The 144,179-nt window shown below is 33.7% G+C and overlaps 1 protein-coding gene and 1 pseudogene across 2 annotated transcripts; one reads left to right on the forward strand and one right to left on the reverse strand.

Moving 5' to 3' along the window:
- Nucleotides 1-6,288: 6,288 nt before the first annotated feature.
- Pkia (cAMP-dependent protein kinase inhibitor alpha) lies at nt 6,289-102,904 on the reverse strand. Of its 2 annotated transcripts, XM_026382316.2 has the most exons (4): nt 102,793-102,904; nt 41,914-42,040; nt 13,639-13,816; nt 6,289-9,794 (listed from the first exon to the last, which is right to left on the reverse strand). In XM_026382316.2, exons 3-4 carry the CDS (start codon nt 13,787-13,789, stop codon nt 9,715-9,717), a joined length of 231 nt encoding a protein of 76 aa, XP_026238101.1. In that variant the 5' UTR covers nt 13,790-13,816; nt 41,914-42,040; nt 102,793-102,904; the 3' UTR covers nt 6,289-9,714. The 2 variants fall into 2 exon arrangements, with proteins under 2 accessions (XP_026238101.1, XP_026238047.1); XM_026382262.2 differs by lacking the exons at nt 41,914-42,040; nt 102,793-102,904 and adding an exon at nt 18,943-19,051.
- A 5,415-nt stretch (nt 102,905-108,319) lies between these two features.
- LOC113179916 (large ribosomal subunit protein uL11 pseudogene) lies at nt 108,320-108,931 on the forward strand (annotated as a pseudogene).
- The last annotated feature ends 35,248 nt before the right edge of the window (nt 108,932-144,179 follow it).

A 144,179-nucleotide genomic window follows, 5' to 3' on the forward strand; every position in this document is an offset into this window, starting at 1 on the left:
TGTTTATATTCTTTGCGCTGACTAATCTCTTGGAGGTGGCCTGCCAGCTGCTGCTGAATTGTTAGGCATACCTTGGAGTCCTTAGTAACTTTTATTAGCTTTTGGGTTTTCCAGGTTCTCCTCCATAGGGTCTTAGTATTCAGTCCCTCCATCTAGCCCAGTGTCTCTTCCAGACTTAAACTTATATACTGTGTTCAAGTTAACTTGCATTATTTTAAAAATATATGACTATGTCTTCTTATCTGTGGACCTTACAATGACCTTTTTTTCTGATATTTTCTTAAATTATATCAAAATTTGAAGAAAGCATTCCAGTCTGTCTTCCTTCCTACCTTCTTTTCTTCCTTCCTTCCTTCCTCTCTCTTTCTTTCTTCATTTTTTACCAGGGATTAAATCCAGGGGCACTCAACCACTGATCCACATCCCCAGCAAGTTACTTGTGATCCTCCTGACTCAGCTTCCTGAGTCATCTTTCTGTATGTTAATTCTTGTTAAGTGATATTTCTCCTCTGTATAGAATGTTACTATATAGAATCTGTATAGAATAATAATTATTATAGAGAGGTACATGCTTGTTTTTCCATTTATACTAAACAAATATACTTTAATGACCACTGTGACTTTGCCTCTGTATGCAACTTAAGAGTTCTCATCTAAAACTCAGAAATAATTGAAAAGTATTACCAATATTTACTTATATATCTTTAAGAATATTTTAAAAAGCTTTGTTCAGAACTTATAAAGAACATTTTATCTCCTTTCCAATTGTTTCATTTTCTCTTCATTGAAGCCTCTTACATATCAATCCCCCAAAACTATTTTTAGAAACCCCAATTTCATTGCTTTCCCAATCCTTCTGTTAATTCATAGTTCTCAATTATGCATGTTGACTTAATATTAATTTTAATTTTTTTGTCTGTTTCAATCATTATGTGGTTTACCCACAACCAAGAATAACTCTGGCATTGATTCTTCATGCACAAATATTGTTTTTCCTATTAAACCCTTAACTTGTATATCTATTTTCTTAATTCTGTATTACAAGAGTTCTGGGAATCAACTGAGCCAATAGTAAATTCCAAAGGGAGTGCAGCTTCAGAAGTTTACCTTACTTAGGAGAGATGGAATAATCATGAGAAAACTGTGTTCCTCATCATATATATTAAATTTCTATTATTTTGTTGGATTTTGTGTTCTTGTCTTAATTTTACTTCTAACTTCATCCAATAAAGAGACTTAAAACAATTTTTTAAATGCTCAATTCTAATCCCTAACCAATTCAGTGATTTACTGGATTTCATTTAGGACCATCTGAGAAGGCAGGTTCTGTTTAAGTTTTCTTCCTTAGCTATAGCTATTTTTACATGACTTTTTACCCTTAAATTTCATGGTTATGCATGTTTAGTGAATTCCAAAGAGTATGTGAGATAAAACAAAACTTAGAAATTCAATAAGACAGTCATAATAATCACACAATCCTATTCAAGTGATGTGTAAAACGAATCATGGCAAGTGCAAATGTGTGGTTACGAGTTACCTACATCATTACCTTTGCCTGTCTTATTTCTTTCTTTTGAAGTCAAAAAGTACATAATAATTCTATAGTCCTGTTATAATGTTAATTTAATTACCAGTGTTTTTAAAAAGACAAATAGTCACAAAAAAGACTTTAAGTTTCTCTATATATTATATATCAGTGTGGTTACTTTCTTGAGTATATCAATATATGTTCCTTGGTTCTTTTATATTTTTTTGTTTTCTAAGAATTCTTACCATTGAGGCTAATCATATTCTTATCATAACTTTTACTTATTTATGATATTATGAGTACATTTTAATTAAAGATATTCTTAGAAACCATAGTATATCATTTTTTTTAAGGCTTGAAGAAACCTTCATGAAGATCTTCCTTTCTGACTAATGTGTTGTATAGGCCAAGAGTATAGGTATAACCTCTTTCTAGTGGGTAATCTTAATTCCATAAAACTGATTCAACAGAATACCCCAAAATATCTTTACCAGTATTATTATTTAACTGGGTGGCTTCCCCTCATTTACTCATTTGTCTATGTACTATACTTTGGACATGTTATCTCTGCAAGTCATATCAAATGTGTGTGTGCGTGTGTGTGCGTGTGTGTGTATGTGTGTGTGTGTGTTGTGATTATGTGTAACATAAAATTGGAGTTACAGATTTATAAAGTTACTGTATAGCACAAACTAGAAAAAAAGTGCTAGAAATCAAACTTTTTGGCTTCTGCAATGCAATATTCTGTAGACTTTATTTTCAGCCATCAACTTTATCTTTGAATTGTGTTATATGTAAATTCTCTCTCTTAACAATATCTTGAGCTTCACATGGGACACCATCATTCATTTACAAACATTTATTGAGTGTTTATTAGACAATGAACATAAAAAGATGAATATAGAGCTGCTCAAATAGCTCAACTCTAATTGAAGGGAAATGCATGCAAATAAATAAGTAGTGAGGTCCACTTGCTGATGAAGTGTTTGGAAGCATAGAGTATGAAACAGCTAATTTCCTATGGTAGGCTTGGGAATGGGGAAGCAAATCAAAAAAGCTTTAAAGAAAGGATTCAATGAGGCATGATCTGAATGGATCAAAGGAAATTTGCTATCAAGCATGAAGAAGACTTTGAGAAAAGAAAAAATAACACATCAATGTAGTATATAAAAAACGTACATACAAAAAAGTTGTATGCTTAAACTTAAGGATTTTTAAACAAGAGAATGAAATGATCAGACTTACGTATTAGAAAGATACATCTGGTTGCAAAATGAATAGGAAGAGTGCTGGATGAGGCAGATCCTGATGAGAAAGTCATTCTATTATGTCAAATACATGATGATTTAAAGGGTTGAAGTACAGACAAAAAGAAGTAGACCTTATCAAGAAATAGTGAAGAATTAGAATTGAACTAATAAAGAAATTAGAGGAAGAGGAAAAAATTAAGAGGGGTCTAAGAATTTTGATATAAAGTTACTAGGAAACCAATATTGCCATTACATGAGATTTGGAACATGTGAGGAAAGGCAGGTTTGGGAATGGAATTTCATGTTGGAATGCTGAATTTTAAAGTGTGTGTGGGTAAACTAACGTTCAACTATCTAATAGGTCAGATGATCAGTAGTAACTTCTGGGCTGGATATGAATATATGAGATTCACCATTGTGTGGTGGTTGATGGTATAGATGTGAAAGAAACCACCTGGAGAAAGGGTTAAGAAAAGAAGAATGAGGGGGCTGGGGTTGTGCTCAGTAGTAGAGCACTCACCTAGCATGGATGACACACTGGGTTCTATCCTCAGCATCACATAAAGATAAAGGTATTGTTTCCATGTACAACTAAAAAAAATGAACAACAACAACAAAAAAAAGAGGAGGACAGAATCCCAGAGAAACACAATGTTTAGTGTGGAAGTAGAGAATGTGGCAATAATCAAGAGAAGTGAGGAGGTGTCAGAGAGGAACAATAGATAACTAAAAATACAAAAAAGAAAAAAAAGCAAACAGGTAAGCAAATGAAGTATTTCAAAAGAGAGTCCAGGGTGAAGTGAGCTGAATGCCTGTGGGTAATCTAATAAAAATTTGATAGTTGGATTGATCTATTTAGGCTTAATTCAATAAGTATAATGGGACTGCAATTGTGCTTGTATAGGACTGCTGTTGAGGGGAACTAGTGGTATCACTGGCCATCATCCCAGAGCCTAATGTAAAACATCATGAGATGATCTTGCCTATCTCTACTTGTCTAGGCTTCAGGTTGGTGCCCACATGTGACAATTGCCCCCATCAAAAAGTGAGCACTACAAGATCTCAAGATGTTAACAATAAATAAAGACCCTATATGAAGAGACTGTGGTCATAGGATAAGAACGTACCCATTTATTACAGAAGGTGCAATCCTAGAGAGAAAATTGACTTTTTCTTGAAAGATGTGGATTCTATCCTGAAGAAGACCTGATTATGCAGCCATACTCAGTCCTACTAACATCAATTAAAATTATAAAAACATGTTTAAGGCAAAGTTTGAGTCCTCTGAGTCATTGTTACTTCACTTTCCACACTGGCTATGGCTTCAGTGATAATTACTTAGCAACTAGGTGCTAGTAAAGATGTCATTAAGAAAAATTTAACTGCACGTCAAATTGCAGAAGGATAAAAAGTGTTTTAGTCAGCTTTTTTGCCGCTATGCCTAAAAGACCTGACCAGTCAATTGTAGAGGAGGAATAGTTTATTTTGGTGCTCCCATTTTTGTAGGTCTCAGTACATAGACAGCCAACTCCAGTCCTTAGGGCCTGAGGTGAGGCAGAACAACATGATGGAGGAGTATGGCAAAGGAAAGCAGCTCACATGATGATCAGAAAGCAGAGACAGTCCACTTGCCAGATAGACAACATATACCCTAAGGCCATGCCCCTAATGCAAACCTCCTCCAGCAATACCCTATCTGCCTTTAGTTACCAGTCAGTTAGTCCCTGTTAGGGGATAAATTCACTGATTGGGTTAAGGCTCTCACAACCTAATCATTTCTCCTCTGAACCTTCTTGCATTGTCTCTCAGGTAAGTTTTTGTGTGTGGGGGGGGACACCTCATATCTAAACTATAATAAGAAATGCACATGAAAACAGGGAACAGATTACTATTTTGAGAAATATAAGTAATGAAGGTAAAAAGAAACTTGAAAACTAGAGCACATTTGTGGAAAAGGGTCAAGTCAATGAAAAGAGGACAGTTAATAGTCCCTTTGTTAGGGCCAGAAGAAAATTATTTATAGACTTCTTATGGAGAAATAAAATCTGGCCAGGAAGTAAGAAGCTTCCTCTTTCCCTACAGACATGAAGAGAAAGCTGTGCATCACTCAAGTCTAAACTGAGGTTGCAAGCAATGAATAAGCATTGCTATAAACTTTTTACAGCCATCCAGAGGCAAATAAGGATAAGGGAGATAATTTGCCTTGTTTTATTTTGGGCAGAGATGACAGCAAGACAATAAAGTGACTCCAGAGCACTGAGGCAAAAAATTAATAATGGATTAGAGTAGGAGGAAAGTTGCTGAGGAAATGATTATCTTGATATGGTCAGAAAAAGAGTTGTGATACAAATTAGAAATTTAGTGGATTATGGTCAGAGTTTTGTTCATTTTGAATTTATAGTAAGAGATGGTCAGAATGTCTACATCCTCAACAAGACTGATGTAAGAAATATCCAGAAGACCCTAGCATTTCTGCAGCTTGTTTCACTGGCTCACATTACATTTGCTTCATATTCTTAGGTAATGTTTTATTCTTGTGAGTGGAATAAGGTGAACTTAAAGATTTACATCCCTTTTCTGGTTTAAGAACTTGCTTAGCCCCAAATGTGGTGGTGCATGCTTATAATCCAGGGACTGTGGAGGCTGAGGCAGGAGGATCTCAAGTTGGAGACTAGCCTCTGCTGGTCAAGATAATAAAAAAGGACTGGGGATGTAACTCAGTGGTAAAGCAACCCTGGTTTCAATTCCCAGTACTGCAAAATAAATAGTAAATAGATTAGTAATATATCTCATGATTTAAAACAAAACAAAACCTGCTTCTCTTAAATCCCACTTTGGTCTGTTTGTCCTTTACTGCCCATATGTAATAAAAACAATATAACAAAGAGAGAAAATAGGTCAAATTTTCTTTGCTCCTATACCCCAAAATGTTATCCTTAGTGCAATAAAACACGGGTTTCTGTGAGGACTGCATTTTGTTGCTGACTCATTTGTAAGCCTTGCAATAGAGTAGGCAGGGTGGGTGTATGGGAGCCTTGAATTTCTTCTCCATCAGAGGCTCTTGAGTGGTGGAGGTGGAGGTGGGAGGGAAAAAGCTATTAAAGTCATGTAGAGATTTATTTTAAGGGAAATGTGAATGTGTTTATGAGCATGTGGGTAAAGGATGGATGTTATAACAATTTTCAGGGGATCCTGATAAAAACCCAGTTTTCTCTTGATTGGAAATCACCTCCCTGCAGATGAGCAAAAAAGAACTATAGATCTGATGTTGGGGCTTCAGTTCCAAGAGCTGAAATAGTTCTGGTAGATGACTAAGTCCAAGAATTAGGCTGCCAGAGTGTAATGGAAATGAATATTACTGAAGAAAAAGTCAGGAAAGCATACCTAGAAGGATATATACATCCTCTGCAGGATGGCTGAGGTTTTGGATTTCTCCTATATCACCTACAGCACTTTCCCGAGCACCAAGTACAATAGAATGTGTTCAATAAATACTCTTAATAGACTACATTTCAGAAAAATGTGTTACCTTTAATATCAATTATGTGAGCATGCAACATTGCTAAATACAAAAGTCATACAAGCTCACGATTGACTGCAGAGACTGCCACTCTTTTACTTAAAGAACAATTTAGGGTATTCTAAGACATCATAAACCACAAGTCCTTTCCTGTTTTCACTTGATTACTATACATTTTCTCTTTGCTACTACAGGTTTCACTCAGAAGCTTTCCTACCCAGCCAGTCCTGCCCAGCATTTCTTTACCCATTATTACTTCTTTCAGGGAAAATAGCAATATCATTCATCTTCTAAAATGATACACTGCCATCATATCTGAGTAAATCTCAGGTGTAGGGCAGGTACAGTGTGCTGCTCTGGGGGTACTGTCTAAGAATCAGAGGCTGAAATTTCTGTCATTGATTGGAAAAAGCATTTGCATGAACATAGGATAAAATTGTGTCAGCATTGGGTGTTTACAATTGATAAAAAATAAGTTTGACACATTCATACTTGTTGCAAGTGAGTCAAACTGAAATATTGTGATTCTGGGCAATTAAAATTAGTAGCATTTGGCATAAGAAATATAAAAATGCTAAATTTACAGACCATATGTCAGAAATATACCTTCTGTGAAGTATACTCCGTAAAATAAGTTGTAATCAACTCTTTTTATGAAGTATGCTTTCTATAATCTAGTTACATCTTTATCATTACCAATTTAGGTGACTTTGAGAAAGGTAGTTCCCCTTTTTGGTACTCAGTTTTCTTTTCTAAACAATGGAGGCAGTGCAAGTCCTTCTCCAGAACTTACCTACAGATAAATATATTCTTTAACTAGCTTTAATATTATGGCATGTGCCATAGAGAGTTCCTTGGACACAGACAAATGGATTCAAATCTTAATTTATCACTTATTCACTTTTTAAGGTTGGAAAAGTTATACCTTATTTAGTGCTACTATGTGAAATGGAATAAAGATACCACTCTAAAATTGAATTGTTTGAGGAATAAATGGGAGAACTTGTGGGAAAGAGATAAGAATAGGAATGGCCAGTTAATAGATATCCAATGCCTGTTGTCAAATAATTCCTTTGGTTTCCTATCTTTTCTTCCTCTCCTCAAATTCAGATCCATTCATATTATTGGCTTGCAAACTAAAAAATATTAAAATAAAATTTGGAAGATACAGTGTACTTTTGCTAAACAAAATTTAAAGGATGTGAATGTTTTGGAAAGTCAATTTTTATCTTCCCAGCTTGGGAATGTCTCTGAATTTGAATATAGCAGACAAAGTAGGAGTAAGCGTTCAAACTCAAATGGAGCTCCATATGACTTTGCATTCGAGCACTATTTATATATATTCAAAGACACGCATGGCATCACATGCATTAATAATAGTATATCACATAGGAATATAAACATTCCACATATACTCAGCACTGATTTTAAACTTTGCAAAGCAATCACATGAAATCAGTTTGGAATTCTACAACTTTAAGGAAGAAGAGAAATTTAGATTCCACAAGAAAGCCATCAGGATAGTAAATGAGGACATCAAAAACCAATTATGTGGGTTGGTATTTGAAACAGACTACCAGAGATTGTCTAAAATAGTCCCAGAAACTTCTGTTCACACTTGTGAGTCTATTAATAGATAGATTTGTTTAAATTTTCACCAGATATTTTGGCCTCTGATGGGTTTTATAGAAGGAAGTAACCTAAAATTTAATCTGTCTTCTAGAAGACTTAAATTGTTAACTTTCTTTTGTGTGGTAATAACTAATGGATAAGATAATGAGACTCAAACCCTTATCTCAGTCAGTGAAGATGACTGTAAAGGGAAATGTGAGCAGACTTACCTTTCATCTGTCCCTACCTACAGAGAAAGGCTGAGTTCCTAGCACAACTACATAGATTACCTGTTAAAATGCTGATTTACTACCTACTGTAGCTAGAACTGTGCCTAAGCCCTTGAGGACAGCTTAGTGGGATCTTAATTGTAAAGAGACTCCTGATGTCTGCTATTTGTCCAGTAACTCATGAGCCATTGGCATATTACTGGTTCCTTATTTATTACCACTGACAAATGACTTCATAATACTGACCAGAAAGATTACACAGGTCACAGAAACTTTCCATAAAAGAACCATGATGTCAAAACACAGCATAGGCTATCAACAGTATTAGTGAAAATTTTGTTAGCATCTAATGGTGATAATTACTGTATCAGAATGCAATTCAAACTAATTATTAGTAAAAGTTTACAAACATTAAAAAGTGCATAATAACATTTGGATCTGAGAGGGCTGGAAAAAGACACAAAAGACACAACACAAGGGCTTTACTTTTGTGATTGGTGTCCACATGATTGCAAGGAGATCACTTTCTCCATCCTTTTCATTCTGGTGGAGATAAGTTTTTCCCCAAATTTAAATAGTAATGTACAACATTGTGAGACATTTGATTCCACAGAACAAATTTTCCAGTTCTTGGTATTATCTTGGCTTTTCTTTTGTACATTCTCAATTCTCCAAGTAAAATTAACAACATTGGTTGGGAGAAGGCCCCTAATTGGGAAGGACTAGAACAACTTGACAGATTGAATTCCATTCTGTGCAGTCTCCAAACAGACTGAATTCAGGAATATTCACATTGGTGGATATTTTCAAATGCCTGTAGAATAAAGCAAATGAGTCTTGATGAAACTGTTACAGCTTAATTCATCAATACACAATGAAGGAGGGGAAAGATTATGTTATTAAAAAGTGTGTTCTGTCCTGTGCACACCACCACACTATGAAAAATTAAAAACAAAAACAAATAAAAAAAAAGCCAGGCAGCCCTTTTAAAAATGAGTGGTATAAAAATTCACAGTAATGTACATCACTTTTGTTTTTCATAAGCAATCGAAGAGGGGGCAGTGCTGAGCATCTATATTGTACAATACAAAACAGTGTAAAGAACACAGCAGTAACACACAGATACATAATGCTAAAAACGGTGCTTTCTAGATGGTTCTTTTACTGGGTGAATACTTGATCCAGAGATGTTTATACTCTGGGTTCAACCAACCCTTTCCAATTAGACACAATTAAATCCTCTGACATTGTGAGGGGCCAGATGCTACAGGAATCATCATCTAGGTCAGTGCTACTCTCTACAAGCATTTCATCATATGGTCAAGTGAAAGGATCCATACAAAAATGACATCCAAACACAAGCCACAGGATTTCAACCATTGCTAATGACAGAGGTAGAGAAAAGTCTGTCTGCAGCCACAGCCTCTGCCCCCATTTTTAACATAATGAGCAGTTTCCTGTGATACAGCACAGCCATTTTCTTTTTCCTCTTTTTACTCATGGAAACAAATGCATTCCAGCAAGGCCTGGAATTTTGCCACATTGTCAGGTGTTGTTAAAGGTCAAAGCGGGGCTTTAGCTTTCAGATTTTGCTGCTTCTCCCTGGGCTTCCCCACTTTGTTCTGTTGAATTTCGCTGTGCATCATCTTCACCTTCTGTAAGAGAAAATGAAAAAAAGAATGAAGGCAAAATAAAAACTACTCTTTAAATTTACTGATTCGCAATATGTCATACTGGATCTTCTGACATACAAAAGAAGTCAAAATCTTCATACAGACAAGTGCCTTTTCTTGGTGGTCAGAGTTCACCATTAAGGATGTAGCATAAGTTTTGAAAGCCTGGCTTATTCTGTGAAGTTAGGACAGCATGACTCAAAAATATAATAATATTTGAATTTTTGGAGTTACTAGTGATTGACAGGGGACAGATGTGAACATGAGGTTAAGGGAATAATTTTATTAAATGGGCCCATTGTGCTGACCCCCACATGCTTTCTTTTCCAAGAAGCAATTTACCTGCAGCCCTGCCTGGCTTAAGTGGACAGGATATGTCACATTCCTCAGCAAACTACCTGTTATCTACAGGAGAAATGCAGGCCCAAAATAATGTCAATAAGATGAACCAAGTTACTCTGAATGGGAAGAATTTTGTGATCCTTTCCATGGACCAGATCCCCAAACCCAGGAAGATAAGGCTAATTCCTTTTAACTATAAAATCTGTAAGAATTTATGGTTAAGTATCCAATTAGAATGAGTCAGCATAGGCCAAAGTGACCTAGAGTTATCATGGCAGTGGGGACTTGAAAGTCCGATGTCATCCTGCTATCAGTCAAAAGTCAAGAAGTGGACCTGGGTGGTACTATCTGGAAACTTCTCTGGGCTGAAGTGTAGGAGAGACATGCTGTTCCTCTTCTTTATGAGAGGATCCACACCCTCTCCCCTGGGAGTATCCCTTTCCCTTCAGTAGACTCATGCCTGTTACTCTGAGTAGTATGTTTGAAATCTTTCTGATTTGATTGCGACAAATGGGATTTGAAGAGGAGAAGGGATCTTCCTGATGCCTCACTTTTCCAGAAGGCTTACAGATCTGTAACAGCAATCAGTTATGCTTTTGATAAATAGATAGGAAGTATCATGGTCAAGTCATGCCACTTAAGTGTAGCTTTACAGGATGCAGAAGTCAGTACTGTCTTTAAGCAGATATCAGAAGTAGGAACATATTTACTTTTTAATGTTTGTTGTATTTGAAGAAATATTTAAAAACTGTATTTTTCATTATTGATAACACTTAGAATTAACTCAACTGATTTATCAGAAATTCTATTAGTTTAAATTAAAAGTTATGGTAGAAAATGAAAGGACATTAGGTCAGTTGGTCTGTCTCTTCTCCTACAGTTATAGTGGCCCCTGGCCTGCCCTTAGAGAATATATGCACAGTTCTAATACTACCCCTCATAACTGTACCCACAGCAGCAACCTTAGTCAGTAACATTGCACACACTGAAACTGAACAATGCTTTCACTTCAGATTAGTTCACTTTGCAAGCAAGCTGTAGGCATTCCTTAACTCAAAACATTCATATATCTCAATGTGTCATTTGGTTACTGAGAGACCAATATGGCTTGGTGGGAAAAATATTTGGGGGTGTTACATGACATAAATTATATGCTAGCAATCTGTTATCACAATTCAATGAATGGAGATAATTACACAGGTCCATTCTTTAGGCTATAAAGTTTAAAGCCAATTACTCTTTACTCTTAGAAGGTACACACAAAACGTTTCACCAATCTCTAGTGACAATAAGTCCTTAGGGAAAAATAAAGTTGTTCTTCTACACAAAAATCACATTCTGTTTTAAATCTGCACTAAGGATATGACCAGGCATTAGTTATCATTGTTTGTACACTATTTGTATTGTTAAAGTAATGAACAGGATTCCAAGATGTGCAGATGGCCTGAATCTGAGATGTGTAGATTAGCATGCAAGAATAATTTGATAAAAAGGAGAAGATCTTGTTAACCAAATGAATAAAATCAAATTGAGGCTGATATAAGATAGTAAAATATTTAAGGGTAACAATGACTGCATAAAATAGAAGATGAGAAACTTGACTCCCATGAGGACTGGGACTTTCTAGGTGACTGGGGACATTATGTTGCAAACAAACTGTTTGTTAACAAACCAAGGTAAACATAGGTAGCAATATTACTGAGTATAAACTAAAATGAAGTGGAACACTTAGAAATTACAAAGGAATTCATAGAATTCTCAGCAATATTAAATTTGCCATTATATATTTTTCTTTTTCTATATTTTATGCTTACATATTATATAGTTATTTTTTTTGTAGCTGTTGATAATTTGCTTAGTTCTAGACTTCATGACTTGAAGAGAAACAGAAAATTTTGCAAGGACCTAGGGAATTGCAATTAACATTGTAGAAACATTTAGAAAAGGAGGTATTTGGCAGCATGAAGATATCTGGTTTATTTTAAATTGTGTAATTAGATACTTAAATATGTGTCAAATCATTTTATTTATACATTAACATAAAATCATATTATCATTTGTTACTTATAAGTATTCATATAATTTAAATAATGTTATATTGATTAATTAATAAGAAAGGTCTTCATACTAACAAGTCTTAATTTCAGGGAAAAAAGAAGAAATTAAATTATTGTGATTAAAAATGTCATAAATATTAAGAGTGGCTAAAATTATTAAAAATAGCATATTAGTGTAAACATGAAAATATAAATATGATAAAAATGAACAAATTCTCAAAAACAAATTAAAAATGTATTTACTCATTTTATGACACCAAATTGTAATAATTTTTCTAAAGTCTTTCGCAGAATTGCTTTGAGAAGTAATGTTTAACTGAGTAATGTTTCCTTATAGTAGAGAAGCAATGAAACCTAAAATATTAAAGGTCTTTATATTCCAAAGTGGTGATGTTAAAGTTTTATTATTAATCTTAAATCTTAATCTTAAATTATTAATCTTGAAAAGTTGTATCTGTGACCTACTGACATTTAGCCATTGAATAAAATTTGTATTTTAGGTCTTGTTGCTGAGTTGCTTCATTAACACATAGATAGTCTTAGTTTTCTGACAAACTGAAGGCTTTGTCAGAGAAATTCTAATAGTGAAAACATATGAATGTTATAAGTGGAATCAGCAACTGATAAGTGCTTTCCCATAGACAAAACAATATGGCTTAATTGTGAATTCTTTTCAATTTTAAGTGTTATTTTTTGCACAAGTCTTCTCAAATAAACACATTCACTTTTGATATTTGAAAAAGCTACAGATGGAGAAACTAACAGGGAGCTTATTCTAATACTTTTAAAAGTAAGACTATCAAAAATTTTAATTATTAAACTTGTTTTTGTTTGTCATTGGTGAAGTCAAACTCCTTGGATAAGAATTTAAAGTCCAGTAATAAGATATTTTTTACAAGCTCACTTAATCATGAAAGAAAAACCAAAAACCCTTTTTATGTAAGAGTTACTTATTTAACAAGTTATTTTATTTCCATCCTTAATAAAACTGGTCCTGAGACCTTTTCTTCTGAAATTATTCTAGAACTGAAGTCCGTCAGATTCACTTAAGAATCTATTAAATATCTGCCTGGTAAAGTTAGAAGGGGCCAATATCATTAATGTAGGAGCTCCAACTTTGTTAAATGTACTACATAAGCAACTACAGAGCTTTTATAGAAATTAGGACTAAAATAAAAGCCATGTGTTTTATTAATTATATTAATAAGTCAGAGTAAAGACTCAGCATTTGAGTGGGAAACTGTAAAGAAAAGTCATCAAAAACAAAGTGGGAGGATTCAGAAAGTAGTCATATACTTTCATCTTGCCCTAGTCTATTTCTTTCTATTGGATTACTTTCAAAGGTGGCTTTTTATGCCTCAGTCCTACTTAGTGAAATGCTGCATATCATTCTATGTTCATAGAGAAATGTATATGAAATGACTCACCTGTCTTGTTGATATCAAGACCTGCTAATTTCAAGGCTAATTCATTGCTGTTGCCACTCGCAGAGGAAACCAGGATATCATGTATTGCATTTCTTCTACCTGTTCTTCCCGAAGCAATAAAATCTGCATATGTAGTTTCCACATCAGTCATTGCTAACAAATATCCACATAGCAGGGACTATAAAAAAGAGGAAAATTAATAGGTAAATATAATGGTAGTCAATAGTATACATTTAACAGAAACACTTATTAAACTGTTGGTCTGCAATATGAATGTGAAACTATGGTTTACATGTTCACAAAACAAGGAGTGCTTTGATTCTTGTGCTAAGTATTTAAATTAAAGATCGGGGAGCTTGTTGTGTGAAGGCCTAGTAGTAAATGTTTAGGCTTTGTGGAACATAGGATCTCTATTCCAATTACTTAATTTTGTACTAATAATGTAAAAGTAGCCATTGACAATACACAGATGTAATAAACATTTTTAAATTTTTTTATTTACAAAAAAAAAACAGGCAGAGAGCCAAATTTAGCCTTCATGAAATCTTTTGTTGATATCTGGTTTAGATAATAAAATTCTCTTTTTCTAATGCCATTTTAGCCAGTCTTCAGTCACAGAGAGATTTTAGAATCAGAGGTAGAGTCAAGTAGAAGTGGTTCAACCAACATAGGGGGGTAAGTAGTAAGCAAGCGTGCTATCCATAGTCTATGAATGTTAAAGAAATTGACCTAATATAGTTCGTTTTTTATTATCACCATGCAGCAGCAATCCCTGCCAGTGATAAAATACTGCTTCAACCCAGGAAGACAACTCCTTTGCCCCCATTAGCTTGACAGGAATGACAAACCTTCTTGATGATATCTTTAAAATAAAATGTTTGAATCTGCAAAATCAATAAAACTGATTTTTCACAAAAAATGGTGATATACATACTTTAAGTCTGCTAAAGTTTGGATACTGAATGTCCCACTGAAGACCATGTGTTGTTAACAACTTGGTTCCAAGCTGTGGTGCTACTGGGAGGTGGTAGAACCTTTAGAACATAGGGCCTAATAAAAGGAAGCTTGATCATTTCATGCATGCGCTGAAAGGGTATATTTGAACCCTGATACTCCTTTTGCTCTCTTTTGGCCTCAGTCATAAGGTAAGCAGTGTCCTCTACCACATTCTCCTGCCATGATGTATTTGGCGTACCATAGACCTAAGGGAAAAAGAATCTGTAGGACATGGATTGAAACCTCAGAATCCATGAGCCAGAATGAACTTTTCCTTTGCAAAAGTTGTTTAGCTCAGATATTTTGTCACAGTGAAGCACCTGGAACTTGGGTTCTGGTCCTTGTTCTGCCACTAAGTCATGGAGTGAATTTCAGAAATGAATTGAGCGCCTTATTCTTACATTGTTAGGAAACTGAAGCAGCTGGATAATGTGATAATACCTTCAAGCAAAGGTATCTAAACAATGAACACTCAGAACTATCTAACTTCTAAAATCCTAAATTTATAAATTCTCTCCTCTGGCCATAGCTTCCCTCTCTCCCTCCATTCCTCCCCATCCTCCCTCCCTCCCTCCCTCTGTCCCTCCCTCCCTCCCTCCCTCCCTTCCTTCCTTCCTTCCTTCCTTCCTTCCTTCCTTCCTTCCTTCCTTCCTTCCTTCCTCCCTCCCTCCCTTCCTTCCTTCCTTCCTTTCTTTTTATCTCTTAATGGATTAGTTCTTCACACTGATCCCATCTTTAATTCCTATTAATATTTTTAGTTTTAGTCTACCTAGGTCCACCATTATATTAGTCAGTTACCCATCAGTTATTTTAGCTTATTATTAGCACCAAGAAATTCCTTCGATTTATTGTAATGATTGCCTTCCAGTCTACACTTCACTCTTGGGAAAACACCATGGTATACTTTCTCTGTTCTCACTACTGGGGACTGAGTGTTGCCAGAAAAAGACACAAAATTGTGCCAACTGGCTCACCTAGAAAGTTCTGATTCTATTATTAGTATATACTACACTTGTGCAGAAATGCTTTTGTTCCCCTCCAGTTGACTCTTCCTTTTTTTATTCTCTGCAGGAAGGATTCCCAGCCCTTTCCAGTCCACACACAAGACACCAACTGTTTAAAATATGACTCTGTGTCTTCCTTTTTTTTGAAAAGATATAGGACTTCTGCTATGAGTTCTCCTTTTCCAAACATGTCTGTGGATTTTCTTTCTCTTCTGGATGAATTGGGATTTTCCTTTTTAATATGTGCTGTTGATTTTATTTCCTTCCATCTCTAATGACATCACCCACTTTATATTAACATGACATACTATGTTTGTAGAAATTTTCATTTCTCTCTCTCCCTGAACATCAACATCTATTCACTTGCCAGTTAATCACTTTATTTGATGTCACTCATATTTATTCTCTGTAAAATACAGGGGGCTCTTACTGGAGGACTGTGGCTGAGTGCTCCCATTCCCCAAGATTCTCCATGACTTGGTCATGCTGCCACAAGAGTGACCTTTGGCCCATTCAACAAAATCTAACCTACGACATAAAACACATTCTGAATTTTTAACATTTCTTTTAAGGCATTCCATGATCTGGTTAGGACCCACTTTTGTTGTTTTACTTCAACCATTTACTCTTATACTTGGTATAATGTAGAATAATGCACAATATTTTTCCAGAGTTTTCCTGCTGGTGCTCAAGTTTTTTACTCCACCTGAAATGCCTTTACTCAACAAACTTGCTTGTTGAAATGGACTTAGCCCTCAAAATTCAGCCCAAACAGAGTCTTTCTTTTACCACTTTTCCCTAATTCTTCTCTAACTGTGTGAGTCTGATTTTTGCCTGGACAAGTCACTTACGTTCTAGCCAACATTAGGGTTACCTCTCCTTCCAGACAGATTACAGACTCTATCAAGACAGGAATTGCATTTTGTTTATATTTCAATCACAATTCCTAGCAGAGTCACTTGCAAATAATGCTGAATAAAAGTATGTTGACTAGAAATGACAAATGAAAAAGAAACATACTACTTGCCTTTCATCAGTAGCCACAGAAAATTCTCCTGCTTTCTGATTATATTAAATTACTCAACATTGATCTATGTCAATCTAGAATTTTTACAGTTGAAGAATCACAATCAGATAATTCAAGTGATCTGCTAATCTTCACATAAGTAATAATTGCCTGGGATTTAGGTCTATCAAGTTCTATCTTACTTTTTCTACTTTACTCGGTTATTTCCATGAGGAAGTTGGTGTTTGAATAAAATTTTTTACCTTGGAGTAATTTAATGCTATTGGTTGTAAAGATATTTTTATTATCTATAACACTAAGACAGTATTTATTATTTGTTACTTTAAAGGTTTACAATTGAAAATGCACATCAGATGGGCAAAGTATATCTTATATACTTATATACTTTAAGGGAGGTGAAGGTAGAAGAATAAACTCCAGTCATTTCCACTGTTAATCTGTTTTTATGGCATTTCAAGAAATAGGCTTTAAATAAAAGTATAATTATTTCTCATTTGGTAACAATGTCATAAAGTAGGAAAAAAAAGTCCTGATTTTTCAGATAAAGAAAATACAACTCAAAGACTTTTAGTGGCCTCTGAATCATACACAGAACTATGACATAAACCCAGATCTTATTTTGTAATACATGTCCTTGTTTTGTTCTATTAATATTTTTCTCGGTAGACTGCTATAATAATACATGTGGGGGTTTTATTTAATTAATTTTGCTTGTAATAATTTTAAGATAATATGAAGTATCAATAATAAAGCAGAGAAAAGTGGTGATATGAAATCGGCATATTTGGGAATGTTAAAATATTCTAGTGGTGGCAATTCTACTCATGAGAGGAATCAACAACTATGGATTTTGACATAGTACACTCCCAGGTTAAGAACACATGCAGGGGAAAATGGGACTATGAAAGATATGACTGTATGTTGTGCTTTTCTTTTAAATTGACTTTACATAAATTTCATTTGGATTGCATAAAAGAAAATATGAACAACTGTGAGAAGAACTTATTCCTATGAACATCCCCTCTCCTGAATATTTTAAAAATATATTTATTAGATTGATGTGAACCCAATTCTACACCTGGAAAGTAACAAAGAAACTAAGTACCAGGCTTCTAATTACAGTAGCCGTTATACTTATTGTAGTAACAATAATTTATAATAATTTTTATAATAACTATTATTATAAAAATAGTGTTTCATTTATTATTTTTCTCCAAATAATAAATTTATTTTCTAATAATAGAATAATAGTTGGCAAATAGCACACACTAAATATGTAAATGACAGAATATAACTATATTTAAATAAAACATACAAATGCTGTATATTGCATACTTTCATCTCTCCATTATTATTGTTCTTTCAGAGACTTCCTGTTAGGTGTTCAAACATAGTTGCCTTCACATGCATGGATGGCTATTTTTTTTCAGTGTAACAGTTTTATTTAGTGATAACAACTACCTGAGATCCAGAAATATCTTTTGCATCAAATATATCACTATACAGATGACCAATAAATACTTTTGTTTTGAAATACTTGAGAACTGTCCCCAAAATCTATGTCTTACAGATATTCACACACAAATAAATAGAAAGAAATTCCAAAAAAAGTCAAATAAATGTCAGCAACTGATAGAAGTTTAATAAAATAGCAATTAGCATATATTGTGACCTTATAAAAATAAATAGAAAAAAACCATAAAAACTAAACAAAAAGTGGACTTTCATTTCTCACTAGAGTTTCCTGTTTTCATTGCTAAAATTAGAACTTTCTAGACATGAAAAAATTAGTGTTAGATATAGATAAGGAAATACGCTGGGTATTTTTTTCTTACCCAACTATGCAAAATATCCAATTATAGTAATATTTAAATTCTGATGGGAGAAGGAAAAAGACCTTTTATTATTTAAATACTGACCTATTCAAAATTTAGATTAAATTTTAAATCTTAAACTCAAAAATTGACATTTAAAAATTTAATCAAAATTCATGAATAAGAACTAAGCTTGCTGTTTCTTTTTCCCCTTAAAAAACCTCACTTTCTCACTCTGAAATAACAGAAGCATCATAATGCTGTGCTCTAAGAATTTTTGCTTTGTATAATTGATTTCTAGACTGAAACACATGATTCATGTTGGTCTTTTCCTTGTTTGTGCCCTTTATCTTTTCTAATACCATATACACAAATTATTTGAGAAAATAAACCAGAAGATTTTACTCTAGTATAATTTATAGATTTAGATAGATTCCCAAAGTCTATAAAAGTATGTACTTACGTCTCCTATATTAAACAAATCGGAGTGTTCCACATCGATGTATTGTAGAAGCTGGGCCTATGAAGCTGCTAAAATGGTTTTTATAGTGACATTGAGTCATGAGCCAAATGGTGACTAGAGAACATGCTAATTTTACTCCTGTAAATGGGACACACGAAATGAGACTCACAGACTTGGAAGAAAGAATGGAGAGAATGTCACCAGCAAACACTGAGGACTTCTCTCTAACATGAATAGTATGACTTCTTTAAAAGGTTTAAAAAGAAAAAATGTTCTTCCTGTTCCACTAATATTAATGCAGTTCTATAACTTCTTGACTGTTACTTTATGAAATCATGTAAGTGTGTTGAAAGCCCTTCAGTAGTTTGCTGTGTGCTTAGTATTTGGTCAACATCAGAGTTTCTAAATTTGGTTTCAGATATGCACTACATTCTTGAAGATTATGGAAAATCAGTGAGCTTTCATTTATGTGGAATACATCTACCATTATTTACCATATTTGAAATGATAAAGCTGAAAGCCATTTAAAAATACCAATAAGACCTTTACATGTTTACATAAATATTTTTAATGAAAATAAATATATTTTCTATACCATGAAGAAAATAATGACAAGAATAGTACAGTTTTATATTTGCAACTCTGGCTTAATATTGCAAATGTCTGGCTCCATAAGAGACATCTGGTTTCTTAATCTGCTTCTGCATTCAATCTGTCTCAACATATTGTTTTAGTTGAAGTATATGAAGAAAATCTGGCCTCATACAGAATTTTTGCTTGGAAAAATGAGGAGAATTTTAATAGTCTTTTCAGATAATTGTGGATTTTTTAAAAATGTGGAATCTAGAACCAGAGCAATATGTTTACTATACACTGTTTATCTTGCACTTTGAATGGATTTTTATCCAAATGAGCAATATCTGATATTAAATATATACTTAATATATAAACATAGTATCAATATATTAATATGACTACATTATATATTTAATAGTTTAATATAATATATTGTGCACTTAATATATTTATAATACCTATAATCTATTAAATATATATTTAATATCAGGAATTGCTTATTTGAAAAATACTGCTTCACTGGGTTTTGTAAATTTTCCAAATGGTAACCTCTTTCATTATTTGGTATCACTTTTGTTAGTAATGCTGCCTTTCTTGTCAGAAAAGTCCTCAAGAATTGAGAAATTAAGAAGTCCACAGGGAAGTGAGGGGAAAGGGGGGAAAAAAACAAGGGGGAGAAATGAATTACAGTAGATGGGGTAGAGAGAGAAGATGGGAGGGGAGGGGATGGGGGATAGTAGAGGATAGGAAAGGCAGCAGAATACAACAGACACTAGTATAGCAATATGTAAAACAGTGGATGTGTAACCGAAGTGATGCTGCAATCTGTATACGGGGTAAAAATGGGAGTTCATAACCCACTTGAATCAAAGTGTGAAATAAGATTTGTCAAGAACTATGTAATGTTTTGAACAACCAACAATAAAAATTAAAAAAAAAAGAAGTCCACAGGGCCAGGTAATAACTTTTCCAAAATTGTAATTTTTGTTTGAAAGCTAATTTTTTGTTTGTAATTTTGTTATTGGCAACCAATAGTGTTGGATTTGTTTCCCTTGCAGTGACAAGCTCCCTTTGTTCATTTTTTTAAAAATCCCTGCTAAATGTCCAAGCATGAATAACTGCAGTTTTCCTGATAGTTGTCCTTTCCAGTAAAGATGTTGTTCCATGAAAAACAAGGCTGGTGTTAATACTCAACAGAAACAGCCCTACAGATTTACTTGATACAATCATGTATTTTGGTACATGGCAGAAGTGCTTCATGAGATTTTCCATTTCATCACAAGGAGTATTAAAAAGATGTGTGACTCTCAGTGGCCGAGAGTCAACAAAATTAGTCCTTTTTAATGCTTCATCAAATACATTTTTAGGTAGAATCTGATATTTTAAAAAATATTAACTATGAGTGTATGGTGATAAAGAACACATGGATTACTTAGTAGTAGAGTTAATTGTCAGTAACCTGATTAATACAAAGATGCCAGTATTTTTTCCCACCATACTTTTTCACCATATGTGCAAATGTCAGATTTTTCATGAATATATTTTTACAGTTTTAAAAATTTATAAGTTGGTAAATTGTATTATTACTTGATTTTTGTCTCTGAAATTTTCTTTAGCCTAGATAAAAATCTTTTCCTTATATAATCCTTAGTCAATTAAAACTTGGAAATAAGAAATCTTAGTCTGCAACTGTTAATAAAGCCAGAAGCACCATTTTTCTTTTTGGAAATATTTTCACTGTCTATTTAAGCAACAACTGACCTCACAGATACTCATAAATGCCTTAGCTATTTCTGGCATACCCTTTTACCATTCCTTACAGCAGCTATTTCTTTTCTTCTTTGCTTCCTAAATCTTATTTGTATTTTGCTTTCTTTCTTCTTACTTGCCAAACAGCTTTATGGAGACAATCAAGGTCATTCTACATAAATTGCGGGAATTCTTTTTTTCATTAACACACACATAAAAAGATACCCCCCATCTCTGCATTCAAGAATATTTTGCCCAACATTAATACCTGATTGGGCTTGTTTCCCTCTCATTTTGTTTTAGGTGGTACTGGAGACCGCACCTAGGGTCTAGCATGCTAGCTACATCTCTAGCTCGATCTCTCCTCCTCCTCCTTCTCCTCCTCCTCCTTTCTCTCTCTCTCTCTCTCTCTCTCTCTCTCTCTCTCTCTCTCTCTCTCTCTCTCTCTCTCTCTCTCTCTCTCTCTCTCTCTCTCTCTCTTTTTCTCTCTCTCTCTCTCTCTCTCAGTACTGGGGATTGAACCCAGAAACACTTTACCAGTGAGCAACATTGCCAGCCCTTTTTACTATTGTCTCAACCTTCCAAGTTTCTGGGATTACAGATGAACACCCTACCTGATCTGACTGCTTTTCTTGATTCCCTTTTTTCTCCCATTCTTGTTCCGTAGATTCTTCCTCCTGCTTTTAGACTCTCATCTTTTGCCTAGCTACTTCTTGAATGCCTATAACATTCTTACATCTTCCCTGTTATAAAAACTCTCATCTTTCAACCTGTATGTTCTATAATATACTCATTTCTTTTTCTTTCGTTTACTCCCAAGCATGCAGGAAAAGAGCTGGAGAGTTTTTTTTTTTTTATTTTATCTTATTGGTCCTTCTTAGTTATACATGACAGAAGAATCCATTTTGATAAAATTATACAAGCACAGGATATAGCTTATTCGAATTAGGATCCCATTCTTGTAGGTGGGCACTATGGTGGGGTTTACCAAGGTAATTTCATATGTGTACACAGGAAAATCATGTTAGATTTATTCTACCATTTTCCTATTCCTGTCTGCCCTTCCCTTCCTTTCTTTCTCCTTTATCTAATCTAATGAACTTTTATTTTTCCCTTCCCCTTGTTTATTGTGGTTTAGCTTCCACATATCACCGAAAATATTCAACCTTCTGTTTGTTGGGATTTATTTCACTTAGCATGATATTCTCCAGATCCCTCCATTTGATGGCAAATAGCATAAAGTCATTTTTATTTATGGTGGAATAATATTACATTGTGTATATATACCAAAATTTCTTTATCCATTCATCTGTTGAAAGGCACCTAGGTTGGTTTCATAGCTTAGCTATTGTGAATTGTGCTGATACAAATATTGATGTGACTGTGCAATTGTGATATGCTGATTTTAAATCTTTTGGATATAGGCAAAGGAGTGGGAAACTGGGTCAAATGATGGTTCCATTCCTATGTTTTTGAGGAAGACCCATACTGCTTTCTAGAGGGGTTGCACCAATATACAGTCACAACCACAACGTATGAGTGTTCTTTTTCCTCCCATCCTCACCAAATTTGTTGTTACCTCTGTTCTTGGTAATTGTCATTCTGGAGTGAGATGAACTCTCACTGTAGTTTTAATTTGCATTTCCCTAATTGCTAGAGATGTTGAACATTTTTTTCATATATTGATTGATTATATTTTTTCTTTTGAGACGAGTCTGTTCAGTTCCTTTGCCAACCTTTGTTTGGGTTATTTGTTTGTTTGTTTGTTTGTTTGTTTGTTTATTTTGTTGGTGTTAAGCTTTTTGATTTTTTTGTATATCCTGGAAATTAATGCCCTGTCTGAGGTGCAAATGGCAAAGATTTTCTCCCATTCTATAGGTTCTCTCTTCACACTCTTGATGTTTTCTTTTGCTGTAAAGAAGCTTTTTAGTTTGATGCCACCCATTTATTGATTTTTTAATTTTATTTCTTATGCTTTAGGTGTCTTGATCAGAAAGTCAGTTCCTCTGCCAATATACTGAAGAGTTGATCCTACCTTTTCTTCTAATAGGATGCACGGTTTTTGGTCTAACTCCTAGGTCTTTGATCTACTTAGAGTTGATTTTTGCACAGGGTGAGAGATAGGGATTAACTTTCATTCTATTACATATGGATTTCCAGTTTTCCAAGCACCTTTTGTTGAAGAGGCTGGCTGTCTTTTCTCCAGAGTGTGTTTTTGGTGCCTTTGTCAAATATGAGGTAAATTTATGTAGGTTTGTCTCTGTTTCTTCTATTCTGTTCCATTGGTCTTCTTGCCTAGTTTGGTGCCAATACCATGTTTTTGTTACTATAGCTCTGTAGTATACTTTAAAATCTGCTATTATGATGCTTCCTTCTTTGTATTTCTCATTAAGGATTGCTTTGGCTATTCTTGGACTCTCATTTTTCCAAATAAATTTCATGACTGCTTTTTCTATTTCTATGAAGAACGTTATTGGAATTTTGAATGGGAATTGCATGGAATTTGTATTTCACTTTTCATAGTTTGGCCATTTTGACAATATTGATTCTGCCTATTCAAGAACATGGGAGGTCTTTCCATCTTCTAAGGTCTTCTTCAGTTTCTTTAGTGTTCTGTAGCTTTCATTGTGCAGATTCTTCTTCTCTTTTGTTAGATGGATTCCTACGTATTTATCTTTTTGGAAGCAATTGTGAATGGGATGGTTTTCCTAATTTCCCATTCAACTGATTCATCATTGGAGTATAGGAATGCAATTTATGGGTGTTGGTTTTGTATCCTGCTACTTTACTGAATTCCTTTATGAGTTCTAGAAGTTTACTTGTGGAGTTTTTTTGGGTGTTCTAAATATAGATTCATGTTGTTGGCAAACAGAGATAGTTTGAGCTCTTCTTTTCCTATTCATTTTCAACCCTATATTCAATGCACATTCAACTCTATATGTTCTATATGTTCAACATATAATCACTTCTATATGTTCTATAATTTACTCATTTCTTTTTATTTTATTCCCTTCCTAAATATTTACAGGCAAAAGAGTTGGAATTTTTGCCTGCTTCCTCTACATGGCCTTAATTTATTTCTTTTTGCATTAAATCTATCAATTTACTGGAATTGTTTTTTCAAAGAAAAATCATTACTGATTAATCAGCAAACTCAATTGTATTTTCACAATAGCCAACCTTGTAAATTGCATATAGCATTTTAAAATGTTGTTCATTTCTTTCTGAAACGTTCTTCTACCTGGGCTTCCACAGCTACTGCACTCTTTTGGTTTTCCCATAATCTTCTTGTGTTTCTTGCTCTTTCCTCTACCTACCTCTTAAGGATTCTTTATCCTCTTTTTTTTTTTTTTTTTAGCAAAAATACAAGGTCATCTCAAGTAAGTCCTTTTGTGTGACTGTTTCGTTTGAGAGTTAATCTCACTATTAGCTTTAACTGCCACCAGTATATTGAAGACACACAAATATATAATTTTAAGGCCTGATGTTTTTCTGAAGTTCCACTTCACAGATTTTACTGTTTATTGGATCTTCCCCCATGGATATTCTTTAAATCTCTAATTCAGTATGTTAAAATGAACCCTCTAGCTCTGTCTCTCTTCTTTACCCCTAAAGCTATTCATTCTTTTCATTATTTTTAGTTGATATTATCACTATTTCCTCATCCATCTGTGACAGAAATCTAAGAATTATCTTTGGTTATGCCATCTAACTAATAATTCACATCTGATCATTTCTAAAATCTCATTGTTTAATTCCATCTATTTGATGCTTATTAAATATTCTTCATTTCCATTCTGTTTCATTATCTCTTTTTGATGATTGATATGTAGGCTAATTACTCAATTATCTAAACACATTCTTCACTTATCTAAACATATTCTGTAACTTATCCTTTATGCTATTGTCAGAATTAGCTTTATGAAAAATAAATCATAACAAAAACTTTTTAGTGATTTTTGAGAAGCCATGAAACATAGTTCAAAATTTTTCATGACACTTAGAAGTTTAAACCAATGCACTTTCCCAGCTTCTTTTTGTATAATTTCTCTCCCATCCATAGGGAGGTCCAATCATTGCAAAATGTGCAGTAACTCTGTTGGTCTCCTGTAGGTTGGTTTTCTTGTGCTGTTCTCTCCCCAATCAGTGAAAATAAAAATTCTCATGTTTTAAGTCTGCTTTATAGGTCAACTTTCTTCCTTATCTACAGGTAAATTGAGTGACTTCAGTATTAGTATTTATTTAATTCTGCATTATGTGAGAATTGTTTTCAGTTGATCCTTTTCCTCTGTTACATTTTCCTTGCAATGTGAAGCTTTTTTTTTTTTTTCCGAATCCCTCACAATTTTGGGCAAAAATTTTGTATATTTTGCTTACATACAAATGTGTTTTGTATATTTGTTCTTGAACTTAAGATTCTCTTTGGTTATGTAGTTTTTTAAGGTCACACTGTTTGTAGCAAAACTTAGTTGAGAAAGCATGTGTCCTTATTTTTATTGAGCCTGTTTTCCTGCCTAATAAGAGATTTCATCATTTTAAACATTGGAAGTATTTTTCTTCAGTATATTCCTGATTATAAAGGAAGAAGTAAGAAAAAAATAACCACAGCAATAGAAGACACTACAGAATTCCTAATAAATCTACTCTATTTTCAATTTATTGAGAGCTACTTTTGTAAAGCTTTTTAAAAATCAAATGTATATGAGTAAAGTTGCAAATTAATGCATGGAATAATTTGTTCTGTCCTCATGTAGGGCTTTTTACATCATTTTTTTATTATTTTATAGGGCTTTTAAATAATTTATCAACTAATCTTTGCAATACCCCTGCTGGGACAGTCAGTTGTAGATGTACTGCTGATTGGCAAGTGACATGTATATTACTTGTATAGTACAAATGAAGAAACTAAAACAGAGAGAGGTTAATTGACTTGACCAATGTCTTACATATCCAGTGGCAGTACTGACCTCAGAATTAGAATGTGGGTTTATTCCATCAAATTCACAAAAGAATTAAGAGCCTGAGGTTGGCAGCCCTTTGTTATTTATTACTTTCTAAATCCTTTAACTTGACTTCTCCTTTACTGGCTCTGTATGAGTCCATGTAGGGAAGATACTTTTAAAATCCATACCTTCTCATTAAACTAAGAATTTTTCCTCTATGTCAAATAAATATTTAGCTTTTGAAAAGATGTTAAAACCCTGAAACATTTTTTTGCAAAATAATTCATTATTCAGTTTTCTATCTTTACATCACAAAGAGACTCCACTATTACATAATAGTAACTATAAACTATAATATAACTATAAAGCACCAATAAGCTAGTTTTTAAAAAAAATCACAATGAAGGATCTAATCAAGCTCAAGCTTTTTGGACTGTTCCAACATTTGATAATGACCACAAGAATAATGAAACAGTGATTATTTATTAGTGTGTTTTGAATCATAACAATAACAAAAATCTAAACAATATGTAAACACTAATAAGTATATGAGAATAATTTAAATTTCTTAATGACTCTACCACAATAGTATTCTCATTATTTCAGTCTTACAGATGAAATAGTTTAGAAACCTTAAGTTATGAAGCTAATAGGTAGATTAAGTGCTTACACAAGCAGTTACCATTTTCCAGCACTTGTTATAGGTATATTAAACTTCTCTCTCTGTTGATAGTCCATCAGTGATATTTGTTTTTAAAAATGTAAATAGTTCACATTGTGTTTTGAGGAATCACTCCATAAAGTGATATTATTTTGAAATCTCTACAGGACCTGTTTTTTAATATTATTATCTGACACACACATATTTATTAACACCATCATCTCTTCTTCGATTTCTGTTTGCTTCAGAAACACTTCCCATTCCAAGTCCCACATATTTGTTATAATCTACTTAGTGATGGTCCTGATATTCGGATGCCTGTGAGGGCTGTTCAGCATTAGGTAGTAAACACATTCCTTAGGAAATATGAGTTTGAGAAAGACCTAAAATATATTTGACACCTAATAAAATGGTTCAAAAGTATGAAAAAAATCCTGCAAAACTGAGATAAAAATATATTTAAGTAAAAATATTTGCAACACCAATATTGGTATATCACCTCAAACACAATATCAAGCAACTTTCATATAGTTACTACAAGTTATGTTGAATATGTGATTTGTGTACATTTCTACATATATTTGATAAGATATAGTGTGGAGTTTTCAATAGTGAATTCTCTATGACAGAGGAAGACTTATAAATAGTGCTGCTCACTGTTAAATAGAGTTGACTTCAATAGGCAGGCTGAGGCAGAGAAGCCAGGTCCTGGCAATGTGAGAGCAGGAGTAGAAAAGAGCCATCTGGCACAGTAGTGTCAGGAATTACAGTCTTACTGAGTGGGAACAATGTGGGTGGGGGACTCTAGAATGAGAATCTTGGGTTGCTTCTAGAATTCTAACTTGGATAAACAAGGGGGCAATGTTTTTTAAAAATATTTTTTAGTTGCAGGTAGACACAATACCTTTATTTTATTTATTTTCATGTGGTGCTGAGGATTGAACCCAGTGCTTCACAATAGTAGGCAAGTGCTCTACCGTTGAGCCACAACAACACTGAGGGCAGTTATTATTTGATGTATGCAAAAGGAACAGCAATATGATAAGTCTAAGAATGGCACTTTAAGATATCACAATTCTACATTTAAATTTAATTCAATGACCTTTTCTTTTCTGAATAAGTGAAAACACATTAATGAAACACATTTCACATACATGCTAATAACTTTTTCTGCAAGTAAATATTTTCTGTATATTATCGAAATATCTATTTCAATTGAAATAATGTTTAAACACTACTATATGCCTCTTTTCAGCCAAAAACTGTTGCTATGACTGTTTCAACATATTTCAAATATATGTATAATCATTGCCAATTTATCTGCTTTGCAGATGCTAGTTTCCTATAAAGTATTTATTGTCCTTGACTACTGAAAATGTCACTGCTCAGTATTGTAATGAATGTTTTCCACCTTTACTATATGTTTCAATGCTATAATTATTAATTTTTCAATTAATAGAATATTTTTAATACAATGGTTAATATCTTCTCTGCCTTTGTTATGTTATTTCAAAATTTCTTCACATATTTGCCTTAAAATGCTATTGTTAAACCTTTCAGACCTTTTTTTAAAAAATAGTGAAATAGGTTCAGAGAAGAAGAAATGCTGAAAAAACAACACAAAATAAACAAATTTACATCTAATTAAGAAATTCTTTATGGGCCATGGAGATATGTATCTGTATATATGACATGTAATGGATATATAAGTCAAAAGACACTTTCAAATAAGATAATCTACTAAATAAAATATTTAAAATATAAATGATAAGATGAAGTAAAATCAGTATATTAATTAAATAAAAATATAATGTAAAAATATTAATAATAAATATATTTACTTTGATCAAGAGTCATGCTGTTGTCTGGGAAAATCATGACATACTATAGATTATCAAAATCATTACACTAGCCAGGTGTGGCACACTCCTTCCTGTAATCCCAGCAACCCAGGAGACTGAGGCAGAAGTATCGCAAATTCAAGTACAACCTTAGCAATTTAGGGAAGCTCTAAACAACTTAGTAAGACCCTGTGTCAAAATTAAATAATAATAATAATAATAATAATAATTTAAAGTCTGGACATGTAGCTTAGTGGCAAAGTGCCAGTGAGTAAATCCCCAGTACAAAGAAAGAAAGAAAGAAAAGTCACTTCACTATTAATATTGAGCCTCTTACTATTGACTCTATTATTATCATTACAACTCTATTCCATTACGGGGCACATTCGAGAAACTTTTAAAATGCTAAATGCTGGTGTTAACAAGTACTGTACAACTTATCTAATAAAGTTACAGTGAACTGAGAAGTCAAAATATCTCAAAATAGAGACATTTCATTAACAACAGTATCAATTAGTTAAGAGTAAAGTTCGTTTTTCTAGTTTGCCCTATAAATTTCAGAAAGGGCTTTATGCACAATATAAGGAACAAGTAAATACTTGAAAATAAACATTCTTGAATTTATAACCTTGTGGTATAACATAACTAGAAGATTTTATTTTATCTTTATGAGTCACTAATATCTATATCTAATTCCCATAATGTTTTGTGTCAACCAGAATCATCTCAGTGATAATTAGAAGGCCTGGTGCTTATGATATCTTCCAGGCCTTCACTGATACATAGGAACACACACCAACTTCTTTAATTCACAAAGACTTTTAATATTTTCATAATACAAAACCTCTATAAATACATAGAATATGCATTTGACCAATGTTTCAGAATAAAACAGGTTTCAGATATACAATTTGAGCCATGCTTGGTTATACTTCCATATAGTACTAAATGGAGAGGCATGTTCAACTGCATGTATAAGTGATGTGTGGTGTACCAGCTTATTAAAGTACAAACAGGCAGGGAAAAGTTAAAGACAAGACTTTTGAGTTATTTATTTTTTTAAAAAAAAGTCTTGTAAAATTTTTTGGGAAATAACATGAAATGATGAAACACAAAACACAAAAATCTTGTTCACTCCCTAGTCTGCAACAATGCAAACAACAGAAGTTTCCCTAGAATTAAAATTAAGAAATGCTATGTTGTATTAGGGCTATCCAAATATTATCTAACTTGCGACTCATTTTTATTTAGAACAAATTAAATTTCTGTTTCCTTCCCCCACCCCCATCTTCCCTTAAGGTTTGACATCTCTATTCCCCAGCTTATTGAACTCAACTTTTATCTCCTTTATTATAATGTCTTTGTGTACTCTTCACTATACAGTAATTTAATAGTAAAATACTATAAATGCATGCAGAGTCATTTGAAGAAAGTAAAAGATTCTCATCAATTTTTAATATATAAATAACATTTCAAAGTGAGTTACAAAAAAAGTAAAATTTAAATAACATTACAGCTAATGCTGGCTTCAGTTTTCATGCCTCCAAAATGTGGTTCCCAGACTAAGGAAATATTTCAAATATTTTCTAGATCAAATAGACTCTGACCTTAGTGGCTGTGTGCCCTTTATAAAGGCCAAGTTTTTACAAAAGATAGCATTCTTCTCAAAGCCTTTGGAGGAAGGGAAAGCTATATTTAGAAAGTCCATTTGGCATCCTGGGGTGTTCTCATATCTTACTGCTATTTATAATCAGGTGTAGGCCAGTAGGACAACAGATTTGTTTTAACTAATAATTTCCCAGGTTTCTGGGAATTAAAAAGTAGTGCTTTAGTGTTCTAAAGATTGATTCTGGAAATTGTTAAAAGCAAGAAATTTTAAAATTTGTTTACTGATCACCCAGTTGTTACATGGCCTGACTTGGAGCATGTTACATTTCTGGTTGGACACATAGTTGTCATCCTGCTGGTTTATGATAGATGTCTTGCAGAGTAAATATGCTCAACTGTTTTAAATTCTTGATTGTGAGTGTTCCTTATGATTTATTTTCCTTTTAAATGTCATGCCAATGTACTCCATTTTGAATGCAGACAGAAATTAACCAATTTTCTAAAACTTATTTTCATTCATATGAATCTTATTTATTTTAATGCATAAGACTTAACTAATTTTGTAGACATTTGATATACCAAAAACAGAAAGAAACAAAACATCATTAGGAAAAACCTCAAATATAAATGACATATTGCTATTAGAAGGTATTAGAGAGATTAACAAAAATGGACTTGAAGCTGACTACTAATGTAGCCAGCCTTTAACTATATTAGTCATACAGAGAAGGATTATCTGGTTCAGGAATATTTTGTTGTTGTTGTTGTTGTTCATTAAAAAAAATCAAACCAACAGAAAATTTGAAATGACAGTTTTAAAAAGGACTTATTTTGCAAACTATTTGAGAGATGGCAACACCATGCACTCTCAACCCCAAATATGTCAATATTTCCTATAAACATACAACTGAATATTACTATGGAAATCAGAAAATTCACACTGACACATTACTGCAGTGTTATTTAACCCTCAGTCACATTTTAAGTGGTGTCAGCAATTCCAACATCCTTCAAGTCAAAAAGATCAATACTGAATCACATGATGTATTTACTTTTCCTATGTGTTTAGTTTCTTTAATCTGGAAATTTTGGTGGGGGCATTCTTTTGAATTTATGTCCTTGAAACTTTAAAGATTAAATTCAGTCCTTAACTGTTTCACTTTGACTCATGATTAGATTCACTGTATGTCACGTGAAGCCTATTTTCCTGCTACTTCTTATCAAACAATTTTGGCAAACTTTTAAATATTTACTTTACTGAGATACTAATTTTCATAAAGAGTGTTATCATTAATTTCATTAAGAGTGTTATCTCTCTTTTTACAATAAATTTATTTATTTTTCCTTATTTTTAATTTTTTTATTTGCTCTAATTAGTGATACATAACAGTAGAATGCATTTTGAAACATTGTACACAAATGGAGCATAACTTCTCATTCCTATGGCAGTACACCAGTAGTGTGATCATACATGTATATAGGGTAATAATGTCTGTCTCATTCTACTGTCCTTCCCATCTCCACAACCCCACCCCTCCCATCACTCCCCTCTGCACAGTCTAAATTCCTTCATTCTTCAAATATAAAGAAGCATCCACTTATCAGACAAAACATTTGGTCTTTGTTATTTTGGGATTGTCTTATTTCACTTAGGATGGTATTCTCTAGTTCCATCCATTTACCTGCAAATGCCAGAATTCCATTCTTCTTTAAGGCTGAGTAATATTTCATTGTGTATATGTACCACATTTTCTTTATCCATTCATCTGTTGAAGGGCATCTATGTTAGTTCCATATGTGAATTGAGCTGCTATAAGCATTGAAATAGCTGTGTCACTGTAGTATGCTGTTTTTAAGTCCTTTGGGTATAGACTGAGGAATGGGATATCTGGGTTAAATGGTAGTTCCATTCCAAGTTTTCTAAGGAATCTCCACACTGCTTTCCAGATTGGTTGCACCGATTTGGAGTTCCACCAGCAATGTATGAGTGTGCCTTTTCCTCCACATCCTCGCCAACACTTATTGTTGCTTGCATTCTTGAAAACTGTCATTCTAACTGGAGTGAGATGAAATCTTAGAGTAGTTTTGATTTGCATTGTTCTAATTGCTAGAAATGATGAACATTTTTCATATGTTTGTTGATTGGTCATATTTCTTCTTCTGTGAAGTGTCTGTTCAGTTCCTTAGCCCATTTATTGATTGGGTTATTCTTTTGGTGTTTTTTGAGTTCTTTATATTTCCTGGAGATTAATGCTCTATCTGAGGTGCATGTGGTAAAAATTTTCTCCCACTCTGTAAGCTTTCTATTCATTATATTGATTGTTTCCTTTGCTAAGAAGTTTTTTTTAGTTTGTATCCATTCCATTTATTGATTTTTAATTTTACTTCTTGTGCTGTAGAAGTCAGTCTTGTTAAGGAAACCAGGACTTAAGCTGACATGATGAAGATTTTGGCCTGTTTTTTTTTTTTCTATTAGGTGCAGGGTCTCTGTTCTGGTGCCTAAGTCTTTGTTCCACTTAGAGTTGATTTTTGTGCAGGGTAAGATATAGAGGTTTAATCTGTGGTAAGGTATGTTGTGATTATATAAATATTAAACTTATAATTAATTTAATCACACATTAGAATGGATTCATAGAATCTTATTCAGTGGATTATAATCTGATTGTGGCATTATTTGTTTTCAGGCTATATTGCTCAAATTTATCCAATGGAAACTCCTTCAATGTGTCTTTTGACATTTTCTCATTATTCACTGATATCTTTGATACCACCTGGAACAATCATATGTTCTAGGGTCATTTTATATTTTCTCTCCTGTTGCTCTGGAATCAATCTTTTCTTCAAAAAGCTCCACTTCCTCTAGTTGAAACTTTATTTAAAAAACAAGATGTGGACTCTAGCTGTGCTCACTGCTGTTGGGAAGTAGCTGCTCTAGGAGGTGTCGATATAGCTAGGGAATTTATGTATATAAAGATATACTTACATATATATATAAGCACATATGCATATACATTTATTATGTATTCATATATAGATACATTTTATATCTATTTTTTCTTACCTACCTATATAGTATTGAAAAATATGAGTTCACCTAATATTATCCATTGTCATCTAATGCCACAAGTTAATTCTAGTTTTTGTCTCTTTTATACTTTAAGTACCTATTCAGACAGTGAGAAAAAAATAATTACTATAATCTTCAATATCCTTACTTATTCAATCAATAAGTATTCTACCATCCCATCTCATAGAACATTCTCCCCATTCAGCCTCAGGCTGTGACTAGCTGTGTCAGTGGTTGCTGTGGTCACCTCTCCAGGTGGATGCTTTTGATACTCCAATATGTCTCAACATCTCACACTAGGTTCCTCTATGCAATTTCTCTCCACTGCTTTCTCCAGCTCTGTAATAATGCCACACCTTTGTGGTTTGCATGCCCACCTTCCCCACATTGACAAAGGTTGACTTAGCCTCTCTTAATGGCTTTTGGGCTAAGTTTTCCAAGAAGGAAAGAAACAAGGAGGAGGATTAGGAAGGAGAATTAGCTATCTTTTTGTTTTCTAGACAATATTTGAAGAGGTGCTTTATTTATTAAGTTATAAAGATAATATGAAATATCAGCTGAAGAACTGGACTTGGATCACATAAGTTTTACACATCTATGTATTTGTATCTATATTCTTGATCTATAAATGTATATCTGTGACACATTGATATGTAACATTTTATAGCAACAAAACTATGGTTTATTTTTATTTATCTAAATGTTTAAATATCTAGCAAATTAAAAAAATACACAGCACAATTTGGATCCTATAGGTTCTATGAATGGGTTTTTTGAATTCTTAACCAATATTGGTTGGAAAAGGTCTACACTCATCCTCCTTAGATTCTCTTTCTTTTTGGTCACTTACTATATATCATTTGTTGATCTTCAATATTATCCACTTGTTGATGCACTATCCCGTTAGGTCCCTTTCTTGTATCTGAGCAAACATATCAGCTTGGTATCTCTCAAGAGGCTATGGAAGCCACTGACAGCAGAATCAATTAAGATAGTTGTTAAAAGGCTGGTCCTTGAGCCTTATTTTCATTTGCTGTTTATATTCTCTGTGGATGGGAATGGGTATACAGAACTCACCTCATGTGATTCTCCTGCATTAAATACTGAAAATATGAGGTATCTTGCCTATCATTTCTCAAAATTTAAAACACAGGGCTCACCAATTGTAATTCTTATTTTAGATCTATCAGATCAAACTTATTATTTTACAAACTTGTGAACTGCTAAACGTATGCATAGCCTGCAAAGTAAAATACATTCTATCTTTTGCAAAATGTCTTCTACCAAATGTCGTCATGAAATGAAATGTAATTTCTTTTTGAAATTTTGTTTGGAGTAAAGTTACAGATCTTCCAAGCTTTTTAGAAAAAAAAACATGTACAAAGGTCCTAATTCTGAACAAATTTTTTAGAGAAAGAAAAATCCTGGAGGCTGTTGTGTGAGTGTTCAACCCCCAGAAAAGAATGCAGTTAGTTAATCAGAGAGAATCCATATTATGCAGCTATGTAGGATACAGGTATTTTTATGCCTTTTGATAAGAAGTATTTTGTTCCTATAATGAGATGCTGTAGTGATTCAGGAAGGGGCCAGTTGATAATTGAAGGAAAGAAAGAATGTATGGGAAAATTATTCAGGGTCATTTTTGTCCCTTTTGTGTCATTAAAAAAAGGCTGTGGTGGAATTCTCAGTGTGTCTCTTAAGTCTTCACCCTGTAAAACTGATTAAGTAGACACTAATTCAGGAAAAATGGGATGTATGAAAGTTGTATAAGTCATTAATCATTGTAAGCAAATGTACAAAGGGAACTCCTTATTTCTATTTTTCATAGTAAGTAGACATTGTTCAATCTAGAGACCTAAACCAGATATACAGGAATCATATTTGATTACTCTTTTATTCACTCCTAATATTTACTCCACTAGCAAATACTGTTATTTTTATCTCTATAATAAACCTCAAATCCCACCTTTCTCACTAGCTCCACTGTACCTAATCATGCTATCATCTCTGAACTGGTCCAGTCCTTCAGTGGCCTCCACCAGAAGCTGGGTCCCAATGCTTCTTCCATCATTGTTCTATCCTTTCTCCGCACTCCATCTTACATATAGTTGCAAAAATGATTTTTTAAAAATTGTACTAATTAAAACCCTGGTGGCTTTTCAATTTACTTTGAGTAAAATCCAAACTTAAAGACCCTGATGCATTCAGCCCTTACCTGACTTCCCAATCTCATACCAGCTCCTTTGCTCATATACTTTAGCAGTAATATTCTAGGAGTGCTGGGAACCAGGATTTCTAGTGATGATATAATCTAGTTTATGTTTCCTTAGAAGACTATACTGACTTTTGTAATTGCTTTATAGACTACAATTGAAGGATTGGAACAAGAGGGGAAGGAGGACAATCATGTAAGAGTCTGCCTATTGAATTAAGTGAGGCAACAATAAAGGCTTGGAGTTGGAGGAAGATAATAAAGATGCATTTTTAAGACAGTGGCTGACAAGAATTTCTAATGGACTAGATAAGGAAACTGAGGGAAAGTGAGGGTTTAAAGATAAAGCTAAAGTTTTTGGATTCAGCAACTGAATGAGCTATGGAGTTGGTAAAAATTGGAGTGAAAGTCATTGTACTCCATAAAGTTGTACAATTAAAATAATAGTAAGAAGAATGCTCATACTTAGAAGACATTCAAAAGTTTATTCTTTGCTTGGGAGCTGGGAATATATCAAAAAAGAAAGGGAAAAGAATCTCTTCAGGTACTTGACACTCCTACTGCATGATGACAGGTGACATCCCCACCAGTGAGCACCTCAACCCCAGGATTGTGTCTATTGCAAATTAAATCTTGTACAATCAATTTTTATCCAATTGTTTTTCTCAGGAAAAAAAAAACTTGAATGAAAGTAATAGATAAAACTAAAATCTTTGGTTTTATTTGCTAACTTTGAAATGTCAAGGATGCAGAGAGTGAAGATATTTAGTAGGAGGCTGGAATTATGAGTCTGGGATGTAGGTGAGTGGCCACAGCTAGAAGTATGAATTTAGGAGTCATAAACATTTGCCTATTATAGCAACTGATCTCAGTGTAAAGAACTCGAAGGCCAGGAATGAGCTATATGGTGCTCTAATACTAGAAGCTGAGGGATGAAGACATCACCAAAAGAGCTTAGGAAGAAAAGGCAAGCAAGAAAGGAAGAAAACCAGGAGGGTATGATGTCCTGAAAATTAATGAAACAAAGCATTAATACTGAAGATTATGAAAGATTGTATTCCAAAGTTTATTGTATTAATGGAAACCTAAACTATATATTCTAAAAAGATCTTACAAAAAAAAGAACAACTTTCTATTATAACTGATGGATTACTATAGCACGGGGAATGAAAAAGTGGAGAGGGAATCAAGAATTTAGGTAAAATACCATTTTAAACAAAATGTCTATTTAAGGAATAAGTAAACAGTGTCTAGACATAATATTTTGTCTGTATCAACTACAAGTATGGTAAATGAAGATGAATGATTGTAGTTCAATATCAAGTTCTGGGAAAAAAAGGGAAACGCCTGGTTCTCCATAGATTTTTTAAAGCATATTTCAAATCTTTACAGATTTGAAACTTGTCATATTTCAAACAATTTTTTAAATGATTTTACCCATTTTAGAAGCATAATTGAGCTTACTTATAAAATTACTTGCTTGAATTCACATAGTCTTTGTTTGTTTGTTTATTTTTTGATACTAGGAATTGAACATAAAGCACTGAGTCACATTCCCAGCCACCTTCACCGTCCATTTTTTAAATTGAGACAGGGTCTTACTAAATTGCTGAGGCTGGCCTTGAACTTGTGATTTTCCTACCTTAGCCTTCCTTGTCATGGTATTACAAGTGACAATTTTATAGGTAAAGGCTAAAACTCTGGTTTTCTGGATAATGATTATGGTTTCTCTTTTTTCTTTTCCCACAAAAGACTACTATTGACTATCCCTTTTTAAATATTATCATTTTATATTGTACAATTTATAAATCTTATGCACAAAATTGTAAGTGTGGCAGCACCAGCTACATAAGAAATTTAGATACTTCTTAGCTTCAGACTTAAGAGTCATTCACCTGTGAAAGTAAAGTACCTGAGCATCCTGTATCTCAGTAATCTCTGAAGATGGAGAAAATAACACAAAAATTATTTTCAATGATTGTACATTTACACATGGATTTACACATGGATTTTTCACATGGAGTTTACACAGGGATTTTACATATGGAGTTTACATATGTATTGTACATTTATAGTGCATACAGTGTTCCTAAGTCATATACTCAAAAAGACTAACTTTCTGTGTGACCTTAACCTTGGGCAACACTTTACTTCTCTGGGCCCTATTATTAGGACATAATACTATAGAATGCCTTCAAACCGTAAACATTTTACGGTACTATAGCTTCACGATTCATAAGATTAAGGGAACACTATATATGTATATATATCTTTTTTTTAAAGACTAATGAGGTAAAAATCTTACAGCAATACAATGGCCTTTATTTTCCAAAGTTCACAATGTTTCGTTTTAAACTCTCAATGATACAAAGGGGTTGATCCCTTCATAGTATATTTGATTTCACTGCAATTGCTAACAAAAAACTTATAGTTACTTATACTCCTTTTTTGTCCACACATGAAACTATCTTTTATTTTTTATTTTTTTCTTTTCTTCTTCTTCTTCTTTTACTTTTAACCAAGTAGAATGTCTTACTCTGGCACAATGTTTGAAACATCTTTCCATCCTTCATAAGATTAATGGAAGAAAGGGCTTACCAGTGATATTGATTGTTTTCTAAATGCTAAATGATTAAAGTTAGGGGAAATAGAGCTCATGAAAAATAAATTATAGTAAGAACTTATAAGAGGGCAAATATAAAACAGATCTATTTCCACATTGACAAATATGAGATTTTAGGAGAAAATAATTAAAATTGTACTTATAAAGTGATGATACTAGCTTAATGAAACAAAGACAGCCATCATGTAAACAGTAGGTAATTTTGAATATGAATTTAGAATATGAAGATAGATACAGAGTAACATCCATAGAAAGCAAGGTAACAAAGATGTCTTCATCCAGTCACAGCACATCAGGCATATAGGAACCTCTTGACACTTTGGTATGTGCCATTTTAGGACAATGAACCTTACTACAAAGTGTAAACTTATTTCAATAGTAGTTTAGGTGAAAAATAAGCATGTTTTAAAAATCCATTAATGGTGAAAGCTATGTTAGAATACTTGAAAAAGTTAGGGATGATAAGCTTAAGTAAATTTTCTTTTTAATGCTGGAATAACTGTTACATAAAAGATAGCTTTCACTGTGCTAGTGCTGAAGACAAAAATCCGGCAACTTCAGATTCCTGGCTTAACAATATAGAATTATGGGGTCCGGTATAGTGTCTATTACCCTCATGTGGCTATTGGATATTTAAGATAAGGGCTAGTTTATTCAGGAACTGAAATTTTAATTTTGCTGAATTTTATTGAATTTACATTTAAGTGATAATAACAACAACAAAAACCTACAAAGCTTAGGGTTATAGTGTAGGACAGCGTTGAGAACACTTCCATTATTAGAGAAAGTTCTACTAAACAGAGCTCACATTTAGGATTTTAAAAACTCACTTACATTTTTATCCTCTTATTGAGAAAAATCTATTCTTAAGTAAGTAAGAGTAGTCAGAGTGCTGGATATAAGTTTAAGACGAAAAATATTATTGTGTTTCTACAGAGGAACAACACAGAAAGAGCTTAAAAGTCATTTACAGTTAAAAAAAAAGTTACTCAGGAATAAATCTAAATAAAGATATGTAAGACATTTTTGGAGAAACTACCAAACTGTACTAAAAGATAGAAATAAGGAACTAAATAAGTGCGGAGAAAAACCTTGTTTCTGGATAGAAAGACTCACTATAATGATGGAAATTCTTTCTAATTTTATGTGCACATTAAGTACAATTTCAGTCAAAATATTTAACATAGGTTTTGTGGAACTGTTAATTCTGAAATTTACATAAATGGTCAAATGACCAAGAATAGCCTAAGTAGTCTTAAAGGATATTAAAGTAGAAGAATTTGCTCATCAAATATAAAAATTATTATAAAGCTACATTAAGTAAAGATAGTGTAGTGTTGTTTCAAAGTAGTCAAATAAACTCATGAAACAGAATAAGGAGCCCCAGAGATGGATCATAACATATTTGGAAACTTGAAAATTCAGAGATCATTAAAGATTACTGGAATAAAGACAGACTATTTAATAAGTGATCCTGGGAAAATTAATTATGCATAAAATTGGATCACATCTACAAATCAATTTCTTTTTAAATATTTTTTTAGTTGTAGTTGGACACAATACCTTTCTTTTATTTTATTTATTTTTACGTGGTGCTGAGTCAAATCGAATCCAGCATTTGCATTTGCTAAGTGAACACTCTACCACTGAGCCACAACCCAGGCTCACAAATCAATTTCTTTTATTGTCTTTAGCCTTATCTGTAATAATAATTTGTTTTACTAATTACTCATACCCAATGAAATATTTCTAATTAATAAATATCAGTAAAAAAGGAAGTTTTATTTTGCATACTCAAGAGGAAATGTTGACTTTTATTTTATTTTTTTATTAGTGCATTGTAGTTGTACATAATAGTCGGGTTCATTTTGACAAAATCATGCATGAAATTTAATTTATTCCATTTCACTCCAGTTCTCCCTCTTTCCCTTCCTTCCTCACTCCTCCTATTCTCCTTCTACTACTCTACTTGTCTTCCTTTCACTCATTTATTTATACAAATCAATTCTTGATAAATTAATATCTCAACTAAAAAAATACACTAGAACTTCTAGGAAAAAATTTACAATGATATCTTTATAACATTAAGGCAGAAAAGGACATTTAAGTAAGATGGAAAGGCACAAACTAATAAGAAAACTTAGATCTCATAAAAATTGGTAGCTGCTATTTCTTCCAAGACAATATTAAAACTGAGAAGATAAGTATAATCTGAGACAAATTATTCATATCATATATAGCTAAAAAGGCTTAATTTACTATATTTAAAGAAGAATGAGAGTAAAAAAGAAATAAGATAAATAGAGGAATAGAATATATTCTCTATAATTTTACAAAATAGTTTTGTTGTAACTGAATTATGCTAAATTTATATTTCTTTAGTTAAATAATTTTTATTTTCCATTTGAACTGCAGAAGATAGAAACAGAAGTTTAAAGAGAAATAGCTGTTACAGTACAACAGCTGTACTCCATGTAAAAATAAGAATTTTAGAAGCTAGTGATTCTGAAATTGCCCTTAATCATATCATAAAAATGCTTGAAAAACATGTTGGCAAATCATATAATTTAGATGCTTATCAAGGGAATTTCTTACATATATCCACATCATTTGATAGATTATAATGTAGGTGTTATGCCTACATGTAAAGAATGTTAGATAAAATTATTAAAAATCAATCAGAAAACCAAATACATTTTCAGCTTCATCAGTAGTCTGAGATACAAGCATTGATGTCATGGATCTTTCTGCCATGGATCTTGGCAAATATGGAGTCTATGTTTGTCTTATAAATATCCCTAGAATTAGGAGGATCCATTCATTCGTTCAGCCCATTTTCTGCTTGTATTTCATGTGTCATTACAGTGCTGAGTCCTGAGACTAAAGTCAAAACACACAGGCAATATAAGGGCAGGTGCCTTTTCTACCTTGTTAACTTTTTCCATTCATCCATTTCAACATGTCCTTGTTTTGAGTACTTACTAAAGGTCAAGTGCTATGCTAAATATTGACTACCTAATTAAAAATGAGAAAAACTAGCCCCAGCCCCTGATTTTGATGTCACTACTGTCTTTTGTTTTGTCATAAAAAGGGAAGGCCCTTTGCTATAATTTTAATCTCAAATTTCAAATGAAAAAATGAAAATAAAATTGTCAGACTCCAACAAGCATGGGTAAATACAACAGAGTTCCTCTTTTATATGTCTCATTCTTCTCCCTTCCATTTCCCTATGTGCACTCACTTGCACATAGACCAAGGCAAGATGGACCTCAACAAGAATAAAGCCAATTTTCTCACACCATTGAGCGGGACTGTTCCTCACTTAGAAGACTTGATGCTATCATGGCCCTTAATTTTGATAAGCAACTAAAGGATCATGTTGACAACCTATGAAAATTATTTCTCTTAGGAGAAAATACCAAGGGTTAATCTGTTGCTTCACATGCATAAACCCCTGGGATTAGACCACAGACACAGGTATCACTATGTGTACTTAGTAACATCAAGCTAAAAATGGAAAAAAAATATCATGCTGTTATTGTCTTCCCTTTTCTCTAAGGTACTCTCTGATAAACACCTCTGTCTCCAAGGGAATTGTGAGCAAGTTCTTTATAGGGCAGATTAGATATACAAATAGCTATCAGCACACTTAATTTAAGATGACTGAATTTATGAGTTTCAGTGTTCCTACCTGATTGGAAACGTTCTTGTCTTTAATTCATTGATTCTTCTTCTTTTTTGTTTTTTAGAGATGACCTTTGAACTTCTACCAGATATTGCTTCTTTGGGGAAACCAGTCCTTCCAGAAAATCAGGCAACTGAAATGGAGACAGCAAGGGAAAGGGAAATTATCTATATATGCAGATTTTGCTTTTAACAGTTTTAAGTAATTGTCTAAGTACCCCTTTCACTAACAGTAGAATAACTTTAAAGAGATGCATGATTTATAAATTCAAGTACTCATAAAGCAACAAATGACAAAAGTATAGTATGCATTTTGGGTCTTCAAGACAAGTAAAGACTTCCTAATAGAAAAATTATCCTTTGTTAAATAACAAAACTCATTTATTTCCTTCAGTCTTCACCTAGACTTCTTTTCGTGAGTCTTCTCTTAGATTTCTAGGAAATTAATTTGACTAAACTTAAATTTCTGAAAATAAACATAGAAACTTGTTGAAAATATGTCACAGACACCTTTAATGGTTTTTAAGCTCTGCCATACACAAAAGTGTGTGTGTGTGTGTGTGTGTGTGTGTGTGTATGCACACACACACATATGTGTAGCCCTTTGTGTGATAGTGTGGTGGGGAGAGAATAAATTTGTTGATCCTACTCAGTGATTTAGAAAGCTGGATAGTAGGGTAAAAGGAAAAGAGAAATAAAGTCCTGAGATTGGGATTCCAAAATAACACTAGCAGTTTCCCATGTGAATAAGGGAAAATCTTCTCAAATTGTAGTCACACCTGTTTTAGACCATCTGCCCATAAATTTCATCGATAATGGAACACACTATCTCTCCCTCTTTGCACCCACAAGGCATTCTCTTATAAATTATTCCTCTTTATAAGGCCATGTTTTCTTCCATCTGTTTGAATATATTAGGATCTAGGAGGAGCAACATAAATTGAGCCATGCCTTGGGACCTGTACCATGGTATGAAAGAAGCAGTGTATTGTTAGGAGGCAAGAAATAGTTTGTGATTATCTTAGGTTGAGTTCCCCAGAAACAGAACTTATGATAAGAATTTGAATGCAAAATTTGATCTGGGAAGTAGTCCCAGGAAACTCAGGAATAGAATGATAATTGAGAATAGAGGCATGGAAGAAAAACAGTAGTCATGTTAGTGAGCAGGTTATTCCTGTCAGTAACTGTTAGTTCTTCCAAGGAGTTCAGTGAAACTCTGTGGTACATGCCTTAGAGTTATCCCAATCAATCAGTGAGAAAGCTGATATGCCTATATCTCAAATCCCTTTTAATTGGTTGAAAGCTACACACAGATACATGAACTCATGAACATTCTGATCTGCCCCAACATAAATAATTTCAGGTAATATCATTCTATCACTATATACTGAATTGATGAGTGCTGGGCAATACGGATGGGGCACTAACAGCACTGGATATGGTGGATGGCAGTAGTGATTGTCGTCTAATTCCAAATGAAAAACCTTAATCTCTGAATTAGTGGAAAACTGTCATTATGTTTGATAGAATCCTAGTGAAGAAAGAGAAGCAATTAAAATTTCAAGTTGACCATTCATTCACACAGTTATCAACATACATTTAATGAACTTCTAATGTCTGTCAGGAATTAAGCTAGATACTCCTATTATAATCATTATTTTACCATCTAGAATTCATTCTGTTGGAGCACCCAGATAAGTAAATCCATAATTATAGTACAAACTAGTACAGAGTTTCTACAAGAAAGATACAGAATTCTACACAGGGAAGACACAGAATTCTACAGTTTTTTACAGGGAAGACACAGAATTTTAATTCACTAATTTACTGTAAGCCAGTAGTAAATAATGAATAATAACAGGTCCTTTAGAAGACAGTAGTGGAGTTGGATATGTAATAGGAAGGAGGGGTGAGTTTTTGAGATAAAAAGAAGAAAAATTTACAATGGCAAGAAAAAGAACGATTAGGCACAGAACAGAAAGGATTCTTGTATATAACCAGTATAAAAAGTATGCAGATGTCTGGGATGTAGTTCAGTATTAAAGCACTTAGTATGTGCAAGGTCCTTGGTTCTATCCCCAGTGCTGGGGGAGGGGAGTGCTCAAAGAGGTATGTAAAGAGCAAAGACAGTGGATAGGATGGTAGCAGCCAGATAATGAATGGTCATATATGTATGATAAAGATGTGGGATTTAATCCTTGGGAAGATGGGCAGCGATTGATTGATTTTAGCTGTCATTGGAAGTTAGAAGAGAGAAAATTTGATTTGCATAATAAAATCAGGATGGGTTAAAGATTTTTGTCTGCTTTAAAAAGATCACTTTGGAAATATCATGGCTGAATTATTGGAGAAGAGTGGTTGCGATGCTGGATTCAGAATGATTAGCCTATTAACATAAGTCAAATGAGAAAATGCATCATGAAATTCATGACTGACAATTCTTTTCTTTCAATATTAGAAAAATATTATGCCAACATTTCTGACCCCCATTATTTCAGATCAGATTTCTAATGTCATTTGAATTGGGGTTTTCTCTATAATTAATTAATTATTTCTTTCTGTCTGATATTTAGATGTTTTCTTTGTCTTTATTCTTCAGAAATTCAATTATACATAGTGGCATAGATATCAGTGTATATATCCTATTTGGGGTTTGCTCAGGTTGTTGAATCTATAGGTTTTATGTTGTGTTTTTTTTTTTGCTAAATACTGGAACTTGTTAGTCACTATTTCTTCAAATGCTCTTTTAGCTCACTTTTCCTTTCTTTTCATTTTGAAATATTGATGACACAAATATTAGCACCTTTAATTGTTCCACAGGTTCCCGAGATCCTAACTTATCCCCTACTAAGTTTAATTGTCTCTGTTTTTCATATTTGATAAATTGTATTGATCTGTTCTCAGGTTTTCATTATAAACACTTTACTCTTGAGCCTTTCCAATGAAAGATTATTTTGATTTTTTGTTTAATTTATTTTTAATTCAATAATTTCCATTACTTTAATAACCTCTATTTCTTTGCTTACATTTCTTCATGTATTTCAAAAAATATATAATTGCTTGTTGAAACATTTTTAATTCTTTGTCAGAACATTCCAACATCTGATTTATTTAGTGTTGGTGTATGCTTATTGCTTTTTTTATTCACTTTGTGATTTTTTGGGTTTAGGTATGATGAGTGATTTTCAATTTCATTTAGAACATTGAGTATTATATAACTCTGAGTCTTATTTTATTATTATTACTTTCTTAGCAGGAAGTGTCTCTATATTGAGGTGTAATGTGAATGTATTGTACAGCTTTTCAGTGGGCCCTACTGACTCCACCTCAGGAAAAGTGTGTCACAGACTCACATTGACTTACTGCAGACAGATGGGAGAAAAGTTTAGTTCTCCAATTAACCTTGTTGATATCTTCCCAAAGAAAGTAAAAACAAAACTTGTTGCCTAAGTGGGAGTAGGAACTGTTTCTTAATGTGCTCTCTGACACCAGAGGAAGGAAAAGTGAATCATCAACAGGTTTTTTTCACACCATTCCATCTTATTGATGCCGGGTATAGGTAGCAGCTCAGAGCTCCATTGAGTACCACTGACACCAGATATTATCTCTAACTTTCCATATCTCATTATCCATGATAAACTAAGCCTCCAAGACTGGGTGGGGACATAATGTTAGCCCTGTCTGGTACCACCTCTTTAGGTGACTTTCATGCATAAGACTGGAGGCTTTAGCTCACCACTGGACCACACTGAAAGAACTCTGGCAAGTGAAATTGGAATACTACCTGCTTTTGGAGGACAGAAGTGGGATGGTGTGGAAAATCAACTCCTTACTTGGTCTTACTTAAATTAAAGCATAGAGGATGGGTGCAATGCAATTTTCCATTAGTGTTTGGCTGGAGTAGTATTGCATGTATTGCCAAAATGGTTTTCCCCTTTCCTCATACTTTTTCTTGGAGAAATGTTTTTATCTTGGAATTTTTTTTTTAATCTGTTGGTGGTCATGGTCTGGGACATTTAGGAAGTAACAAGAAAAAAGATATCATTGCCATGTCATTCTTCAAGTCCCAAGGTCTTTAGTAATTTACACCTTACAGTGTTTCCTATGCTTGCTGTTGTTGCTTTTTTATTTTTTATATTCTTACATTAAGTTTAGCACTTTAATTGTAAGTCCAAACACCTGAGAAAAATGGGGCTACTACAATTTGTCAGAATCAGAAGTGTGGAGGTCTACTGATGTTAAAAACTGCTGCTAGCCATAAAATGAATTCAGTGATATAAACCATACCCTTTAAGAATTATTCTGCTATAGAATGTGGCTTTTCAAGGAGCACAGGAATCAACTGAAAGAGTTTCTCAGGGGTAACAAAATTATTAATTTGATTTTCATACTTTTAAAGTTAAGTGATCTTCAAGGTGAAATGTACAGATAAGCAAGGGAATAAGACTAAGATAATTCATTTGTAATGAATTAGTGTTGAATTCATCCACGTAAACTCATGTTTGGTCTAATATAGTTATGCATGGCTATATATACAAATAATTATAGATACGTATATATACAAGGTTTTTCAGCTTGGCTCAGTCAGCTAAGAAGACCTAGAAGCAATTTCACTCCAGTAGAAATGAGTATGCCTAATAATCAGATCTTGATGTCTAATGCTATTCTCAAAAAAAAAAAAAAAAAAGAAAGAAAGAAAGAAAAAAGAAAAAAAAAACTAGAACTTCTTGGAGAAATGGCCAATACTAGGACTGGGGCAAGAAATATAAAAGATGAGTCTAGACATCTTATAATGCAAGAAATTGAGGAAGTGATTAAAAATAAATAAACCTACCTTGAATCATGTCAAAGTAGCAAAGGAATAAACTGAAAGAGTTTGCAATAGGCTGGGCACTGTGGCACATACCTGTAATCCCAGAGGTTTAGGAGACTAAGGCAGGAGGATCACAAGTTTAAAGCCAGCCTCAGCAACTGGCAAGGCGCTAAGCAACTCAGTGAGACCCTATCTCTAAATAAAATATAAAAATAGGGCTGGGGATGTGGCTCAGTGGTCGAGTGCCCCTGAGTTCAATAGCTGGTACCAAAAAAAATGAAAAAGTTTGCAGTGGCCAAGCTGGACCTCTCTGAGCAAGAAAAATAAAGAGTTAGAATAATGTAATACAAAGTCTGAAATAAAAGCCTATATACATATATATTCAGTATATGTATGTATATGTAGTATTTACATATATATAAAAATTTCTGTAAAATTAAAACTGTTATAAAAAATAAAATCTATTTAAAAATTCAAGCATTTTGTTCTTTTATGATTATGTTTCTATAACCCCTAATGAATGTGTAAATTTGCTTTACCTTATTAATATTGATATGGGAGAAAAAAACTTTGTGACTCCAATTCAATAAGCAATAATTCTTGACATCAATTTTTTTGTAAGAAGCTTCCAAATAAATCTAAGTAAACTATTTATGAATGCTGAGTTTATGTTGATGGTTTACCCTTATATATGGTTAATATGTCTGTGAGCATGATTTCACTTTAAAAGACAGTGATTATCATAAACATTGATTATAGGCATTGTCTAATAAATGTTGAAATATTAGTGCAAGATGCAGTAATACCTTTACCTAATTATTTTATGTTATCAAAATAATTTAGTGTTATTTAATCCTGTAAAGGTTTCACTTTTCTACATTTTCCACTCATCTTTGTCCCCAACCAAAAAAAAAAAATCACAAGGAAAGGATATAATAGGATATATATTATATAATAGGATATATATTATATATTATATATTATATATAATAGGATATATATTATATAATAGGATATATATTATATATTATATATAATAGGATATATAAAAGGATATAATAGGACAACATGATCATGAATTTAAATTGGGGACTCATTTTGTCAGCACTTGTGGTTGCTGATGATACTGGCACATTACTTTTATAAATCCCTTCCATGATAAAATCCAAATCTCCAAAGCAGCTTTCATTGACATGTAGATGTCTGACAGGCATATGGCATACAGCTTTGTAGTTAGATATATGAAGCACTTTACCTAAAGGTACAATACCATATTGAAAACGGTATTTCTCAGTTTTTTCTACTCAAAGATCATTCACTATCTACTTTTTATCCACCAGCTCAGAAATGCCCCAAAATATAGACTATGTATTTGTAGATAAATATTTTATCTTTAGTATGAATTATTCCACATTATTCTATTGGTATAAATATGAAAAGCATCATGTAATTTTGTGTTTAGTATTTAGAAATAGTTAAAATAAATTAGTCAACACATTTTTCTTTTGTGTTTTTCAAAACAGAGCAATTCTTCATATACTGCCCAAGGGAACATAAGTGATTTGGCCATTTTTATCCCTGGTCTGTTTTCTCATCTCTTCTACTATACCATATTTGTCCATTTTTCTCAAAAGTAGGGGGTTCAAAAACTTAGGTTAAATTAAGACTTAATAATAAAAAATCTGTGGTGCATGCCTATAATCCCAGTGATTCTAGAGGCCGAGGCAGGAGAATTGCAAGTTTAAGGCCAGCCTGTGTAGTATACTGAGACAGTGTCTCAAAGGTAAATACAAAAGGGCTGAGGCTGTAGCTCAGAGGTTAGTCCCTATTACCAATTATAATAATAAAGTAATAAAATTACTAACTGCATATTGAATGTATGCTTTGCACCTGGCTCTGCAAAAGAAACTCTTTTCATATAATATCAGACAAACCTACAAAATAGTCCTTCTGATTAATCTCTATTTTACAGATGAAAATAACAAAGATAAGAGATTATTTGCCTAAAGTAAGATGGTCCCCAAACCCCATAACTAAAATGAATTAGAACCTTGGACTTACAGTGCCAGAGTATGTGCTTTTAATCAAGGTAAGTAAGTATATCTCTTTGTGTGTGAAGAGAGAATTTCTGAGAAATGGCAAGAATACTGCCAGGCATCCAATAACCAATAATCAGGAACTCCTACCTACACAATAAGTGTTCATCATATGGCTGAATATTAAGGATTTCTCAGTTTTGAACTAAGAAATCAGAGGACTTCTAGAAGTTGAGTCGATCCTTATAATAAAAGGCCAAATTATAATTCAGTAACTAAAGAGTTTGAATATATTAGATGTGTCCATATCAGCAAGTTTTCATAATGTGGATAATAAGAGGATTAAGAAATTGGCAAATGCACCTACAGACTCATTTGTTCTCATTTCTGGGAAAGGAAAGATAAATGAGGTTAGTAGAAAGGAATGGCTAGGAAATTTAGGTAGTATGCTTAATTTCTACTCCAAGAAAAATATGGCCCCCCCCCAAAAAATCTTAGAATGACCCTTTTAACACAAGAAGATATGGCTTTCTCTACAAAATAACTTGGAAGTGTGAATTGTCAAATTAAGTGTAATCCTCTCTGATACCGGATTGCTTACAAAACAGTATGAAACTTTATATATTGTAGTAATTAGAAAGTCTTTAAATAAAAAGGAGGTACAAAAAACTTCTTTAATATTCCTTAAAAAGCAAAATTATAAAAAGAATCATGTTAAATAATATTTGAAGCAGAACATTTTCATTATTAAAATATTTAGCTTAGTGTTATAGAACTTTATTTTATTTTATTAAGTAAATATTGATATGTTTACATAGTTTTTACAAGATAGACAACTTTCTTCATTAACCATTATTCTATTTTGTGACAGTCTTGTAATTAGAATTTTAACAAATGTGTAATTTGCTACAAAGTGAATATAATTTACTAGATCATTTCCCTATTGTTGGCAATTAAAAGTGTTTCCCATTTTTTGCTATTACAAGTGACAGGACAATGAGCACATTATAATTTTCTAAATATAAATTATTTTTAGAGTAATTTCCAAAATTAAAATTGATGTACAAAAATTTTGAACACTTTTATCTTACTAGACATTGCTAATGAATTACTTTTCAAGGAATAAAACCAAATTAGATTCTGAAGAAATTTGCCAACATAAGATATTATTTTTATTTTGGTGTTAATAAACTGGAAACTCATATTCCATTTCTTTGAATATTTTGATTACTATTATGTTTGTGTATGTGAATATATGTATGTGAATATATATATACACATACATATATGCTTGTGTGCGCACACACACACACATCTATATATTTTTCTCATTCTTTTCTGCTTTTTTTTGTAACTTATGTCCAGGTAGCTGGATAAAAAACGGGCAGAGCAAATTGGAATTCCAATAAATTAATGATTGCCTACCTCAAACGAGCTTTCAAGATTAAGAATATTACTCTGACTCACCAGTAAATTCTTTCTCATTCCCCTTAAAGATGATTTTTTTTCATAAATCTTCCCCACTCTCCTCAAATTTCCCTCTGTCCTCTTACTTTCCTTTCTCTCAGCTAATGAACTGCCTCAGATCTCATTAAGAAAACAGGAGCTGGTAAATGACCCACTGTCAAATCCATTAATTTATTTGCATCTAAACTCAACTTTTAATTCCCTTGTATTAGGAGAGTTAAAATTAAAAAGTAATTTCTATGGCATTTGTTCTCATTTTATCAAGAACTTCACTACAACTCACCTACTCTTTATGAATTATTCCCATCAAAATATAAACTTATACTAAACTGGTAACTCCTTAAAATTTTAGAATGAATATATATTCATTATCCAATTCATAGATAATTAAAATTGTTCTCTTCACATATTGTTTCCACTTCCTCATGTTCCATTTACTCTGTAATGTACTTCTGCCTGACTAACCCACCCCCACATTTCTCCACTGCTCAGAAACTTTTACCTATGCAGGGAACTCGTCATCCCCATGTCATTACAAAGAGTGGAAGCTTTTTGTCCTTATATTTCTAGGCTGTGTTCTTCTATTAAAAAGAAAATAAAATAACAAACAAAAATTGTTTTACGATTCTATGCTCTTACACTTTTACAATCTTCTACCTCAGTATATTTTGTTGCCCCCTTTCATATAATTTCTAAACATTCTAATTTCATTTACCTTGAAATTAAATTATTAAATCTAAAAGAACAAAAAGCAGTGGAACATTCTGTATTGAATATGAACCATTAAATCATACACTAGCAACTATGTATGACTGATTGATTCTACTGAATGAACATTTTTTTTATTACTCTTACTCTTTTCTTTCAAAAGAAAGAATATTTTTCTTGTAGTGTTTCTCATTTTTTCCTGCTCCTTCCTATATTTATTTATTTGTTCAGAACGTTTCCTGAGTATCTACCATGCTTTCTTGAAAATTTTAAAAGATTCACTGGTGAACAAGAAGTACAAAGTTCTTGTTCTTAAGCAAATATCCCAGATGTATGGAAGGTAAAGAAATGAACACATTTCATTTAGTGAAAGACATACAAATGTATAATGGGATAGGAAATTGAGGAGGCCAGTCTCTCTGGCTAAGGTAGCAGTATTGACAATTCAAATGAGATGTAAGTGATCAAAGAGAAACTGATATAGGCACGAAAATTAAAAAAAAAAATGTAGTCATGATATTGCTGTATCTGATAACTTAAAAAGACCTGGAACCAGGTGAAGATCTGAAAAAGATGCTGGGGGTAGCAGCACATAGTGCTCATAAGTTTTGCTAAATATTTTATGTGTTACTCTCTTTTTAATAGATGGTCTTTGAAGGTTTTAAGCAGGCCAATGATATCATCTGACTTGTGCTTTTTAGAAGATTACTTTGATTATTGAGTCTTTAAACAAAAAGTATGCCTCTGAGAAATGTGAGTTGAAATATAATGAATTTTAAAATATCAATGAGTTAAAAAGTAACTGATTGACTATCACAATTAGTCCCAACTAAACTACACTAACAAAAGCTTGGTGACCCTGAGATTCTGGGAAATATTAGATTAGGGAAACTCAGCTTTTTTCCATATTAGTATGATTTTTAAAATTCCATCTGTTTGGGGTTCAGGACTATTAGAACTGAGAGGTGGACCAGGGATTTAGAGTAGGAAAAAAAGATCTTGTAGGTAGCTGCTATTTCCCTTTTAGTGGGACAAGTAAATGGTGAGGGGTTGATTACCCTCCTGGGAGAGCATTTCTTAAATGTTAGAACTAACAAATGTGCTATTTGCTGAAAAACTACTATGTAATAGGCACTAAGCTGGGAATAGGGATGCAAAGGAGACAGTTAACATTATGAGCAGCAGTTACTTGATAAGAGGTGCTGTGCTAATGCTTACCGTGCATCACCTCATTTCAATTTACACCATAACACTAAGAGGTAAATGCATTTATTATCCCATTTTCCAGGTAAGAAATCTAATATTTTAAAAGTGTTTCAGTGATTTCTCCAGGGTTACATAAGTGCATTAGGGTATAGGCAGTATTTAGACTCAGAAGATCTGATATCAATTCCAGCTCTCTTAACCATTATATTATTGCCTACAAGGACCCTATTTGAGAAGTCCAAAATAATACATTTATGTGCACAGATCCTAAGACTTCCTGGCACAAATTGACTGTGTGGGAAGGCCTGGGTTTATGCAAGATGCACTTGGAATGAAGAAGCTTTTGAGGAAAGGTCGCAAAAACATTCTCTCCATACTATAGGGAAGCAGAAGCAAGAATAAATTGGCCTAAGGCAATGGGGTAAGCTAATAGCATGACGATGAGAAGCCAAGGAGTTTTTTTTTCCTTTTGTTCTGTAATTATTAAATTATATACTTCAAAATATCAAAAGAAACCATTGTATATTATGCAGTTGTGAACCCAGCTTGAATCCTGGCATATGCAGATATAACATTGGCATTTAGATATAGTTACATACAAGTCTATATTTTTAGCTATAAAGCAAAAAATTTTTCTGATATCTATCTATCTATCTATCTATCTATATATTATATATTATATATATTAGGAATGTCTTCAGAGAAAATATTTGAAGTCTATAATCTAAGGGGAAAGCAATTTTGCAAAAAGATCTTTCAGAAGAAGCAAGTCCAACAATGACAAACCTTTAGTGAAGTTTGTACCAATACAGCATACCTCATGTTGTTCATCTGTGCATTTTTCTGGAAGGTAGTCAGTGTCCATCAGTTCTCAAAGTGATAAAGATTCACACTGAGAAGGAAGAAAGAGCTTTGCTCTGGAATTAGATCAGCTTAGGTACCTACTTAACTCTAATTAGGTACCAATCTTAATTTTTTCAAAGCTCATTTCCTATCTACAAATAGGAATTTCATTATCGATTACAAAGAGATGTAATGAAATTAAATAACACATATAAAAATCTATATATTCTATCAGACTATTAGAACATGCCTACTAAATGTTAAATGAGCTGAAAATACTCTGCTTCCTTAAAATGGATGAAACCTGTTCTTTTGTTTCTTCATGGTTTTTCTTAGTTATTGGTTTAAACATCAAAGCCAAAGTTACTTAAAAATTATTCTTGTTCTTTCACAGTCCATCTGCTACCCCAACGTATTCCTTGATGAATCAAGTCTCAATATTACCAAAATCTATCACTTTAGCTATGACTGTTCATGTTTAAGGTATTTCAGTGTGAAATAAGTCATTATTCAAAAGAATCGCTAATGCAGTTTTGTTGATGATTTCATTGAGACATAAATACATCTTAATTAGAATTAGTTTTTGAAGAAGAGGAGAGCAATGAATCAAACTATGGGTAAGAAAACCTTTTATTTCTGTACAAAATGTTATTGTCATTTGCTCTGGGTGGAAAAAAGACAGCTTATATTTAGTCTAATTTATGTTTCATGATTTGTTTAAAAGAAAATGTCATTTAAATTTAGAGTGATAGAACAATTGAGTTTTCTTTAAATAGTAATGCAGATTTAGAATTTTCTTAGTGAAAGTGATAGTAGGAAGACTGTTTACCTTGAAGGTTCCCAGACTCTGCTTGAATTTTAAGACCTAAACTCTAAAATGCAAACATAATCAGTATTCCAGATGTGGCAATCAGGAAATGATTTATGAGCCAGAAAACATAACACAGGAATAGTGAAAGCCAAAATGATGCCAACTGTGTATGAAAGTAGACTACATAAAATTATACATTACCTTTGCAGATTAATTATAAAATTCAGAAAGACTTGTATGATTTGTTCTTATTTAAATGCAGAAAGCAGGGTCAGATTATCTATGTTATGAAATTGGTACAATGATATGACCAAAACTTTTTTTTTTTTGTCCTGAGGATTGAACTCAGGGATGCTTTACCACTGAGCTATATCCCCAGTTATTTTTATTTTTTAAGACAACATCTCACTAAGTTACTGAGGGTCTTGGTGTATTGCTAAGATTGGCCTCAAACTGAAGAGATGAATAGGTAGCAGTTTATTTTTCCCAAACTATAAGGAACCAGTGTTTAGTTTTTATCAAAACCTTAGTTTCGGGTTATCAGGGCCTGCCGTACCTAAGCAAGCAATACAATGCTTACACTAGTACTGCTTCCCTTCAAAGACCAGCTCCTCAGACTAGCCACTAGGTCCTCTCCCTTTTCTCCTGAATGTCTTGGTCAAAGAATCCAGAAAACCTCTTTTTATTTCATAGCTAGTACCTGGTCATGTTGATAATTAAAACACCTTAGCTATTTCCTAAGACAGGTAGTATATATGCAAGATTTAGATAAAACAACGCCTTGTGCTGGGGATGTAGCACAGTAGTAGGGTACTTGACCAGCTCTGTCACAACCCCTCATGCCTATAAAATACTTAATGCTCAGTTTTTAAAACAGTATGAAGCACCAGTAACTGCTAACAGCAGTATTCTTACATCATTTATATTTAAAGTAACTTGTTTAAAACAAAAGAAGGACTGCATTTTTTATGTATTGCTTAAGGATTCTATGTTTCTTCCATACACCTGTATTCTTTGTCTTCAACTGAGGTAAAAGAAATAAATAAATATTTGTTAATTATTTACACTGAGTGGGGCTCAGGATTGAAACTGGCCTGGGTTTAAATTTTAGCTCTGTCATTTACTTAGACCTCCCTGTGCCTCAGTTCTCTTACTGTTAATAATTATTTCAGAAACATTCTAAGGATTGTAAATAATTAAAATCATGTTTAAATCCAGAAGAGGCATCTGTTACCTGATTTGAAGTGAAATACGTAATTTGCTTTTGTTTTGACAATACAACAGTCTGCATCTCTTCATATCAACCAACCAATAGCACCCAGCATTTTGCAATGTAACTCTAGGCTTTTGCTCATACAAAACCAGTCAAAACTTATAATTGGTAGAAGAAACTTGGAAAAAATTTTATGAGCAAAAGAACTGCAGTTCTTCCTGGAGTACAGATTATTAAGCTGGAAAAGGACAAGCAATATTTAAATGATGTCACAATTTAGGTCAAAACTAATCATGTCACTACCAGTTTCAGTTTAGTGGGATTGAAATTCTTGACACGACTGCCCCATTCAAAGCAGGAATACCTCCTAGATAACCTGCAATTGAAGAGCCTCAGTCACTTGTCCATAAAATGGGTATGGTAATACCATTATGACAAGAATATTATGAACATTAAGAGAAATGTACTTCTTTAGCAACCTTACCTCAAAGTAATAAATCTTTCAGCTCTTTCATTTCTTTTTTGTTCTTTACTTATGCTCTTTATTTATTTTTTAAATGTTTTATTCTAATTTGTTATAAATGACAGCAGAATGCATCACAATTCATATTACATATATAGAGCACAAGTTTTCATATTTCTGGTTGTATACAAAATACATTCACACCATTTGTGACTTTTTCATACATGTACTTAGGGTAGTAATATCCATCTCATTCCACCATCTTTTTTTTTTTTACCCCCTTGTCCCCTCCCTTCCTCTCCCATCCCTCTGCCCTATCTAGAGTTTGTCTAATCTTCCCGTGTTCCCCATCCCAACCCCACTATGAATCATCCTCCTTATATCAGAGAAAACATTCAGCGTTTGTTTTTTGGGAATTGGCTAACTTCACTTAGCATTATATTCTCCAACTCCATCCATTTACCTGCAAATGGCATGATATTCTCTTTTATTCTGAGTAATATTCCATTGTGTGTGTGTGTGTGTGTGTGTGTGTGTGTGTGTGTATATATATATATATATATATATATATATATATATATATATCACATTTTCTTTTCCATTCATCTACTTAAGGGCATCTAAGTTGGTTCCACAGTTTAGCTATTATGAATTGTGATGAGATAAACACTGATGTGGCTGTGACCCTGTAGTATGCTGTTTTTATGTTCTTCCCTGTTCTGAGTTCTCTGCATCATGTTTCACCATGATATTCACTGTAATGTTTTGAAATAATCTCATATGACTTCTAACATAACAAACAAATCCTAATAAATTGTTGAGTAAGAAGTATCATTACTACTTTGGGTAGACAACCTGGTTTTCCCATAGAATGTAACTATTTGAAATTCTTTACTATTAGTTGCTCTTACTCATGAACACAAATTGAGTGTTTATCATGTATATCAAGTCCATGAAAAATAGGTGTGTGATGCTAATTTGGGTTGATAAATTTCAGCTTTCTTAAACCCCACCATTATTATTTCTACCTCTCCTCTGACTTAATAACCTCAAAAAATGGCTTCTAATTAGTCATTATACTAATTGACATTACATTCATTCTACCTTGCTTTTCTCCTTTGCTTAAAGCAAATGTCAGCCAACTCCAAGTTTACTGTGAGGGACCTTCTGAATATGAGGAAGCTTGGGAGGAAAAAAAGGATTAGTAGGGTAAACAGTCACATGTGAAGTTAGTAGAAGATTTGACAGTAGCAAAGCTAGTGAAATTAGAGTCAATTAATGGTCAGAAATTCTGTCATGTGGACCATTTACTGGTTGCAACTGGGCTTGCAAACACTAGAAAGCAACTGCCAACTTCTGCTTGTTATCAGAGCAATTCCTTACTACTTTATAAAACAACAAAATTTTAGTGTTCAAATGTAAATGTTATCAATATCAGTGATAGAAATAAACCTGCTCAAGTTGCTTCATAAATATAATTTGACAGCATCTTAAATTTCATAGTGAAAATTATTTAGTAGAAAAGTAAAATTCATTCCAAGTACAATACTATTTTAACCTCAAAAAATTCAAAAGGATTTGCTTATTCAGTCTTGGCATACTTTTCTTCAAAGAGTATATTAGAACCTTTTTTTTATTAAGACTTGTTTCTCTGTAGAGAAAGAGTGTATTCGTATTCATAACTATCGGATAAATCAATGAACTGACTTGCTTGGTTCATTAAACACTTTTTCCTCATTTCCTAAGAAGGAGCAAGATATCTGATAAGAAAACTAAAATCACCCTCTTGCTAAAATCATAAACAATGAAATGTTAGTAAATAATTTTTACTTTCCATGCAAAATGATCAACAACTAAATAATATCCCATGTAAATAACAGAAAATCATCTTTTACTGTCTAATTCTGTTGAAGGAAAACTGCATCTTTATTTAGAAATTATTTTCAAAACAAATGTTCTTTTAGTAACTGAGTAAATATGAATGTTAAGATCAGCTGGTTTTAATTTGTATAACTGCCAAACATAATTTTTAAAGACTGATGATTTTTTTTTAACTACTATTTCATTTTGACATTATATACAGGACAAAGGAAGAACTGCTTTCTACTTTTTCCTACTCCTTTTCGCTGTTACTCGTTTTGGATTCAGGAAACAGGGAATGATTTTAGTGTTTTCTTAGGTTCTAAATAGAAAGATTTAGGTTTTAAATAGAAAGTAGGTTTACTTTCTATTTAGAATCTAAAGAGAAATTATGTTTGCTTTTGTTTCTGATATCTAAGCCTGTGGTACAGTTACTTAGCTGTATGGCTTACAGAACTAGTCTTATTATTGGGTGAAGCAGAAAACTTCTGATTTCTAAAAATATCTTCCCACCTACTAACCTATGCTTGGTAGAGTCATCCCTGATCTGAGAACTTTTTTTACTTTAAGTCTTTCTTTCCCATTGAAATTCAAATATCTGTACTTTTAAGATCTTAGTCATTTTTTTACCTCAGCCTGAATGATCCACAAGGAAGTTTTGAGGATGTGGAGGAGGGAGGAGAACTTGGGGGCATATGGTTTCTTCATCAGGTATTAGGTAACAGAACTTACAGTAATAAATAGACTCAAAGGAGAAAGAAACTTTAAAAAGTAGAGTTCAATGAAACTTTTAAACAATCTGCATAGTTTTTCTAAGGTCTGTTCTCATTAGAAAAGAAGATTCTGAAGGTGATTGCTACTCTTGTGTTAAAAATTTGTCTCAAAAGCATAATCAGTAAATTTTTTGGGCCCCTGTATATTACAGAATGTATACTATTATTCAAATAGTGCAAGGAACCCAGATTCCCCTAGGCCTCAGCCATGTGACATTTTGTAGCCTGCTCACTTTGAGTATCAGAAACTGGAATGGAGAAATCTGGTTCATCTTATTTTAAACTCCTTATTTTCCAAATTTGAACATTTTTAAAAAGTAGACCCTAAAATGACTACAAAAATACTGTAAAATTTTTCATTGAAAAAATGTAGTGTTTACTTTTGCCATACATTATGTGCAATTTATTGACTCAGAAGTATATATTTACATATTCCATAATCTAAAATTTATATTAGATGTAACTACAGTCTGGTTCTGATGTCAACCATAAAAGCCTCTCTGAAACTTGCTGATATTCTCTGCTACAAAAATATGTCTCTGTTTTTTATAATTGTTTCTATAGTAGTGGAATCTATATTATCTAATAGGTTATATTTCATCCAGGTAAACTTTTTATAGACACTTTCTTGAATAAGTATAAAATAGCAATTACAGAGAATTTTCTATTTCTATTCATACTTTTAAAATCAACTGAGAGGGCAAAGTCTTCATCAATGGTATTGGAAAGCTGGCCCTCTCTCTAAGCCTAGTTGCCTCTCAGCTGAATATTAAGTTTCTGGATTTAAATACCTATGACTTTCTTCTAATGTGTAATTTTTAAGAAACTTTTTCTTTCTCTAGAATTCTTAGAAGAAGTGATATTTGCGTGTGCGGAAGAAGAGTATTTTCCCCAAATTTTGAACTTCAGGGCTACGTTCTAGGTTAGAAACCTGGCCCAGCATCATCTAGTAGGATTAAAACCTACTTTTCACTTTCTTATAATGAAAATATTTCCACCAATTTCTTTTGTATTAAAAATAGAATTTAGAGCCAGTGTGGGCATGGTTGATGATTCTGCTTCTCTGACTCATGATTTTAGACTTGTTGCTTCCAACAACTTTGTAAATACAGCGTTTACAGCGTTTAAATAGCATTATCTATTTATACATGACTGTCAGGTGTGTTTGCTGTTATTGGTTGCAAACAGTGTAATGTCATGGGGTAGCTTCTAAAGTTATTTCTTTGCTATGTCAATACACTATTTTTCTCCTTTCTCTCCCATCCTGAGTTTTGATGCCTATATAAATGTTTGTAAATAGTCTTCTGGATTTGTTTTTTTCTGGTTCATTGACTGTTTGCCAAAATTTTGTTGTTGATCTTGTTTGCATGTTTAAGTATGACCTTTTGGTTAAGAAAAGACAAACAGATGTGCTCATTTAACAGTTTTCTGAAGATTATGCTAAAAGAATCCAGTTGTTTAAAACAGAATGTCTCAGTATAAAGGATCATAGCACATTACATCTGCCCTGCATGTTTTCAGTTTTCAGGGACTAAACATCAGTTCTTCAACATATAATCAGGCACATGAAGCCAAAAAAGAAGCCAGCAATGAACAATTTATGCCTGAGTTCAAATGGTATTGGTGAACTATTACTACTAATATTTACATAAAGACAGTGGCCAAATAACTGGTTCAATAAAACAACCATTTCTTTCATAAGGAAAAAAGAATGACACTACTTAGAGTTGGCAGACATGGACTTACAAGTATGAGATCTGGAAAAAATCTTGGAAGCCTCATTTCATTGATAAAGCAAAGGAGGTCAAGAGTGATTTGGAGACTTATCAAAACCAGAGACAGAACTAGGGTAAAAGTCGGGTTATTCTGCCTCCCCACCTAGGACCTGACACTTTTTGGACTTTTAGGGTATTATGCATCAAGAGAATCTGCATGCACCAGATTTGTTTCTGTTTTTATTAAAAGAAGCAAGGCATTGCTTTTATGAACATCACAGCATAGAATCAATTCATCCATTAAGCTAGTTAAAAAACAGTCAATCCAGTACTCTCAAAGGAACAGTATTTTAAACCTTATTTTTTTAAAAAAAATTGGAAATAGAAATCAGATAGATAAATGTTTGGGTATATTTTTGTGGGTAACCACACTATTAAATTGAAAACATACAAATATAAATTTTGAGGTTTTTGATAGTTCAGTTATATGTGATGACATGAAAATAGAATCTTTGTAGTTAATCAAATATTTTGTAGTATTCATTTATTTTTGTATCTTCCTTTCTTTATAAACCTCTTAGTTTTAAAGATAATTAAAGGTGCAAAATAGAGATAAGATACTATGTACATTTGTACTAACATTTATAATCTTTCTTAAATGGCCTAAATTACATAAAGACTGAAAATGTCACTGTTCTATCTGTTCTATAGTAAATTGTTCATGTTTAGCTATCAAATAAAGCTCAGAGAATAATCCTTACATTAAAAAGTGCATTCTCTTCATAAGATATTGTCTTTTTGCTATGACTACATTCAAAGAATTTGCCTTTTTAAGGTTTCAGTCATTTTCACCATTGTTCTTAAGCATGTTCCTGCTCAAGGTGCCTGATTCTGTTGCTAAGCAACCTTGCAGTCTTGTTAGGACATGATGATGAACTAATAATTATTTCAAATATGCTCGCTTGGATTTGGCCCCTTTAAGAATATCCTGATACTTTTCTTTGAGAGGCTATACAGGGTTCTGAATTTCAACTCATAGTTCTGTAGGCATACAAATGAAAGAATGGTGTTTTCCAGAAGAATTAGAAGAATGCAAATAGTGCACTGGAAAAGCACAAATCTTTCATCCTACCAGTGTGTGCCCTCCCAACCCCCACAGACACCGAAAAGGGCAGTCAGAAGACAAATCCAGAATTTCAAGGAAATGTGAGGAACACATATTTCTTTTATTGAGTAAACTGTATGTTTTTCTTCTTATCCTAAATTCTTGAGAAAAACTGTCAATCCATGTTATTTAAAAGAATAACAACTCAACCCTACCTCAGTGTTTTAGCTTTTTGAGACTTTCAGAGCAAACTCAATTATTAATTAGATTCTCTTCACTCTGCTTGCTTTTGTCCCAGATACCTCACCTCATTTGAGGAATATCCTCCTTTAAACAGTTTAATCAGATAACTCCAGTACCCAGTCTTAATATTTCCTGTCTTGATATATAGAGATGTATATGGGGATTACAAAACACTCTCTAGGACATAATGGGAGTAAATAGCATTCTCTATTTATACATGAAAAATAAAATGTTCCTTTAAACAATCTTTGTCAGTGAAAACAGAATCAAAGAAACATATTTTATTTCAAAGAATCACACAACACTGTTCTAAGTAAGAGAGAGAGCCCTATAAATTTCCATTTCAATGTCCACCCAGCCCAGGACTGCATTCAGATTCTCCTTCCTTGTGTTGACACCACCTTCAAATGTTTTGGAAGGTATCCCAACCTGTTACCTGCTTTCTTGTCTCTTGTACTTGAAAACATGTTTAATACCATATGTAGTCTATTATATTTGTAGGATGATCCCTCTTTAAGGGCATCATCTAGTATTTAAAATTGAAAGTTCTGATTATTTTTATTCTTCTAAAAATTAAATTATTGCAATCTCGGTTTAAGACAGCCAAATTGCATGACTTTAAGACTTGAGACTACCCTGGCAAGGTGGCTGCTCAGGAAGCTGAAGTAGGAGAATCCCAAGTTCAAAGTCAATTTCATTAACTTAGTGAGGTCCTAAGCAACTTAGGGAAACCCTATTTCAGAATAACAATAATAAAAAAAGAAGACTGGAGATGTGGTGGCTCGGTGTTTAAAAATTCCTGGGTTTAATCCTGGAAGGAAAGGAAGGAAGAAAAGAAGGAAGGAAGGAAGGAAGGAAGGAAGGAAGGAAGGAAGGAAGGAAGGAAGGAAGGAAGGAAGGAAATGATGGAAGAGGGGGGGTGGGAGAGAGGGATGGAGGGAAAGAAAGAGACTTGAGGCCATAAAGGTGGTGGAGAGTATAGCTATATAGCTATGCTAAGTTGCTAAGTGAAAACTTCCTGACTTAAAAAAATGTAGTTTGCCATTTGTTTCCCTCCCACATTAAGAATTAAAATCAACACATCAACATTAGGTCTAATGTACCACATAGTATATGTTAAATGTGAGCCCCCTTCCCTATCTTCACTTGGTGTGACCCGCTTTTAGTCTTCTAGGATTTACTAGAAAAGTTCATATTTTCCAGGAATACATGTCCTTTGATCATATTCCCTTTAAAGTTTTATTGACCAAACTAAAGGTTCTTAATTCTTTTGTAATTCCCACATCCTTATTCCCACATTCTTATTTTCTATCTCATTCTCAGGTTTTCTTAGAATTCAGTTTATTTTTATAAGCATTTTTTGAGTTCCTCTGAAGTGAGTAGCATTACAGTAAGTCCTGAGGTTACAAATGTAGACAGAATATCTGTCCCTAGGAAGTTCATATTCTAATGTCAAGAGTAATAAACAGATTTAAAAGTTGCAATTCAAACTGATAAATTTTGTAAAATTGTAGGAACAAATAAATAAAATATCTAAATCAAACTAGGGAGGATGAGTGATTCCTATATTAGACTTTTCTCTAGAGTTGGCTGTTAAAACTGTGTCTGCATTCCAGGTTTGATTGACCAAGAGGCTCTTAAAAGTTCCCATTTCAGGAAGATTTCTTCCTTTCTAGACTATTCCCACTTCACATGCATCCCCTTTTCTATAGCATTTATTTAGAAAATTTGCAATTGTACATTCTTTCTCCAACATTTAGAAATGTATATCTTTTTTTAAAAAATTATTTTTTTAATTTGTTTTAATTAGTTACACATGACAGTACAATGATCTTGACATATCATACATTTGAATCAGATGGGGTACAATTTCTCATTTTTCTGAGTGTACAGGTTGCAGAATCACATTGGTCATACAGTCACGTATAAATCTTCTATAAACAGGAGTGTCTTTCTCAGGGACAGGCTTGAGAACCATCTTCTTAAAAGGTAATCATCAAGAAAGATAGTGTCCTTATTTCCCCATCTCTATGGGAGGGAGGACCTAATTAGGATTAGTGCCAATTAGCAAACAAAGATGGCTTAACTACATTTACTGACCTAGCCATTAATGTCCTCCAGCACTTTCCAATCTGCTCAAACCAATATTCAAAACTTTCCTGCTTTTTGTTCCAATAGAGTTGAACTCAATCTCTTTCCTATTGAACCAGTCTTAAATAAATCATTCTTTGCCTGCTTAATTTTGTCTTTTGAGGATGCATCCATGTTCTGAACAAGGAGGAAAAACTAATTTTACTCAATATTCTGTTCAATGATATCAACATTTTATCAATTTTGTAACTGCTGATTAAAATAAACCTGTCTATCGAAAGCTATTTACAGTGCCTTTAAACTATTCTTTTCCTAGCAATAATTGAAACCAGAAAGTTACTCCTCTTCTACTTGTAATTAGAATTATTTTTCCAAAAGTATACTTCTTCACACTCACGCACACAATGTGCTTTTGTTTCAATCACTGTGAGAGGGTTAAAGTAGTCACTTTTACAAAGATGTTTATGCTTCTTTTGGTATTCACTGGTTTTAAGGGTTTAGAATTGCCAGCAATTTGGAACATTCATTATGTCCATCATTTATAAATTACACATTAAGAACTATCCTGCTCAAAATGGGAGTTCATAACTCACTTGAAACTAATGTCTGAAATATGATATGTCAAGAGCCTTGTAAGGTTTTGAACAACCAATAAAAAAAAAAAAAAAGAACTATCCTGCTCAAGTCCCCATGAAGTTTTATGGTATCAACTCAAGTACCTGGCTTTATGGGTGGTCTAGATTGAGAATTTCACATAATTGATGATGGTGTTCAAACTCTGAATTCTAAAATTTGATGGGAAGTTCTAAATCAATCATTAAAAATTGAAATGATCTTAGAGAAAGACTGTATAGTAAAACTTTCTAAAGACTGCTTAAAAGTTACAATTAAATTTGACTAGAGCTCTAAATTAAAGTATTTCCTTCATTTTGATACCATTTTTTTTCATTTAAAAATTTATAAAACCAGATTTTACATTTTAATATGCACGTTTGTCGTACTCACTTTTTCTACTGCAAAAGTTTCACTAACCAGACATGTCATGTTAGAAAATACATGGCTTATTAGAGTTACAAAAATCTGGAGAATTGACTTTATCTTCTCATGCTACATAAAAATTATTACTTCAATATTCTTTGGCCACTTTTTAAAAAAGATAGCAGTTGTCTAAATCATGGATTCTCACACTTTCCCATATACATCTTTATTGTTTGGGAACAGACTTATATTGCTATAAATAGGTGACAACTGAAGGTAATATGTTAATTTTATGTGGTCATAAATTTAAGACAGTAGAAATGTGATTTTAATATCAAAATGTATACCATTCTTCAAATATAGTAGAGACGCATGTAACTATTTTACAGTGCATATATTTGCCCATTCAATGAGGCTTAGAATATACTTTATTAGTTCAATGAGTTGAGTTAATTTTGTAATTAGATCTTGGCTTTAATCATAGATTGTGGATATGATCTTTGGTTAGAAACATATCCCTACATTATAATTATATCATTATTAGAAAGTGCAATATTCTTTCATTATATAAGTTAATACAAAATAACTAAGATTTTCAGCAAAAGAAGGGAGTTGCATTTGTTTTAGCTTTTATTGGCAAGTTTGTTTCTCTCCAGTAATTAACTGATCTTCACATACACATTGAAATTCAGTGTTCTTAAAGAAATCAAACTTTTCTTGCTTTTTCATTCTTTAATTCCCACAAAATACCTGGCATCATACAGCTATTAGCTCCATATGAGGTGGATGTATATATGAAAATTTCCTCACAAGCTCACTTCTCCAAGAGACCAAGTGATTTGTTCAGATTCCAAATCAGTTTAACAGCTTGATGTGCAAAAATCCTGTAACACACTCCGTTCCATTGAGCTACAGCTTTTATTTACTTTGTATTATTCAAGTAAGCTCAGATAAGCTCTTCATGTTGAATTTCTCTGAAAAATGATTAACAGCATACTTTAAATGCAATTACATTATAAGAAATACAATAGAAATATAAGCAACATAAAAAATACCATTCACATATTCCCTGACTGCTGTCAGCTCAACAAAAAAATCTCAACTCCATAATGAGTTTATTAATATACATGTTTCTGGCAGTAGCTTCTTATCTTTTGAGAAGAGATATTAAATATATTCTTTTTTTTAAATTGGTTGTTCACAACATTAAAAAGCTCTTGACATCTCATATTTCATACATTAGAATCAAGTGGGTTATGAACTCCCATTTTTACCCCAAATACAGATTGCAGAATCACATCGGTTACACATCCACATTTTTACATACTGCCACCCCGTAAATATATTCTTATGCAGTTTAATCCCTCTTAATTTAGAAATAATACTTCATTATTATAATATTTTAAGAAATATGAGATAGTTCAATATCTTGCAAGATAATTATGAAGACATTTATTGATATTGTAGACATTTATTGATATTTTACTTACTCTTAGAATTTTTGAAAATGAAGGATGTTTAAATGTACTTCTGGTTCAAACTCTGGACATGAAAATTCTGAAGTTAAGTATATTGTGAACAGTTTGTTGCTGTTTATGTATGGTAACAAAACTAAAATGTCTTCCATTGTTTCATCACATTTTAATTGCATTCAGATTAATCTGAAAAACTTTGTCAAAAGGCTAACTAATATTTGGAAGTGTAAAATTTTTATTGTCTGGTTAACTTTTAAAAGATAGGGCAGTGTTATATAAATCAATTTAGTACAAACAACATCCTTGCTAATCCCCCTCAGTCACTTTCCTCCCTCTATTTCTAGGTTATTAATTACTCAAGTTATGACTTTACCTTTAGAAAGTCTCAAATTAGCAACAAATTTTCGTATGACTCAAAGCAGAAGAGATTTTTCAGAATTATTTTGATGGATTAATATTTCCTCAGTTTAAATTTAGTTAATATATATTTTAATTTATTATAGAAAAGTCATATATTTTTCAAAGGAAAAATGTCTTCTTCCGTTCCCTATAGCTAATTTTGTGCAAAATTTTAAAATATTGGTCTACTCTTTCTTCTGATTTAAAACTTCAGTATGACTGATGATTAATTGTATGACTAACTGATTGTAGTTCCTCAAACATTTTAACTCATTGGAACAGTCTTTTATATGTAATAGCAGTTCCCCAAGTGTTGAATGAATGAATGGACAGGCCACATTCACATTATCATAATCCCTGAATTCTTCTTTAAGAAGCTGAGGTTAATTTAGTGATATATGTTTTAAAAATGAAAATGAGACCAATATTTTCATTTGATTTAAAACATGACCTCTGTCTTTATAGTAAGTTTAAAAGACTAGTTTTACTGGTGGCTTTAGGAAGTGATAGGCAAAACATGTTAAATAATCAAAGATATTTATAGTTTATATTTAATTGGTTTAAGAGCCAGAGGAAGATTATTGATTAACAATAATCAAGAGCCAGTTGCAATGCTGAGGACTAAACTGCATCATTTCAAACTTAGTTCCATACCTCATTTTACTTTGGTGCACTTCATTAAGCTTCCTGATGCCGGCACACAGCCCCTTAATTTGAGGTGCTAGGAATTGGCTTTTTTCTTTTTTAATGGTATATTGAAAGTTTGTATGTGGCATGAGAAATCTGCTTTTTTATTTTATATATTGTTACTTATAATAAATCCAGATCTATATGCGTATATGTCAAACTTAAAAAAAAAATGCTAGTGTGAATTTTTTCCTTAGGCAATGGCTGACAAATCTCTTGCTTTTTAACTATATGACACCATACCTTGGCTGCTGATTTGTGCAAGATACCAAAGTGCCACCCTTGCAGTGTGCTGTAGAAGAAGCAGATTTTCCAAGACAAAGAAGGTTTAGCAGGGAGTTTTCAAAGAAACTACTCACGGTTTCAGCCTGATCAAAAAAATTTAGCAGTTTTAGTACTTACTTGCTATAGCAGACAAAGACTTAGATTTCATTCACCATTCAGGAATCCTTCATTGTATAGAGAATTAATGTGTTGGGCCAGATTTTGCAACCTAGAGCAAATCTGGGCTCAGGACATAATATAAGGGGAAGTTGTAACCTAAATTCAAATAGGCTAGAATTAAATATATAAATCTTTGTGAGAAGGTTGAACATCAAAAATATTTATTAATTAAGGTTGCATTTCAGCTTAACAAATGAGAAAAATTGAACTGATAGAATATGTCCTTTTCAAAGAAGAAATCACAATGATTTCTATTGATGTGATCAGAATTCCTACAAACCTCTCTTTCCAGTAGATTATATATGGTATCATAGAAAAACACTGAAAATACATAATTGAGTATTCATGAAGAATCAGAAAAATATATTAAATCTCTTGTCAATACACAAGAAAAATTGAACTTTTGTTGATAATTAGAATATTTATTATCAAATGTATAATTTTTATATACAGGGAAGGCAGACTGGTATCATATCAGCAGTATATTAGTAATAGGTAGTCTGTACACAAAATGATCCAAGGCTGCCCTATGCTAACTTTTGATCTTAAGGTTATGCCAGTTTATCTCCAGGAAAAAAAATCAAACTTATTGTATATTATCATTTACTATATCAGAACTATTTCAAAAGCAATCTTGTTAGTCAACTCCATTTAAAAAAGAATCCAAGCCCTTCTTTTCCTATGAAATCTATGGTAGTTGCTATGACAATGGTATTTCTATCTCAGCCAACATTTCATATTCTTCAGTTTTTACCCAAAGTAACCTCATTCTGCTAGCTAGGTATCATCTTCTAAGATCCCCAAAGATTTTCCCAACATTTCCTCCAAAGATTGAGATTGGGAAAACAATAGCATTACTAAATGCTGAATTAGAAAAAAAAATAATTTCTATTCTGAATGATTTCTATTATAGCTATTTTCATTTTGTACAATCTCAAATCTTTTTTAGGATGATGCATACATTTATATGGTTGCAGTTATAGCAAACATATAGTTCTCCGCTTTCCTCTACCGTTGCCAATAGTGAAAGCATTCTTCAAATGTTACAGGTTGGGAAATTCATTAATACTAAAAAATATGTGGGCTTGGGTTATTGCTCAGAGGCAGAGTGCTTGCCTAGCACATGTGAGGCACTGGGTTCGATCCTTAGTACTACATAAAAATAAATAAATGTATTGTGTCTATCTATAACTAAAAAATTTTTAAAAAAAGAACATGTGACATTTAGTGGATATAATTCATTTAGTGGATATAATTCATTTAGTGGATATAATTCAGTTTAATCAGGCTTCAATTACTGCATTTTCAAATTTATAATTTAAAGTTAATTAATTTGAATTCATTATTGTCATTATTACAAATAAATTCACAAATAACATTTTTATGAAAATATATTTTTATTTTAATAAATTATTTCATCAGATGTTTTAATAAAAGTGAGCCAGAGATTATGATTTGTTTGGCTTGGGTAGTATCTATGATGTAAATGTTTAGGTTGACCAAATTGTTTGATTCTCCATTGTTTGCTCCCATACCATACTACATATTTCCCTTGTTTGTCTAATCCCTGAAAGCACATGAGTTTTTGATTATGGGATCAAATATATAAGTATTTTTTTTTACTTTTGAAATTACTATCATGTACCTTTACAAAACCAGTTGTACCTATAGTTAAATGTCATAAACATTTTATTCATTTGAGTGCTTTCTATAAGCCAAGTGCTATACAATAACCAAGGAGATACAAAATAGTATCAAATAGTAATAAATAGTATACAAAATACAAAATAGTAAAAATATACAAAATACAAAATAGTAAAAAATATACAAAATACAAAACAGTAAAAAATAGTATACAAAAAAAGCAATATTAAGAGATTTATCCTCAGTACCACATAAAAATAAATAAATAAAATAAAGGTAGTGTGTCTATCAACCACTAAATTTTTTTTAATAAGAATAAAGTAGGTCATTACATGGGGAAGGGGCACTGGACAGTTAAAGTATGGAGGAAGGGGAGAATTCCAGGCAAAGAAAGAACTACATGCAATGACCCAGAAAATGTAGAGGAGAGTGCATCCAATAATTTTTAAGTATTATGAGAACAATGAGTGTGAAGTTAAATGTTGGAAGATATGAGACTGTAGTGTAGAAGTAAGCTGAAGAAAGATCTTAAAAGTACTTTAAGTTTGTTACAGGATAGCATACAGTATATTTATATCTGTTTTATAACAACAAAACTAGAATTAAAGTCATTTAATAATTTTTTGTCTAATTTATTAGCTTTAAAAACATTGGTGGCACGTGCCTACAATTCCAGGGACTCCAGAGGCTGAGGCAGGTGGATCTCAAATTTGAGGCCAGTCTGGGCAACTTAATAAGAATTTGACTCAAAGTAAAATCACAAAATAATGGCTGGGGCTATATCTCAGTGATCATGTGTCCCTGAGTATTGCTAAGGTTAAAAAAATTTTTTAAAACATATTTATACTAAAGTGGTTTTAATATGCATTGAATCAGAAAATCAAATTCCTGGCATGGTCTGTAGCCTGAAAATGGCACAGAGATTAGGAAACTCACCAGCTTTTGAGAGGAAAACATGCAGTTTGATGTCAGCACAGGTCTTTATGTAGGAGGAAAGGAACTTATGGAGCCATAGCAATTGTCTGGAACAATCAAAATGCCTGGAGTTTCAGGCTTAGGACTTTGGATTTAGTCAATAATACAGTAATTTTAACATAAGCAAAGACATAATGAAAGGGAACACCAATTTCCTTAAAGAAAAATTCAGAGTATTCTGATTTTTAGCTGTGGGAAACAATTTCCAGGTGGGTAATGGAGTAACAGCACAAATATCTAGGGATTTTCTCATTTTGATTATCACCACTACCACCACACTAGCCTCCAGGCCTTTACTGTAACATCTAAGTCTGAATGTGAACAAAATAAAAAGATCTTACTTTAGGGGCTGGGATTATGGCTCAGCGGCAGAGCACTCGCCTACCATGTGTGAAGCCCTGGGTTTGATCCTCAGCACCACATAAAAATAAATAAATAAAATAAATATACTGTCCCCAACTACAGCTAAAATATAAATACTAAAAACAAATCTTACTTTATATCACTTCAGTTCTGATGGTATAGCTAAGATATCAAAATAATTCATAAAATAATAAATACATCTCTGGGAAATGCAGAGAATTTGAGAACTATATTACAGTATGATTTTAAAGACCAGTTATTCTATAGAACATTGCTAATCTGAAGTACCTGGAAATCTAAGTGGAACTTCAGGCATATCCACTCCCTATGAAATAATAGGTAAGATACTGTGTGCATTTGTACAGGCTATACATGAAAGATATAATGGGTGATAGCTTCTGTTAAAAGATAAAAGGAAACCCTTGCAATTGTCTATTAATTCAAGCTAAAGGCAAAGATGGAACAATTGAGCAGAAGCAATATTATGAGAGATCTAAATCATCTGACAAAGTACAGAGTTCTCTGGGTTGCAAATCTTAGAATATCTGGAACTCAAGTCCGTACTTCAAGTTTCAACGTAGGGCTTCTGAGAATCACTCTGAAATCACGCTGAAAGTTTTGTATACATGTATGTGTGTATGTACATTTTCTGAGAGGGCATTACAAGTTTCATGAGTGTTCCCTTTGAACTGTGTATCACATCTGTGTTGGGTCTTCTCACTTTTGAAGGTGGAAGTTCTAGCTTCTGAGGCCCTGGATCTAAATCAGCAGATGGTGATGATACTTCTCTGAGAAAATAACCTGGTCTAATAATACTCCCTGTCTTTCTCCATCAGAGAGTATTACTCTCTACTCCCTGTCTTTCTCTAACAGATGGAGAAAGGCAGGGAGTAGAGAGCTTAAAATGATAGGAGTTAAGGTAAAAAATAATAGAAAGTGAACCATCGTGGTATGAGTCAGGGGGACAGTTAGGAAGGACATCTTGGCATTTCTCACATATCACAGCATTTTTTTACTGAATTATCAGTGTTTGAAAAACAAATTTTCTAAAAAAAAAAAAAGTCATTACTTGGGAAAAAATATGAAACCAAACACTGAATCAGTGCTTGTAACATAGTGGTGATATACAAATTCTAGAAAGCAGACAAGTGTGGTGAAACAACAAATTTTAGTATTAGTCTTATATTAATTTGCAAAACAGACAGTAGTTAGACTTTTATATTCTTCATTTTTACACTACTTTAATTTCTAGTCATATCATAAAAATTCATTTGATCCCAGATTATTGTTGCAGTGAAATTTCAGAGGTTTAAATTTTGAGATGTGGATAATAAATGAGGTTGTGGCTTAGATGAAAAGGGTGATAAAACTATGGAGTAATATGAAGTTTTATAAATGACAGTTGACCTCATTTAGGAAGCTACAAATGTGTATTATTTCTGGGGTAAATGGAGTTGCCTGAACAGAGAGAGAGCCAGCACTACTTCCTAACATTAAGTTCAAACTAGGGCAGCGCAACATTGTGGTGGGATAAGAATCAAAAAATGGCTGTGAAGATGGCGGCTGGGAATGAGTGAGCCGCTCTGTGCTCCGCGCCACCGCCGCCGCAGCGTATGTTGCTGCTTCTTAAAAGAAGAAGTAAAGATCATCAAAGGAGATCTGTCGACAAGGATTCAGCACCGTGTCAAGAAAAGGGCCTAGATGGAGTGAATCCGCCACGACTTCAGCACGAGCAGTAAGGCTGCAGCCCCCGAGCTGCCGGGCTCCCTGGGCCCCTTCTCACTCCCCTCTCCGCCTCTCCGCTTCGCTTCTCCCCCGCCATCTCTCTTCCCACGCTCACTCCCTAAATCTAGATCTCAATCTCTTTCCCCCACCCCACCCGCTCTCTCGCGTGCCCAGTACCCGGCCCGCACGGGCCCCGAGGCGCTGCCTCCCCTCCCCCAGCCCGCACCCCCTCCACGGGGGTCCCGAAGGCCACAGCTTTGCCGCCACCGCCGCCGCTGCTGCAGCCACCGCCACTGCCGCCACCGCTTTCCGCGGAGCACCTTAGAACAGACTCTTAACCGAGTAAAATGGAACAGCTGATAAGATGAGTGACAATTTAAAATCTAAATGATCCAACATGGCAGCGGACGCGGAGAGATCAAGTCTCTAACCCCTTCAGCTGCACGGGCATAGGGAGAAGGAAACTGTCAAAATACTGTTCGCTCAGGACCACTAGGCACGGTTGAGCTGAAGTGGACCCCGGGCGAATGGTCTAGCCTTCTCAGAACACACCGAGCCCGAATTGGCTGCATTCTAGCTCAGGTTCGCCTGCTTCATGGACTCAACACTAATGATCCCACTGAAATAACTAGTCGGCCCGCCTGAACTCAAAGAGGTAAAAGCCAACTGAGCACCACAGCCAGACCCAGGGAATCAGGAGTGACGCAGGACTAGCGGCGCAGGACTCCCAGCTATTGCTATCACCAGTGCTGACAACAGGTCCCTTGCACCAGCTATCAGGGGAGTTGCTGCTACCTGAGGGCAAACAAATTCGCTGGGGGCCCTCAGCCCCAAGCCCTACAAACTTAGGGTCTGAGGGAGGCAAACAGAAAGGGTGTGCCCAGGCACCCATGAAAACAGGGCTCCCAGGAGCAGCAGACCTGGCGTGTAGTCAGTATTGTGGTGAGTGTCACAGGTGAGCGGGGCCTGGCTTGAGGAACCACAAGAGAAGGCCCTAGGCACTCAGGATTAGAGACCCACACAGTCTGGGAAGAAGAGCTGAGGCACAGTGATTGGTTCCCACCTATCAAGAAGAAAAGCCTGGCCCAGTGGGCATAGCTCCACCAACTGGATGAGAAGTTAATCGAGCTATATGACTGCATTTATTATTATTATTTTTTTTTTTAATGATTATTATTAGTATTTTTTTTTATTTTATTTTCACTTTTTGTTGTTGATGTAGTTGTTGTTCTTTAACGTTCCTATTAATGGTTTCAATTTTTTTAAATTCTTTTTATTTTATTAGTATTACTATTATTTTTTAAACTTTAATTTCCATTTTTTTACTATCATTATAAAATTTTTTCTTTTTTTCTTTTTTTTTGTTGGTTTTAAATTTTTATTTTTTTTCGTTTCTTCTTTCTTTCTTTTCACTTTTTTTTTCTTTTGTCTTCTCACTTCTTTCAATTTTCCTATTCCACCTTCCTTGAATTCTACCTGCCTACACTCATTCTCTTTAGTGACTTCTTCCCTCCCCTTCTAATATCTCTCCTCCCCAGTATCACACTAATTGGAGGAGGATCACAGCCACTACCTGCCCTGAAAGGGTGACTTTTCAACTATACAAGAGCAATATAATTAAATAGAGGGGGAAAATATCAAAGACACAACAATTTCACCAAGCAGAAAGAAACACCAGCAGTATGAAACGACAAGGAAAGAAAGGACCACAGGCAATGCAGGTCAACTCAACTTTAGAAGAGGTAATAGCTGCAACAGATGGAATGTCAGATAGAGAGCTCAAGACATACATGCTTCAGATGATCTGGAGTCTCAAGGAAGACATGAGACAGCAAAATCAGACAATGAAAGATCATATTGACAAACAAATCCAGGAAATAAAAGATCAATTTCACAGGGAGATAGAGGTAATAAAAAACAAACAAATAGAAATACTAGAGATGCAGGAATCAATAAACCAACTTAAAAACTCAATTGAGAATACTACCAGCAGAGTTGATCACTTAGAAGATAGAACATCAGACAATGAAGACAGAATATTTCAACTTGAAAAGAACATAGATAGCTCAGCAAGTCTACTAAGAAACCATGAGCAGAACATTCAAGAACTATGGGATAATATCAAAAGACCAAACTTAAGAGTCATTGGGATACAGGAAGGCACAGAGCTCCAAACCAAAGGATTAAGCAATCTATTCAGTGAAATAATACAAGAAAACTTCTCAGACTTGAAGAATGAGACAGAATCCCAAATCCTAGAAGCCTACAGGACGCCGAATGTGCAAAATCATAAGAGATCCACACCTAGACACATTATAATGAAGATGTCCAACATACAGAATAAGGAGAGAATTTTAAAAGCTACAAGGGAAAGGAAGCAGATTACATTTAGGGGTAAACCAATCAGGATAACAGCTGATCTCTCAACACAGACTCTAAAAGCTAGAAGATCCTGGAATAACATATTTCAAACGCTTAAAGAAAATGGATTCCAACCAAGAATCGTGTATCCGGCGAAATTAAGCTTCAGATTAGAAGATGAAATTAAAACCTTCCACGATAAACAAAAGTTAAAAGAATTCGCAGCTAGAAAACCATCTCTTCAAAAAATCCTTGGCAAAACATTACAGGAAGAGGAAATGGAAAATAACATTGATAACCAACAATGGGAGGTAGGACAGTAAAGGGGGGAAAGTAGTCAAAGAGGATAACAAATCAGGTATAGTAACATCAATAAACAAATATGGATAGAAGAACAAACCATATCTCAATAATAACCCTAAATGTTAATGGCTTAAACTCACCAATTAAGAGACACAGGCTAGTAGAATGGATCACAAAACAAGACCCAACAATATGCTGTCTACAGGAGACGCATTTGATAGGAAAAGATGTACATAGACTGAAGGTGAAAGGTTGGGAAAAATCATATCACTCATATGGACCACGGAAACAAGCAGGAGTGTCCATACTCATATCTAATAAAATAGATTTCAAGCCAAAGCTAATCAAAAGGGATAAAGAAGGACACTTCATACTGCTCAAGGGAACCATACACCAACAAGACATAACAATCATAAATATATATGCCCCAAATAATGGTGCAGCCGTGTTTATCAAGCAAACTCTTCTCAAGTTCAAGAGTCTAATAGACCACCATACAATAATCATGGGAGACTTCAACACACCTCTCTCACCACTGGACAGATCTTCCAAACAAAAGTTAAATAAGGAAACTATAGAACTCAATAACACAATTAACAACCTAGACTTAATTGACATATATAGACTATACCACCCAACATCAAGTTGCTACACTTTTTTCTCAGCAGCACATGGAACCTTCTCAAAAATTGACCATATACTATGTCACAGGGCAACTCTTAGACAATACAAAGAGGTAGAGATAATACCATGCATCTTGTCTGATCATAATGGGATGAAACTGAAAATCAATGATAAAAGAAGAAAGGAAAAATCAAGCATCACCTGGAGAATGAACAATAGGTTGCTGAGTGATCAATGGGTTTTAGAAGACATCAAGGAGGAAATTAAAAAATTCCTAGAGTTAAATGAAAACACAGACACAACATATCGGAATCTATGGGACACATTGAAAGCAGTTCTAAGAGGAAAATTCATTGCTTGGAGTTCATTCCTCAAAAAAAGAAAAAACCAACAAATAAATGATCTCATACTTCATCTCAAAATCCTAGAAAAAGAAGAGCAAAACAACAGCAAAAGAAGTAGACGGCAAGAAATAATTAAAATCAGAGCTGAAATTAATGAAATTGAAACAAAAGAAACAATTGAAAAAATTGACAAAACTAAAAGCTGGTTCTTTGAAAAAATAAATAAAATTGACAGACCCTTAGCCATGCTAACGAAGAGAAGAAGAGAGAGAACCCAAATTACTAGCATACGGGATGAAAAAGGCAATATCACAACAGACACTTCAGAAATACAGAAGATAATAAGAAAGTACTTTGAATCCTTATACTCCAATAAAATAGAAGATAGTGAAGGCATAGATAAATTCCTTGAGTCTTATGATCTGCCCAGATTGAGCCAGGAGGATATAGACAACCTAAACAGACCAATAACAATAGAGGAAATAGAAGAAACCATCAAAAGACTACCAACTAAGAAAAGCCCAGGACCGGATGGGTATACAGCAGAGTTTTACAAAACCTTTAAAGAGGAACTAACACCAATACTTTTCAAGCTTTTTCAGGAAATAGAAAAAGAGGGAGAACTTCCAAATTCATTCTACGAGGCCAACATCACCCTGATTCCGAAACCAGACAAAGACACTTCAAAGAAAGAAAACTACAGACCAATATCTCTAATGAACCTTGATGCAAAAATCCTCAATAAAATTCTGGCGAATCGGATTCAAATACATATCAAAAAAATTATACACCATGATCAAGTAGGATTCATCCCTGGTATGCAAGGTTGGTTCAATATACGGAAATCAATAAATGTTATCCACCACATCAATAGACTTAAAAACAAGAACCATATGATCATCTCGATAGATGCAGAAAAAGCTTTCGACAAAGTACAGCATCCCTTTATGTTCAAAACTCTAGAAAAATTAGGGATAACTGGATCATACCTCAACATTGTAAAAGCAATCTATGATAAGCCACAGGCCAGCATCATTCTGAATGGAGAAAAATTGAAAGCATTCCCTCTAAGATCTGGTACAAGACAGGGATGCCCTCTCTCCCCACTTCTGTTCAACATAGTCCTCGAAACACTGGCCAGAGCAATTAGGCAGATGAAAGAAATTAAAGGCATAAAAATAGGAAAAGAAGAACTTAAATTATCACTATTTGCAGATGATATGATTCTATACCTAGCAGACCCAAAAGGGTCCACAAAGAAGCTATTAGAGCTAATAAATGAATTCAGCAAAGTGGCAGGATATAAGATCAACACACATAAATCAAAGGCATTCCTGTATATGAGCGACAAATCCTCTGAAACGGAAATGAGGACAACTACTCCATTCACAATATCCCCCCAAAAAATAAAATACTTGGGAATCAACCTAACAAAAGAGGTGAAAGATTTATACAATGAAAATTACAGAACCCTAAAGAAAGACATAGAAGAAGACCTTAGAAGATGGAAAAATATACCCTGCTCATGGATAGGCAGAACTAACATCATCAAAATGGCGATATTACCAAAAGTCCTATATAAGTTCAATGCAATGCCAATCAAAATCCCAACAGCATATCTTATAGAAATCGATAAAAGAATCATGAAATTCATATGGAATAATAAAAGACCCAGAATAGCAAAAACAATACTAAGCAGGAAGTGTGAATCGGGTGGTATAGCGATACCAGACTTCAAACTATACTACAGAGCAATAGTAACAAAAACAGCATGGTACTGGTACCAAAACAGGCGGGTGGACCAATGGTACACAATAGAGGACACAGTAACCAATCCACAAAACTACAACTATCTTATTTTTGATAAAGGGGCTAAAAGCATGCAATGGAGGAAGGATAGCATCTTCAACTAATGGTGCTGGGAAAACTGGAAATCCATTTGCACCAAAATGAATCTGAATCCCTATCTCTCGCCGTGCACAAAAGTTAACTCAAAATGGATCAAGGAGCTTGATATTAAATCAGAGACATGGCATCTGATAGAAGAAAAAGTTGGTTATGATCTACACGCTGTGGGATCGGGCTCCAAATTCCTCAATAGGACACCCATAGCGCTAGAGTTAACAAATAGAATCAACAAATGGGACTTACTCAAACTAAAAAGTTTTTTCTCAGCAAAAGAAACAATAAGAGAGATAAACAGGGAGCCTACATCCTGGGAACAAATCTTTACTCCACACACTTCAGATAGAGCCCTAATAACCAGAATATACAAAGAACTCAAAAAATTAGACAATAAGTTAACAAATAACCCAATCAATAAATGGGCCAAGGACCTGAACAGACACTTCTCAGAGGAGGACATACAATCAATCAACACGTACATGAAAAAATGCTCACCATCGCTAGCAGTCAGAGAAATGCAAATCAAAACTACCCTAAGATACCATCTCACTCCAGTAAGACTGGCAGCCATTAGGAAGTCAAACAACAATAAGTGCTGGAGAGGATGTGGGGAAAAGGGCACTCTTGTTCATTGCTGGTGGGACTGCAAATTGGTGCAGCCAATTTGGAAAGCAGTATGGAGATTTCTCGGAAAGCTGGGAATGGAACCACCATTCGACCCAGCTATTCCCCTTCTCGGTCTATTCCCTAAAGCCCTAACAAGAGCATGCTACAGGGACACTGCTACATCGATGTTCATAGCAGCTCAATTCACGATAGCAAGACTGTGGAACCAGCCTTGATGCCCTTCAATAGATGAATGGATAAAAAAAATGTGGCATTTATATACTATGGAGTATTATTCTGCATTAAAAAATGACAAAATCATAGAATTTGGAGGGAAATGGATGGCATTAGAGCAGATTATGCTAAGTGAAGCTAGTCAATCTTTAAAAAACAAATACCAAATGACTCCTTTGATATAAGGGGAGTAAACAAGGACAGGGTAGGGACGAAGAGCTTGAGAAGAAGATTTACATTAAACAGGGATGAGAGGTGGGAGGGAAAGGGAGTGAGAAGGGAAATTGCATGGAAATGGAAGGCGATCCTCAGGGATATACAAAATGTCATACAAGAGGAAATGAGGGGTAAGACAAGATAATACAAATGGAAGAAATGATTTACAGTAGAAGGGGTAGAGAGAGAAAAGGGGAGGGGAGGGGAGGGGAGGGGAGGGGAGGGGGGATAGTAGAGAATAGGACAGACATCAGAATACATCAGACACTAGAAAGGCAATATGTCAATCAATGGAAGGGAAACTGATGTGATACAGCAATTTGTATACGGGGTAAAAGGGGGAGTTCATAATCCACGTGAATCAAACCGTGTAATATGATGTATTAAGAACTATGTAATGTTATGAACGACCAATAAAAAAAAAAAGGGAAAAAAAAAAAAAGAATCAAAAAATGGCATAAATGTAAGGTTCAGACTGGCTCTTCTTTAAAAAAAAATATTTTTAGATGTATGGACCTTTATTTTATTCATTTATTTATATGTGGTGCTGAGAATCGAACCGAGTGCCTCACACATGCTAGGCAAGCGCTCTATCTCTGACCCACAATCCCAGCCCCAGACTGGCTCTTCTTATGCTCACCTAATGAAAGCTAAACTTCTACTGGAGATGGCAGAGGGAATTTGAATAATGCCAGATTTTAGTTAAGCTAAAGAAGTCAGAAAATGTTAAGGGTAAAAACGACTACATAGTTTATTTACAAAGAGTATGAAAGTTATAATTAACAAAACTGGTACAATACAATACAGTTTTGTCACTCATTAATTGTCATTTGAATAACTCTGGGCTAACCAGAAAAAAACATAAACGATAGTATACCTTCAGACAAAATTGAGGAGAATAATATTTAAAGTATCTTCAGCTGATATTTTGCAATCCTTGAACAAAAAGTTCATATGAAAATTTATAGTTATGTGTATATATATATGTAAATTTATGAAATAATTAGTAGAAAGTTCAAAATTTTTGAAATAACTAGAAGATTTGAATTCAAGAGAGATCATGTTTAAAAGAGATGTGTTATCATTTAATTCAACAGTTTGAGTAACAGAAGAGTTCAATGGTAATACTTTTCTGACAAACTTTTCCTGCAGTCAGCCATTACAATAAAGAAAGTAAATATCTACCCTCATTCATTTTAAATGGGTTAACTATTTTGAAGATCTTTTAACTTCATGGTTAAGAGCATGATCTCTGGAGCCAACTTCCTGAGTCTATATTCTAGACCTGCAACTTGCTAACTGCAAATTTAACTGTTAGACCCTCTTAAATCTCCCTATCTTTATTTACAAAATGTGGATAATACTTGTGAGTGATAAACAGCAATTGGTACAAATTTAAGTTCTCAGTAAGTGGTAGCTAAGAATAGTATTTTATTTATCAGGAGGAATTTGGAGAATAGCTGATACTGGTAGATAGATTCATAAGGCAAATGCAGAAGATATTGAAATTGGACTGAATTCAGTTAAATAGTTTCAAGAAGGTAACAACTATTTCAGAAATTTTGAAATGTATCCTAAAATATGTACATTATAATAAATATTATAAAAATTGCAAATAAAACTTAAAAAGGTAACAACTTTTAAAAGCTGTCACTATTGACACCCCTCTCTGTACCTCTTGCAGAAAAAGAGAAATGGTTATCAATAAAGAGAGAACAGGTGTTGAAACTGTCCACTTCTAAATGCTTTATTTCTTTGCTTTGAAATGGGCATAATCTCTGCAGTTTGCCACAAGCCTCTCTCTTCTTGTCTTTGATCTGTCCTAATTTTTCTTGGCCCTGTGGGCATTTGAACAGGGAAAATATGCTTGAACTGCTTTACACACACAAATGGAAGAAGTAAAATGCAACTATCCAAAAGAAGAAATAACAGCAGGGGCCGTGGAGCTCCCAAGAGTGTAAGACAATCTTCTGGTACCCTCAGGAGGCTGCAGCATCCCATCTCTCTTTCCTGCTAGCACCAGAATTCTCAAAGAAGTGACTCAGACCCTTTCATTGTCTTATGCACTCTCTCTATCTGTCTTCCACAGTCAGTCTTCTCTTTCAAATTTTTTAAACTTCATTTTCTCCTCTGATGTTATAATTATAAAAATATCGTGAATTTTCCTCAGTCTTCTTTCTTCTTGACCACAGCGAACTATGAAACTACAAAACATTTTTTTCCTCTCCTCTTCTCTAGTGATTCATGTTTTAGGGTGTGAAATCCCACAAAGTTTAAAACAAACATGTCCTCTTGTAATAAATATATGAAAATATGTATGTATGTACACATGTATATATTCACATGCAAAATATTCATACAAAATATACATAACATATATCATTCAAATGTGAGAATTTCTCTAATTTTATTCCTTTAAATTTGAACCTTGCAGGTAATAAATATTTTTGTCTTTGTGGGCTACATAAGATCTTATTGTGTTTTGGATCTAGAATGTTCCCCTAAGGCTTCTTTGTTGAAAATTTGATCCCCAATGCTACAATTTCCAGAGTTAGGGCTTCTGGGAATTAATTAGATCATTAAGACTCCAACCTCATCAGTGGATTAATAGTTTGATGGCATTATTGGAAGGTGGGGGAAACTATAGTAGGTAGAGCCCAGTTGGAAGAGTTGGTGCTTTAGGGTGTGCCCATAGGAACTGTATGTTGTCCCTGGCGCCCCACCTCCCTCCTTCCCTCCCTTCCTCGCTCCTTTCCAGTAGCCAAGAGGTAACCAGCTCTGCTCCATCATGCCCTCGCTGCTATTTCTCTTGGTTTTTTTTTTTTTTTTTTTTTTTTTTGGCTAGGGATTGAACACATGGGACTCATACATGGTAGGCAATTTAGCTACATGAGACTACTGAGCTACATCCTCAGCCCCTTTTATGATCCTTTAAAAAGATATTCTGTATCTTAATCAAATGAAAGACAAGTACTATGGTGAGAATATGCTCATCAGTTCCCAAGAATCCAAGGAACAAAAGTAAGTTGAGTCAGATCTTTTGTGAATAAATGAGACAAGTTCTTATCTGCAAGTTCAAGTTTCATGTTTATGCTATTGCCACTTTCTGAAGAGGAATCCTTCCTTATTTTGTGGCGGGGTTCTCATTTTCACCTTACATTTAGATTAACATACTCAATCTCTTATCATATGCTACTTTATTTGTATAGCACAAATATTACTACTGTTCACAAAGTTATTTCTTTTCTCCATTAAATTGGACCTTATTGACCTTTCCTCCACATGATCTATACTATATTTAATCAACTTAATTTAGTTGGAATTGATTTCCAGGCCTATCAATATACCGTTTGTGCCTTTCATTACTTACCTTATTTCTGTGCGCATTTTTGTCTATCATTTTTACATTACATTTCTCATATTTAAATATCCTCCTGTAATACATGCATAATTAACTTCAAGATGTAAGAAAAAGAGATGCAACATTTTTCAACCAAGGCAACAACCCTCACTCACAAAGCCCAATTGTAGTTTTCCTCAGGCGTGTGTAGGATCTTTCTGCTGTGATGGGGCACTATCATCTAAGCAAATGCCACAATAAGCCACACATGCTGTGGTAATATCTCCAGATGCTTCCTGTCTCCCAGCATATAAACTTTAGAGCAAGCTTTGACTCTAAACTCTCTCTTTCTCTCAGGGAAAGAGTTTCTAGACCAATTATTACACAGTAAACTGAATTTATTACCTAAGCACATACCAGGGATGCCAGACCAGTCAAAGTCGAGGAACAAAGTTTCTGAAGAGTTTTATCATCAATGATCACATATTCCAGAGACACTGGATACTCATTAGTGTGAGGAGTATAATATAGTAGTGCTTTTCTTTATGGCATCATGGACACTAGAATTGCTGTTACTATCTCCAATAAGCTTGAAAGTCTCTCCCTTCTTCCTTGTTTCAGAATCATTCTAATTAGTCCTGAAATCTTGACTTAGCTGATCTTTAAGCAGACTCTTGTCGTAAATGCCCATACTTCTCCCTTTCAAGAGTATTCTTATTACTCTCATATTACTAGGATAATTATAGGAGTTCAAAGCTTATTATGTGGAGAAAAAAAAAGTGGGTTGTTGTTTATTTATTTAACATTTATGAAGAGTTGCTATGTGCCAGCCATATAAGATTGTGCTTTTGATGTCAGTAACAGTTAAGAAGTCCCGGATTCCAAGTGGTCCAGAGCAAAGTTGGGGATGCATATCAATCAAACAGAATAGTATCAAGAGTGGGTTAAATGGCAGCTGAGGATGCTGAGGTGAGAAGGGGACACAGAAACAATGAGTTTCTTATGTAATAATTTAGGAGAACAGGGCATCTGATTTATGTTTTGATGAAAACATAGGAGAGTGAAAGACAACAAAAAGTTTCAGGGGGGAACCTTTCTAGGTAGAAGTAATAACATAATTTAAAGCAAAAGGCACAAAGAAAGAGCAACTGTGGTCTGAAAGCACTATAAGATCCATTATAAGATCCATTTGAGCTAGCCCTAATGACACATACCTATTATGACAGCTACTAAGAAGGCTGAGGCCAGAAGATAGCAAATCTGAGGTAACTTAGTGAAACCGTATCAAAAAATTTAAAAATAAAATAAAAATAGCTGGGGATGGAACTCAGTGGTAGATCACCCCTGGGTTCAAACCCAGGTCCCTGCCACCATGAACAACAACAAAAAATTCATTTAAGCCAGTAGCACAGAAGATGCATGCTAGGCAGCAACCAAAACTTATACTGTATAACTTAGTAAGGAAATATCACCTTTTTATCCTTTCATCCTAGAGGCAATATTGAGTGGCTCCTATGTGCCAATGATTGTTGTAGGTAGGTCCTCATAAAGAAAAAGGAAATGAAAAAACTAAGGCTCTGCCCTCAAGGATATGTATTCTGTTTGCAGAAGAGACATAAGTAAATTAACTCAAACATATACTGTCAGGTGGAAAAAAATGTTTGGAGATAAATATGTGTATGTACGGAAATCATATTTTACAGTATGATCAAGGATTCACTGATAAAGTGACGTTCAACCTGAGTCTTAAAATTAGCTTTATCCTACTTATAATATTCTGTTCATTTGAACGCATATGGATTTCTTTTCCAAAACATTCCCAATAGAAGAAATTGTACATGCAAGAGTTTTGGGATGAGTGTGTTGAAAGAACAGCAAGGAAGTTGGTCATTCTGCTCTGGAGATAATAAGAACAGTTGATAAATTCAGAGATCTGATTGTATTGAGGTGGTGCAGATTTGACAGAACATTTTAGAAATTTTCTTTAAGGATCTGTTCCTGTAAGACCTGTTCTCTTATAGCTCCTTACCTCTCTTAGAGACAAAGTAATCTCTAGCTTCCAGGCAAGAGAGAATAGGTGTTTGGTAATTTTAGCCAAAAAAATTAAGCTTAAAAGTCTAAAATTTTCATAGAGATTCTAATAAAATATTGCAGCTCTTTTTTACTTCATTAGAGTAACAGATGGGTAAATACAAAGAATTTCCCTCTCAGTAAAATACATCATGGGGTCCCTTGGAAAAGGGAAGTTATAAATTAGATATTTAAAGCAAACTAAAGCTTATTCTCCGGATTTGGGGAAGGGAAGAGTTGGCATAGAGGTTGGGGGAAGGAAGGAAGTGATCTACAGATCTCCCAAGATCCTGCTCTACAAGATTCTAGCTCTGTCTAGTTCTGTCTAGTAAATCCTTCCCACCATATACATGGACACTGCATTAGAGAAGGAGGAGAAAATTTAGAGGCCTGGAAGTATTATCTGAAAGAACCATTCAGATTTAGGGGTTGGATAACAGTGTTGGAATTAGTTATGTGTGTGAGTGTGTGTGGGTGGGGATGGGGTTCTAGGTATACAGATAAGTTATAGATTAAATAAAGACATGTTTTCTCTTTATAGTAGAGTTGCAGTATATTTTCTGATCCTTTTGCAGTAGTACCGTATTTAAATATTTGTGGGTCAACACACATAATATTTGGGGTCAACAGAAGGTCTTACATATGCTTTTCCAAAAGTCAAAAAAATTGAAACAGCTTTCTGAAGATAAGTAATTGAGGGAAATTGAGTAATGATTTTCATTAAATTGCTTCTTCTACTTTCTTTGGACTTTTCTATTTAAGAATTAGATGCAGTTGTTACTTTGTCCACAGGCTAGTAATAGCATTTGTGCCTTTTAGACTATGGAACATCACCAAGAAGCATAGATAGTAACAAGAAGTGAATTATCCCTATATCAGATTCCTCTTTTGTTTCTTTCAAAGCAACTATCTTCACTCTAGTCTCTAACCAGAGAATAAGCAGCTTTCCTGTGTTGTTTTAATAGCGTTTTATGTCCCTGAAGTAGATGTACTAATTTCACAAAATATACTGATTATGTATATGTTGCATCATTTTTTTAAATTTCTTTTTCCTTATAACTAATATATAACTAAAAACTAAACAAGTTACAAGTGTCATTTGGCAGTAATACTTCCTACATAATTTATAAAGAGAAAAACATATACACCATACTTAAAATAGTAACATGACAGGTTATTATGTTAAAAATACTCCAAAGATCTTACCTTGCCAGACTTTACAGGCAACAAATAAGTGTGTGTACATGTGTGTGTGTTTCCCATCTTGGTTTGTTTTTAGGACAGAGAAGAAATATTAATCACTACTCTTTTGAAGCTGAGAAAGACAGCATCTGCAGAGGGAGGTTAAATAATTTAACTTTGAACTTGCGTTTAAGAGAAGGCTAGTAGTGTTCTACCTGCTACTCTACACCAGTCTCACTCAAGGGAGGGCCATTTACTTTCTATGGGCTCCTGGGCTTCAGAGATTATCTTCCTAACAGTTTAGACATCTGGTCTTGCTAGATCAGCAGCAGGTATCAGCTCTGCTTAGCTCTTCTGCCCTCCTCCCCACATAATCTTACTTTAGCATTGTTTAGCTAAATGTGAATTGCAGCCTACCAGCAAAAGCATTTCCTAGAATTAGAAACAAAGCCTGAGGGCCCACCCAGGCCTATAGTATTAGTCATGGCCAATTTGAGCCCCTGTAGGACCTACCTTCAAGCTAAAGCTTAAAACCAACTGCTATTTTTCAGGTCTGGGAAAGAAAGAGAAGGAAGGTGGGGGTGGGATTGCCCAGGAAGGCAAGATAGAAATTAAACCTGACTAGCTTTTTATATCGGGTATTTACTGTGGGTAATTTACAAATCATTTGAAGTAACCACAAATTGAAACACAAAGTGACTTTAAGGTCTCTTTAGCAGAAATCAATCCTGTATCATGGCAGTTTTCCTATACTTCAGTCTTTCACTTGACAGATCATTTCCTCATGAGGATGACTAATAACTATTCAACACAAAATGCTGTTCATATTTAAACAGCACTTTCTATCCAAAGGTGTCAAAATGTTTGACAAACAGTCAAAATGTAGCTCATTAATTTTTTTAGCCCCCCAACAATAAATAGCCCACACCTACCATTACTGTTGTTTACTGGTGATTTCCAGGCAGAGAAAATTTAAGTGCCTTGGCTATACTAATAGAATATCAATGACTAAAGGAGAAAACATCATTCATTTTGGTTCCCATAGGGCAATATTTGATGAACTACTCACTAACTTCTGTTGTATCCAAAGGATAGATAATGGTGCTCATTGAGGACAAATCCCAAAGAATATTCTTATGCTTTCTTTGATTGAACCTAATTTTTGAAAAATCATATGGCTTAATCTACATTTAATTATGCTTTTATGAATGCTACTAAACACCCTGTTTTTATGGTAGCATAGGATTAATGTAACGTACAGACTAAGAAGCAAAAGCTCAAGTTGGGGCCCTGTAAGAGTCAAGTCTATGACTTATCTTTGACTTTCCAGTTACCCACACCCTGTCTATTTATAATAGTATATGTAGTCAATAACTACTTCTTGAATGTATGATGCATGAATGAGTCAAGACATTTTTAGAGTTGGAGGCAATCTGTCATGGAACTTGAAGGAAAGAAGTAGTTAAAATATACAAAATTCTCAAAATCTACTGCTGGACTGTACACTATTAACAACTTGATGTCTTCTGTCATTGCAGATGATGTTGTGGTACTAAAATCCACTAATCAATAATAATAATAATAAAAAAGATTGTCAGAATGAAAATTTGGTATATTTTTGAGCTGAGGATTCCTTTTACCCACTGTTTCTCAAGATTAAACTTGGTGGGGTTGGGGATGTGGCTCAAGCGGTAGCGCGCTCGCCTGCCATGCCTGTGGCCCAGGTTCGATCCTCAGCACCACATACAAACAAAGATGTTGTGTCTGCCGAAAACCAAAAAGTAAATATTAAAAAATTCTTTCTCTCTCTCTCTCTCTCTTTAAAAAAAAAAAAAGAAGATTAAACTTGGTAACCTAGAATCAATAGACAAAATGCTCCAGTTTTTCCCCTTAAAAATTGGAAAGTTTAAATCCATTTTTAGAGGCATGAAATAAAACTGATAGCTATCTGAAATTCCATCAAAGAAAAAAATCTAATTTCCAAATTTCTGAAGGTTAGTTTCTTATCATGAACATTACCACATTATAAATAAAAACACTCCTGACTTTGTTAAGGGAGTATACAGTTAGATAATCACTTCCAGTGATTTTTTTCAACTTAGCTTGAAAAAACAAAAGTTGCTTGCTTTAAGTAAAACAGTTCAACTGAGATGTCAATGCATCATTAATGTAAAGCTTAATGTGTTAGATTTTTTCCTATCCCCAAAATGCCAAATATGCATATTAAACAGATTTATTTTGCATGTGATTTTGTACCCTTTTCCTGTTTGACTTTTAAGTACACTTTCTTAACAATCTTGTTTGAAAATTAGAGTGTGGATTATATATGATTATTTTTAACAATATATTGAGAGCTCTTAGTCCAGCGAGTGCCTTTTTCATAGGAAATATAACCAGTCCTAAATTATCCTGATTAAATCCTATCATAATTTTAAGCACATGAAGACAGAAATAGGTTCAAGTTAGATAGAAAATATGAGTAATCCAGAGCAAATGGTAGCATAAGTACAATTATCTGTGGATTAAAATATGGAAAATATCTGAGACTTGGAATTGCATCCTGAAACCAAGTTCTAAGGAACGTTAAAGACTTACTTGGAGCACATTATTTTCTGAATGAATGTATGAATGAAGATGCTGAGGAGAGAACATGCAAGATTTACTCCACTCCAAATGGAACTGGAGTCAAGCATGGAATCAGCATATGAAAGGCCAAAAAAAGTTCATTGTTCTACCTGAATAAGTCCTTCCTTATGTATGGAATTAGAGGGAAAAGGTCCAGGTTCAAGGCTCCTCTCTAGACTAGCTTTCACAGGACCAGGCAATGTGCAAAGAATGTGGGAGCCATTGCTGCAAACCTTCAAACACACAGCTATCCTATTTAATAGTAAAATATGACTCAGTGAATGTTAATTAAATCTGACCAATCAGAATATGTTCATAGCTGTGAAGGAACTAGAGGTGGGCTTGAGCAGGGACAACACTGCTTCCCATCTGCTAAAATCTCCACATTTTCTTTGGTGTTCCTATGATTCAAGATTTTTGTAAAATCTTACAAAAATGTGTGGACTTTTTTAGAACGGCAGATAGAAAAACTAAATGAGCTAAGAGAGTTGAAGATGAAAAAATACCTGATAATAATTCTAAGATAAGACAGAATTATTGCTGTGAAAATTACTAGAATATTTTTTGTTCCAAATATGAGACTACAATATAGTATTTCCACTGTAGTTATAATTAAATGAAATTGACTTGCTATCTCCACCTAATAACATAACCAGTGATTTCTTGTGAAAAAATTTAAGAGTATTTATTCTATTGAGATCTTCACAAGTCCTCTAATTGAACTCCCTTATAGCATACAGTGTCAATGAGCTTGCAGGATTTTGACATCTCTATTCTTGCCTTCCCTTTCATTCTACAAAGCAAGTAAATAGATATGTAACAAATAGATATGTAACAAAGAGTAGGAATCAAAACTCTTTTATTCATGATAGGGGAAAAGCATGTATACGCTCACAATAATGGACCACCTGGTTTTAAATCCTACCTTTGTGCCTTACTAGTTATGCAACGATGAGTAATTTACTCAATTATTCTATTCCCCAGTCAATCCATCTGTAAGATAGGTAATAATAATGTTTGCCTCCTAGGACCTTTGTGCGGGTGCATACATGGAGGAAAAATGCTATAGTGATGAGTTTTCTCATTTTTTTAAACTGAAAACCAGAACCAAGAATTACTGGCATTATCTGTAATCAATAAATAGTTTGAAGCCATAATATTATTTCATAGAAGATTATGAACATGTGGAATGAAGGGAACTAAGACAGAAAGTAATGTCTTGCTTTTATTAGTCCTAAGTGAAAGATAGAATTAATGATGTTACACGTGAAAATTCATACAGAAAAAACTTCAACTAGTTACAGCGTACTTGAAATGCAAATGACTAATCCTTAAATCAAAAACCCTTCACTAAAATTAAAAATCTAAATGCTTTCTTTTTCTTGCTTTTTCGTAGGAGGTGAAAGAGTGCTGGGTAAGTGTCAGACTATTTTAAACAGTAGGTTATAGTGGTGATATTTCAGAAGCATAAAATAAATTGAGGAAGATAACATAAATGACCTGTTTAGATAATTTTATTAAAAAAATTAACAGAAGCTTAATAAGAGGAGAATTTTCTGTGAATTTATTTGTTCCTCTTTGGCAGTTACAGGGAACAAATCCAGGGCCTCACTCATTCTAACCAAGTGCTATACCACTGAGCCACAGCCTCAGCCCTTCTGTGAATTTTAGTTATCTTTTTAAAATGATATATGGTAGGTTGGGGCTATAGTTCATTGGTAGAGCGCCCGCCTCACATGTATGAGGCACTGGGTTTGATCCTCAGCACCACATAAAAATAAATAAAGATATTGTGTCCAACTACAACTAAAAATAAATAAATAAATAAAAGATATATGGTAGTGTGTTGTAATTAAGCTTAAAGTAATGCAAAAAATAGTATAGAAAAAATTACTATTTAAGTTAGAGACCTAGTAAATGTGTGTGGATATGTGAGTGTGTATAGGTAAAATGATATAAACTTAATCTAGACTGGCATTTTATCTAACCCAGGTATGCCATCAGTATTGATAATATTTGGTTATTAAGCAATATAGTGTTTAAGTAGGATGTATGGTATATTGAAGAGAAGCAACTGATAGGCAAAAAAAAATACACATATTAGAATGTGGTGGAGGGCAGATTTAAACCTAAGAAACTGCTTAACATGTCCACCTGCCGCAAGCTGCCCGGCCCCGGGCCGGCTGAGTCCCGCTCCTGCTGCCGAGCACTGCCTGCGGCACCCCTGCTGAGCGATCCCCTGCTGAGCTATCAGTGCACGCCGGCTTGCAATCTTACAGCCCGGTTGGGCACAAAAACACAAGCCAGTCAAACTGAGACAAAGTTTTATTTAGAGAGAGGCCATGTGCGTCCCCTAACAAGTGGGTCCACACGTGTGTGTCTACCTGAGCCGGGGGGGTTTCCACTTCCCCCGGAACACCCTCCTACCATCCTTTTCCAACCAATGGGAACTCTCCCATTACAAGAGTGACATGAGTAACCTGAGTCCTGAAATTGGGCCCAGCTGGACAGCATGAGTCCAATTACCATATGAATGTGAATTGCTGGCTGGCAGTCAAATAAAATCCAAAGGTGCCTGTATCAATATTTTTGCTGTGGCTCCTAACATCCACCTTTGGGTTGATGAAAATTGTTCACATGGGTATTCTTGGTGCAAGCTCTAGTAAAGTTTGTAGAATTTGAAACCAGTTGCAGAATCAGGCCAATTTCCATTTCATAGTTCCTTCTTTTTTTTTTAAGAATTCTTTTAGTTATATGAAACATTAGGATACAATTTGACATAATCACAAAAGCATGGAATATAATTTGTTCTAATTGAGTCCCCAGCATTCTCCCTTCCTCCTTCTCTCTCCCTCTTCTCTTCCCCCTCTACTCTACTAATTTTGGCACTGCCACTTAATAGTTATGTATACTATTAAGTGGCAGTGCCAAAATTCAAACTTGTTTCAGGCCATGGTCAATCTAGTGCTTTCTTTCCTCTGTGCTATAGGAACTATACATGTTTAATTCTTTTTTGATGCTGGGGATTGAACCCAAGGCCTCATGTGCACTAGGCAAGGGCTCTACCACTGAACTACAACTCTAGTCCCAAAATGAAGATAATTCTTGTTCTATCAACTTTAGAGAGTTGGCATGATCCAGTAAAAGAATGACTAAAAAAGTGTTTTGAGAAATATATAATGCTTACAAAATATAATTGATTATTGGTATTCCAGGATGAGTACAACTCACCTTCCTCTACTATATTCAGTATTTTCAGGGGCAGCCTAAATTTTCCAAAGACCTACTCATAACATTTATGTTTGAGTATTTTAGCTACACTTTAAGTAATGGTAAGATGATAATAAAAAGAATGCTTTAAAATATGTAAGTTTCTCATTAAATAGTTTACAAAGTAATGTATACATATTGATTGAGTATGCTAACACAGTGAGATCATAATGACTTGACTTTCATTTAACTACTGATGTTTGATATTTAAATTTTCTATTTTCTTTGGATATTTTCCTCTATGTGTATGATATTCAAAATCCATATGTAAGTATGGAACATTTATTGTTTAATGTTCCATTCTTTTTGTTTTATATTTTACAAAAAGAAAATATTAATCTGCTAGTTTCTTTATTATTTCCTCTTTTTTAGCTTCTTACTTTTAATAGTAAAAACAATACCTGGAAGGTATTACGTAAAAGCATAAAATAAAGTTCAGCATAAATGAGCTAAGTAAATATGTTAGAAATACATTAGAAATGCATATACTTTAAAGGATATTCCCATATTTTTGTGAGTTTGACAATTTCAAATGTTTCATGGACTATTCAATGAAGACCAAGTATAAATTTTATTGAGTACTTTTAAAATAAAAAAAAATATTTTAAAAACTTGATCCACTTGAAAGCTGACATGAAGTTCTAGAAAACTTCCTTTTTTATAACTGAAGTGGTAGATATAAAGCACTATACAATCCGACAAATTTAAATAACTACTATAAAAATATTGTCTATTCCATATTCTGTTAATAATCAGTATGAGGCATATTGGTTAAAATCTTATCAATTATTTTCTTAAGATCACACTTAAGTGGCACTGTGAATTTGAGTATCAAGAATATTTTATTGTCAAAGGTTGCCTGCCAAGTGACAAATCAATTTATAGACTATATTGGAAAATATTACATCTTAATATCCATATCTTGGTAATGTAATTAATAGTGTAGAAACACTAAACCAGGGATATTTTTATCTGATATACTGTTAGAAACCAGAACAATAACATTGATTACCTTCAAATTAATTTTTTTCTTTTTTCTTTTGGTACTGGGGATTGAATTTAGGGGCACTCCACCACTGAACACATTCCCATCCCTATTTTGTATTTTATTTAGCTACAGGGTTTCACTTAGTTGCTTTGTGCCTCGATTTTTGCTGAGGCCGGCTTTGAACTCTCGATACTCCTGTCTCAGCCTCCCAAGCCACTGGGATTACATCGTGTGCCAATGCACCAGGCTCAAATTAATTTTGACCTTAAAGATGTAGCAATTTCTACATGTTGACATATTTACACACAAAACTGAAAAACTCATAAATTCAAATTCTAATTTATGTAGGATTTACACGAAATATGAAATGAAAATGTTTCTCAATGTATGACAGGATTATAGCCTGATCACACCATTGTAAATTGAAAACATTCTAAGTTGAAATGCTTTTAACATACCTAGTCTATCAAGCATCATAACTAAGCCCTGACTACTTAAACATGCTCACAACACTTAATACTAGCCTATAGTTAGGCAAAATTATCTAACTCAAAGTCTATTTTATAATAGTGCTTTGAATACCTACTGTTTATTAAACACTGTACTAAAAGTGAAACAATGATTATTCTCTAAGCACTAATCTGTTAAATTAAAATGAATCAACCTTTAAAGTAATCAAATATTTAAAACACAAAGTAGTCTTGAATATATACACACATACACATAAGTACATGTTCATACACATAATTGGTTAAATAAAATTAATTCATAACACATAAAATACACACATTTGTTTATATCATAGATATACGTATGTACATGTGTATGTAAAACAGATATTTCCATTGCTTGTGGCACATTATTTTATAATGAGGCCATGTCCAAAATCTATCTACCCCTGAAACCTTTAATGATTAGCTAATGAATTCAGTCTAACAATATTGGCTTGGAATTTAGGACAAACTTACTATGCTAATGGTTTATGACTTTTTACTTGAAAGCTGAAGTTGTTTTATTTCCAGATAAACATGCAGAGACTCTATCCATTACAATAAATTATTGTATGCAATGAATTGACGTACAAGGTATTTACACATAAATTTTCCTTTTTGAATGACTTACTATTTAGATTAACAATATGAAACTCACCAATAGTCACACATCAAAACACACACACACACACACACACACACACACACACACACACACCAAACTATTTGAGTATTAACTAGATAATTAGCAGGATTTCCCAAGGCTTTTGTTAGATGAAGGAATGTTAACAGTTTTCTATAAATTAAATTTGTCCTATCCCAGAAATCTCAACACTATAACTGAATAAAGAAAATACCAGGAAGGGGGCATCTCCAATTTATCTAGAAATCACGTATGAAATCAACAGCCTCATTCAATATCCTTACTGTCATTTTTGACAATGAGTCAGTGAGGTGTGACTATACATACGGTATGATTCAGAAAGAAAATAAGATGCAGCCCCAACAGCAAATTGACGTTCCCCAGGTCATGCAATCAGTTAGTCGAAGAGTTGAAAATAGAAGTCCAATTCCCAAGGCATTGCTGAAGCTGAGTCTGACCACCTTGCCTCAGACTCTCCTGACACTGGCATCATCTTTACTGAAACATCATCTAGTGAGATTCAGAGTCATTTCAAAGCTTACTTTAATTTACAAGGGGAAAGGTAGGAAACAGAGTTCATAAGCATTTGGGAAAAGATGTGGTAATGATGTCTGGTTATAAACTGCATGGAGAATAAACATTATAAAAATGAAAAACATTTATTTACACTTACTAAGTATGTTTCAGAAATTACAGTGAGTTCTCTTTAATGTTATCTTCTTTAATATTCACAAGAACACAGTGATTTTCCTGTTTTACACATTAGGAAACAGCTCACAAAGGTTAGGTAACTTATAAATCACCTAGCTAGTAAATGGTAGCAGGGAGATTAAAAGATTCTGACAGAATTGGTTGTCAAAACCCCCAAAGATGAAGAAGAAATAAAAAGTAAACAGAGAAAAGAAAGTGGAAATTCTAGGGATCAGCATAATTTGAAGATAATGCTTAGAGCTTTCTGACTGATCTTGAAAATAACCAAAAGCTGCCTGAGAATTCCAAGAAAAAATTATTAACAATTTGATCCAAAAAAACATTAATTTTACAATCAGATGTTCTGAGACTAACTCTAGTGCTTTGCTTCCAAACCATTATAATGCCACTCTATTTCATTTTGTGTGTTAGGATAATGAAAATACTCAAATACTTTGCCTGAACAGTTTAGTGATTTTTCTAACACAACTAAATGCCAACTTTCATCCCTTTATTCAATGGATTGTTTAGTGTCAGATAATTTTATATTCAAATTTAACTTTTTCATGGTGAAATAGACTTCACAAAGTCTCAAGAATAAGTCACAGGTCCATTAGCTCAAATATGCATGAGGATGGAATAAATTTTCTCTTAATATCTTACTTTCTGTATGATTGTGATCCTCACAATAAATGAAATTGAAAAACACATAGAGATAAAAGAACTTCTGACTAATACTCTATTATTGAAATATTATAATTTGTTCTTTGAAATTTCTGAGAGTCCTAATCTGTTGTAGTTGAAGGAAGAAGGGGAATGACATTGTTTTCCTGTCCTGGGTTCCTGTGCTTGTCTGGAACAGGTAAGTAACCATATGTCAAACTTTAATATGTCTTATGTCTAATTCTCATCTTATCAAACCTCATAAAGAATAGACTTGAAAAGAAACGGGGAAGAGAATAGTCCAATCCATAATTCACTCTCACCACACCTACAAAATATTATCATGATGAATTTGTGTAAAATACCAATTTTTGTATCCAGAGGGAGATTTTTAAACATAAATGGTCTTCATGCACTTGGTTCAATAGTATTTTTGTAAATATCTATGCTAAACACAAGGACCATAGTCAGCCCTTGAGTTGCAGAAATTTTTTACACTCTTGATATTTTACTGTTACAAAATAGCATTTTACATTTACTGAGTGTTTATTACAGTATAGATATTAATAAACTCATTAGAAATCTTAATATTTATAAATTATACCAAATGCTACTGTCTCTTGCGTTGCTTTAAAATTCCGTTGCCCTCTAATCTGAAGATAGAGGAATATATATATATTTTATAGGATCACCAGCTGTTTCTTGGCTGACAGTTATAAATGGAGATTCCCAATATATATATCTTTATTCATTATAAAACCCTTCAGTACTGATCAGCAAGTGATTCTAATAAACATGGGCATGTAATAAAAAAATTAATGTCAGCCCCATTGTATATTTCAGCTGGATACCACTGTAGGAATGCACAAATATGACTAATGAAGGCAATTTTCCAGGAAGTTTCCCTTTCTTGAGAACCGGATGACAGATCAATGTGGATGACAGTGATTTGTCACAATATATTTTTGAGGGTAGTACTAATACAGTCTTCCCAGAATGAACCATAAACTACATTATTACATACATACCTTGTAATTAGAAATCCATGAATATAATCTTCCTTTTCTAAAATATTGCTAGGTAACCATAGCTACTCTTTAAAATTTGCTAGTCCTTAAATCTGAATTTGGATTTAGATGAGTCTGACAGATTATTCCCAGTGATTCCACTGGGCACTCACCAATTCAGATTCAAACTAATTTCTGTAAGTCCTATTATGCATAGAGGTATTGACATCCTAGTTGTTTTCCACTATTTTCAATAATCAAAGAAGCTGAATGTGAAAGATCATGGAGAAATGTATAAGAAACGGTATTAAAGATATTACTGATTTTTCAGTACTTATTCAGTCAAATTCTACAGCATACAGCAGAAGGAATGCAGCAGGTTGTGTTGTGGTTATCATTGAAATGGCCAAAAAATCTGACATTTTTAGCCTTGCATGTCATAGCTACTGCAGTGCATTGTTTAAGAAGGTGTGGTCATGTTGCTTGTTCAGGCAAATATCAGAATGCTTGTTTGTTTTCAGTCTCCTTTTCAAAGATAAAGATAAATAACAGAAGAAATGTTTACTAATATGTCACTCCATCCCAATCAACCAAAGAAAACGCATACTTAAAATACTGTTGTGATATGTTTAGGATCAGCTATAGTATAGAATGTGTTTATCCATCTAAATAACTATTCTGGCAACCCTTTAGTTTAAAGTAGTTTCTTAAATATGTGGTTTGAGATATGTTGCTTCATCCTTGCTCTTTTAGCATATTAATGTCTAATTCAAATAAAACATGATGCAATCTCCTGCAAGACTTCTGTTTCTCCTCTCCTGCATAATGCTATCAAAACAGGCTTCTTATGAGCAGGGTGGTTAAGGTTTCCTAATTTTCTCTTTCATATATTCTGAATGCTCTGAAGTTTACTTTCAATAAAACAATCTGTTCAGTTTTAGTTATGCTATTTCAGGACAAATTTTCAAAGGACACACTAAAGGAAATCTAAGAAAAAAACATAAAATAATAAAATAAAGAAGGTATACCAAAATAGTAGAGTAAGCTAGATAAAATGACTCATTGCAGGAGTTTAAAAACTAAAGAAAAATAGGTTTAGATGTTTCTACTTTTCTACATTTTCATTACAAGACTTGATTGACATTACTGATGCACTTTGAAATATTTAGAAAGACCAAATGTGTAATTGAGAGACTTAAAATTTTTCAATACTTGTGCATAGTGTTTTTTATCCATGAACTAAAGAATTTTTAAAAAATGAGACTATTTCCTTGCTTAGATCATTTTAAATGGATTCTCTTTTATTACCTGCATTCATTCTGAAGACAGTTTGAAATATTTCAGAACATACAGAAATATTATCTGTGGAGGAAAGTTATGATTCTATAGTTAATGTACACATTAATATAAAAATGTTTGGGCATAATCTTTGACCCAACAGTACCATTCCAAGTATTCTTCCAATAAATGTAAAAGCATCAACATACAAGGATGTATATACCACTATGTCCATTACCACATAATGTGAAATCACAAAACAATGTTGAACCTAATGGATGTTTATCAATGGGGTTTGATTGAGTAAATGATAGCATACTTTAGTACACATTACTAGGCATCTATCAAAGACAATATGGTAATGATACAGCTAGATGTCTTTAGATGTCTTTAATGTAATAGAAAATACATTGAAAGTGTTTGCCATAAAAAATTAAGGTATATGAGATATATACACTGTGTGTATGTGTGTGTGCATGCGTGCATGTGTGTGTGTGTGTGTGTGTGAGTGTGTAATAGTATTCAAACTTAAAAAGTAATGAAATTTTGATACATACAACAGTGTGGATGAACTTTGAAAACATTATGCTAAGTGTAAGAAGCCAGATACAAAAGGACAATTACTGTATGATTCCACTTATATAGGGTACCTAGAATAGGTGAATTCATAAGCACAGAAAGTAGAATAGAGGTTACCAGGGACTGAAGGACACAGGGAAAGATGAGTTGTTGTTTAGTGGATACAGAGTTACTGTTTGGGAAGATTCTGAAAATAGATAGTGTGATGATTGCACAACTCTGCAAATATTTAATACTAGTGAAGGTTATGCTTAAAATAGTCAAGTGTGTATATTAGTTTTAATATACACAAAATATGCAATATACAACCTACATGTAAAAATATACACACTTTAAAATTTTCCCAGTGTTTATATTTTGCTACAATAAAAATTGAAATATTATAAAATCTTCTATAAAGTACAAATTTACCTCTTAGTGGCATATAATGAAGTTTCTATAAAATCTCACTTATTTTCGTAGCTTACACAATTATCATATTTTAGCTACAAAGAAAGGTATTTGGGGAAAATGTAAAGAAAGCAACAGCTTAGGCTGTCCTCTGAGTTTTCTTTCTCCATCTCTGCATCTTGTTTTCTTCTGGATGAATATCATTCTCATCATACCCCTTGGAAATATCCACATTAGCAGGAACCATGATAGCTAGTAGGAATCTCCTTAAGTGTCAGCTAAGAATTTTAATGCATTTCTATGTTTCTAAGTTGATGTGTAGCTCTTTAGGATGGCAGCTGTTTTAGAACCTAGGATGAATATAATTTGTCATTCTTTCTTTGGCAAAAGCAAATATATTACTACAGACAGAATTACCAGAAATAAATAGTAACTTTGAGGCAGATAAAAATCCATCTTAAGAGAAATGAATATATTTCAAAGTAGACTACACCAGTCAGCTGCTGGCAATGTTCTGCTACATATTTGGCAGTACAGTAAGTCTGAGAACTGTCTCTTTTTTCGTGAAAATGGTTTTGATTGGAAACCCCTAAATAAACCATTTGGAATGTGTCATATTCAGAGCTCCTTCTAGGATGTCTTTTCCATGAATCAAGGTTCTCTGAATCACTGTTCTCACTGGCACTTGCTTCCCTGTCATCTCAGCTGTCTGTGCCAATGCTAAAGAAGGGTTCTCAGTTCAGGTCCTAAGGCCGGGAGACAATAGAAGAACCTCATACCAAACATGGGAAATGTGTGGGCTAATAAAACACATGTGTTGTCAGAGAGGTCAAGGAAAACAGCCTTTAACCATTCATAAGGAGAGTTCTATTGAATGTGTAAAAAAATATCTTCTCTGGTATACAAAGTCATAGGGTGTGTGTATGTGTGTGAGTGTGGTATCTGTTTTGGGAGAAAATGCATAGCTTTTATTGTGTTACCTAAGGGAATGTTAACACCCAAAGTATACAAAAAACAAAAACACTAGAAAGATTAATCACCAAACAATTTGAAACTACTCTGATGGCTCTGACCTTAATGTTTTAAAGATGGTTTCCTTCACTCTGTTACACTTCAAAGAGTCACATGGTAATGTGGAAAGAATTCATGCCATTTAGATGACATCTCTGAACTTCACTTTTTTCAATATAAAATTAGCATGTAGTGGAAGCATTAAGCGCTATGCAAAAGATGAAGTCCCTACCTAATGCTTTGAAACGAGATAAGTGCTCATATGTGTTAGGTGCCATTCCCTGTTTGAAATGCAAGCATATTGTAAGCAGATACAATATCTTCCTTAAAGTTTTATTTCTTTGTCCTTGCCATGCTTTTAATATAAATGAGCTAAATACAAATAATAAATTTTGTGAATATAGTTATTTGCACTTTCACTCTTACTATTAAATAAGGGTTTTATAAATTTTAAAATAAAAAAAGTAAATCAATACATGGACAAATATTGAGTGCCCCACTGATTTGAGGGAGAAGAGTAGGTAGATAGATATATGCCTCTGGGGAATAATTCATTTCTTCACTAAAATCAAATTGCTGAACAGCTACTATGTAATGTAGCTAGGCACTATACTATGAGTTGCAGGTAACAAAAAATTTTCAGTCCCTGAGCCTGCTGTCTAGGGCTGTATCAGAAAAGCAGACAGAGGGTGTTCACATGAAAGCATAAACCAAGATAGAAAATACTATAGGAATTTAGAAAAAGGAAAAAAAAAAAAAGCACACCTGACCAAAGAAAAGAGGAAGGTGTGGAGAAGACTTCATGGAAGAGGCAATGTCAGATGTGAGCAGGGTTTCAACACATAGAGGGATGGGCTCAAGGAACAAATGAAGACATCCTGAGGCACACAATGGAAGGTATGACATCATGAAGCACACAATGGAAGTAAGGACCAATTGGTTTACGCTGGGCATGGATTTCCCAGGATTAGGAGAAACTATATGAAGAGGTATCATAGAGCTTCTTGACACATACTACTTGTTAATAAAACTGAACAGGATGAAATATTACAGAAATCTGTCAACTGAGAGGTCATTGGCAACTTTCAAAATAGTACATTCTCAGTGGAGACACTGGTTGAAAAGAAATGACATTTCTTTCTCAGCCTTATTATTATGTCTAATTTTTTTTTTTACTTCTACTTTTCAAAATCTCAAGCTAAGTCTATTTCAATTATAGCTAATGGCAGTAATGCAGCATCACAAAAATGCTCTTTTGTTATGAGACAGCAACTTTATCCCCTAAATTTGTGGTCTCTAAGCTGATCATAACATGGATCGTCTGCCAGACTAAATATTTTCCTGTGATTAGAAAGCAATAGATTGACTTCAATTCTATCTTGTCAAAACTACAAAAGTGCCTGCAGTTAATTTAGTATCTAGTCATGCACATCATTCCATTTTTCATTTTGCCTTCATTTCCAAACACTAACCAATTAATTTTTCCTCTCCCCATTTAAAGAAAAGGAAATGAAGTCATAAATCAGTTCCAGTCACAAACTCATACATATATTTCTGCTGAGGATTCTAAATTTAGAAACATTCCTCAAAATTATTTAATATAACAAGGTCCAAATTCAGAAACTCTTCCAATTTAATTATTTTTATTAATTGTACCAAAATGAAGTTTAAATTTTCTAACTTGTTTTCTTTCTTTCCAACAAGGCTTCTTCAACTCCAATCAATAACTTAGTGGAGTAAGCTTACCTGCAAAATTACTGGCAGCTATTATACCACCTTAAACAACACCAGTCCATTAATCCTGATGCTATGTTTTGCCAAATAATGTAGTTTCTTTAGAAATAATAAAAATTATCAATTTCAAAACATCATTAGAATATTTTTATGCACTGGTCTTCAACAAAGAGATGACTCTTAACACTAAAAGAATATTTATTTTACTTCTAAGATCAATTTATAATCTATATTTCATATGCTTTTAGCTAATTTATTAAAAAGAATTATCCTATTAATATTTATCACTAATTATTTTTAAGAACAACAATTTATGTTGTCAAGCATTTTCATATTAGGAAGGAAAGGTGACAGAATAGCTGATTTTGTTTTTGATTTTGCTCTTTGTTACCTCTTCTTTTTGATGGTATGCCTGGGTCAAAATTCTAAGATCTCAAAATTTTAATATTGCAAACTCAAACCATGCTCAACACATAATAATAACAATAGCATTATAATAATAACAGTAGAATAGCCTGGAGTTCTTCAAGATCCCAGGGGGGCAGTTCTTGAAGTGGGCCACTTTATGGTGGGTTTTGCCTACCCTGTCCTCTCCCTTTACCTCATACTGAAGATGGAGACAAAGAAAAAAATTCAAATCTTTCTAAAGGGTATTATATAAAAACAGAACTTGTGATTAGAAAAGCAATTTTAATATATAATAGAATGAACATGATTTTTCAGAACCAGTATGACTGTCTGAAAAGCTACTTTGAAAAAGGAAGGTAAACAGAGGTACAATATTTTGCCATAAACTCTCTTTTTCACTGGTTCATTTTAATTTACTAAAATGAATTTACATTGCTGTTGAATCGCAATCTAATTTCAAATTTAAAGATAATAGGTCTCCTTTTAAACAGAATATTGGTACAAGACGTGCCACAATCTGGCTTATCCCAATTGTTCTCTGTTGTCGAAGTGGTATAGTTGCAATCCCCATAACAGCCATCTTAACCATTTCACAGCATATTATTCAAATGTACATCCCTAGGTGGCAACAAGAATACAAACTTGAGCTCAGTAGCAAGGGGTCTGTGAGAGAAATCTTAGAACAAGTGACAGGAATCTGTTAATGAGGAGAAAAACGTAAGGATGTTCAAATAACCTGAGGCTTAGATTGAGCAGCTCCACTGGCTTTCTGACTGCCTAATGAAGAAGGGCTCTCTGAAAACTCTTTTTGAGGTTCTTGGGAATCCTAGGGCAAACACACTACTTGCTTTTTGGGCAACCCTTGTCCAAACCCCTAACAGCTATTTGTTCACACTCCATCTGGACTAACAATAGTTCAAGAAATACTGGATAGATTGGCATTTACATTTTTGTCTCTACCTATGCATAAGAAGAAGCCCCACACTCCAATATACTTTGTTTGTCCTCTCAAGCTTTCTGGTAGCCAGCCACAGTGACTACAAGGAAGGGAGTTACAGGAAACCATGTTGGTACTGGGCTAAAAGCAGAATATTTCATTCCATTTATTTGGGGGAAGGACATAGGTAAGGGTACATACTAAGCAGGAAACCCCGTGTGAGGCAATGCCCTTTCTGGGTCCTTGACAAAATTGGTCATGGAACTGAGATTATGGATATGAGCTGACAAGAATTGTCCTGTGAGCCGACTATGACATTCACGAAAAAGATCAATGAAATGATTGACAGAGGAGATGGTAAATGAAGGGAGAATGATGTCAAAAGCTGCTCAAACCAAGCTGAACTCCAGAAGATAAGGGAAGTTTTTCCTCCATCTAGAGATCTTTCTAAAGGCTCAGTATGGAGACAGGTGTTGTGACATTGAGATGAGCACAGAGCCAGTATGATACCTGGGAGGAGAGAGGACCCAGCACCATTGAAAGAGAGGGAAGATTTCTGGTTACTTCCCCCAGACTGCTGCCAGGAACCTGCTGCTCCAAGATCAGAAATAATCAATTGAAGATAGAAGGCAGAAAGGTAAAAAGAGCAGTTCAAATTATTTCACATTTTAAATCTTCTTCAGGGTCTAAACGAATCTGGCATTGAAATGGTCGAACATTTTTCAAAAAGTATAGTGGCTGAACGCCGCCTTTGTTTGCCCAGTAACAGTGGTCCTCCAATCTCCAGCACTTGGCTGATTAACATTTCAATCCCAGTTGTTGCCCCTGTAGCGACTGCAGAATGCATCAGGGTTATTCCCCCTTCTTCCCCTGGACTGCAAACCCCATTATTAACCCAGCGGAAAGCACCGAGCCGTGTGGCCAAGGCTAATAATAGCCAGGCTGCTTACCTTTCCTGGATTGAGTCACCTAGTATCCCGGGCGCCGGGTGCCCGCGGCCACAGTCGCCGCGCGGGGCAATGTGCGTGGTCAGTTCCTGACCGCCCCTACCCAACCTGCCAGCTGCAGCTACAGCTCCCGCCGCCAAGCTCCGGGTGCATGAAGTCATCCTCCGCCGGATTACCACATTTCTCGCGAGCGGAGGGGGGAGAGGGATCTCATCCAGCTGCGGGGACAGACACCTAGAAACTATGCCCGACGCATGCTACCCTTTCGCGTTGCTGTTTTATTTTCTATTAATGCTTTCACCATCGCAACAGCACTGGACTGTGAACCAGAAGACAAGATCCAGAGAAACTTTCTCTGCAGAGCCTCCTTCCTCCAAGAGCTCCCCTGTCATTCTGGTTACATGGCCAGCTCCATTTGCCCGTGTGGGTTTCCCACCCTCTTCATCTTCCTTATCAGTATTGTTCATTTCGCTGAATTTGAGATTGTCTTTTGAGATAAATGTTCAAATATTCAAAAAATATTTTAAATTAGCAATCGATCTGTCAAAACCCCTCTTAGCACGCTCCACCGCCCTCCAACACAAACACACGTATACACAGAGCTAAACCACTCACAATTATGAAAGCTGGGACCTCTCTAGCCCTCTTGCCTACGTAATAAATAGGGAATCTCCCTCAGGAGCGAAGTGGAACCGACTAGAGAAAGCACCCACGGAAACAGAAAGGAGTCACCCCAGGATTTTGTTGCTGTTTATTGGTACAGTCGTGGGCAGAGAGCTGTTCGCTCTGATACCCTTCATTCTCACCCTCCTCTGACCGCACCCCTAGCCATTACCAAACTGAATGGACTGCTCTGGCGACAGCAGTAACATTTGGATACCAAGAGGCAGAGTCCACATTAACAGATGGCTGTAACTCATTTTTTCCTAAAGGATTTCTTAGAATTTACCTTAGAAATGAAATTAATATGTTTGCATATAAGGCCCCCTCCTTTCCTCTTTAAATTGGCACCGGCTATTATCAAGGTTATTCTCACCCCTCTCCTTCTCCCTCTCCCCTTCTCTCTCTCTCTCTCTCTCTCTCTCTCTTTCTCTCTCTCTCTCTCTCTCTCTCTCTCTCTCTCTCTCTCTCTCTTCCTCCAAGTTCAGTCTTTTTCTTTCCCAAATTACTGACCATATCAACAGTTTAACAGTTTAATGATTGTTTGTTAACAGAAAAAAAAAAAGGCCTAGAATTTGCTATCTTGCAACTGAACAGGGTTTCTTATCTAATTGAGTCATTTCCACGTTGGGAGGTTCCTTGACACTGAGTTTCTGTGGGTGTTGGAGTTTTCTCATTTAACTTGTCTTTTTCTTGGAATTGCCCAATGCTAGGTCCAGGCCAGAAGCACCCTGGGTATTTGTCCAGCAATCTAAAGACTGTAGTTGTATAAAGTCAGGGAAGCACCTTAACTAAGAGAAACTTTTCCACCCCTCAGTTTATGGGTTCCAAAATCAGAAGGTATTGTAGTCAAAATATTCTAGCAAAATTAAGAATTTTGAAAAATGGTACTACTTAGTTGATTTCTCTGAGACATATTTTCATAAAATCAAGTCATGGGCTGGGGATGTGGCTCAAGCGGTAACATGCTCGCCTGGCATGTGGGAGGCGCTGGGTTTGATCCTCAGCACCACATACAATAAAATAAAGATATTGTGTCCACCGAAAACTGAAAAACAAAATATTTTAAAAATAATAAAAAAAATTAAAAATCAAGTCATTAATATTACCATACAGCGGGGACTTCATAGTCTGCATCAAAGTGGTATGTGAATACACTTTGGGAGTGTGGAATTAGGATGGCAAAATTATATATTTAGTTGTACTAATCTCTAACAAACTTAGTATTTAGCATGTTCTTTAAATATAAATGTAATCAAAAAACCTCTCTAGCCCTCTTGCCTACGTAATAAGTAGGGAATCTCCCTCAGGAGCGAAGTGGAACCAACTAGAGAAAGCACCCACGGAAACAGAAAGGAGTCACCCCAGGATTTTGTTGCTGTTTATTGGTACAATATTAATATTAAGGAATTAATGAAAGTTGGGACCTCTCTAGTTCTCTTGCCTATGTAATAAATAGAGAATCTCCCTCAGGAGATTAATATTAAGAATACCTCATTAATATTAAGAATACCTGTGACATTGTCATCCATAAAAATCTTAGGTAATTCCTTGTTGCAGTTTTCATAAGTATTTCAGAATAATAGTACTCTAATGTTAGAGTAAAAAGTAATCATCATTGCCTTTTAAATTTTTATCTAATAGACTATATTTTAGATGGTTTCAATTTACACCAAAAAATGAAAAATAGTAGAGTGTTCCCATATATACCAATTTCTTCTATTAACAACTTTAGTATGGGAACTATAACAATTAAGAAGCTAATGTTGATTCATTATCATTAAGTAAAGTCTATATTCAAGTTCCTCTGATTTTTATTTAATGTCCCTAATTATGTTGTTTGCTCCCATTCAGGATAACACATTATGTTAATTTATCATGTCTCCTTAGGGTTCTTTTGGTTGTGATAGTTTCTCAGACCTTTTGTTTTTGACAATCTTGATATTTTTTTAAATAAATTTTTTTAGTTGTAGATAGACACATATCTTTATTTTTATGTGGTGCTGAGGCTCGAACCCAGTGCCTCACAGTGCCCTAGGAAAGCGCTCTGCCTCCAAGCCATAACCCCAGCCCAATCTTGATAGTTTTGCAGAGTAGCAGTCAAGTATTTTGTATAATATCCCACTATTGCAATTTGATGCTTTTCTTGGAGAAGACTGTGGTTATGGGTTATTGAGAGGATGACTCCAGAGGTAGAGTACCCTTTTCATCCCATCATATTGAGATCATTACAATCAATGTGACTTACGTCTGTTGTTGTTGACCTCGCTCAGCCACTGTTTGCTATGTTTCTCCATTGTGAAGTCATTGCCCATCCCTTCTTTAGTGTATTTCTTGGAAGCAAGACACTATTTGAAGGGCAAACCTAAGGAGGAGGAATTGTGTTTAAGGATGAAGTATGTGCATCAAGTATTTGGAATTTTTCTGCATAGAAGTTTTGTCTATTCTCCCCTAAATATTAATTTGTTCAATTATCTGTTTATGTCAATATAGATTTGTGGATATGTATTTTGCTCTTTAGGTAATATCCATATCATTTATTTTGTTTTTCAAATTATTTCAGCATGGGCCATTGGGAGCTCTTTCAGTTGGTATCTGTTTCTTTAACTTACCTCTTTGATTTGTGTGTGTGTTAACAGTTCTTTGTGATTTAATTATGTGTGGGAAATTTCCATGGTAGTATAAGATATTCCAAGCTAATCTTGTATATTTTCTAGCCATTCCTAGAATCAGCCATTTCTCCAAGGAACCCTAGTTCCATTTACTGGAGAATGAATACAAACCAAGATCTGGGTTGTAGGTACATTCGTTACTACTGAGTGTTGTTTTGTTTAGGCCTTCTTAACGAATACAAGAAATATATATGTGTTTACTAACCCATGTATATAGACATACTTAACTATTTTTTATGTAAATGTCTGTGTCCAAGTGTCTGTGAACTAAATATGAATACACACACTGGTATACCCAGCTCTAATCCATTAACACAGAGATCATTCTAGCCACTTCCCCCATCATTCCTGTCATCTGCTACGTTTTCACATATTGTTTAATTCTGTTATATAGGTTTAACAGCATCAGAATTATTAATCCATTCCCCTAATGTCACATAGTTTTAAAAAGTAGAGCAGTTAATAGAAACACTGCTGTAATTATTTAATGAGTTTAAGTGCTCTTACATTTTTAGATCATAAATTTATTTCATAAACACTTTGATTATTAAACTTTAAAATTATAGTTTTCTTTGCGATTCTATGTACTGTATTTTATGCATTTAAATTTATTGAGAGGAGTTACATAGGCTTTCCAAATGGACAAAGGTCCATGTGAAAACAAAACAATAAAATTAAAATCCCAACATAGAATTGCTGTGAGAATAAAATGAGATTATGTGAAATTGCTTAGTGCAAACTTTAAGGGTAGTGCACACTCTACAAATGCTATTCTTGCAAGTTGGACAGGTTTCCATCTCTAAAGTGCTAGTAGTTTCATTTTGAAGAATGAAACTACTCAGTCTAAACAATTTCTAACTGAGTTGAAAGAATTGCTAGGTATCTGGTGTTGAAAATAAAGGCCCGTGTAAAGTCAAAGGAAGGGAGGATGAGAAAGTGAAGAGAATGAGAAACTTGGAAGGCTAGAGGTTTTGCAGTTGAACTTCAGCCTTGGGTGAGGATCCTTACACACACAGCCTGACATTATCTCTATTTTGAAGTGAGGAGAACAAAGGCTAATATACAGATTTGCTCAAAGAGTAAAAGATATTGGTTATTATCTTCATTTTGTCTGAGGCAGTGGGCAGTGCTGAGACTTGGGACAGCCCCAGAACATGTTTTCTTATCCTCTCTAGTACAGTTTCCATTGTGTGAAACCAGACACTAGAGGCATAGATAGTTTCTCATGGGAACGCAGACCTGTCACGGAAGGGAATCAGTATATTGATGACGTTATGGAAAAGACAAAAATCAAAGACATGAAATGGTCATGTTTAACTGCTTCAGATAGTACAGTGTGGTAAGAGGCATAGGGAAACTGTAAAGAAAAGGAAAAAGAAGTAGAAAATGTTTTATTTAAACATACAGAGGTTGAATTTGTCTTCTTGGAATTTGACATTCAACAATATGTCACGTAATTTAAAGTACAAAGAGTAGGGTGTTATGAAAGAGGTATTTTCATTCTTTACTTTATGACTTTTCATTGCACAGTCCTTTTTAGACACTAAACTTTAGATCTTGACTTTGAGGTTTGTAGTGTTTCCTTTCTGGTAGTCTGAAATTAGAGATCAAATGACCTACTGATGCCAGGAGTCCCAGCAAGGGACAAGGTGAAACCAGAGCCACAGGACAGGGTCACCATTTAGAATTGGCCTTTGTGTTATAGGAGTCCTTCCAGAGGGGCTCATTTAAATGCAAATATCCTATCTGAAAGGGTAGCTGAATATCTCATTAGCGGCCATTAACAATTTAGCAGAGATTAGCTTCTCAGATTTATTATTGAGAGGAGTTGTCCCGGTGATTTGGCCCCAGCATCTGTCACAGAATTGACTGCCAGGTCTCCTGCTCTCATCACTCTGTAGGGATCTGCCTAACGCTGGGAGCTTGGTCTTCTAAAGAATTGAGCACTTTGCCCTTGACAATCAATTGTTTTATATAAATTTGATTTATTCGAAAGGATAAGAGAAGGATTCCTGTAAAAATGTATACAGTGTAGTTCAGGGATAGCAAGGCTAACAGAACAGGTATATTCAAGTAAATATAGATAGAGTAAGAGTTTTATATATTAGTGTGAAAGCAATGATACAAGGTAAAATTATCATTTATATGAAGACTGGTATTTGATTCTGAAGAATAGAGTATATGACAGAAATAGGACAATGAAAGGGAAAATGACAATAAACAAAACAGAGCTTTGGGCTTGGAAGAGGTCAAGGTGCAACTCTCTTCAGTTGTCCTGAATCCGGGTTAATCCATCACCAGCCGCCTCCACCACACTGCCCAAGTTCAAGCCCAATGAAATCTAAGTTATGTACATGAGGTGCACCAGCGGCGAGCTTGGTGCCATGTCTGCCCTGGCCCCCAATATTGGCCCCCTGCGTCTGTCTCCCACAAAGGTTGGTGATGACATTGCCAAAGCAACTGGTGATTGGAAGGGTCTGAGGATTACAGTGAAACTAACTATGCAGAACAGACAAGCCCAGATTGAAGCAATACCTTTTGCCTCTGCCCTGATCATAAAAGCCCTCAAGGAGCCACCAAGAGACAGAAGGAAATAGAAGAACATTAAACACAGTGGAAATATCACTTTTGATAAATTGTCAACATTGCCCAACAGATATATCACCAAAACTTTAGCTAGAGAACTTTCTGGAACCATTAAGGAGATTCTGGGGACTGCCCAGTCTGTGGGTTGTAATGTTGATGGCCGCCACCCTCATTACATCATAATTGACATCAATCGTGGTGCAGTGGAGTGTCCAGCTAGTTAAGAAATACATGGGAGAATTTCTTTTCCACAGTTAAGTACATGGGAGAATATTTTAATAAAGGATCATCTGACAACCAAAAAAACAAAAAACAAAACAGAAACTGTTTCTTTAGACATTGCTAAAAAATACACCTTGTTTTTTACTGGTAAGGAATTGAGATAAAAGACCAGACTTATATAATACAGCTACTATGGGATAATTTATCTGATTGGGAAATGTATATTTGCCTAACTGAAATGATCAAGGGGGCAGCTGTTACCATAAGGTGTTAAAAAGGTAGGCAAGTGAGAGACCATTAAGTGCCTCATAGGAAGTGAGTTTTGAGAAATTAATTTGTTTTCAAACTTGCTAAATGTGTGATCCTGATGAGATCTTGGTGGCCATGTGAAATAGACAATGGGATATACCAGTATGAAATTCAGGGGAAAGATGTCATGAATGCAGAAAAAAAAATTGTGGACCATCATAATATTTAAAATCTTTAGACCAGACGAAATCACTTTGGAAGTTAGTATATGGTGCTGGAGGACTGACCCATGGGACACTTGATCTGGAGGATCAAGCAAGAGTATGAAGAAGTGACCAGGGATAGGTAGAACAGTCCCAGAAGCAAAGTAGAAAAGACATTAGAGGAAGAGGGAGCTATTATAGCCCCTACACCATAGTAGGTTAAGCAGAGAACCGATAATTTAATAAAGGACTTGGTAACCTAGAGATAACTAATAAGCTTGATAAGAACAATTTTTGTGTAGTAGAGAGAACAGAACAAAGTTAATGGGAGGATGTGAAGGGAAAATGTTAAAGACAGCCATCATTTTTGAGTAGTTTTTCTATATAAGGAAGTAAAGCCATGGATCAATAATTAAAATCTGATATAGAAATAGAAAAGTGGATATAGAAATAGAAAAGGAAAAAAAGTTGAGCATCTTTGTATTCTGATATGAATATCTCAAAGAAAGCAAATAATGATACAGAAAAGAGGAGATACTCTAAAAGAGAAGTCCTTGAATAGGCAAGAGGAGAAGAATCCAGTACAAAGTCGAAGATTTGGCCTTTGATCAGAGGGTAAATATTTCCTTCAAGAGAGGGAAGGCAGAGAATGTGCCATCAGGTAGACAGGTTGGTGGACTGAATATTTGAAGTGCTTGGAAATCCTTTCCTCATCCCACCTGTATTCCAAGTGAAATAAGTAAGAAGATGAGAATTTGGAGAGAGAGATTTGGGACGATGAGAAAAAAGAAGTTCGAACATAATTGCCTAGGACAGAAGGCAAAAAAAATTGATTAGCAGTTAGTTTTCGAATAAGTACCAGGAATGTACTTAGGGTTAATGATTTGAGAATTTAAATAATAACCATTAGCAAGGTTACTGGGTTGTCTCTAGTTATGTTTAGCTGCTTGGTACAGGTGCTGAGTTAGCAAAGGGTTTTATTTCAGCAAGCTTGGCAATTGCATGGCTAGTACAACAGAGGTGGCAGCCTAGAGAGTTCAAGGTGTATACAGAAGAATGACTTCAAAATGAACCATGGACTCTGATCTGGGTAAGTTAGGAACTCAGGACTTCAACTGTGACCAATTGTCTTACACTTGATTTTAACTTCATGTTATAACACAAGGTCTGAAAACCCTAACACCAATGGTATATAAAAAGCCAACAACTAGAACACCATAGTTCACTCCAGTATACATAAATGCTTCATCATGTTTTTTTAGCTGAATTCCTGTTTGTGACTTTTTGGCCTTTAAGTTGATGATATCATCTTTCATTATAAATGCACTTTTAATGTTCATATTCATGGAGACCATTTTATTGATTGATTTTTTGGACAATTTACTTATTTTTTAAATTAACAAAATTTGTACATATTTAGTGTGCAAAAAATGACATGTTGAAATATATATACATTGTGGTTGGGTGTGGTAGTGCAAGCCTGTAATCCAGAGACTGGGAAGGCTGAGGCTTGCAAGTTTGAGGCCAGTCTGGTCAATTTAGAGAGGTCCTAAGCAAAATAAAAAATAAAAAGACCTGGGGATGTAGCTCAGTGGTAAAGCATCCCTGGGTTCAATCTCTAGTACCAGAAAAAAAATTTTTTAAAAGTAAAAAGAAATATATATGCATATGAAATGACTAAATTGAGTTAATTAACATGCATTTCCTCATGTATTTATTTTGTGTGTGTGTGTGTGTGTGTGTGTGTGTGTGTGTGTGTGGTGAGAACACTTAAAATCTACTCTTAGTGATTTTTAAGAATGTACTATATTGTTATTAACTATAATTACCATGTTGTACAATAGATCTCTTGAACTTATTCCTCCTAAGTAACTGAAATTTTGTAACTTTATCAATACTTCCTCTAAATCCTGCCCAGCCCATGGAACCTCTATTGTAACTATTCTACTCTGTTTCTGTGAGTTTCAACTTTTTTAGATTCTACATATATTTAAGATAATTTTACATTTCTTTTTCAGTGGCTGGCTCAATTCACATTAACATAATGATTTCTGAGTTCATCCATGTTTTATTGATCTATTTTTATAAATATCCCACATTATTTGAACATGTGTTCTGCACTTGTACGGAGGATTGTTTAGACTTGAAGATTAGCATGAAGTTGTTCACATATTTTCTACTTTGTTGACTTTTGACTGCCTGATATATCAGTTATGGAGTAAACTGTGTTAAAACTTCCTATGTTAATTGTGACTTTGTCTGCTTTTTTTTTCTTTTTTCTTTCCACATTTTTTCATTGGTGTAATATAGTTGTACATAATGATGTATGTTGTTACATATTCATACATGCTCACAATATAACAATATAATTTGGTCAACATCACCCCCCAGCACTCCTCCTGCCTCCACCCACCACTTGGTCCCTTTTCTCTACTATTCTCCCTTGATTTTATGAGATTCCTCCCCCCCAACTTTGTTTTTCCTATTCCTCTCTAGCTTCCACATATGAGAGAAAACATATCCTTCACCTTCTGAGTTTGAATTATTTTGCTTAACATAATGGTAACAAGTTTTATTCATTTTCCCACAAATGACATAATTTCATTTTTATTTATGGCTGAATACAATTCCATTGTATATATACACTACATTTTCTTTATCCATGCATCCATTGATGGAAACTTAGGCTGATTCCATAGTTTGGGTACTGTGACTTGTGCTGCTATAAACTTGAGTATGCATGTATCACTATAGTATGATTACTTTAATTATTTAGAATAAATACTGAAGAGTGGTATAGCTGGGGCATATAGTGGTTCCATGCCTAGTCTTTGAGAAACCCCCATATTGATTGATTTTAATAAGTTTTTTCAGAAATGTATTCTATAGAACTACCCTTAATGATGGACATACTAATTACCTTGATCTGAAGATTACTACATGTTGTCATCCCATATTGATATACTACACTGTACCCCACAAATACATACAATTTAAAACCTATTTTGAAAATTTAAAGGTATCAGAGTAGAGTAAGTATAACAGAACTTTCCGTGATTTCAAGGCAAGGGCTTCACTCATCTCTATTGTTACACTTGACTCCAACTTTTAGATTTACCCCCTCTGACACTGAAAATGAAATAAAAATAAAAATTAAACATCTTATCATTGAGGGGCTGCATTGGCATTTTATTCTTTCTAACATGGGACTAATGCCATTACTGATTTCACTTCCATTTTTATTTTCCATTGGATCTGGTTTACTATTGCTAATTTCCCTTCCATTGTGCATGATACATTTTTGCCCCCTCGTGGTTGATGCTGGAATTGTCAACATGAAGTTTTTCTTATTTTTAGCAGGGGGGAAAAGACTAAAAGTACAAATATTATGGTCAGTGGGAATTCATTATAAAGAAATATCCATACTGAAAAATAATTTTCAATTACAAGTTCAACACTATTCTTTAGTTTCCAAGTTTGAGATTATGTTAAGGATCACACTCCATGAACTTAGAAGATGATACTCATAACCATTTTTTAAAAACATATGAGAATACACAATTCCAACTGACACCTGGTCTCAACTTTATTTAAAGATGAAAATTCATAGTGTTTTAAATTAACTAAGTGGAATACATTGATTTTTTAAAAAATAATTTGAAATTTTATAAATATAAATAAAAAGAAGTCTGCCGGGCTGGGGATGTGGCTCAAGTGGTAGCACACTGGACTGGCATGCGTGAGGGACTGGGTTCTATTCTCAGCACCACATAAAAATGGAATGAAGATATTGTGTCCACCTAAAACTAAAAAATAAATATTAAAAATAAAGAAATCTGTCACTGACTTAATCTTCACTTGCTAGGGTTGCATATGGAAGTATACAAATTGTGAGAAAGACCATTAGTGGTATTGTGCACACATCAGTGTCTGAATTTCATTAAAATTTTAATATATAATTTCTTTAAAAAATAACTTCACTATGCCTAACAAAGCAGTCATGACTTGGCTCCCAGATAGCAATGAGTATTTTATCAATCATTCCTTCTTTGTGAATAACACAAAGGTATGTATACAAAAGGTAAAAACAAAGTGGTCTACTTTGATGTTCATGATACAAGTTGATGAATGTGTTTATGTTACCACTGATAAAAAAATGAGAAAAATTCAAAGAATAGAGAAAATTTGTGTTTTGTATGTATATTGGGATAAAAGAATCCTTTCAAGTTGTTAATTTCTTAGTTCATAGTAGGGTATAAAGTATTACCACATGAGGCATTACCACATGAGGGCAATGATGAGGATGTGTGGATAAAAAGTTCATATTACCTGTACATTCCAGATAAGTATACACTAGCTCTTAAAGAATCAAATACTTTGTACTTTTCCTTTTATATATCAATTGTTGTGCATAGATCATGTTAGGTGAAGACTTACCAGCTGATTAGAAATTTTATGTCTGAATTTTCTGAGCATCCTAGTAAACAATCCCAAGTAGGTTTAAAGTACCCAGTATGACAATAAGTTATGTTAAAGAGAGTGATCAATGCTCTAAAACATCTGGAATCTAAAATATAAGAAGAAATAGCTAAAGAAGCTCTAAAATATTTGAGAAATTGTCCTATAATAAAGCATTAGGCTTTTCCAAACCAAATGTTTTAGACCAGTAAGTCAGGTTTAAGTTGATAAAAGGGTGGACATTTGAACAATTATAATTTTTCAACAATAAAATAGATTGTATTTCAAAATTGTGAACTACCTATATCTGAGAGTTTTAATAGAAAATGAATCTATAAAGTTAGAAAAGTAAACTCTAAAGGCCTTTGCAATGAGTAAATTATCTGATGCCATGATTTTCCAACTCATATATCTGAGTAATTCATGCAACCCACTTATCATGACAATTCTGTGACACCTTCACGTGGACAAAGTTAATTGTTTCCCATTCTATACCTTAGGAATTTTAGGATTGATCTTTTGTAAATCTTATTTTCCTTTTTGAATCAGTAATATTCCTAAACAAGGAGCTTTACTTCATAATAAAGTTAAAAGTCTCAGAAATTTCCAAACTAAAGTTTTTACTAAACTATTTTCAAGTTTAAATTACCAAAAACTTCAAACATGGGTAGCATGCATCTCATATAGCCTTTACTAGCTTCTCCAAATATTAAGATTGCACATAACAAGAGCAAACCATTGAAACCAAAATATTTACATTGGTGTAATACTATGAACTAATTTATAGATCATGTTCACATACTGCCAGTTGTCCTATTCTCCAAGGTCACTTATTTAAGTTATTTGCCATATCTTCATATCTCTTCTCCAATGTAAGATAGATAGTTCCTCAGTCTTTTATGATCTGAGTTTAGAGAGAGAGTCCTTTGCAGCATGTCCTTGTTTGACATTTTTTCATGGTGAGACTGAGATTATGCATTACTCAACCAAAATACATGAGTGATGCTATGACCTTCTCAGTTCATTGTTTAAGGATATTCAAAAAAATCCCTGTATCTTGTTATTGGGTGATATTAGCATTGGCAACTTGGCTAGAGTGATAGCTGCATAGTTACATTTTTCTATTTGTACTTAATAAGCATTTTGGGGGAACATAATTTGAGACTGTAAGTATTCTGCTTCTTGTTTCATTTTCCCACACCAATTTTAGCTTCATTAATAACTCCTGCCTTTAAGAACTATGATGATGTGTCACAAATGGTCAATTTTTTTTTATTCCCATCATACCCTTTACAGTTATTAATTATATTTTAATTATAAGGAAGAACTATTCCCTCCTCATTTCTAAATTTACTTAATTATATGCTTAATTAGATAGGTATGAACTTATATTTATTTTATTCTATTGCAATGGTGTCTAAGTGTCTGTTAGGCTCATCACAGTGAAATGACTTCATAGGTACCCCCTGTGAAATCAGGGTACCCTCAGATTTCTTCTCAAAGGAATTTTTTCCTGTTATATCCTTGAGCCTGCAATGGGTATGGTCTTGCAAATTCTTGAGATGCCCTCAGCCTTCTTTTCTATCACCTCTGTGCAAAGCACCTAGCATCTTTTTAATGGCTGTAATCTCTTCAATAGCATAACTTCTTGGCCTTAGATTTACATACATTTTTTTCTGGATATACTGAAAGATTTTATAAAACCTTCAACTCTGTTTTCTGCTCCCAATTCTCACAGTAAACCTGGCTAAACTCTTCCAGCAAAATCCATGTCACTGACTGAATGCTATGCTGACTTGAACTTTTCTCCACCAGAATAATTAGTCCATCACCTTTAAATTCAGCCTCACATAATGTTTCAGGACATGAGAGAAATGGAGATGAGTTTCTTGCTAGAATGCAACATGAATGACCCAATAGAGATTTAATTTCTCCCTGAATCATCATGAATATGGTCTTTACTGTCTATATTCTGGTCTTCTGAGTACCCACCAGAAGCATCCATTAAACTCCACTCAAACATTTTAAAACTTTTCCAGCATGTATCTCCAAAATTTTCAAAATCAATTCCAAAGGCTTCTGGACCACATGGTCAGGTAAGTCATAGCAAAAACCCCATTCCTTATACCAAATTTTGAGTTAGTCCAATTTGCCCCACTGTGACCAAAATACCCAACAAGAACAACTTGGAGGCAAAAAAAGATTATTTTGGCTCATGGTTTAAGAAATTTAGTCCATAGTTGTCTGAGTCCAGTGCTCTGAAACCAAGTTGAGGCAGAACATCATGACGAAAGGGTATGGTAGAGGAGTGCTGCTAAACTTGTGGAGGCCAGGAAGCAGAGAAAGTGGAGAAGGGGTCACAGGGTGGATGAATCTTTGAAGGGCATGTTCCTATCAATTCATTCAAACTGGTAGAGAAAATTAGCAAATTAGTGAACTGATACAGTAAGTTTTCTGAACTGTTCACTAAATTCAGGGGAAAATATCATCAGATATCTTTTGTTTTTTACATTAAAATGAGGTCAGAAGTCCTATTTGTGATTAACTTGCATAACAACATTCCACTCTGTTGGAAATTCTATCTCCTAAATGATTCTGAACTCTGGGCTTTATGCAATTCAAGATTGTAATAGTCCAATCTTTGACATAGTGTGATAAGAATAGACTCTGATTTTTCCCTTTCTGTTATTGCCTTCATTTAGGCAAAGCTAGGGATCTAACCCAAGACCTTGTATACACTAGCAAGTACTTACCACTGAGCTACACCCCTAGCATCCTGCCACATTCTCTATAGCTGAAGACAAATGGTTTTTACACATCCCTCAGATGAATCTGGCCCACTGTTAATCCAGATCCTTGTGTTCCACATTTGAGTTTCCAGGACTTTGCTTATCCTTTTAGAAAGAACAGAATTTACTAAACTCTCAGTGTTGCAATTCTGTGTTCACGTCATTTATTCCTATAGATAACCATGATTCAGGGCTCCAACAACTAGATAGAGATCTTTGTGCATTTGTTTCTATGAATCAAGAACAATTCTCTGTTTTCTTTCCCTTGGAATCAACACCATGGATAGTTGAAAAACTTTAACTTGTTTACTTCATCAACACTTGAAATATATCTTCATAAGGGATTCTATCATATCAAGAATTAATAAAAATCCCATCTCTAAAAAGTATTTAATGTGAAAACCAATAAATCACATCTAATATTAAGTAAAATATAGAAAAATATCACAATGAGTGTGAATTTTAAAATATACAAATACATGTTTTTATATTTGAATATATAAACATACAAGTATATACATTATACCTATAAAGTATATAAGTATGTAATGCACATGTTTATACATGTGTGCCTATGTACATATATGCATACACACACACATGTATAGTATATAATGAGATAAAAACACTTATAGATGTTGAGATAATTTTTATTTTCTTCATTTAACAACATTTGCTAAATTTTTTAAGTGAACACACTTTGCAAATATAAGTTTTCTAAGATGGATGTACTTTCCTCAATTTAAATTAAGTAAGTTCAAAATATACTCCACTGCATTTATAAATGAAAGGAAACTGATAGTTAATTGTAGTAGAGACAACTTGTTTTCTATGTATTTACTATTTGAAGATATATCCCTTATTCTTGCCTTTTCCTACAAACTGTGTTCTTATGTTTGTGTTCTCTCATACACACCACATACATACACACGAAACTATAGCTTTTATTGTTAGTTTATGTATATAAGCTGACAGAGTATAAAAGTGCGTTTTACCTTATAGATAAGTTTTAAGATTGTCTAACATTGATAAAACAATTAAAATATGTGTTATTTAATTTTAATTATCTAGCACCAATATATGCTTTTTATTTACTATCATAATAAAAACTTTTAGTAAATCTGTCACCCAAACATTTTTATTTATGGGCTTTCATGAAACCCTAAATCCTAGGAAGTCTTTCTAATGTTGTATAGAATCAATATTTTATATGATTTAAGAACTACTAACATAGCTCTTCTATTTTTATTATTAAGGACTATTTTTTTCTTTACTTCATAAAGTACATATTTTGAATGCCCTAGACTGAGACAAAATATATTCTGGGCTGAAAAGGTTAAAGAGGCTCAGTGCTAATGAAGGGAAGGAAGAAAGCAAATAGGGAAGTAGGATTTATTCTTCTTTCAAAGGAGAGGAAGATTTCAGAGCTTTTCATGGAGAAACTGAAGCTTGAAACCTTTCATTCTGAGATTGGAAAAGAATAGATGCCCTACATTTAAATATCAAGAGTATATCTTCCATTTAAAAATGAACCTAGTTAATCACCTAGAGAGGAAGAAGAAAGTAAGAGAGCCTGTGAACAAGTTCTTTTTGTGGTGTTTAAATAAAACCAACTATAATGAATACCACATATCAAATGAGTCAAAAAATTCCCTTTGGCAAAACTGGTCTGTCTTCTACTCAAAAAAGAGCAGAGTGTCTAACAGGTTGTTTTCATGCAGTAATGTGGCTCTACTAATTGCCCAAATCGTGCACACTTGAAAGTCCTGTTCAAAGTCATAATTTTTATTATATATGCAATTATATAAATGCAATATATAGTTACATATGTTTGTAATATAAAAAGAATCTATCTGTATTTATTTGATTAGGCTCCCTTTATTTATTTATTTTTTCCTCCTTTCCATATGTTGATTAGTGATAGTTACTTTTAATTAAAGTAAAAATATTGATTGTAAATATCATGATGGTCTGGAGCTACTTAGAGGAATATTAGAAAATCAGAATTTGGGATCACGGTTGCTTATTGACTTTTTTATAAACTCATCAACATTATTTATTACTAAAATGTCTATGTCCTAAATATTGGCTGGATTCCCATGACATTTAACTAGATAATATTAGTGATTTTATAGCTTCAAGAATTAGAAATTGATGTTCTTTGCCATTATTAGCAAATATTTGTTTTAGCACTGTGTCAGTAAGCAGTATTTTATTTTATTTTAAATACATGAGTTTTTTAAAATTATATTTTAATTAAATAACAGCATTAGATTTGAAGATTGACCTATTTTCCAGTTAATCTTGTTAGAAGTACTTTGTTCCATATCATCCTCATTATGCTGAAAAGCAAGTATTCATATTATTTTCAAGGAGACTGTGTAAAATGTTTCCATGGATTCATGGATAATTTCTGAAACATGAAACATAGGAACTTACTTTCTTTCTTTGTTTTTAAAATGTATTTATGTTGCTTAAAATAACATAAGTTGTGTAAATTTATCATATACAACATGTTTTGAAGTACACTTACATTGTAAAATGGTTAAATATGCTTTGCCTCCATAGTTATAATTTTTGTGGTGAAGTCATTTAATATCAACTATAAATTTTTTTGACAATACAATATATCCTCTTTTAGTCATCATACTTTACAATATTTTCAGACCCATCAGGATCTTCTCACATATTCCCATCCCAATTTACAAGATACCACTTACAATTCAATGCCTTCACTTTAACAGTACACATTATATAAAGCTGCAAGTTCAACTTTTGTTGTAATTCTGCTAATCTGCAGGATGGGATTCTAAATTTGTTTTTCAGCAATTACAGCTCTGGGGCTATACAACAGAAGACTCTCCTTCAGGGCATGCCTAGATGTTCATAGGTCATTTTTGCAGTGCTTGAGCTGGGAATTTGAATATCTTACTTCCCACTACCTTGTCTAACAACATTAGAAGTGATGAGCTATTATATATCTTTAGTTTTCCCAAAATGTTCAAGACTATCATACAGAGGGTCACTCAGTTACTTAATTGTTACAAAGGGCTTATTAGGAGTATTCAATGAAGATTTTTTGTGTATCTCTATAAGTAGTTTAGTCTATATCCAACAGTGCTTTACTATTACAAAAAGAGTAATTAACTTCCTTAAATACAATCAAGCTAGATAATTCAATCCAGAAATTTGAGAACTAATTCAGAAAACTGATTCTTAAAATTCTATTTTTCTGGAACCACTTTTAGTATAAAAATCTTATTACTTTGGGTTCTCTAGAGAAACAGAACCTATAGAAGATATCTATATATCTACATATATTATAGGAATTGGCTCGCATGATTATGAAGGCTGAAAAGTTCCATGATTTGCTGTCTACACACTAGAGGACCATAAATTATAGTGGTATAATTTAATTAAGTCCAACTTGTCGACAGAGTAGAAAATCATAAATGCATTTGTCCATGAGTCCTTCATACAACACATGCTTTACATCCTAAAGCAATTGTGAATTTATTACTGGGGTGAAAATGATTGAATCAAGTTTATTTTTCATTGTTGTCCTGCCAAATTCACTGGACCACCAAAGTAAAAAACAACAAACTATTGCAAAAATTCTTGATAAAATAAAAATAAAAGGGTTATATATTTCTCAAACTTTTCCCCCTTATCTTTCTCCTTCCTGCCAATGTGAATGCTCCGTGGGAGGGCCAAAAGGTGAGTGGGCTAAAGTGGGAAGGGCAGGGTGGAATAGCCAAGGACTCTTTAACAACCTTATAGCTCGCTGTAGGGAGGGGAAATTCCTGGGATTGGCAACCGGTTGGAGCTAGTTGGAGCTGGTTCATGATAAGATCCCTCAGAACAGTCTCCAATTTCCCAGACTCACTCAAATTGGCCTCCTAGATTCGACCTGACTGGATTTACCTATCTACACTGATTGCCTATCTAATTCTGGTTTCAAAAAGATGAAAATACTAAAAATAAATATGGCTGCTCCTTGTGGACCATTTACATTTCCAGGAGAGGATAACGCTAGGGTTTGAAATAGGAAAATTGGTTAGTTGTCACCATAGTTTTCAGCTTTTAGAAGGGAGACTCTTTAAGAGTACAGACCACTTAATGTTCCTGTTTCAGTAATCCAATAAAGATTCTTGTGAACTCCTGGGTATGGTGGTGTATACCTATAACCCTAGTGACTAAGGGGGCTGAGGCAGGAGGATTGCAAATTTAACCAGGCTCAACAATTTAGCAAGACCCTCAGCAATTCAGAGAGACCCCCTCTCAAAAATCTAAAAATAAAAAATAAAAAGGACTGAGAATGTACCTCAGTTGAACCCAGTGCCCTGGGTTCAACCCTCTTAAAAAAAATTCTTGTGAATAAAAATGGATTTTTTTTCCCTTAATGAAAACAGCTGAATGGTCATCTAATTACAACAGAATGATAGATTCATAGAGGTTCCTCAATAAATGGCAGGGTGTCAGGCAGTGATGGCTACCAACAATCCTTCCTTTTTCTTGGGGCCTAGAACATTCTTTTTGTTTAGCTGGCAGTTGGCCACATACTTTTCTTCAGCCCTTGGAGGGGGAAGTTCTATTAGTCACAGTCAATTGGAATGCTTTTGTTCTCTCCGGAGCAAGTGATGAGAACTGGAGCTGAGAGAAAAGTCTGTGCTAGAGGGATACATTTGGGAATTATCAGTATAAACATGATAATTGAAATTATGAGGGTGGCCCAAATCACATAGAGGTAAGATTATAGCACAGGGTGATGGTACAAATCTAAGACCTGAGAAACTGCAGCATTTTTTTGATTGGTAGAGAAAGATAAGCCTGAAGAGAAGAAGGAGTAGGATCCAGAAAAATTCAAGGAAAGTCAGGATAACTGGCATTACAGAATAAAAGAAAAAGAAGTGTAACAAGAAGAAAGAGGAAAACTGTGGTAATTATTTCTGAGATATAGGACTGAATCCATAGGTTTCCTTTGATGAAGTGAAAAGGGGTAAAAACAGATTAAAACATGAGGAGGAGTGAAGAGAAGGGAATAACTTTAATTATTAAGAGTTTGATTTATGAATAGGGACAATAGAGCAGTGTCTGGAAGAGGGCATATGTGAGCAAGATAGCTTGACTTTTTTTTCAATATTGAATAGACCTGAACATATTGAAGGACATATTGGATTGGATTTGGATAGCAGAGAGAGAATGACTGCAAATATAAAATAAGGAGCAGTTAGGAGGTAGGGTAGGTTTCTTCAGGAAAACAAGAGGGAGAGAGGTAGAGGGATTCACACCACAACTTGAACAATTTACTTGAGGAGGAATACTCTCTTCACTTTAAGGAGGAGGTAGGTGAAGAGAATGTATGTATATGGGAAGGCTGCATATTTAGGGGGAAAAAAGATCTTGAGGGAATTACTAATATATATGGTCTCTACCTCTCTATAAATTAAGAGACAAAACCATCTTCTGAAAATCAGGTTGATGGGGGATGTTATATGTTTGGAGAGAGAGTGAAAGGCTTAGATTTGACAGGACTTTGATAGAATCTTCCAGTTTCCTCTTCTAGTAATTGGGTATGAGTGTATAGAGTTTATTTACTCTATCCATATGATCATAATTTAGAAACATTTGAAAATATAGACAGAGTTAACATTGGGTAATAAATGCCACATCAGCTTCTTATTCAAGTCATGTTCTCCAATCTAGTTTGGTCCTGGACTAGACATTTTAGGATGCACATTAAAGTCATTAATGACTTTATGCATAAGTCTCTGTCTCATCAATGCTTCTTGTATGCTGTCTTCTTCAATAAGGAACACCGAGGGGAGGAATAACTTCTGTCCTGAAGTTATAATAATCATAATAACAAAAAGATGCTTGTAGATAACAGAAAAATATATTAGCATTAAAATGAGAAATGGATTGTGTTTATTTTTGTCCAAGTATAGTTGAGTATGAACTATAAATATTTAGGTGTAGTCTGTTTATTTTGTTATGGAATAGCATTAATTCTTTAACTTATTCATCAAATATTTATTGGGTACCTGCTTTGTTCTGGATACTACCTTGGTTATAAATATACTGATAAGAAACAACATCAAAAATAACTCCATGCCCTTATGTTCTAAAGGGTGTTTCAATTTTTTAAAAAAAATGTGTAGATAAATATAAATAAAACATAATATCAGATAGTTATGTCAATAAAGAAACAGTATAAAGCGGCCACACTAAAGGCGGCCAATTCAAGAGAGAGTAGAGATAAATTCAAAGAAGAAATAATAGATCACAAGTTCAGTGAAGTTGGACACCAGGACCCTGGCAAACTGCTTAGACTAAGAGTATAGATAGGCATTGAAGGGACTGAGTGGGCTACTCTGTCTTAATTTTCATTTTGTAAAGATCACTCTGGAATCTCTTTGAATGTTCTAATTCAAATATGGAAATAAATTAGTTGGAAGTATGCAGGGCAAAAGATGAGGTTGGCTTAGAGTGGAGTGGAAATGAGTGAGCTGACAAGAAAATGTGGAGTAGAGTTATATTTAGAAGACAAAATTATGCTTCTTTGCTCATTTGTCTTTGTAAAAAGTATCTTTTCACCAATGACCCGTGTAGAGGAGATGGATAGGGTTTAAAAGAGATGGCTGCAACATTAAGTAAAGAAAGCACGTGGAAAAATCATGCAATACAGAGAGTAGGATGGCTCTGCAACCTTAAGTAGGATGGCTCTGCAACGCTGGGAAGAGCGCTGGAAAAAGAGACTATGAGACCACATTTCCTTTATCTTATAGCAGATAAGGTTTCAAGGGTGGAGTCTTGCTTTATTCCACCCTTGAAACCTTATCCTTGATTAACATCCTGCAAGTCACACCCATCTCTGGTGCTGTGAGGGATCTGAGGCAGAGCTAGAAGCAAGGCGCACCTGCATCATGTGATCACTCCCTGACAGGGAGTTCACAGAGCCATGCCTCTCCCCTCAAGAGGCTACTATGCTCAACACAATCCACACACAGCCCATGGACAGCTTGTGACAGTATGTGCTTTTTGTTGTAAACTCTTAAAGGTCAACAGTTGGACTAAGAAATAATTTTAAGATGTAACAAGATGGTTTAAAGTTCTAATAACATATATGGCATAACAAGTAAACTAATACCAAACTGATATCTTTATGGAGTACATTGAGATCAAGAGCAGATGAGTCCACTTGGGTTCAGGATAATCAATGTATATATACTGCTTTTTCTTCTATGTGAGCATGAATGTAAACTGTTTTGATCATTTTTGTTGTTGTTCTTGGAAACAACAACACATTCATGAGATTACTGGTCACATATGAAGTATCATAGATTGTATCATTTGGACCCAATGAAAATGACACATTCACTTAACCATTGTGATTAGACCCCTGACATAATCAAGTTGACAGTAGTCTGCTTTTCACTGTTCTTAGGGTATGTCATTTTGCAGGGAGCATACAGTTGAATTGAAAGAGCATATTAAGTGGATCACTTTACAATCCCACACCCCTTTAAATCTCCAGAGTTTCAGTGAATCTATGAAATTCCATCAAGATTCCAAATTGTTTTCTGCAAGAAAGAGAAAGTTTTAGGGACTCTTGTTGGCTATTTCTAGTATCATACATTTTAAATCATAGATATGAGAACCACTAAAAGGTATATGTGAGTTGAACAGAACAAATCTACCAATTATGAATTTAGAAAGCAGAAAAATGTCTACAATATAGGTTTCCAAACCAATATAGGTCCACATTGTATTAGGATCACCTTCTGGTCAAGTTATGAGATATGAAAGACTATAACCATGCCTGTAAATTTTCCACTCTCAGTGTTATAATATTCTCACCCTGGTTCAACTTCTCATGTGCCTTAATTTTTGACATGTATATATAATACATACATTAGTCAAGTCATGAAACTCTGTTGAGTAAGTGATTATTTTTCCACAATAGGGAATTCTTCCTCAACTTAGACTATGCTGCAATTTTATGAGTGATCTGGAATTTCAGAAGAGAATTAAAATGGTTTAAAATGAGGACAAACATAATTTGGTAAGGTATAACAGGTTGTTCAGGGAAAAGGAGGCTGGTTTTTTTCCAGCCAAGTTGGAAACTATTCTAGGATATTAATGGGAATTTGGGGTTCAAGACTCCTAGACATATCTACCTAGTTATCATATGAGATCTCTGGTCCTGCTATTTTCCTATTAGGATTCCAATTTTGTTATGGGAAATCTGTTGAGACTACATTTTTTTAAATATCTTTTACTTGAGCCAGATTTTAGAGGTAAGCATAAGCATAAAATTTTTATGTCATGGATGTTAATGCACAATGCACATGGTGCTTTTGAGTTTGAACATTTACATTAATTATTGGAGATAAAAACTGGCTATTTCCTTTTTTTTTTTTTTTTTTTTTTACAAAATACTTATGTATAGACTCTATCTCTAGACATTTTAAATCAAGTAATTGAGAGCAAGGCCTGGACATGGGCAATTTTGAAAAGTTCTTAGACTTTCCAATATGAAACCCAGATCAAGAAGTTCTAATTTAATTTTAAATTGATATTCTACCAATATGCTGAAGAAGCACACTTGAATATGTAAGAAGATAGCCTAAATTTAAAGGAAAGAAATTGAGGTGGACAATTACTTAGAGATAAGGATTGCCCTGAGTTTAAGCATGTTTTGAATGTTCTCTTTATATAGACAGTTGTAAGGGTATATTGCTTCTGAGTCATCACAGAAAATTTAAACATGCAAGTAAAGTAAGGATAGTCTCATGTTAGTGTCAATTGTTTCTAATGGCAAGTGCTATTGGGAGGAACTATATTGCATAGATTGTACTGTTAAATTGAGAAGGATTGACACAGTTAAGCTTCAAGTTTAAGATCATGGGAAATGGAAGAAAAACTCAAATATCTCTTCCTGCAATTTTATCAATATGTTTAAAGCTAACAATGTGATATGGTAAGTTCATATGTACAGTCTTCAAGTATAAAGACAATTATGGTACTTTTAAAGGAAAAATATTTCAAATTGAAAAACTGTCATAACAGTTTTTTCTTGGTGATACAAATACTTTGTGTTTGACTTCCTTGACAATCTGTTGCATATGTAAGGATGAAACCAGAAATTTTACTATATACTGGGTAATTTATGTATTTTAAAAATATTTATATCAAGGTTTATTCTCTTTGTGCCTCAGTTTTGAAATATGTAAAACTAGGCAATAATAGCACATACCTCATAAGATTATTCTGAAAATTAAATAGCTGTAAAAAAATTAAATAGCTGTAAAAACATTGGAAGGACTATTAGAAAGTAGTAAGCACTGGAAAATTATGAAAGCTTGGTGGTAATGGCTATGATGATGAAGTTAGTATTGACATCTTTCTTTCATAGATGAGTCTAGAGATATGGATTTTTCAAACTCTGAAGTAGTAGATTCAGGATTAGAACCCAAGCTCAGCTAATTTAAAATCTTTCCTTTTTCTAATTGTTCTGGACTGAATCATTGAATCCCTTCAAAATCTTTATGTTAAAGGCCTAATTCCTAATATGATGATGTTTGGAGATCGGCTTTAGTAATAGAGTTTGGTGAGATTTTGATAGTAGAGTACTCGGATGAGTACTCTTATTTAAAAAACAAAACAAAACAAAGCAAGAAAAAAAAAAGCATTGGAGAACTTGCTCTTTCTTTCAGCACAGACAGGAGAGAAACAAGAAAAGGCTTTGTGAACACACAAGGAGAAGCTAGTTGTCTGCAAGCGATGAAAAGAACCCTCAACAAAATCTTACTGTGGTGGCAACATCATTTTTCTAGCCTCCAGATTCTTAGAAAGTATTTCTCTCTTGTATAAGCCACCCAGTCTATGGTATTTTGTTATGGCAGCTGAAGCAGAAGCAAACTAAAACACTAATACTCTGAATTGTCTTTCCATTTTTTATTTCTTGGTTGGTTATCAATAACCCAGTGGAGATTTGAAGGGTAAACAAAGTCTTGGAAAACAGATGGAGTTTGGTTTGGAAGTGCAGGGCAAGATATTAAGGACAGAGAAAATGTAGGTGGAAAATATTGGAGTCGTTGTTATCTCATTATGTATGGAGAATTTTCAATTACTTAGGTTTGAAAAAACAATAACAACAACAACAATAACAGAAAAAAAACCCAAAAATCCCAAACCTGTTTTTCTTAATTTAAAAAATTAATTTGTACTATATGTCTGTTGTATCTCTATTTACCATGGGGAAAATAAAAATGTCGAATATCTTCCTTTTCTCTAATAAATTTGTGGAATTATATAGCAACCTGTGGAAAAGTAAGCGCTGTTAAGAGTTCATTAAACAGAATTATGCATCAGAGTTAAAAGGAGATGATAAAATAGTGTAGGAGGTGGTACCTAAACTGAATCCTGAGGGAGGAGAAAATGGTAAAATAATTTAATAGAGAGAAATGGCTTCTTGTATTAAAAGTAAATAGATACCTTGGAGGTTTGCTTAGGAAAAAAATGACAAATATTTCTTTAAAAGCCGTCTTTAAGAAATCATATTAAATGAAATAAATTCCTGCTAATCTGTCCTTTCGAGAGTAGTAACAGAGGAAATGGTTTTGAATTGCATTTGAACTAGTATGGAGCTGACTCACTTTTAAGGTGCAGAGGATATCCAGAAGTTTAAGACCTTTGGCTTTTGGTCTCCTTCTTTATGTCTCCCTGGCTCTCTGCCTCTTTGCCCTTTCTGCCTGATTTTATGTCTCTTGATAGCACTACTTAAAACCTCTTGATATTTTATTGTTTTCTATACTTCCTCGGCTTCCAAGTTTGCAAGAGTTGGATTTTGATTGACAAAAAGTAGCTTATCGTGTAAACAAATCAGTATTTGAGGGTAGATATTATTATATAGATTGCCTTCCCTATTAATTTTGACTTGGACATGGGGAATTAATGTCCAATGAACATACAAATTGACTGGGTTACGTTTCTTTTAAATATTAAGAACTGCCACATTTTAATGAGCATCATGAACTAAACACAGCTGTTGTACTTAATCTCCACATCATTTAGTCCATCATATTTTTAGCAATCATGTGAAAGTATGTTTCTGTTTATATTTTGTGAACAAATGGTTTTGGAAACTGTCTGTCTTTTCTCATTCTCTGACAATGTGTATATTGTTAAGACACTGCATTCATACTGTCACAATGCACACATTGTAACCACTCTGCATTTTTCCATATTTTCACTGTTCAGAGTTTCTATTTTGACACACTAACTTGTAGTGAAAATTAAAAGGTAATTTTTGCAGTTTCAATATAGAAGATCAATATACAAGCAATGGGTAATGGAATATTAAAGAAATCAAATGACATCATTTGATATCAGGGTAAGCAGGAAAAATGTAGGGATATATCTGATTAAACGTATGCAATCATTTTATACTTAAAACTGCAAAATATTGCTGAGATTAATGAAAGAAGACATAAATGCATGTAAAGTTTATTATTCTAATGGACAGGAAAACACGATATAGTTAATATGTCAATTCTACCGAAATTGATCTATTAATTTAACTGGATCCCAATCAGAATGCCTGTAGGCATTTCTCCCGTTAGAACTGACAGTGACAGTCAAATTGTCAAATGCAGAGAGAAATGCAAAGAAGTTAGAAAAAACAAAGGAACATTGTTTAAAAAGAAGAACTATGGAGGGCTTACATCATCCAACTTCAAGACCTATGAATTTACAACAAAAATGAAACAGTTCAATCTCTTCCTCTGCCCAATCCTGCTTCTCTGATTCCCTGATATATTTCTCAGAGAATACTCCTCAATTACTTTGCTGCATGCAAATCTCAGAGTACTGGTGTTAATTTTCTAGGAAACCAAAGTCCAGTTTGTTTTCTTTTGCTCTAACCATATCACTTCATTTTGTTACATTTTATTCATTTGAAGGGAGAGAATGTCAGTGTTGGGAGAAGCAAACATATGGGAGAAGTAATGTACCTTGGCTATAGCAATAGCAATAGCAATTAAGATAATTTTTTTGTGTCTTTTATCTGAGGGAGCTCATCTTTGCCTTGTGTTTCATGTTCACTTTTGAGTTCAGATATGCAAGAGTTCTGCTTTACAATTTTTTAATGGAATGATTTAACCTTTATTTTTATTCACCAGACATTAACAAGTTACTCCCAAATAGAGTTCCTGATTCTTCTAGATCTGTACTTTCTTTTTGCGATGCTGGCGCATCTTCGAGTCTTTTTTTCTTCTTTTCTCCTTCCTTCCCTCTCTCCCTCCTTTTCTCTCCCTGCCTTTTTTCTTTGTTTTCTTGTATTTCTTTTTTTTTTAAGCCTCCAGTACCCCTTTGCCAGACATTCTGTCATGGGTAACATGTTTTAGAAATTCTTCTGTGGCTTATCCAAATCAAGCAAATTCAAGTATAGTTTCAAGTAATATCCAGAGGTATTTAATCTTGGTACAGCAGACTTAATTAGTGAGTGAGGAGACACCTTCCTTGCTTCCTGTCTTTAAGTCTGTTCTTCTGCTCAAATGGTTAATTAGAGGTTGTACCTTCTAGGTTTGACCTTTCAGGGAATTCTGCAGTGATTTGCTTAAGTTCTTGGCATCCTCTCTTGATTTAAAATTAGTTACACTATGTTTGGCAGCTGTAATTCATAGGTTGTTGTATAAGATTCAGGCTGATTTTTAATTTCATTAAAAATAAGTTTCCTGTCTATTTTTCTTTTTTATTGCTTTTAGCTGAAACAAATTTAAACAATGAAGACATCTTTCCATAGACATCTTTTTGTGAAAGTCTGCCAAGATTTTAATAATCATTTTATTAATAAGGGAAGAGGCATATGTTTTTATGTATTTACTTGAAGAACTGTGATGTGTTTTGTCCTTGTATCTGGATTTATTGCTTGCTTCACCTTATGAATATAATTTTCATTTCATTGTAATACAATGCTTCAGCCTCAAAATTAAACCTGGGTAACCTTTATTAGATTTTGAATTTGGAAATGAATAAACATCTGTATAACATACTTGTATATGTGACTTAAGTGAGAGTTTTTGTTCTTTGTTGAAATATATTTGGTCAGGTTTTAGAACATGTTAAGTTTATATTCCTTTGTTAAGACTTCAAATCAAACTACTATTTTTTAATGTTATTGCATTTTTATACATTTTATTCATTTATTTATTGTTTGTTTATTTATTTATTTGAGGTGCTGAGGATGAAACCCAATGCCTCACACATGCTAAGTAAGTGTTATATCATTGAGCTATAACACCAGTCACAAAGTTTTTGTAGCTGCAATGTTTTTTGCACCAAAAATTGTATTATGAATATGTTTCAGATGAATTATGCTTCAATCTATCCTTTTGTTGGGGGGGAACTTTAATAATAAATTTGGGGAGTAAATATATATTTGTTACATATTATACATGTTTATTAAATTTATTACTATCATGTGTATATATAAATACAAATATATTTAAAATAGAACAGGGATAAAATTATATATAACAAAATATAAACTTGATTTTGTATTTGACTGTAATTGGGGAGATATTTGTTTTCTGTTTGTGTCTTTCTGAATCTTTTACATTTCCTAAAATAAGTTGTTTAAATGTTTTACTCTATTTTGTTATGTATGACAGCAGAATGCATTATAATTCATATTACACATATAGAGTACAAGTTTTCATATCTCTGCTTGTATATAAATTCACATCATTCGTGTCTTCATACATGTACTTAGGGTAATGATATCCATCACATTCCACCATCTTTTTTACCCCCATGTCCCCTCCCACTCCTTTCCAATTTATTCTTGAGAGAGTTTTGCAGGTTGGCTTGAAGTTCCAAATTCTAGACACATTATAATTTCAGATATTGATGTATACAATTACTGGTATTATAACAAGTGACACACATTTGATTTACTCATATTTGTATAGAAAGTTTTAGATCATTGCCAATGTTAGACAGCCCTGAACTATAAACAGGCTATCTATTATATCTTCTTCTTAAGAGGTTTGTCTGGCTATCAGAACATTTGGTCAGAAGTGCAGCTGAGTTAAGTAAAAAGGGCAATCCTTTCTTTCATGTCCTCTCTCCTGTTAAAATGGTAATCTTGATTCCATTTTACCTTTTGTCTTTCTTATTTACCCTCTGTACTAAGGTAATATATGGTGGCCTATGTATCTTTCTGTATGTATTTCTTTAGTCTCATACCCAATCAATTGTCACTACTTAGTGAATATTAATAATATGTTAATCTATCTAAAGAGGAAACATGATGTTGCATGGTTGGTGAGAAAGATGAGCAAGTTGACTTGGAATTCACTGACCTGCAATTGGGAAACTCAATCATTTAAGTTTTCCAGAACTCACCTTCATAATCTGTAAAACTGGTACCTCAGAAAATCTTTAACACCCATTATATATACTACCTAAAGTTTTGTAGTATTTTTTATGGTATATTCTTGTTGAATATTTATGTAAAGGCAACCATAAATGGCTTAGTTGAGTCAGAACCAGAGGGTGGATAGAAAAATCATTGTCCTGCTATATTCTTACAGAATTGTTTATTCTCCTATTTTTTACCCTATAATTCATATATAAATGCTATTCATTACATAAAATTTCATGTGCAAAAACCATCTGGTCTTTATAAATGCTGTTTCTGCTTTACTAAATATTGATAAATTGTTCAGCTTTGTGCTGCCAAATACTTAGGCCTCTTTGTCATGGCTTCATACCAATTTCAAAATGAATATTGAATATAATTATTTAGGGATGAAAGAGTAATCGTAAATAAAACCATATGCTCACTAGTAAAACATTTTATTTCAATAAGTCTTAGTAGCATATTTTTGAAAACTTGGTCCACTTGCAATGTTGGAAAAGTCCCATTTTCATTATGATCCTGAAACTATAACTTGGGCAGTAATCCCATATGTATTAATGATCCAGGCTGAATTTAGCTTGATTAGTATTTGAAGTTGATTCTGTCCAGATACCAGATGGCCTAAGTTGGTGTTTTGTTTGTCACTTTCAAAGGAAAAAGTACTTTTTTTGTGGAAATTAGGAGATTCAAAATGATGAGTTTTCTCCCTCAGTTTCACAAACAACAATTAAATACTAAGTGCTTGCTTAAATAGTTCCAACATGACTGATCATTAATTTATGGCAGTACTTAGCTTTGCATTACTTTAATGAAATACCTGAAACAATTAATTTATAGAGAAAGGTTTATTTAGCTTATGGTTGTGGAAGTTCTAGTCCAAGACTGGGTACCCCACTTGCTTTGGGCTTCTGGTGAAGGTTGTACATCATGATAGTAGTGTGTGGTAAAGTAAGAAGCTTATATTAAGAATCAGGAAGCACAAAGAAAGAGGGTAGTCTAGAATCTCAAAATCTCAGCAACAAGCCCCAGTGACCTAAGGACTTCTCATAAGGCCCCCACCTCAAAAAGCTCATAAAACCACACAATACAACCATTCTGGACATCAAGCCGTTAACACATGAATCTTTGGGGGTTACTATCCATATTGGAATCATAACAGTGACTCTGCTGCAGCTACTGATACACTGAATTTTTCTTTCAATTTTAAAGCTTTCTTTAGATTTTGCTCCTATCTCTTTTACAAGTCTAGTTTCTTAACTAAAGTGCTACAGCAAGTCGGGATAGGTTACTTTATCCTCTTGAGTCATGCTATGAATATATTAATAACCTGTATCTAGAGAAAACTGAAGAGTTAACTGGCTTATTGAGCAGAATGGAGAATTTATAAAATGGGTAGTAAGAGGTAACATGAGGACAGCTACAGGGAAGGTTTGGAAACTGACTTAAAGAATCTTTGTTTCTTTCAATGTCGAAAAAAGCACATGGTGGCACATTCCTGTAATCCCAGTGGCTTGCAAGTCTGAGGCAGGAGGATCTCAAGTTCAAAGCCAGCCTCAGCAACTTAGTGAGACTCTAAGCAATATAGTGAGGTCCTTTCTCAAAATTATAAAAAGAGGGTGGGGATGTGACTCAGTGGCAAAGTGTCTCTGGGTTCATTCCCCCAGTACAAAAATAATAATGATGATGATAATAATAATAGTAATAGTTTATATATATATATATTAACTCAGCAGGAAAGAGCAGGAAGTGGGGTGGGTGGTGGAGAGTCTGGTGGTATAGCTCTGAGTAGAAAGACATTTGCATCAAACTGGGTCAGAGATGATCAGGTTTCTATTTGGCAGGTGCCTGGGGGAAGGGACAAGTAAGAGTTCCCTTGAAAGAAAAATTCATGATGTTTGATGATGCAGATGATGAGGGGACTCTACTGCATCTTGGTTCCTCAGCTTTTCACACTCTCCAACAACACACAAAGTTTAGAACAGATTTGCTGATTCCCCTTTCCACAAGCTCCTGCAGGCATTTAAATACAGTGAAAAATAAAACTTTTAACAATAAAATTTGAAACTCGAGATGCAATAATCTTTCTTTTAGTTTCAGATAAAAATATGCAAGTAGGATCTGGGAGATGGAATTCCCCTTTCAAGATTCATTGGAATATGCGTATGTACAAAGGAGAAGTAATAGGAAACAGTTAAAAATATTTTCTTTAAAGTAAGGAGAGATGCAACTTCATTATTTACCTAATAATGTCATTCTAATTGATTTTGTAATTCTTAATTCCTTCAATATAATAAAATGTACAAGTGAGTAAACATGCTGAATGTATTCTGAAAAACTACAAAAAATACATTCTGTCCCTCCTACATATTCCTCATTCTGATGGAATATCATAGCACAGGGCATGGAGTCTATTTTATCCAGTGGTTAAAAAAATGGATAGGAGAGGCAATGAATCATGGGAGCAAAATTGACCAAAGAGGGAAAGGAGATAAGTGACAGAATTTTCCTCCTTTAAGTGTATTGTCGTTTCTATAAAGCATGTCTGAAGTTTTATCATGCAGATCAAACAACAATTTAATCTTTGTGAAATTTCATATTTACTTCCCCTTTCCTTACATTCTCAGTTTCTTCTTGGCTATACTGTCCTAAAACTACATTTTACTATAAAGCAGTATTCATCCAGTGGTTGCAAATCTAAGAAGCACCTGAGGAGCTTCTTAAAACACCCTTATCTGGGCTCAACACTAGACATTTTGTTAGTATGTCTGGGATGGGGCTCAATATCTTGCAGTTTTAACAAGATCCAAAGCAATGCAGATGGATTTGAAGGATAGATCACACTTGGAGTACTACAGAACAGAGCATTGTCACTTGTTCTCAAGATGTTTTTCAAGTTATCTGTGACTAAGACAGCATTAGTGCAGACAGGTAAATTGACATCACACTTACTGAACTTTTTACTATAGCTAACAGTGATAAGATAGAGATGGAAGTTAATATATTAGGGAAATTTTAACTATTGCATTAATAGATACAGGAAAGATGATAATTATGATTGTGAAGAAGGTTAATGCCATTTAAAAGAAACAACTAGCACCCCTCTCACCAATGAAATCATCAATTTAGGCAAGTCAACAATTGCGAATTTCAATTTCTTAAAAAGCCAGAGAACAATCTAACATCATTAAAGATGACTCACTTCCTCTGGCTATAGTGCCTCATTACACTGAAAGTCAGATACAAGGTCCTATCATGGGACTACTGGAGTTGCAAAGATGATGGTGCAGTCTTTACATATCTTAAGTGTCAAAAATCAAGAGCTTGATAAGAAAAAATTATTAATCTGAAATTTCATATAAGACACTTTTTACCACCAGAAAGCGCCCTCTTCACTGTCAGAGGACAGAAGATTTCTATTGCCTAGAGAATAATTTTAAAATTTTTCTAGAACTTAATGAGAGGTTATTCTTCTTCCCAAAACCCACCTTTACCGGCCTACATTAGGTCTCAGAATGTCAGAACTACAGATTCAGTTAGAGAAAAAAATAATGATATGCCAATGACATTGGAGGACCTATGAGAGAGAACAGGGGAGGATGTTCAGCAATGGACTTTGAGGGTTTTGAGATTGATAGGAATATTGGATATATGACTAGATATGAAAAAGTTCTTGGTATGGGGCTACTAAGTCATAATAAAAAATTTCATATTTTGGCAAGAACAATGGTTTTAATCATTTGCCTACATGGTTCCTTAAAGATTGAATTCATGGAATATATTGAATAAAATAGAGATGTTAGAAGTTTCTTGGTAAATTATTGAAGTGGACAGAAGAATCAGGAAAGTGGGAATATTGGAAGACATTTGTTATAGTAGAGCTGAGAAAATTTTGAAAAGTTGCATTAAAATATTCACTGGATTTTGAATACTTGATGTGGAAAAATATGTTAACTATCTCTTTTTTATATTGAGTTTATGTTATGATGATAATATTTTAAATATACTGAGTTAAAATATATTATGAAAAATCAATTTTACTTGTTCAATGCTGTTTTTAATGTGACCAGTAGAAAATTTGAAATTACCGATATGACATTATGTTTTATAGAATAATATTGGCATAAAACATCAGCTGATGTTTGTCACCTAAGTTTTACATTGATCAATGCTATGTAATGCTACATTTTGCTCATCTGCACAATTCCCTCCTCACTCTGTTCTGCTTCACTTTCTTTTTAGAGAACTTTGTCACCTTTTATCAACGAAAATGCTATAATGCTTAGTTATTAATTGTGATATTTTTATTGTCATCTCTCCTCATGAAAATGTAAGCCCAGAAGAACATGGAACTTAGACTGCTTTTGTCAGCTGCTGTACTTCACATAGTGTCTAGTGTGTAGCAGATACTCAGTAAATAGTTCTTAAATCATTATGCTTTTGTAGAAACCCAGCATGTCATAGATGCAAATAAAAACTCATTAGTCCCACCTTTCCAAACCTACTTTTCTTATTGAATTCCTTAATTCAGTTAATGACAAACACCTATTCAATTATCTAAGCTGAAATCCTGAGCTAATACCGCCTTTAATATTAGGTCCCATTTTGATTAATGACTGTGTCCTCTCAAGTTACCTTTTTAAATATTGTTCTAACACCTATTACTCTTTTCTGTATCCCACTGGCACTGTCTTAATTCATCTCATTCTGTACCGTATCACATGCCTCTGGAGTGATCTGGTAATAGCAGGGATGAGAGTCAGACACTTTGGCATTGAAGTCTAGCTTTGCCCTTTATTAACTGCATGACTGAGTCTATAAGTTTTCTTCTTGTACAATGGGGTGGTCATTTTATATCCTTACTTGAATAGCTCTATGAGCATTAAATCATCTAATTTATGAAAGTGATTAGAAAAGTTCCCAGGACCATGTCAATGTTCAATAAACTGTAAATCTTATTACGTTTTAGTCTTTCCTTTTTCTGATTGATCTTTCTAATCTTCCTAGATTTACTTTCCTAAAACAGGTAGATCAATGTCAATCTTCTCTTAAATGAAATAAAATAATTGAAAAATGTCTGGGGATGTAGCTCAGTGGTAGATCGCTTGACTAACATGTACAAGGCCCTGGGTTCAATCCCCAGTGTCATATGTGTGTGTGTGTGTGTGTGTGTGTGTGTGTGTGTGTGTGTGTGTATCCATGTGTGATCATAATCAAGTCAAGGCAAAAGAATAAAATTACATTATATCAGGAAAGCTGTAGATAAAGCTGAGAGTGAGGATAATTTTAGAGAACTTCTTACAGCATTTGAATTAAAGGCTGGTAGTTAAAAGATATAGTTTAAATATAGTTTAAACAGACTGTTATGCATTCTAAGTTTTTGTGCAGAACAATGAGAAGATAAAGAAAGTCACATTTCCTTCAAATGCCTTGCTGACCTCTAGTGGTTACATATGGTATATATGAAGAGAGAGCTTTGTCATAATACTTCTGAGCAGAAAACAATCTTAGAAAGTGTTCAACTCAATGTTTCTCACATTAAGTGATAAATGACACTTTTAAAAACAGCAAACAAAATTCTTGTAATTTTTTGGTTCACTTAAAATGATATTTATCTTGTTTTATAAATATGATTAAATATATAACTAGCATAAGCTTTTATAAAAATTATGTAATCAAAACAAATAAATAAAATAAATTAAAAGTATATCGAAGACTTCAGACTAATTATACTGACACTACTTTGGTACATATATATTTTTATAACATTAAATGTTAGTTCAAACCTGAAAATGGTCCTGATATACTGTGCATATTTGTTGTTGTTCTGGTTTTTGGCCTTTGATATATTCATTTACCCATGCTAATGTGTAACTTAAGAGGATTGGATTCTCCCACAATTTTATCTACTGCACTACAGGAAATTTTGTTTCTGCAGCTTGTCTTGCAATTCTTTGGCCTTCACTTGGTGGGAGGATATTATTTACATTACATTATTCCCTAAGTTCCTTTTTCAGAACTCTTTCTGCTTGGAATATATACAAATATAGGAATGAACTTTCAAATCCGTGTTTATTATGGGATATGAGGCATCCTATAGATAATCTGGAAAAATAATGACATTAATTTCTTTGAGATTAAAACTCTTTGGTAAAATTTGCAGGTCTTTGAGAATATATTCCCTGAATATTAAGGGGCCTCAGACTCTTAGTTTTAGAAACACTGTTCACTCTAATTTCTTCATAGGTCAGGTGAGAAAACTAAAACCAGAAATATTAACTTATATACTTAGGAGTCACATTTAGTTAATGAAGAATCTTAAAGTAGGACTCAGATCTTAATATTTCCAGGCAAGTTTGTTTTCCCTAAGCCATTTTGTTTTAGATTGAAAGGGAAGAAATAAGGAGCTGGAAATTATTTTCTCAGTTTCTGCGTTGGATTTTATTTAAGATAATTAATAGTGTTTTAGCTAGAATTTTTCAAATTGTGAAATTATTAAAAAGTAGACTTATCATTTTGGGCCATTTATGAAAGACAAGAGAAATTTGATGAAACTATTTATCCATCTTTCTCATTTCTGTAATGTATTTATCATTTCAGTGTAAGATATTTAGATATAAGCAAGTGGGCTTCAAATGGATTTTAGGATAGCATTTAATATTATAAAGTTATGATTCTTTTCTTTTAAGCCCCCCAAGACTTGTTCCTATACTTAGTGGGAAACCATTCAGGTTTTATTATTAAGTGTGACGCTCTAAATTGTTCTGGGATGGTTAAACGTTGAATTTCATTTATCTCTTGAAATAAATAAATTTTAGTTTCACTGCCTTTCTTTATTGCTTTTCACTTTTCTACTTCATTGATTTTACCCTGACATCTTTTTTCTTTCTATTGTTTTGGATGTAATTTGCTTTTTGTTTTTCTCTTGCATTAATGTAGAAGGTGAGGTATTTTATGTGAGAACCTTTATGTTTCTAGTGTAGGTTTTTCATGCTATCCATTTTCCTCTAACCACAGCATTAGCTAAAGCCCAAGTATTGTAATATGTTGTGTTTTTGTTTTCAATCATGTTAAATATTTTCTCATTTCAATGTTTATTTCTTCATTGGTCCATGGGCTATTTAGAAATGTGTTACCGAATTTCCAACTATATCTCAAAATATCTTTTTGTTGATTTCTAATTTTATTCCATTTTATTTAAAGAACCTACTTTGCATAATTCCACCTTTTTTTTTTTTGGCTGGGAGTGGTTTTATGACCTATAATATAATCTGTCTTGCTAAATTTTCCATGTGTATTCTTTTGGTGGTGAGAGTTGTCTATGAATGCCAATTAAGACAAGATTTTTTTTTTAAAGTTGGTCAACTTCTCTATAAGCTTAATCATTTTCTATTTATTTATTCTACTATTATAGAAAAGGGCTATAGGATGTGTTAGAGTCTGTAAACAAGTCAAAATAACACCTGGTATTTTGCCAGGGGAATGTTAGAGTTCATAAACAAGTCTGGATGGTGCCTGGCAAAATGCCAGAGGGAGTGGTTTGAGAAGTAACAAAAGCGAGCCATTAAGTGTGGAGATTCTTTATTGGTTGACTGGTGTATCTAGTTTATGCTAATTAAGATAAACTGTGCAAAATGTATAAATAGCTCTGTTGTCCTACAATAAACGGCTCCCATTCCTGCTGTATCAACATAAACAGCTCCTACTCCTGCTGTATCAACGTACACAAGTTGTTTGTCACCCCCTGGCTATTCTGCTGCAGCTGGACTGCGGCAAGGATGCTCCTGCAATTGTGGATTTTTCTTTCATTATAATGCTATGGGACTTTGTGTACAGTATTTTGAATTCCTCTCTCTCTTTTTTTTTTTTTTTTTTTTTTTTGGTATGTAAGTATATAGGAGTCTTACTTCTTACTGATGAAAGGACCTAACTTTTATATTGAAAGAATACTCTTTACCTTTTTGCGATTCTTGCCATAATATCTATTTTACCTGATAATTTTATAGTTACTTCAATTTTTTTTGACTAGTGTTAGCGTGATATACAGTTTTCCAACCTTTTATTTTTAACCTATTTGTTTATATGTAAAGTGTGTTTCTAATTGGCATTGATGAGTGTTCCTTTATTTCCCGAAATTAGCAATCTCTTCCTTTTAATTGAGTTATTTGGACCGCTTTATCTTAATGTGATTATTGATGATTAAGTTTAAATGTATTATTTAATGCTTTTGCTATTTCTCCCATTGACTATTTGTTCTCTTTTTTTGTATAGTCTTACTTAAGTTGGGTATTTGTTATGATTAAAATTTATCTCCTTTTTTGGGTTCTTAGTTCTTCCCCTTTTTTTTGAAAGCAAATATGTAGGCTTTATCTTTCTTTTAGTGGTCTCTTAAGTTTAGTAATTTTTAAAAATTGCTTTTTTGGTGTGTTCTATTGCAACTATTAAAACAACACAAAACAAAATATGACTTTTTTATTTCCTTCACACGATATTATACCAATGTATATATGTGAATTTTCTAACAGTATACTTCCATTTCTTCCATCTGGCCCTGTGTTATTCTGTCTTCTACTTCTACCTATGTTATAAACTCCACAAAATAATTAATTGATAATGCTTTTAAAAGGAGTCAATGATTTTTAAAGAGATTTAGAAGGAAAAAGATCATCATTTTGTATCTTTTCTGTGGAATGTCAATTGTCCTCTTAGTCTCACTGGTGTATTTTTCTTTTCTTTTTTTTTTTCACCAGTGTATTTTTCATCTCAGATATGGTGTATTAATATCTAGAAGTTTAATTTTGACCATTATTAATCTTTCCTGTTTCTACTTTACACATCCATTTTTTTCCCTCTAGCTTATTGCACATGTAGATTTTGGTGACAGTGATTATTTTATTGTTTTGCCTACCAATTTTTTCATCTTTGAAATATGTTGTATTGATTGATTACTTGATATTACTCCCACTATGTATTTTATTTTTGCTTCATTGCTTCCCTAATAAATTGTCACTGGGTGTCAGACATGGATTTACCTGTTCAGGGCTGGATAAGTTTTATTTATATAAATACTTTTAATCTTTGTTTGGTGTCATGCATAGTCACTTTATAACAGTTTGCTGTTTTGGTTAATTCATTTTATTTTTGTTATATGTGACTAGAGAAGCATTTAGGCGGGGGTTAATTTTACCCCAACCCTGACATAGAACCCACTGAGGTTTTCTCCATCCTTCAGGAATTATGAGGTTTTCTATCTACACTGGCCATTAGGGACAAAAAATATTCCAAGTTTTTGTGAACTTCAATGATTTTTTTTTTTTTTTTTTGACAGAGTCTTACTGTAAAGGTAGGAAATCCTGGGCTGAAAAGGTCTTCCTGCCTCAGCCTCTGGAGGAGATCCATGTCACCACACCTGGCTAAGTATTTCTTTCTTTTCTTTTTTAAACCTCTGATTCTTTAGACTAGTTCATTCTCCAATATCAGGTGGTTTCCTCACCAATGTGGTAATTAGTAGCTATCTGAAATCCTGATGATAACCTCTGAAGATATTTCTGTGTGGTTCTCTTATATCTAGTGCTCTAATAGTTGTCATTCTTCATTTTCCTGAATACTTTATCTAATAGAATTTCCTACAGTTTTCAAGCACACTGATATTCTATTATCATGTATTTTGTGATGATGGACATTTTTGCATTATGTACCCTAGCTTATTTCAGTAGTGTTTTGAGGGTCAGAATAGTGCTACAAGGATCCTGATAATTAATTACTTAAAAAGTTCTGATGTAATTATTTATATATAACTGATCACATATAAACTGCTACTAGAGAGAGCCCCAAAATGAATCTAGTGGCTAATTACAGGGATAACGATCCTCTCCTGGAAACAAGAATGCATTCAGCTAACCTCAAAGATGTAAATAGTGGAGAATTATTACCTCTATGTTTTCATTATGGGGCAAAACACCTGTGAGACTACATTGGGTCAAAATGTAGTATATATAAAGAAGAAATATTTTAATAATTGTAACTGTCCAACAAAGGAAGGACTGATTTATGTAGGAAATGTTCAAGTACAGCAGAGAACGATCTGTTGTAGCAAAGAGGATTCCTTAATTCAGAGGGATTCATGTGTTTCACAGGTTCTTACCTTTTCAGTTATTCTTAATATTCCAGAAAAAGGTTGGCTAGATTCTTCACCTATTTAGTGGTCTTTTTTAAATGGCACATTTCAAGTTTCATCTTGGCAAATAGCACAAAACCATAGGATTAAATGTGTCACCTTATGTTTCACTTAGGTCTTTAGTGTCGAAGTTCTGAAGACTTGTAATTCTATTTTCTTTATGGACCATTGATAAAATATTTTCTTATTTTTATAAATTTTGAAAATAGGGCCTATCAAAGTCCATCATAAAACATATAACATGTATTAACTCTTTTTACAGTTAAATGCACTGTGTTTAGGACCTTGAAATAAACATTTCATAATTAAATTACCAGAGTATTGTTGAGCACATATCATGTATATGTACAATGATAAGGTCTGTGCCTTTAAGGTGTTCACTGGAGTTTTATACATCTAAGTGAATAATCAACCTACTTTCCAATGATCTAAGAAGGGATGACTTAACTATATGCAGAGGATTTCTCAGAGTAAATGATAATTTACATGGGTGTCAAAGAACGAGAAGTCATCCAGAAGAACTAATACAGATAAGTCATTCTAGCTGGGAGGAACAATATGTTCAAAATATTTAATGTGGCATGTTTGGAGGGCTGTATGTAATTTCATAACACAGCAGTGAAAGTGGGAAAGGAGTAACTGTAGAGATGAGGCTAAAAGGGGCCAGATCATGAAGAGTTTTATATGTTATTTTAATGAGATTAAAATTTATTTTCTGAGATCATGAGGAGCCAATGGATTACTTAAGCTTACATTATTGCTAAGTTTATAAGAATAAAAACAAGGAGGTTGGGAAGTTAGGTAACAATGAAAAGGCTTTATGAACTATTGCTCAGAACAAACAAAGGATAGTGACTTTAAAAGGTCCTATCTATTATGTATTAAGGTCAGAGAATATAATTTGCCTATTATATCTGAAATGCTAACTGCCTTGGCTAGCATCAGAATAGCACATAATGTAGTTCCTTCATTATCCTCAGGTTGGGTTGGAGATAATTTAGATATAGAAAGGGCAAATATGGCATGTGATGGTTTCTTCAGTGAATTTGTAGTCTAGAAGGTGAGTTTACTATTCTCTTAAATTTATGTTATCTGACAGATTGCCATCAAAATCAAAGAATTTTAGATTGCTTAAACTTTATAGGCATTATATAAAAAGTTCTGGAATAAAGTATAATAGTAATATAAAATTAGCTGTATTTGGAATATGTGTTTGTTTTTTATATATTAAAATATATTATTTGAGACATTAATACATCAAAAGATAATATTAAAATCAGCGGTTATTTTGATGATGTTAGAAATAAAATAATATTTTATAAGATTAATTAATAGATTATAGATATACTACATTAAAATATGTTTTCTTTAGGCTAAAATTTGTTGAATTCATAACCTAATAATTATAAAATGACTAGTGGGGAAAAAGTTTTTCAATAATGTAATTTAAAGATGCATTCAACTGAAATAAAATAGCCTCAAAGTTGTGATTATACTTTTGACTGTATCCGTTTTATGAAAACTGAAAACTCTCTTTGCTATGAACCATTAGAAATTATGCTTTCATCACTGCTGGGAGATGTGTTTTCATTACTAGCAGCAGGAAATAAAATGGAAAACTAATTTAGGTGAAAATTATTTTCACAGTAACTCCATTTTAAGCTGAAAGAAATAATATTTTATCTTTTGTAAAGAGAAACGAATGTTAATAAATTATACACAGCTCTTAATTGTAATGTGTCAATGAAATAAACGGTATTCCTAATGTTTTGTGTGATAGAGAAATTTTATGATTTGGAAGAAGCAACTGTTAGTTGTTTTAAAACAATAAAGCAAAACACAGAAGGGAATTTATGTGAACTAGGGAGGTATACACTTGGTATTTATAGTTTTTCATATTTTGTTCTTCTTTGTTCAATATACTTCAAGAACTCTTACTTCCTACTCCTTAGAATTCTGTGTTTGTCCTGAGATAGATTGTTCCCAGATCCATTTTCCCCTGTCCCATTGCTACCTTATGAGCATCTGGGAGGCTAATCCTTGCAAGCTACATAATTTAAGTTTCTTTATTGAGGAGTAAGGTAGTTCTGCACAGAAGGACTCCTTGGCTAGAGACTGGAAAGTATCCGAGAAGATAGAAGAGGAGAATTACAAGTGTACTGTTTGTGTCTGGAGCCTGCATAATTTCAGTTCTTCCTGGACAGGAATGTTGTGATTGATTTCATCTTCTACCAAAAGACAGTAACCCCTGGGATTTTCCAAAACGGACTCACCCATTTATCTCTTCCTCTTAGAGTATGGTAGTGGCTTCCTGCTGTTGACAATCTCTGTTTTGTCATTGTTCCTTTCCTTAACGGTATGCATTACTTTCTACTATAAACTGAGTTCTTTATTACATCTAGATTCCAATATTCACATGATTGTTTGTCTTCTAAGTTTATTTTATCCTCAAAACTTTATAATAAATATGATGGTTAATTTTATCTGTCAACTGTGCTAAGGAATGCCCAGATATTCAGGAAAGCAAAATTTATGGGTGTGTCTGTGAGGTTGTTTCTGGAAGAGATTAACATTTGAATTGGTTTACTGAATAAAGATTACCCTCCTAGTCCTATCCATTAAACTCCTCAGTAGAACAAAACCTTGGAAGAAAGACAAATTTGCTCTTTGTTATTGAATTGAGGCATCTATCTTTTCTTGCACTTAGACATTGGCATCTTTGATTCTTAGAACTTTGAACTCAGACAGGAATTTACACCATCAGCTCCTGTGGCTTTCAACCCTTCAGACTCGGACTAAATTTCACCACAGGCTTTCCTCATTCTCTAGCTTGAAGATAGCAGATTATTAGATTTCTCAGCCTCTATAACTGCATGAGCTAATTACCCTTATATATGTGCTAACTATATCTATATACACATATATAGGGATTATGGAAATTGGCTAAAT

This window comes from Urocitellus parryii, chromosome 7 (assembly GCF_045843805.1).
Source record: "Urocitellus parryii isolate mUroPar1 chromosome 7, mUroPar1.hap1, whole genome shotgun sequence".
NCBI classification, from domain to species: Eukaryota; Metazoa; Chordata; class Mammalia; order Rodentia; family Sciuridae; genus Urocitellus; species Urocitellus parryii.

Excerpts from the sequence above, each read along its gene's own strand:
- Pkia (XM_026382316.2), bottom strand. The coding sequence starts at position 13,789 with ATGACTGATGTGGAAACTACATATGCAGATTTTATTGCTTCGGGAAGA. Across the intron at positions 9,795-13,638 it reads TCTTGATATCAACAAGACAG|AAGGTGAAGATGATGCACAG; the intron begins GTGAGTCATTTC and ends TTTCTCTTACAG.